This window comes from Mytilus californianus, unplaced genomic scaffold (genome assembly GCF_021869535.1).
Source record: "Mytilus californianus isolate M0D057914Y unplaced genomic scaffold, xbMytCali1.0.p SCAF_3, whole genome shotgun sequence".
NCBI lineage: Eukaryota > Metazoa > Mollusca > Bivalvia > Mytilida > Mytilidae > Mytilus > Mytilus californianus.
Window position 1 is genome coordinate 7,580,258 of NW_026262679.1, and position 144,179 is coordinate 7,724,436.

At 33.5% G+C, this 144,179-nt stretch overlaps 3 protein-coding genes across 7 annotated transcripts in view; all 3 read right to left on the reverse strand.

The window, feature by feature from the left end:
• Positions 1 to 21,191: 21,191 nt before the first annotated feature.
• LOC127733909 (hephaestin-like) lies at positions 21,192 to 38,240 on the reverse strand. 2 transcript variants are annotated; one of them, XM_052243363.1, is made up of 4 exons: positions 38,106 to 38,240; positions 36,504 to 36,716; positions 35,074 to 35,293; positions 21,192 to 22,227 (listed from the first exon to the last, which is right to left on the reverse strand). In XM_052243363.1, the coding sequence occupies exons 1-4, from the start codon at positions 38,227 to 38,229 to the stop codon at positions 21,225 to 21,227; spliced, it is 1,560 nt and encodes a 519-aa protein (XP_052099323.1). In that variant the 5' UTR covers positions 38,230 to 38,240; the 3' UTR covers positions 21,192 to 21,224. The 2 variants fall into 2 exon arrangements, with proteins under 2 accessions (XP_052099323.1, XP_052099324.1); XM_052243364.1 differs by lacking the exon at positions 38,106 to 38,240 and adding an exon at positions 37,942 to 37,965.
• A 5,732-nt stretch (positions 38,241 to 43,972) lies between these two features.
• LOC127733366 (ferroxidase HEPHL1-like) lies at positions 43,973 to 104,786 on the reverse strand. Its single transcript, XM_052242735.1, has 10 exons — positions 104,625 to 104,786; positions 80,165 to 80,409; positions 75,920 to 76,132; positions 65,520 to 65,707; positions 64,009 to 64,148; positions 62,276 to 62,382; positions 60,897 to 61,065; positions 52,057 to 52,334; positions 45,478 to 45,689; positions 43,973 to 43,987 (listed from the first exon to the last, which is right to left on the reverse strand). The coding sequence occupies exons 1-10, from the start codon at positions 104,768 to 104,770 to the stop codon at positions 43,973 to 43,975; spliced, it is 1,713 nt and encodes a 570-aa protein (XP_052098695.1). The 5' UTR covers positions 104,771 to 104,786.
• Positions 104,787 to 142,561: 37,775 nt separating this feature from the next.
• LOC127733907 (integrase/recombinase xerD homolog) overlaps positions 142,562 to 144,179 on the reverse strand; it is a 4,622-nt gene continuing 3,004 nt past the window's right edge. For 2 of the 4 annotated variants that reach the window (XR_007997280.1, XM_052243362.1), the window contains 2 exons: positions 144,103 to 144,179; positions 142,562 to 142,722 (listed from right to left, as the gene is read on the reverse strand). The exon at positions 144,103 to 144,179 is cut by the window's right edge. Coding sequence is in view for 3 of the 4 variants with exons in the window: in XM_052243362.1 (XP_052099322.1) it covers positions 142,706 to 142,722; positions 144,103 to 144,179 (94 nt within the window). In the remaining variant the exon portion in view is untranslated. Of the gene's footprint in view, positions 142,723 to 142,861 lie in introns of those variants that run through there. The other 2 variants (XM_052243361.1, XM_052243360.1) reach the window with 1 other exon arrangement.

The following is a 144,179-nucleotide window of genomic DNA, read 5'->3' on the forward strand; positions in this document are numbered from 1 at the left end:
TTACCATTAAAAGCATAAATCCCGCGTGTATTATTGCCTTCATAAATTATTGCATTTTTAAATTGTGTTTCTTCAACCTTATATTGACTATATAATTTGTTTTCACGTAAAACAGCTAAAAAACAATCTTTTTTGCAGATGGTTGTATTTTGGGCAACTGTATAGGTTGTTATGATTGGTTGTGTAATTAGCAAGAAGCGTGATTGCAGTAATATGATGATGCCAAAAACTTCCTAAGCACCAAATGAAATATGTTATCTAGTTTTATGGTGATTACCAATTAACAACACATTCGGTTCTCCTCGGCATATCCCTACGGCAAAGTTCCGAACCAGACCAATCTCATTTGAAAGATGTTGACCGAGGCCATTCGTCACTCAAATATTTTTCTGGGTTCGGGCCCGTCTGGACACCACATGGGGTTCAAAATCCTACCTGAACGTATTTTTCATATCAACCACACATTCGGTACTCCTCGGCATATCCCTACGGCAAAGTTCCGAACCAGACCTAGCTCATTTGAAAGGTGTTGACTGAGGCTATTCGTCACTCAAATATTTTTCTGGGATCCGGGCCAGTCTGGACACCACAGGGTTTCAAAGTCCTACCTGAACGTATTTATCATACCAACTACACATTCGGTTCTCCTCGACATATCCCTACGGAAAAGTTCCAAACCAGACCTAGCGCATTTGAAAGGTGTTGACAGAGGCAATTCGTCACTCAAATAATTTCCGGGATCCGTTCCCGTCTGGACACCACAGAGGTTCAAAGTCCTACCTGAACGTATTTTTCATATCAACCACACATTCGGTACTCCTCGGCATATCCCTACGGCAAAGTTCCGAACCAGACCTAGCTCATTTGAAAGGTGTTGACCGAGGCTATTCGTCACGCTGTCAAAGGAGGTGCTATTATATTTAAGTAAGATATTGAGAACGTTTTAGTCTTATACAGTTTTTTTGGTTTTTAAACATATCATTAAAACTTGGCTGCTGGAAAAAAGTGTCTGCTATCTTGATTGGCTGCTAAAAGTGGCTGCTGCCAGCTTGAGTCTAGTTAAGATCTCATTTGAGTAAACAATTCGATAGTTTTCCTCCACAAATAAGAATTAAATTAAAATTAAATGTAACAAAGAGTTGTGTAGGTAAACCTGTCAAGATTTGGTTGTTGGAAATTGTGAGACAGTTCCAAAAGTGAAAAGATATTAAATCGATGGGGTACATCTGTCATTTGTTAGAAACAATATTTTTTTTTAATACATAACTTTATTGCAAAAAGTAAAACCCTGACGGGTTAAAATGCAAACATAATTGACATGTACACAAGAAACATACAAAACATGAAAACAGTTCTAAACAAGTCAAGTTAATATTAATAATATACATAAGTATATAGATAATTGACCAAAGTGGACCTTATTTTCCATGGATTGCTTTATATAGCCCACAACACTAGACAACATATTTTTATTAGGATCTAAAATAGTTTACATTTTGAGTCGAGTTGGTTAAAAGTAGGAAAATGGGTTTTAATTGTATTTATAAGAGGATTTCTAATATTACTGTTGATTTGGCAATGAAGGAAAATGTGTTCCTCATCATCTAAAATATTGCAAACTTTACACACTATGTTCTTTTGGAATTTTCTTATATCGACATACGGTGGATTTGTTGCTAGTGCATAAGGCAATTGGTAAGTATATATTTTCTACTACTGAAACAGAAGTTGGATATAAAAATATATGTATGATTAGTTATCCAGCTTGTATAGTTTAAATTGCATAAAAATGATTTTTAATTTTACAGTTATTGACCACTTTATAATTTAAGTTTGAAATGTTTTGTTTATTGGTAAGTGTATTTGGCACACAGCTTGGCAGCAAACCCCCATTTTGGCAGAAATCGCTGCATTAAAAAACCTTATGATTTTATAAATAGTATCATTCACTATAGATGAAAAATGTAAGGGTTTTAATCCATCACCTGTGTTTCCATGGTGATCCAAATTGTTTTAATCTTATATTCAGTAAACACAATCTGTGGTAGTCATTATATATATATTTATAGTACGGTTTCCATATTCAGCGATATGCCGGTAACCTCATGTTTTCAGATATACCAGTGACAGTTAAATTTCCAGCGATCTGTGGCACATACATACATTGAGATTACTTATATACAATATGTATAAATTTAAATAATATTAAAGGCTGTGGCCAAATACTGCCAATTTGTTGTTGGGTTTTAACAGGCATCTGGGATAATAGAATTTAAGTCTTGTACTTAAATTCAGTAATCACGGTGCACTGTACCATGTATATGTTTTGTTTAGTTATTAGTGAGTTTAGGTAGACCATAATCTCATTGTGGTTACTGAATTTTTGGATCCAATGAGGAAGGCAGAAGACAATTGAACTAAAATGTAAATCCAAAAACCCGCCGTCCCTCCTAGTAAATTGATTATTCTTGTAAATATAACAAGTGCGGACACAGAGTTGTGTTATCTGATTGTCCAATTTTTGTAATGACTTGTGCAGGGGATGAATCTGCAGAGTGCTGGTAGGTGCACATACTATTTAAATATTAAATTATGTTGTGTTGTTTGGTTTGTTAATGTGGACACTGTATTACATCGAAATAGTAAACAGATACTTCAGAAGTTACAATACACTAACAATGAAGAACATCTCTCAGAAAAAAACACTTGAAAATTACCATGACTGATATTGTTCTGGAAATATGTTGCATATTTGATTGTCATGCCCTAAGACTCCTTACACCAAATCTAAATTTAAAGGAGTAAGATAAAATAAATGATATCGAATCTTTGAAATATGAATTTAATGCAAGAAGAAAGCGTCAATACTTGAGAATATCAGTAAACAAATTTGTTACTGATACTGAAAATGCAATGAAAAAATTTAGCATTCTTTGTAAATATAATTAGATTTAGAAACTGCTTTGGTTTATGTTATCTTTTCAGGTGATATTTGAGTTGACATTTCTAGACGTCTACATGTATTTTGCGAAATGGAAAGATGAAAAATTCTGATTGATGTAAAAAGAACTGTCCTCAAAGACTGATTTACAAATGTACTCGGATTTGCAGAATTCGCTGCATCAAAAAACCTTTCGTTTTATAAATAGTATGATTCGCTACAGTGAACAATGCAAGGGTTTTGATCCATCACATGTGTTCCCATGGTGATCCAAATGGTTTTAATCTTATATTCAGTTACCACAATCTGTGGTAGTCATTTATATATATTTGACAGTACGGTTGCCATATTTAGCGATATGCCGGTAACCTCATATTTTCAGATATACCAGTAACAGTTAAATTGACAGCGATCTCTGGCACATACATACATTGAGATTACTTATATACAATATCTATAAATTTAAATAATATTAAAGGCTGTGGCCAAATACTGCCAATTTGTTGTCTGGGATAAACTGTAGTAGTACAAACCATGTTTTCAATTGTTTAGCAAGTAAGAAGGAAATGAAGTCCAACTACCGGTTTTTGTGAATATCTAACATCCCCCCTTTCTGACTTTTAGTACAAAAAATGACCAAGTCCAAATATCTTGCATTTTGAGAATATTTGAAAAAAATCCTGTAGACATGCACACTTTCCTTATGTGTACGAGCAACCTCTACAAAATATTAAAGCTGTAGCTTGAAAAACTGTAGGTGATAGCCGGACAAAACAAGATCTTTTTATGCAGCTAGTACCAAATACCTTTGCATTTTGAGAAGATTTGAAAAAAATCAAAATCCTGTAGACATGCACACCTCTATTACGTGTAAAAACATTGTACAAAATATTAAAGCTGTAGCTCACAAACTACAGGAGATAGGTGGACAAACCATGTATCTATATCCTACAGGGGTAAATCAATATAAATATGTCATTTTTCGCGGGAAGGGGGCATCAAAAACTTCCTTTTGATTGTTGTTCTTCGTCTTAACGTCACAGTTACGTCCTTATAAACATGTTGTTAATCCAGGAGTAGCAAGAACAAAGATTGATGATGACTGAATGACATTCTCAGAATTACACAGAGAACATAAGTATCAGAAGTAGGTTTAATATCATAACATCTGTTGTGTGCTAAAATGGGGTGAGGATATTTTACAAATATTTGACAATTGCTTTCCCATTTTAACGAGATTGCAGAAAAGTTTAAGAGGTTTAAAGAGTTTAAAAGAAACTGAACGCAATTACCACTTATGTCTATTGGGTTTTGTGCCGTTTGGTTGCTGTCTCATAACATGAATGTCAACTTTGATTGTTTTTGTATAAATGATAGGCGTTGGCTCGAGTATGTCAAGCACAGTTTTCAATTAATAATTTTGATCGACTGCAAAATGTAATCTTTTACAATTATGATTATCTAGATCTTTTTATTTATATATATATATATATATATATCCTACATTAAAATATCCCAAGGGTGGACTATGATAAAGAAATATGCATGGTCACCTCTTCTCCCTTGCGACAGTAAAACACATACCGAGGGAGGGAGTTGGGTGTTCATTTTGCTAAGCAGGATGAACGTATAACACTGTGCAGGACAAATTTTCCATTCCAGAATTGGCAAATCTGACTTTGTTGTTTTACAAGATAACAAAAATATTTTTTGGCCTGATAGATAATTAAAAAAAAATAATTTTCCCATATGTCCCAACATGTCACTGTTGTCACTGTTGTCACTACAGCTGATTAAAAGTACATTTCCCATGGGAAATTTAAAAATTCCCATTGGAAAATTTAAAGTTCCCATCGGAACAAGTACTTTAGTAAATAGTTTCTTCCCATGGGAATTTCTAAATTTCATAAGGGATTTTTTGTTCCCTAGGGAACATTTATTCTTCCCATGGGAACATATATTTTTCCAATGGGAACATTTATTTTTCCTTTATTATTGTTTCGGAATTTGTAAAAGAGCTATGAAATATCGCAATAAACTGACGGTTACTAATAATAACCAGTAGCATTTTATAAAAATTTTCATTTGACAAAAAAAAATATGTAACTACAATAAATTAAAGGTATTTCTATCATACTTTTATATTCAAAAGTCTTTTATTAACATGAAACGATTGATAGAAACACATTGATTGTAATGTATCGTCGTTTATTGATTGGTTACTATTTAACGTCCAGCGGCTAATTTTACAATTTGAATCTTTCACCTTTGTTTTCCGTTAATAGCATCGTGCATTTCATGTAATACTGTTCGCTGAATTGCCAAGGAACAGAGCCATGCCTGTGTATTTCAGAATTTAATTTAATATATCTGTTTTACTTTATATACATGGGAAATCACGAATCGTGTTTAAGGTTGTTTTCTTTTTATTATCCTTGAATTTATGAAACTGACATCATAATTATTATTAATATACTTATTTTTTTTTCATCTACTTAACTCGATATGCGTGTTTTTCGCCACTAGAAAGATGTGCACTGATTTTAAAATTTAAAAACTTACTTATCATTGCTTCATATCTTACTGAATAATCAGAGTTTTATGGAAGTTGCATTTTGAGTGCAACTTTAGGTAGCAATAAACAGTTAGGAAAAAATATTAAAATTTTCCCTCATAAATTTTACCATCCCCTTTTCATTGCCTTCTTGCAATATTAAGCTTACTGTTTGTGTCATATATGTGCATATGTATGTAATCAGAATCTTCCATAGATTTCATATCCAGTATATGAAATGGTAAAATATAATTTCTCCTTGGTGTATCCATGGCAACAATCTGCATTTTTTTGTTATAAAATATAGCAAAAAGGGGGGAAAAGATGTCACATATTTCCCCAAAATTTGACCAAAAGTAGAATTTCAATCACTTCAAGTAATACCTTTTCTGAAACTGTTTACATATATCTTTCAATAAATCCAATGAAAATCATATGTCTTTCGTCTCATTTTTTTGTAAAATTGCGTCAAAAACTTCGTGTAGAAAAATAGTGTTTGTAAACATTACATTAATTTCTGGACCGATGACCGGTCTAGCTATGAAAATACGGAGAGTCAAACAGAAAATAGCCCATAAAACATGTAAAAAATAATCTTGATGTTCTTATAAACCACCTTTGAAGGCTAAATTAGTACTCAGCTGTCTAAAAATGAATTTTATTACACAATAACTTTCATATTTGAAAAATCCACCGGGGCCAAAATGCGAAACCAAACTCCTAACTGTGTATTGCTACCTTAATAGTAAATATTTTTTTCAAATTCTCCCCTTTAACTAATTTTCTGTGTTCTGCTAGCTAAAACGAGTAAAATGGCCTTTTATTTTTGAAAATTGGTTGAGTAATGAATATTTTATGAAGGTTAGCAGTTGACACTGAAACGCGACAAAAACTGATTTAAAGAAAGGTGCCAAGTCAAAGTGTAAAATCTTGTTTCTACCTCAATTTTTGGCAAAATCTTAAAAACTATACCTCTTTTGTCAGTTTTTTAATGTTGAAAATCTTTATAAAACCTCTGATGATGCAAAATTGTACAAAATTTAACAATTTCAAGCATGAAAATGTTAATCTTTATGTTTAATGTATACCAAAGACTTGATTAAAACACTTGGTAATGGGGAATCAATTTCTTACAGCTGAATCAACTATACATTTAATATATGTCAAAATGTAACATGAAATCTTGATGAAAATAATAATTTGATATATTCGCAAGAAAAAATACAAAACATTCAATACTTAGGCTACTACATACTGCGCAATCCTACAGAAGCAAGGGTTAAGCAAATAGAGTACAATTATAAGCCTTGTGTCAAAATGTCTAATTTTGGTTGCTAAGGACTGTAAACAATAAAATTGACATGTATTGTCATTCTTAAACGCTTAATCCCATCAGAAGTTGATTTAGAATCTAAATATCAATAGATTTGTGGTATGAAAAGTCTTAAATTGTACAATTCTGAGCTTGGTAAGTATGCCATAAGGTAGCAATAAACAGTTAGGAAAAAATATTAAAATTTTCCCTCATAAATTTTACCATCCCCTTTTCATTGCCTTCTTGCAATATTAAGCTTACTGTTTGTGTCATATATGTGCATATGTATGTAATCAGAATCTTCCATAGATTTCATATCCAGTATATGAAATGGTAAAATATAATTTCTCCTTGGTGTATCCATGGCAACAATCTGCATTTTTTTGTTATAAAATATAGCAAAAAGGGGGGAAAAGATGTCACATATTTCCCCAAAATTTGACCAAAAGTAGAATTTCAATCACTTCAAGTAATACCTTTTCTGAAACTGTTTACATATATCTTTCAATAAATCCAATGAAAATCATATGTCTTTCGTCTCATTTTTTTGTAAAATTGCGTCAAAAACTTCGTGTAGAAAAATAGTGTTTGTAAACATTACATTAATTTCTGGACCGATGACCGGTCTAGCTATGAAAATACAGAGAGTCAAACAGAAAATAGCCCATAAAACATGTAAAAAATAATCTTGATGTTCTTATAAACCACCTTTGAAGGCTAAATTAGTACTCAGCTGTCTAAAAATGAATTTTATTACACAATAACTTTCATATTTGAAAAATCCACCGGGGCCAAAATGCGAAACCAAACTCCTAACTGTGTATTGCTACCTTAGATACGAAACCATATTGATATTTTGTAGAAAACCTGCATCTGCAATAATTTAACATAAATCCTGTATTTTCAAAACATTTTAATTCTTCTACAATGTTCTAGGAGAAAAACCAGTCAAAATGAAAAAATGTTCCCGTTGTAAAATAAATGTTCCAATGGGAAGAGAAATTGTTCCCATAGGAAGAAAAATTGTTCCCATGGGGAAAAAAAACTGTTCCCATGGGAAGATCAATTGTTCCCATAGGTAAAGTTGAATTCCCATGGGAACAAACTATTTACTAATGTTCCCATGGTAACTTTAAAGTTCCGATGGGAACTTTAAAATTCCCATGGGAAAAGTACTTTTTCCGATGGGAACTTTAAATTTTCCCATGGGAACTTCTAATATTCCCATGGGAATTTTTAAATTTCCAATGGGCAATGTACTTTTAATCAGCTGTAGTGACAACAGTGACAACAGTGACATGTTGGGACATATGGGGAAATTTATTTTTTTTTATTATCTTTCACCTGACCAAAAAATATTTTTGATATCTTGTAAAACAACAAAGTCAGATTTGCCAATTCTGAAATGGCAAATTTGTCCTGCACAGTGTTGTATTCTATACACATAGATGTCAAATGCCGTATGTATGAGAGTTTTATGCTTTCAATACGTTATAGATTGCAACAACTTTTCGTGGTGTTCATACGTGGATCTGTCGCAGGGAAATATTTCTGTCCCTATCAAACATATATATTTTTAGATGGTTGTCCAAATGTCCTGCCCTTCATTCCTGCCAACCCAGCACAACCTACTATGGCTTTATTATTAATATTTGTTAACATTCCAAATAAAGGGGTCTAGAAATATGGTCATGCCTGAATTTTTTCCACCCTTTAGTAATAAACTGGTTTAAGAGGAGCGTCTGTATGACTGTTTGTGATGTATAAATACGCAGTAGTAATATATGGACGTTTAATCCCATGCCTTTTTTAGGGAGAGTGTTACACTCTGCATAAAGGTTGAAGAACTCTATCAACAAGTCTTTCAAGGGTCCATAGGTTGTCTGTTGACAGACAAAATTTCTGCACATGTGTATCATGCCTTACTTTTCCCAGCTGTCGTCGAAAGTCCCACACTCCATCCTCGTCGACCAACACTGCACAATATATATATGAATTACTGTTAATTTGTCCGTCTTGAATATGCAAGACATATTTGTCACTAGAAGTTAAGCAAACAACAATCAAACCTGATAACATTCGACTATTGGCATCAGTAAATCGTTTGACTCACTAGAAATAAGGGTCACTGGTTTACTAGATATTTGTTTCATTGACAATCATACCACATCTCTTTATAGACAATAATAATGACTCGATGATCAACGAAATAAGGATGAGGCTTAGAAACAGGGAATGCGAGGCTCTGCCGAGCTTTTTCCTCGTTTCGGGCCGAATCCGTATATCGTTGATATGTCAACTTGAAGTCAATACACTATTATTGTCTTTATACTGCAATCTAGAAAAAAAACTCAACTTTTGTTTATTGTGTTATTGTTATATATTTGATTTAAATATACCCCCCCTTTTAAAAAGGCCTCATATCTGGCGGAGTAATATTATAATACATGTGATCTTTGGAAACCAATCCGATGGTGAACGAATTCGTTTGGATATGGACTAAAATATCAGCAATAAGCATAAAACATAATGATTTATAGGATTTAAACAAAAAATATTAACAAGTGAAATACGTTTTTCCAGCAATTGTAAAAGAAATAAGTTTGAGTCGTTCCACGCTTCGTTCATGTCGTTGTTTACATTGGAAACGAGGTCGTCATAGTGAATAATTATATATAGTTCCGGCAACTACTATTTAAATATTCATGAGGAAAAGTGATATCGGGTCAGTGACTGTATATGACATAGAAATATTTACAGTCAACGCATTTTGACTGCTCAAATAGAACGAGTGCAGTATTAATGTCTATATTAAGTTTACAGGCACGGGTAATTTTGACAATTTATGATACAATTAAATATGGAAGCTCGGCGGGAAGCATTTGACAACTGAGGTAAAGTAGGATGTGCACATAAATAAACATTACGCACATGTGCACTGTGTATATCACATTTTTTAACGAAATGAGAATCAGTTTAACATCCTAAGATTATATTCGTTAAAACAAACTACAAACACCAAATTTATTGATTAACATTAATATTATCTTCGTCTAATTTTAATCCGTCTCCTTAGTGCTCTGCCTATATGTGGTCTACGTAACATTCGAGGACCTACTCGATAAGGGCCTCTGTGATTCCTTGGTAAAATCGTGTACGTGCCTAGCATACCAGCAGACATATGTACTCCTAAATGACAATGGACAAACCACGTTCCTGGGTTATCTGCAAACATTTCCACTGTTTCGTAGGATCCTGGAACAACACCAACCACATCATCCCGGAAAGATAATGCCGAAGTTTTTATAAAAGTTTGTCCATGAAAATGATTTGAATGTGCACCTTGGGAGGAACCAAATGAGTACGTGTACCATGCTATTGTATCACCTACTACCATGTCTAGGTTCGGTATGTTAGAAAAAATAAATCCATTAATACTAAACTTATTATTAGATTGTTGGAAAATTGAGTCATCCAGATTCGTTCTATTTGGTGCTCTCATTCGTACATTCTCGTCAAAGTAATGGCTATTAGCTTCATTGAATATAACAAAAGCTAACGCAAATTCTCTATTTGTTTTGTCCATTCTGTTGCCGTAAACATCCAAAACACCTCTTTTACAAATAAGTAGCGGTCCAATCAGACCCGTTGCAATATCCTTATTCGGGTAAACAGGCGAATTATAAGAATATCCAACACAGTTAGGCTCATTTCTGCCAGGACCGGATCTTTCTGGAACTCGCCATCTGTAAATTTTCATATCTCCTGGTTTTACACCATTTCTTAACTCTTTAGACATTTCATTATCCAGTGGTAGATTCTTCAAGTATATAGAATTATCAAAAGACGCCATATTTTTGAAAAATACTTCAATGACGTCTCCAACTGCTGCCTTAATGAAAGGCCCGAGTATTCCGAGATGGTTATCTTTTTCTGTACGCTGTACCTGTCTTGAGAATGATGCATCATAGAACTCCCTGTACACAGTCTTTTTATACTGTGTGCCAATAAACATGTCAGTGTTACGAACATAAAGATTACCCGGTCTAAAATAAAAACATCATATTAAACAGTGTGTAGCATCACCACCGGATTAAGGTACATGTACCCCCGAAGTGGTGGAAAAACAAATGTGAAGTCCGGTCAAATTCTTCTTATTTTTATTTTATTCTACGTTTCGTTAAGAAATACAAATTTTGTGATAGTGATTCCTGATAGTGTAGCTACTATTTAGGGCTGATTATGATCCTTAATTGGCTGTCTCTCTCTTCAAATCGTCAGACTAGGATAGGTGGGGGTACTTGTTCAACGAGTTGTGACGAGTTCAAAACACATTTATCTTTTAAGTATTCATTTGACGTTTTCGTACTACAAAGGTATATCATATTTAAGCTTGAATAACACTGTATTTCGAAATAAACTATTGTTTACACTAAGAAATTCATGTAAATAAAGCGGATAAATTGTACGGCGAATAGTTAGTTGTTTATTGTACGGGGATTGGAAAAGATACTATTAGCTATAATATTATTGTTTCTTTGCTCCGGATGTACGATATCCGGTGGTGATGCTACACAGGGTTAAAGTACAATTGACATTCTTGAAAAATAGTCAAAATAATCGGTGACTGAATAGGCAAACAGAGTTATGAAAGCGGTATTGTTTCCATATATGATTGTTTCTCATTAAATCGTCATTGTGTTATCTAATTAACATTGTTTGATTTGTGTTTTTCCAAATGGATATTTTAACATATGTGACGGGTCTCCTGGGATCTAAGATAGCAATATCTGTAACCGTAACCTATCAGTCATTATATTATATAATATTCTACCCTAATAATTATAGTTTCTGGACATCTTCACTGTGTCTAAACTACCCCGGCAAAAAATGTTTGGACTCAATAGTATCTAATATCCGGTACGGAGAAATAAGTAAAAAGGCGCATCAAAAATGGTGAATTTAGTGAAACCTTGCCTCGATTTGTTTAATTTCTCTTTAAATTGTTCACATTGTACGGAAAGAAAGACATTAACACGGAGATTGCAAGACTAGTCACTATGAGCACCTCACTATTTGTATTTCTGTGCATGGAACGAAGAAATTTGTTTGAGGATTTTGAAATTTTTGAAATTTTTGCTGTTTCCATGGTAACGGCGGCCATTTTGGAAATTCCAAAGTGGAATATCTTATCTACATATGCCAGTTATCATTACTGTAAATTTTCAAAAAGTTTGGAGCATTTCAAATTTTTTGAAATTTTTGATGTTTCCATGGTAACGATAGATATTTCCAAAATTCCAAAAGCAGACGCCACATTGGCACATTCCATGTTACATATCAATACAGTTTCATTGATCTCTATGTAATATTCTTTAAGAAAATGCAGCTTTTATGTATTTTTCCATAGGCTCAATGTTAAACTTTTGCCCTGTTTCCATGACAATGGTGGCCATTTTGGAACTTCTTAATATTGCATGCACATCTAGGCATATCAGGTAACACTTCCATAAAGTTTCATCTACTTGGGTCTTATAATGAAGGATTTAGAATTTTGAAAATTTTTCACATTTTAGCAGTTTCCATGGAAACGGTCACCATCTTGAACCATTCCATGCTTCGCGCACAACTTCACATGGGGGTCCTCAATATAGTAGAGTTCCATCAACATTGGTCCATTGGATTTCGAGAAATCGCGCGAACAAAATGTGTGGAAGAAAAATAATAATAAGAAAAAAAAGAAACGTAGAATATCAATACGTCACCCCAACTCCGTTGAGGGTGCCATAATAACTAGATTTGTAATTGCTAGCAATAACAGATGGCACCCTCGTCCCCCATTGCCAGGCGAACGGCAGCCATTTTGAATTCCAAAGTCGAACAGGGCATGTACACATGCCAATAAACATTAATGTAAAGTTTCATAAAGTTTGGAGCATTTTGAAATTTTTAAAATATTTGCTGTTTCCATGGTAACAGTGACCTTTTCCAAAATTCCAAAGACAGGTGTCACTTTGGGACATGCAATGTTACGTATCCATAAAGTTTCATTTGGTTTGATCTAATATTCTTTAAGAAAATGCAGCTTTAATGTGTTTTACCATAGGGTCAATGTTAAACTTTCGCCCTGTTTCCATGACAATGACAGCCATTTTGGAACTTCTAAATATTGTCAGCACATCTGGGCATATCAGGTAACACTTCCATAAAGTTTCATCCAGTTAGGTCTTATAATAAAAGATTTAGAATTTTGATTTTGTTTTGCATTTTAGCAGTTTCCATGGCAACGGTAGCCATCTTGAAAATCCCATAATCCGATTGCAAATCTGCACATGCTGGTAAACATTATGGTTTAGTTCCATTACAATTGGTTCATACAATTCCAAGATATAAGCTGGACAAAAAAAGTGGAAGAAAAATAAAAATAAGAAAAAAACGAAACGTAGAATAACAATATGTCACCCCAACTCCGTTGAGGGTGCCACAATAAGAAAACAAGAAACGTAGAATAACAATATGTCACTCCAGCTCCGTTGAGGGTGCCATAATAACAAGAAATGACAAAAGAGTGTTTAACAGGCTGACACCTCAACTACATATTGAAATTTGAATTAGCTCCCTAAATTACCATTAAAAGCATAAATCCCGCGTGTATTATTGCCTTCATAAATTATTGCATTTTTAAATTGTGTTTCTTCAACCTTATATTGACTATATAATTTGTTTTCACGTAAAACAGCTAAAAAACAATCTTTTTTGCAGATGGTTGTATTTTGGGCAACTGTATAGGTTGTTATGATTGGTTGTGTAATTAGCAAGAAGCGTGATTGCAGTAATATGATGATGCCAAAAACTTCCTAAGCACCAAATGAAATATGTTATCTAGTTTTATGGTGATTACCAATTAACAACACATTCGGTTCTCCTCGGCATATCCCTACGGCAAAGTTCCGAACCAGACCAATCTCATTTGAAAGATGTTGACCGAGGCCATTCGTCACTCAAATATTTTTCTGGGTTCGGGCCCGTCTGGACACCACATGGGGTTCAAAATCCTACCTGAACGTATTTTTCATATCAACCACACATTCGGTACTCCTCGGCATATCCCTACGGCAAAGTTCCGAACCAGACCTAGCTCATTTGAAAGGTGTTGACTGAGGCTATTCGTCACTCAAATATTTTTCTGGGATCCGGGCCAGTCTGGACACCACAGGGTTTCAAAGTCCTACCTGAACGTATTTATCATACCAACTACACATTCGGTTCTCCTCGACATATCCCTACGGAAAAGTTCCAAACCAGACCTAGCGCATTTGAAAGGTGTTGACAGAGGCAATTCGTCACTCAAATAATTTCCGGGATCCGTTCCCGTCTGGACACCACAGAGGTTCAAAGTCCTACCTGAACGTATTTTTCATATCAACCACACATTCGGTACTCCTCGGCATATCCCTACGGCAAAGTTCCGAACCAGACCTAGCTCATTTGAAAGGTGTTGACCGAGGCTATTCGTCACGCTGTCAAAGGAGGTGCTATTATATTTAAGTAAGATATTGAGAACGTTTTAGTCTTATACAGTTTTTTTGGTTTTTAAACATATCATTAAAACTTGGCTGCTGGAAAAAAGTGTCTGCTATCTTGATTGGCTGCTAAAAGTGGCTGCTGCCAGCTTGAGTCTAGTTAAGATCTCATTTGAGTAAACAATTCGATAGTTTTCCTCCACAAATAAGAATTAAATTAAAATTAAATGTAACAAAGAGTTGTGTAGGTAAACCTGTCAAGATTTGGTTGTTGGAAATTGTGAGACAGTTCCAAAAGTGAAAAGATATTAAATCGATGGGGTACATCTGTCATTTGTTAGAAACAATATTTTTTTTTAATACATAACTTTATTGCAAAAAGTAAAACCCTGACGGGTTAAAATGCAAACATAATTGACATGTACACAAGAAACATACAAAACATGAAAACAGTTCTAAACAAGTCAAGTTAATATTAATAATATACATAAGTATATAGATAATTGACCAAAGTGGACCTTATTTTCCATGGATTGCTTTATATAGCCCACAACACTAGACAACATATTTTTATTAGGATCTAAAATAGTTTACATTTTGAGTCGAGTTGGTTAAAAGTAGGAAAATGGGTTTTAATTGTATTTATAAGAGGATTTCTAATATTACTGTTGATTTGGCAATGAAGGAAAATGTGTTCCTCATCATCTAAAATATTGCAAACTTTACACACTATGTTCTTTTGGAATTTTCTTATATCGACATACGGTGGATTTGTTGCTAGTGCATAAGGCAATTGGTAAGTATATATTTTCTACTACTGAAACAGAAGTTGGATATAAAAATATATGTATGATTAGTTATCCAGCTTGTATAGTTTAAATTGCATAAAAATGATTTTTAATTTTACAGTTATTGACCACTTTATAATTTAAGTTTGAAATGTTTTGTTTATTGGTAAGTGTATTTGGCACACAGCTTGGCAGCAAACCCCCATTTTGGCAGAAATCGCTGCATTAAAAAACCTTATGATTTTATAAATAGTATCATTCACTATAGATGAAAAATGTAAGGGTTTTAATCCATCACCTGTGTTTCCATGGTGATCCAAATTGTTTTAATCTTATATTCAGTAAACACAATCTGTGGTAGTCATTATATATATATTTATAGTACGGTTTCCATATTCAGCGATATGCCGGTAACCTCATGTTTTCAGATATACCAGTGACAGTTAAATTTCCAGCGATCTGTGGCACATACATACATTGAGATTACTTATATACAATATGTATAAATTTAAATAATATTAAAGGCTGTGGCCAAATACTGCCAATTTGTTGTTGGGTTTTAACAGGCATCTGGGATAATAGAATTTAAGTCTTGTACTTAAATTCAGTAATCACGGTGCACTGTACCATGTATATGTTTTGTTTAGTTATTAGTGAGTTTAGGTAGACCATAATCTCATTGTGGTTACTGAATTTTTGGATCCAATGAGGAAGGCAGAAGACAATTGAACTAAAATGTAAATCCAAAAACCCGCCGTCCCTCCTAGTAAATTGATTATTCTTGTAAATATAACAAGTGCGGACACAGAGTTGTGTTATCTGATTGTCCAATTTTTGTAATGACTTGTGCAGGGGATGAATCTGCAGAGTGCTGGTAGGTGCACATACTATTTAAATATTAAATTATGTTGTGTTGTTTGGTTTGTTAATGTGGACACTGTATTACATCGAAATAGTAAACAGATACTTCAGAAGTTACAATACACTAACAATGAAGAACATCTCTCAGAAAAAAACACTTGAAAATTACCATGACTGATATTGTTCTGGAAATATGTTGCATATTTGATTGTCATGCCCTAAGACTCCTTACACCAAATCTAAATTTAAAGGAGTAAGATAAAATAAATGATATCGAATCTTTGAAATATGAATTTAATGCAAGAAGAAAGCGTCAATACTTGAGAATATCAGTAAACAAATTTGTTACTGATACTGAAAATGCAATGAAAAAATTTAGCATTCTTTGTAAATATAATTAGATTTAGAAACTGCTTTGGTTTATGTTATCTTTTCAGGTGATATTTGAGTTGACATTTCTAGACGTCTACATGTATTTTGCGAAATGGAAAGATGAAAAATTCTGATTGATGTAAAAAGAACTGTCCTCAAAGACTGATTTACAAATGTACTCGGATTTGCAGAATTCGCTGCATCAAAAAACCTTTCGTTTTATAAATAGTATGATTCGCTACAGTGAACAATGCAAGGGTTTTGATCCATCACATGTGTTCCCATGGTGATCCAAATGGTTTTAATCTTATATTCAGTTACCACAATCTGTGGTAGTCATTTATATATATTTGACAGTACGGTTGCCATATTTAGCGATATGCCGGTAACCTCATATTTTCAGATATACCAGTAACAGTTAAATTGACAGCGATCTCTGGCACATACATACATTGAGATTACTTATATACAATATCTATAAATTTAAATAATATTAAAGGCTGTGGCCAAATACTGCCAATTTGTTGTCTGGGATAAACTGTAGTAGTACAAACCATGTTTTCAATTGTTTAGCAAGTAAGAAGGAAATGAAGTCCAACTACCGGTTTTTGTGAATATCTAACATCCCCCCTTTCTGACTTTTAGTACAAAAAATGACCAAGTCCAAATATCTTGCATTTTGAGAATATTTGAAAAAAATCCTGTAGACATGCACACTTTCCTTATGTGTACGAGCAACCTCTACAAAATATTAAAGCTGTAGCTTGAAAAACTGTAGGTGATAGCCGGACAAAACAAGATCTTTTTATGCAGCTAGTACCAAATACCTTTGCATTTTGAGAAGATTTGAAAAAAATCAAAATCCTGTAGACATGCACACCTCTATTACGTGTAAAAACATTGTACAAAATATTAAAGCTGTAGCTCACAAACTACAGGAGATAGGTGGACAAACCATGTATCTATATCCTACAGGGGTAAATCAATATAAATATGTCATTTTTCGCGGGAAGGGGGCATCAAAAACTTCCTTTTGATTGTTGTTCTTCGTCTTAACGTCACAGTTACGTCCTTATAAACATGTTGTTAATCCAGGAGTAGCAAGAACAAAGATTGATGATGACTGAATGACATTCTCAGAATTACACAGAGAACATAAGTATCAGAAGTAGGTTTAATATCATAACATCTGTTGTGTGCTAAAATGGGGTGAGGATATTTTACAAATATTTGACAATTGCTTTCCCATTTTAACGAGATTGCAGAAAAGTTTAAGAGGTTTAAAGAGTTTAAAAGAAACTGAACGCAATTACCACTTATGTCTATTGGGTTTTGTGCCGTTTGGTTGCTGTCTCATAACATGAATGTCAACTTTGATTGTTTTTGTATAAATGATAGGCGTTGGCTCGAGTATGTCAAGCACAGTTTTCAATTAATAATTTTGATCGACTGCAAAATGTAATCTTTTACAATTATGATTATCTAGATCTTTTTATTTATATATATATATATATATATATCCTACATTAAAATATCCCAAGGGTGGACTATGATAAAGAAATATGCATGGTCACCTCTTCTCCCTTGCGACAGTAAAACACATACCGAGGGAGGGAGTTGGGTGTTCATTTTGCTAAGCAGGATGAACGTATAACACTGTGCAGGACAAATTTTCCATTCCAGAATTGGCAAATCTGACTTTGTTGTTTTACAAGATAACAAAAATATTTTTTGGCCTGATAGATAATTAAAAAAAAATAATTTTCCCATATGTCCCAACATGTCACTGTTGTCACTGTTGTCACTACAGCTGATTAAAAGTACATTTCCCATGGGAAATTTAAAAATTCCCATTGGAAAATTTAAAGTTCCCATCGGAACAAGTACTTTAGTAAATAGTTTCTTCCCATGGGAAATTCTAAATTTCTTAAGGGATTTTTTGTTCCCTAGGGAACATTTATTCTTCCCATGGGAACATATATTTTTCCAATGGGAACATTTATTTTTCCTTTATTATTGTTTCGGAATTTGTAAAAGAGCTATGAAATATCGCAATAAACTGACGGTTACTAATAATAACCAGTAGCATTTTATAAAAATTTTCATTTGACAAAAAAAAATATGTAACTACAATAAATTAAAGGTATTTCTATCATACTTTTACATTCAAAAGTCTTTTATTAACATGAAATGATTGATAGAAACACATTGATTGTAATGTATCGTCGTTTATTGATTGGTTACTTTTTAACGTCCAGCGGCTAATTTTACAATTTGAATCTTTTACCTTTGTTTTCCGTTTATAGCATCGTGCATTTCATGTAATACTGTTCGCTGAACTGCCAAGGAACAGAGCCATGCCTGTGTATTTCAGAATTTAATATAATATATCTGTTTTACTTTATATACATGGGAAATCACGAATCGTGTTTAAGGTTGTTTTCTTTTTATTATCTTTGAATTTATGAAACTGACATCATAATTATTATTAATATACTTATTTTTTTTTCATCTACTTAACTCGATATGCGTGTTTTTCGCCACTAGAAAGATGTGAACTGATTTTAAAATTTAAAAACTTACTTATCATTGCTTCATATCTTACTGAATAATCAGAGTTTTATGGAAGTTGCATTTTGAGTGCAACTTTAGATACGAAACCATATTGATATTTTGTAGAAAACCTGCATCTGCAATAATTTAACATAAATCCTGTATTTTCAAAACATTTTAATTCTTCTACAATGTTCTAGGAGAAAAACCAGTCAAAATGAAAAAATTTTCCCGTTGTAAAATTAATGTTCCAATGGGAAGAGAAATTGTTCCCATAGGAAGAAAAATTGTTCCCATGGAAAGAAAAACTGTTCCCATGGGAAGATCAATTGTTCCCATAGGTAAAGTTGAATTCCCATGGGAACAAACTATTTACTAATGTTCCCATGGTAACTTTAAAGTTCCGATGGGAAGTTTAAAATTCCCATGGGAAAAGTACTTTTTCCGATGGGAACTTTAAATTTTCCCATGGGAACTTCTAATATTCCCATGGGAATTTTTAAATTTCCAATGGAAAATGTACTTTTAATCAGCTGTAGTGACAACAGTGACAACAGTGACATGTTGGGACATATGGGGAAACTTATTTTTTTTTTATTATCTTTCACCTGACCAAAAACTATTTTTGATATCTTGTAAAACAACAAAGTCAGATTTGCCAATTCTGGAATGGCAAATTTGTCCTGCACAGTGTTGTATTCTATACACATAGATGTCAAATGCCGTATGTATGAGAGTTGTATGCTTTCAATACGTTATAGATTGCAACAACTTTTCGTGGTGTTCATACGTGGATCTGTCGCAGGGAAATATTTCTGTCCCTATCAAACATATATTTTTTTAGATGGTTGTCCAAATGTCCTGCCCTTCATTCCTGCCAACCCAGCACAACCTACTATGGCTTTATTATTAATATTTGTTAACATTCCAAATAAAGGGGTCTAGAAATATGGTCATGCCTGGATTTTTTCCACCCTTTAGTAATAAACTGGTTTAAGAGGAGCGTCTGTATGACTGTTTGTGATGTATAAATACGCAGTAGTAATATATGGACGTTTAATCCCATGCCTTTTTTAGGGAGAGTGTTACACTCTGCATACACGTTGAAGAACTCTATCAACAAGTCTTTCAGGGGTCCATAGGTTGTCTGTTGACAGACAAAATTTCTGCACCTGTGTATCATGCCTTACTTTTCCCAGCTGTCGTCGAAAGTCCCACACTCCATCCTCGTCGACCAACACTGCACAATATATATATGAATTACTGTTAATTTGTCCGTCTTGAATATGCAAGACATATTTGTCACTAGAAGTTAAGCAAACAACAATCAAACCTGATAACATTCGACTATTGGCATCAGTAAATCGTTTGACTCACTAGAAATAAGGGTCACTGGTTTACTAAATATTTGTTTCATTGACAATCATACCACATCTCTTTATAGACAATAATAATGTATTGACTCGACGATCAACGAAATAAGGATGAGGCTTAGAAACAGGGAATGCGAGGCTCTGCCGAGCTTTTTCCTCGTTTCGGGCCGAATCCGTATATCGTTGATATGTCAACTTGAAGTCAATACACTATTATTGTCTTTATACTGCAATCTAGAAAAAAAAACTCAACTTTTGTTTATTGTGTTATTGTTATATATTTGATTTAAATATACCCCCCCCCCCTTTTAAAAGGGCCTCATATCTGGCGGAGTAATATTATAATACATGTGATCTTTGGAAACCAATCCGATGGTGAACGAATTCGTTTGGATATGGACTAAAATATCAGCAATAAGCATAAAACATAATGATTTATAGGATTTAAACCAAAAATATTAACAAGTGAAATACGTTTTTCCAACAATTGTAAAAGAAAAAAGTTTGAGTCGTTCCACGCTTCGTTCATGTCGTTGTTTACATTGAAAACGAGGTCGTCATAGTGAATAATTAAATATAGTTCCGGCAACTACTATTTAAATATTCATGAGGAAAAGTGATATCGGGTCAGTGACTGTATATGACATAGAAATATATACAGTCAACGCATTTTGACTGCTCAAATAGAACGAGTGCAGTATTAATGTCTATATTAAGTTTACACGCACGGGTAATTTTGACAATTTATGATACAATTAAATATGGAAGCTCGGCGGGAAGCATTTGACAACTGAGGTAAAGTAGGATGTGCACATAAATAAACATTACGCACATGTGCACTGTGTATATCACATTTTTGAACGAAATGAGAATCAGTTTAACATCCTAAGATTATATTCGTTAAAACAAACTACAAACACCAAATTTATTGATTAACATTAATATTATCTTCGTCTAACTTTAATCCGTCTCCTTAGTGCTCTGCCTATATGTGGTCTACGTAACATTCGAGGACCTACTCGATAAGGGCCTCTGTGATTCCTTGGTAAAATCGTGTACGTGCCTAGCATACCAGCAGACATATGTACTCCTAAATGACAATGGACAAACCACGTTCCTGGGTTATCTGCAAACATTTCCACAGTTTCATAGGATCCTGGAACAACACCAACCACATCATCCCGGAAAGATAATGCCGAAGTTTTTATAAAAGTTTGTCCATGAAAATGATTTGAATGTGCACCTTGGGAGGAACCAAATGAGTACGTGTACCATGCTATTGTATCACCTACTACCATGTCTAGGTTCGGTATGTTAGAAAAAATAAATCCATTAATACTAAACTTATTATTAGATTGTTGGAAAGTTGCGTCATCCAGATTCGTTCTATTTGGTGCTCTCATTCGTACATTCTCGTCAAAGTAATGGCTATTAGCTTCATTGAATATAACAAAAGCTAACGCAAATTCTCTATTTGTTTTGTCCATTCTGTTGCCGTAAACATCCAAAACACCTCTTTTACAAATAAGTAGCGGTCCAATCAGACCCGTTGCAATATCCTTATTCGGGTAAACAGGCGAATTATAAGAATATCCAACACAGTTAGGCTCATTTCTGCCAGGACCGGATCTTTCTGGAACTCGCCATCTGTAAATTTTCATATCTCCTGGTTTTACACCATTTCTTAACTCTTTAGACATTTCATTATCCAGTGGTAGATTCTTCAAGTATATAGAATTATCAAAAGACGCCATATTTTTGAAAAATACTTCAATGACGTCTCCAACTGCTGCCTTAATGAAAGGCCCGAGTATTCCGAGATGGTTATCTTTTTCTGTACGCTGTACCTGTCTTGAGAATGATGCATCATAGAACTCCCTGTACACAGTCTTTTTATACTGTGTGCCAATAAACATGTCAGTGTTACGAACATAAAGATTACCCGGTCTAAAATAAAAACATCATATTAAGAAGTGTGTAGCATCACCACCGGATTAAGGTACATGTACCCCCGAAGTGGTGGAAAAAACAAATGTGAAGTCCTGTCAAATTCTTCTTATTTTTATTTTATTCTACGTTTCGTTAAGAAATACAAATTTTGTGATAGTGATTCCTGATAGTGTAGCTACTATTTAGGGCTGATTATGATCCTTAATTGGCTGTCTCTCTCTTCAAATCGTCAGACTAGGATAGGTGGGGGGTACCTGTTCAACGAGTTGTGACGAGTTCAAAACACATTTATCTTTTAAGTATTCATTTGACGTTTTCGTACTACAAAGGTATATCATATTTAAGCTTGAATAACACTGTATTTCGAAATGAACTATTGTTTACACTAAGAAATTCATGTAAATAAAGCGGATAAATTGTACGGCGAATAGTTAGTTGTTTATTGTACGGGGATTGGAAAAGATACTATTAGCTATAATATTATTGTTTCTTTGCTCCGGATGTACGATATCCGGTGGTGATGCTACACAGGGTTAAAGTACAATTGACATTCTTGAAAAATAGTCAAAATAATCGGTGACTGAATAGGCAAACAGAGTTATGAAAGCGGTATTGTTTCCATATATGATTGTTTCTCATTAAATCGTCATTGTGTTATCTAATTAACATTGTTTGATTTGTGTTTTTCCAAATGGATATTTTAACATATGTGACGGGTCTCCTGGGATCTAAGATAGCAATATCTGTAACCGTAACCTATCAGTCATTATATTATATAATATTCTACCCTAATAATTATAGTTTCTGGACATCTTCGCTGTGTCTAAACTACCCCGGCAAAAAATGTTTGGACTCAATAGTATCTAATATCCGGTACGGAGAAATAAGTAAAAAGGCGCATCAAAAATGGTGAATTGAGTGAAACCTTGCCTCGAATTTGTTTAATTTCTCTTTAAATTGTTCACATTGTACGGAAAGAAAGACATTAACACGGAGATTGCAAGACTAGTCACTATGAGCACCTCACTATTTGTATTTCTGTGCATGGAACGAAAGAAATTTGTTTGAGGATTTTGAAATTTTTGAAATTTTTGCTGTTTCCATGGTAACGGCGGCCATTTTGGAAATTCCAAAGTGGAATATCTTATCTACATATGCCAGTTATCATTACTGTAAATTTTCAAAAAGTTTGGAGCATTTCAAATTTTTTGAAATTTTTGATGTTTCCATGGTAACGATAGATATTTCCAAAATTCCAAAAGCAGACGCCACATTGGCACATTCCATGTTACATATCAATACAGTTTCATTGATCTCTATGTAATATTCTTTCAGAAAATGCAGCTTTTATGTATTTTTCCATAGGCTCAATGTTAAACTTTTGCCCTGTTTCCATGACAATGGTGGCCATTTTGGAACTTCTTAATATTGCATGCACATCTAGGCATATCAGGTAACACTTCCATAAAGTTTCATCTACTTGGGTCTTATAATGAAGGATTTAGAATTTTGAAAATTTTTCACATTTTAGCAGTTTCCATGGAAACGGTCACCATCTTGAACCATTCCATGCTTCGCGCACAACTTCACATGGGGGTCCTCAATATAGTAGAGTTCCATCAACATTGGTCCATTGGATTTCGAGAAATCGCGCGAACAAAATGTGTGGAAGAAAAATAATAATAAGAAAAAAAAGAAACGTAGAATATCAATACGTCACCCCAACTCCGTTGAGGGTGCCATAATAACTAGATTTGTAATTGCTAGCAATAACAGATGGCACCCTCGTCCCCCATTGCCAGGCGAACGGCAGCCATTTTGAATTCCAAAGTCGAACAGGGCATGTACACATGCCAATAAACATTAATGTAAAGTTTCATAAAGTTTGGAGCATTTTGAAATTTTTAAAATATTTGCTGTTTCCATGGTAACAGTGACCTTTTCCAAAATTCCAAAGACAGGTGTCACTTTGGGACATGCCATGTTACGTATCCATAAAGTTTCATTTGGTTTGATCTAATATTCTTTAAGAAAATGCAGCTTTAATGTGTTTTACCATAGGGTCAATGTTAAACTTTCGCCCTGTTTCCATGACAATGACAGCCATTTTGGAACTTCTAAATATTGTCAGCACATCTGGGCATATCAGGTAACACTTCCATAAAGTTTCATCCAGTTAGGTCTTATAATAAAAGATTTAGAATTTTGATTTTGTTTTGCATTTTAGCAGTTTCCATGGCAACGGTAGCCATCTTGAAAATCCCATAATCCGATTGCAAATCTGCACATGCTGGTAAACATTATGGTTTAGTTCCATTACAATTGGTTCATACAATTCCAAGATATAAGCTGGACAAAAAAAGTGGAAGAAAAATAAAAATAAGAAAAAAAGAAACGTAGAATAACAATATGTCACCCCAACTCCGTTGAGGGTGCCACAATAAGAAAACAAGAAACGTAGAATAACAATATGTCACTCCAGCTCCGTTGAGGGTGCCATAATAACAAGAAATGACAAAAGAGTGTTTAACAGGCTGACACCTCAACTACATATTGAAATTTGAATTAGCTCCCTAAATTCCCATTAAAAGCATATATCCCGCGTGTATTATTGCCTTCATAAATTATTGCATTTTTAAATTGTGTTTCTTCAACCTTATATTGACTATATAATTTGTTTTCACGTAAAACAGCTAAAAAACAATCTGTTTTGCAGATGGTTGTATTTTGGGCAACTGTATAGGTTGTTATGATTGGTTGTGTAATTAGCAAGAAGCGTGATTGCAGTAATATGATGATGCCAAAAACTTCCTAAGCACCAAATGAAATATGTTATCTAGTTTTATGGTGATTACCAATTAACAACACATTCGGTTCTCCTCGGCATATCCCTACGGCAAAGTTCCGAACCAGACCAATCTCATTTTAAAGGTGTTGACCGAGGCTATTCGTCACTTAAATATTTTTCTGGGTTCCGGGCCCGTGTGGACACCTCAGGGAGTCAAAGTCCTACCTTAACGTATTTTTCATATCAACCACACATTCGGTACTCCTCGGCATATCCCTACGGCAAAGTTCCGAACCAGACCTAGCTCATTTGAAAGATGTTGACCGAGGCCATTCGTCACTCAAATATTTTTCTGGGTTCGGGCCCGTCTGGACACCACATGGGGTTCAAAATCCTACCTGAACGTATTTTTCATATCAACCACACATTCGGTACTCCTCGGCATATCCCTACGGCAAAGTTCCGAACCAGACCTAGCTCATTTGAAAGGTGTTGACTGAGGCTATTCGTCACTCAAATATTTTTCTGGGATCCGGGCCAGTCTGGACACCACAGGGTTTCAAAGTCCTACCTGAACGTATTTATCATACCAACCACACATTCGGTTCTCCTCGGCATATCCCTACGGAAAAGTTCCAAACCAGACCTAGCTCATTTGAAAGGTGTTGACAGAGGCAATTCGTCACTCAAATAATTTCCGGGATCCGTTCCCGTCTGGACACCACAGAGGTTCAAAGTCCTACCTGAACGTATTTTTCATATCAACCACACATTCGGTACTCCTCGGCATATCCCTACGGCAAAGTTCCGAACCAGACCTAGCTCATTTGAAAGGTGTTGACCGAGGCTATTCGTCACGCTGTCAAAGGAGGTGCTATTATATTTAAGTAAGATATTGAGAACGTTTTAGTCTTATACAGTTTTTTGGTTTTTAAACATATCATTAAAACTTGGCTGCTGGAAAAAAGTGTCTGCTATCTTGATTGGCTGCTAAAAGTGGCTGCTGCCAGCTTGAGTCTAGTTAAGATCTCATTTGAGTAAACAATTCGATAGTTTTCCTCCACAAATAAGAATTAAATTAAAATTAAATGTAACAAAGAGTTGTGTAGGTAAACCTGTCAAGATTTGGTTGTTGGAAATTGTGAGACAGTTCCAAAAGTGAAAAGATATTAAATCGATGGGGTACATCTGTCATTTGTTAGAAACAATATTTTTTTTTAATACATAACTTTATTGCAAAAAGTAAAACCCTGACGGGTTAAAATGCAAACATAATTGACATGTACACAAGAAACATACAAAACATGAAAACAGTTCTAAACAAGTCAAGTTAATATTAATAATATACATAAGTATATAGATAATTGACCAAAGTGGACCTTATTTTCCATGGATTGCTTTATATAGCCCACAACACTAGACAACATATTTTTATTAGGATCTAAAATAGTTTACATTTTGAGTCGAGTTGGTTAAAAGTAGGAAAATGGGTTTTAATTGTATTTATAAGAGGATTTCTAATATTACTGTTGATTTGGCAATGAAGGAAAATGTGTTCCTCATCATCTAAAATATTGCAAACTTTACACACTATGTTCTTTTGGAATTTTCTTATATCGACATACGGTGGATTTGTTGCTAGTGCATAAGGCAATTGGTAAGTATATATTTTCTACTACTGAAACAGAAGTTGGATATAAAAATATATGTATGATTAGTTATCCAGCTTGTATAGTTTAAATTGCATAAAAATGATTTTTAATTTTACAGTTATTGACCACTTTATAATTTAAGTTTGAAATGTTTTATTTATTGGTATGTGTATTTGGCACACAGCTTGGCAGCGAACCCCCATTTTGGCAGAAATCGCTGCATTAAAAAACCTTATGATTTTATAAATAGTATCATTCACTATAGATGAAAAATGTAAGGGTTTTAATCCATCACCTGTGTTTCCATGGTGATCCAAATTGTTTTAATCTTATATTCAGTAAACACAATCTGTGGTAGTCATTTATATATATATTTATAGTACGGTTTCCATATTCAGCGATATGCCGGTAACCTCATGTTTTCAGATATACCAGTGACAGTTAAATTTCCAGCGATCTGTGGCACATACATACATTGAGATTACTTATATACAATATGTATAAATTTAAATAATATTAAAGGCTGTGGCCAAATACTGCCAATTTGTTGTTGGGTTTTAACAGGCATCTGGGATAATATAATTTAAGTCTTTTACTTAAATTAAGTTATCACGGTGCACTGCACCATGTATATGTTTTGTTTAGTTATTAGTGAGTTTAGGTAGACCATAATCTCATTGTGATTACTGAATTTTTGGATCAAATGAGGAAGGCAGAAGACAATTGAACTAAAATGTAAATCCAAAAACCCGCCGTCCCTCCCAGTAAATTGATTATTCTTGTATATATAACAAATGCGGACACAGAGTTGTGTTATCTGATTGGCCAATTTTTGTAATGATTTGTACAGGGGATGATTCTGCAGAGTGCTTGTAGGTGCACATGCCATTTAAAATAGTAAACAGATACTTCAGAAGTTACAATACACTAACAATGAAGGACATCTCTCAGAAGAAACACTTGAAAATTACCATGACTGATATTGTTCTTGAAATATGTTGCATATCTAATTGTCATGCCCTAAGACTCCTTACACCAAATCTAAATTTAAAGAAGTAAGATAAAATAAATGATATCGAATCTTTGAAATATGAATTTAATGCAAGAAGAAAGCGTCAATACTTGAGAATATCAGTAAACAAATTTGTTACTGATACTGAAAATGCAATGAAAAAATTTAGCATTCTTTGTAAATATAATTAGATTTAGAAACTGCTTTGGTTTATGTTATATTTTCAGGTGATATTTTAGTTGACATTTCTAGACGTCTACATGTATTTTGCGAAATGGAAAGATGAAAAATTCTGATTGATGTAAAAAGAACTGTCCTCAAAGACTGATTTACAAATGTACTCGGATTTGCAGAATTCGCTGCATCAAAAAACCTTTCGTTTTATAAATAGGATGATTCGCTACAGTGAACAATGCAAGGGTTTTGATCCATCACATGTGTTCCCATGGTGATCCAAATGGTTTTAATCTTATATTCAGTTACCACAATCTGTGGTAGTCATTTATATATATTTGACAGTACGGTTGCCATATTTAGCGATATGCCGGTAACCTCATATTTTCAGATATACCAGTAACAGTTAAATTGACAGCGATCTCTGGCACATACATACATTGAGATTACTTATATACAATATCTATAAATTTAAATAATATTGAAGGCTGTGGCCAAATACTGCCAATTTGTTGTCTGGGATAAACTGTAGTAGTACAAACCATGTTTTCAATTGTTTAGCAAGTAAGAAGGAAATGAAGTCCAACTACCGGTTTTTGTGAATATCTAACATCCCCCCTTTCTGACTTTTAGTACAAAAAATGACCAAGTCCAAATATCTTGCATTTTGAGAATATTTGAAAAAAATCCTGTAGACATGCACACTTTCCTTATGTGTACGAGCAACCTACAAAATATTAAAGCTGTAGCTTGAAAAACTGTAGGTGATAGCCGGACAAAACAAGATCTTTTTATGCAGCTAGTACCAAATACCTTTGCATTTTGAGAAGATTTGAAAAAAATCAAAATCCTGTAGACATGCACACCTCTATTATGTGTAAAAACATTGTACAAAATATTAAAGCTGTAGCTCACAAACTACAGGAGATAGGTGGACAAACCATGTATCTATATCCTACAGGGGTAAATCAATATAAATATGTCATTTTTCGCGGGAAGGGGGCATCAAAAACTTCCTTTTGATTGTTGTTCTTCGTCTTAACGTCACAGTTACGTCCTTATAAACATGTTGTTAATCCAGGAGTAGCAAGAACAAAGATTGATGATGACTGAATGACATTCTCAGAATTACACAGAGAACATACGTATCAGAAGTAGGTTTAATATCATAACATCTGTTGTGTGCCAAAATGGGGTGAGGATATTTTACAAATATTTGACAATTGCTATCCCATTTTAACGAGATTGCAGAAAAGTTTAAGAGGTTTAAAGAGTTTAAAAGAAACTGAACGCAATTACCACTTATGTCTATTGGGTTTTGTGCCGTTTGGTTGCTGTCTCATAACATGAATGTCAACTTTGATTGTTTTTGTATAAATGATAGGCGTTGGCTCGAGTATGTCAAGCACAGTTTTCAATTAATAATTTTGATCGACTGCAAAATGTAATCTTTTACAATTATGATTATCTAGATCGTTTTATTTTTATATATATATATATATATCCTACATTAAAATATCCCTTGGGTTGACTATGATAAAGAAATATGCATGGTCACCTCTTCTCCCTTGCGACAGTAAAACACATACCGAGGGAGGGAGTTGAGTGTTCATTTTGCTAAGCAGGATGAACGTATAACACTGTGCAGGACAAATTTTCCATTCCAGAATTGGCAAATCTGACTTTGTTGTTTTACAAGATAACAAAAATATTTTTTGGCCTGATAGATAATTAAAACAAAAATAATTTTCCCATATGTCCCAACATGTCACTGTTGTCACTGTTGTCACTACAGCTGATTAAAAGTACATTTCCCATGGGAAATTTAAAAATTCACATGGGAAAATTTAAAGTTCCCATCGGAACAAGTACTTTAGTAAATAGTTTCTTCCCATGGGAAATTCTAAATTTCTTAAGGGATTTTTTTTCCCAAGGGAACATTTATTCTTCCCATGGAAAGACTTTTGAATATAAAAGTATGATAGATTTCAAAAAGCTATGAAATATCGCAATAAATTGACGGTTACTAATAATAACCAGTAGCATTTTATAAAAATGTTCATTGACAAAAAAAAATATGTAACTACAATAAATTAAAGGTATTTCTATCATACTTTTATATTCAAAAGTCTTTTATTAACATGAAATGATTGATAGAAACACATTGATTGTAATGTATCGTCGTTTATTGATTGGTTACTATTTAACGTCCAGCGGCTAATTTTACAATTTGAATCTTTCACCTTTGTTTTCCGTTAATAGCATCGTGCATTTCATGTAATACTGTTCGCTAACTGCCAAGGAACAGAGCCATGCCTGTGTATCTCAGAATTTAATTTAATATATCTGTTTTACTTTATATACATGGGAAATCACGAATCGTGTTTAAGGTTGTTTTCTTTTTATTATCCTTGAATTTATGAAACTGACATCATAATTATTATTAATATACTTATTTTTTTTTTCATCTACCTAACTCGATATGCGTGTTTTTCGCCACTAGAAAGATGTGCACTGATTTTAAAATTTAAAAACTTACTTATCATTGCTTCATATCTTACTGAATAATCAGAGTTTTATGGAAGTTGCATTTTGAGTGCAACTTTAGATACGAAACCATATTGATATTTTGTAGAAAACCTGCATCTGCAATAATTTAACATAAATCCTGTATTTTCAAAACATTTTAATTCTTCTACAATGTTCTAGGAGAAAAACCAGTCAAAATGAAAAAATGTTCCCGTTGTAAAATAAATGTTCCAATGGGAAGAGAAATTGTTCCCATAGGAAGAAAAATTGTTCCCATGGTAAGAAAAACTGTTCCCATGGGAAGATCAATTGCTCCCATTGGTAAAGTTGAATTCCCATGGGAACAAATTATTTACTAATGTAAAAGTACTTTTTCCGATAGGAACTTTAAATTTTCCCATGGGAACTTCTAATATTCCCATGGGAATTTTTTTATTTCCAATGGGAAATGTACTTTTAATCAGCTGTAGTGACAACAGTGACAACAGTGACATGTTGGGACATATGGGGAAATTTATTTTTTTTATTATCTTTCACCTGACCAAAAAATATTTTTGATATCTTGTAAAACAACAAAGTCAGATTTGCCAATTCTGGAATGGCAAATTTGTCCTGCACAGTGTTGTATTCTATACACATTGATGTCAAATGCCGTATGTATGAGAGTTTTATGCTTTCAATACGTTATAGATTGCAACAACTTTTCGTGGTGTTCATACGTGGATCTGTCGCAGGGAAATATTTCTGTCCCTATCAAACATATATTTTTTTAGATGGTTGTCCAAATGTCCTGCCCTTCATTCCTGCCAACCCAGCACAACCTACTATGGCTTTATTATTAATATTTGTTAACATTCCAAATAAAGGGGTCTAGAAATATGGTCATGCCTGGATTTTTTCCACCCTTTAGTAATAAACTGGTTTAAGAGGAGCGTCTGTATGACTGTTTGTGATGTATAAATACGCAGTAGTAATATATGGACGTTTAATCCCATGCCTTTTTTAGGGAGAGTGTTACACTCTGCATACACGTTGAAGAACTCTATCAACAAGTCTTTCAAGGGTCCATAGGTTGTCTGTTGACAGACAAAATTTCTGCACATGTGTATCATGCCTTACTTTTCCCAGCTGTCGTCGAAAGTCCCACACTCCATCCTCGTCGACCAACACTGCACAATATATATATGAATTACTGTTAATTTGTCCGTCTTGAATATGCAAGACATATTTGTCACTAGAAGTTAAGCAAACAACAATCAAACCTGATAACATTCGACTATTGGCATCAGTAAATCGTTTGACTCACTAGAAATAAGGGTCACTGGTTTACTAGATATTTGTTTCATTGACAATCATACCACATCTCTTTATAGACAATAATAATGACTCGACGATCAACGAAATAAGGATGAGGCTTAGAAACAGGGAATGCGAGGCTCTGCCGAGCTTTTTCCTCGTTTCGGGCCGAATCCGTATATCGTTGATATGTCAAATACATGTGATCTTTGGAAACCAATCCGATGGTGAACGAATTCGTTTGGATATGGACTAAAATATCAGCAATAAGCATAAAACATAATGATTTATAGAATTTAAACAAAAAATATTAACAAGTGAAATACGTTTTTCCAACAATTGTAAAAGAAATAAGTTTGAGTCGTTCCACGCTTCGTTCATGTCGTTGTTTACATTGGAAACGAGGTCGTCATAGTGAATAATTAAATATAGTTCCGGCAACTACTATTTAAATATTCATGAGGAAAAGTGATATCGGGTCAGTGACTGTATATGACATAGAAATATATACAGTCAACGCATTTTGACTGCTCAAATAGAACGAGTGCAGTATTAATGTCTATATTAAGTTTACACGCACGGGTAATTTTGACAATTTATGATACAATTAAATATGGAAGCTCGGCGGGAAGCATTTGACAACTGAGGTAAAGTAGGATGTGCACATAAATAAACATTACGCACATGTGCACTGTGTATATCACATTTTTTAACGAAATGAGAATCAGTTTAACATCCTAAGATTATATTCGTTAAAACAAACTACAAACACCAAATTTATTGATTAACATTAATATTATCTTCGTCTAATTTTAATCCGTCTCCTTAGTGCTCTGCCTATATGTGGTCTACGTAACATTCGAGGACCTACTCGATAAGGGCTTCTGTGATTCCTTGGTAAAATCGTGTACGTGCCTAGCATACCAGCAGACATATGTACTCCTAAATGACAATGGACAAACCACGTTCCTGGGTTATCTGCAAACATTTCCACAGTTTCATAGGATCCTGGAACAACACCAACCACATCATCCCGGAAAGATAATGCCGAAGTTTTTATAAAAGTTTGTCCATGAAAATGATTTGAATGTGCACCTTGGGAGGAACCAAATGAGTACGTGTACCATGCTATTGTATCACCTACTACCATTTCTAGGTTCGGTATGTTAGAAAAAATAAATCCATTAATACTAAACTTATTATTAGATTGTTGGAAAATTGAGTCATCCAGATTCGTTCTGTTTGGTGCTCTCATTCGTACATTCTCGTCAAAGTAATGGCTATTAGCTTCATTGAATATAACAAAAGCTAACGCAAATTCTCTATTTGTTTTGTCCATTCTGTTGCCGTAAACATCCAAAACACCTCTTTTACAAATAAGTAGCGGTCCAATCAGACCCGTTGCAATATCTTTATTAGGGTAAACAGGCGAATTATATGTATATCCAACACAGTTAGGCTCATTTTTGCCAGGACCGGATCTTTCTGGAACTCGCCATCTGTAAATTTTCATATCTCCTGGTTTTACACCATTTCTTAACTCTTTAGACATTTCATTATCCAGTGGTAGATTCTTTAAATATATAGAATTATCAAAAGACGCCATATTTTTGAAAAATACTTCAATGACGTCTCCAACTGCTGCCTTAATGAAAGGCCCGAGTATTCCGAGATGGTTATCTTTTTCTGTACGCTGTACCTGTCTTGAGAATGATGCATCATAGAACTCCCTGTACACAGTCTTTTTATACTGTGTGCCAATAAACATGTCAGTGTTACGAACATAAAGATTACCCGGTCTAAAATAAAAACATCATGTTAAACAGTGTGTAGCATCACCACCGGATCAAGTTACCCCCGAAGTGGTGGAAAAAACAAATGTGAAGTCCGGTCAAATTCTTCTTATTTTCATTATATTCTACGTTTTGTTAACAAATACAAATTTTGTGATAGTGATTCTTGATAGTGTAGCTACTATTTAGGGCTGGTTATGATCCTTAATTGGCTGTCTCTCTCTTCAAATCGTCAGACTAGGATAGGTGGGGGTACCTGTTCAACGAGTTGTGACGAGTTCAAAACACATTTATCTTTTAAGTATTCATTTGACGTTTTCGTACAACAAAGGTATATCATATTTAAGCTTGAAAAACACTGTATTTCGAAATAAACTATTGTTTATACTAAGAAATTCATGTAAATAAAGCGGATAAATTGTACGGCGAATAGTTGTTAGTTGTTTATTGTATGGGGATTGGAAAAGATACTATTAGCTATAATAGTATTGTTTCTTTGCTCCTGATGTACCGATATCCGGTGGTGATGCTACACAGGGTTAAAGTACAATTGACATTCTTGAAAAATAGTCAAAATCACAAATAATCGGTGACTGAATAGGCAAACAGAGTTATGAACGCGGTATTGTTTCCATATATGATTGTTTCTCATTAAATCGTCATTGTGTTATCTAATTAACATTGTTTGATTTGTGTTTTTCCAAATAGATTGTTATTTTTAACATATGTGACGGGTCTCCTGGGATCTAAGATAGCAATATCTGTAACCGTAACATATCAGTCATTATATTATATAATATTCTACTCTAATAATTATAGTTTCTGGACATCTTCACTGTGTCTAAACTACCCCGGCAAAAAATGATTGGACTCAATAGTATCTAATATCCGGTACGGAGAAATAAGTAAAAAGGCGCATCAAAAATGGTGAATTGAGTGAACCTTGCCTCGAATTAGTTTAATTTCTCTTTAAATTGTTCACATTGTACGGAAAGAAAGACATTAACACGGAGATTGTAAGACTAGTCACTATGAGCACCTCACTATTTGTATTTCTGTGCATGGAACGAAAGAAATGGGTCATGTCAAAATGAAAGGACCCGGTTTTGTCAATGTATACAACCCGGTTTCGTCTTAAAATTTCACAAAGCAGACCCGGTTTTGTCATAGAAAATAATGCATAATCGCATGACGTATATTAAAATCTGGCGTACAACTGGAGTTTGAGGGCTCGTTGAAAAAAGATTTCTTTCAGAGGATAACTTATTATTTATTTGAATCCGTAAACACTTGAATTCTTGCTTTATTGGAACAAAAATAATTTTGATCTTGCTTTGTATAAAAACAAATACTTTAACGGGGAAATACAAAGAAATGAAGGTTTTGTAACGAGATTTGTTTATTTTTATATCAATTATGTAAGTGTTCAAAATTGGACAGTGCCTTGAAAAATGAAGGACGGACATTTGATATGTGATTTTCAGGGACAACAAGATGATTTTCTTAATAAATATTTCACTCTACCTACTTTAATGCACATGTATAGGTTTCTCAATCCATTTATCAGTTTCAATAGACCGATGATATCGTCCTACTTACGTATTTGGATCTCTTAGATCCCCCATTGTCACAATGTTTAATTTTCTCGGTGCATAATCCCAGATGACATCTACAGCTGCTATATAAATCCTGCGAATTACAGTCTTCTCAAAGACAGGACCAGACACGAACAGAGGGCGATTACATGTGTCTACATTATATCTAGTTACCATGCCGTCTGTCTGAGATTCTAACTGACCAGCATGGAGAAGCCAATTTCCTATAAATACAAAGAAACGGAAAATTCAAAAATTAATTTAAAACTTATTAAAGCCATAATACCAGACTTATAATTTGGTATGCAGGACTAACAATTATCATAGCCACTCAATTCAAAACAGTTGGAAGACAAAATGACTTAAGTCGTTGTAAGCGCAAATCATAGTCTCCTGCCTGCAGAAGAGAGGCGAAAGATACCAAAGGGACATTCAAACTCATAAGTCGAAAATAAACTGACAACGCCATGGCTAAAAAAGAAAAAGACCAACAGACAAACAACAGTACACAAACACAACATAGAAAACTAAAGACTGAGCAACACGAACCCCACCAAAAACTGGGGGTGATCTCGGCTGCTCCGGAAGGGTAAGCAGATCCTGCTCCACATGTGGCACCCGTCGTGTTGCTCATGTTAGTACAAACCCGGTAATAAGTCTAATTCTTATGTGCAAAATTCTTATGGCATGATTCCATTATTTGTCTCGGTAATATGGAAACGCAAATATGTTTTACTTATTTAAATGTGGGTAGAGATTCAACAAAATGTTTCACGATGAAAAGAAAAAAAAATCATGCATAGTCCGTAAGTCGTCAAATCTAGCGTCAAGAAATTCGTGCGATGTCAATAATGCGGTATGTTCAATTGTCTCAGGTAAGTCACGTATTGAATTTTTGTAATCAGAATTAAAGTATGGTACACATTAATAATAATAATAATAATAATAATAATAATAATTTGATAAAAAAAAATCAACAAAATGTGTGTTGCGTTTTTAAAGTCCGTGAGCATATAATAACTATTCAATGGAAAATAACTGTGTAGATAGGGATAACAGAATGTCAGAAATCGATAAGTTAAAATTGATTGAAAAGTGAAACAATATAAGAATAGAACAAACAAATTCTATTAAAAACCAATGTGTCAACAAAGGTAACGTTTTACAATTGTTTACTAAAACTATCATATAATATACTTAATAGGAAACACGGTTAAATTATCCAATGAAAAACAGTCATTTGGAAAACAAATGCAAGTGATTTAGAATAATTCAATTGCTCAATCTTTAATTTTCTATGTAGCGTTTTGTTGGCTGTTATTTGTCTTTTTGCAGTTTTTTTACCATGGGTTTGTCTGACAGTTTTCAGCTAATGGTTTGTGATGCCCTTTAAGTAATGGCAGTGTAGTTAAAAAAAAAGAAAAATAAAATTACCTGGGTTATCTGGAGTCATATAAGCAGTCTGACTAGTTCCAGGGAAAACAGTCACATGATCGACCATTCGGCCATCATATTGGACATTGTTTCCTTCAAACACTGGATTCTGGTAATCAAATCTTTCACCAAAGCCAAGAACATGCCAAGATACTCTGTCTCCAATACACATGTCAAAACCGCCAATGTTCCCGAAAACTCGACCGTTTATTGCTGTGATAAAATATAATGCATGCAAAGAGTGTAAAGCATTATTAGAGAGACATACAAACGTACAATGTTAAATGTAAAGATATTTGATGATTAAGCTAACGTCACAGTACCCAAATTGCACCGAGTACCCAAATTGCACCTATTTAGCAAAAATAGCAGCGAAAATCTTACAAGTTTTCTTAGGGACTAAGCAATTTGTATTTTTTATCATTTGACATTATGCGGGTCTTTCAAATAGGTAGATATATTTAAATATTCACAAAAAGTTCACAGTATATATCAACAGATAAAGTGTTTACTAGAAAAAGTAAAATGTACGAAAACGTCGCCATGCGACGTACACAAAAAGTCATCTTTTAAAATTGAGCAAATACAATATGTTGCAGGCATCCATTTCTTAAAAAATGAATAGTAAGCATGGACTATTGTCAAATTGTTCTAAATGTTTGAAGAAATAAAACAAAACATCAGTCATTTGATTTTTACGGATGTGAATTTAAGCATGGATGCAATTTGGGTACTCCTCATTACAGAATCATGGATCGTTTGGAGGTCGGTTCAAACCAATTTTTCTATGCTTCATTATGGATTCAAAATTGAATTGGTGGGACTTTATAGTAAATAAGGATACATCTACATTAACAAAATAAATATAAGATGGACACTTTTGTCTGGTTCATAAAAAAGCGTAGGTGAAAAAACTGCCAAGATAGGTGCAATTTGGGTGCCCTCACGTTAGATGGATACCGAGTAGTGACGATGTTTTGAATTTAGGAACAAAAAATGTTTAGACAGTAACATGTGATTGAAGAAGTATGAAGTAACAAAATCGATCCCATTATAGCGGATGTTTTTAAGATGTGACGTCCTCATGGACGCTGTGTCATTGCCGTTTTCCTATGACTTCGTATGTCGTATGTCGTAGTAAGACGCGTAGTATGCTTGGTGGAACTAGATCGTCATTTGCTGATAACGTTTATGACACATTAATGACATCAGATATTTGATGAAACGGCATACTGTTATTAAGTCATCACAAATGATTAGTTGTCTCATTGGCACTCATACCACATCTTCTTATATCTAGATACCACAATCAATGAAATAATGATCTATTTCTTCTGTCCTGCTCTACCATTCTGCATTGCAAACTTGAAGGCTAGTATACATTAAATCAAAGTGGTGTCATGCATCATAGTTATATGTTTATAATCTAGATACCAACCTCTTAAAGCGTTTACATCTCTAAACATATCGTTTTCTTGGTCAACTATTTTTCACACGATGTTTATAATCGGGATACATACCTCTGAAAGCGTTTACATCTCTAAACATATTGTTTTCTTGGTCAACCATTTTACAAACGACGTTTATAATTGAGATACATACCTCTTAAAGCGTTCACATCTCTTAACATATTGCTGTCTTGGTCAATGGTTTTACCATTCAGCATGGCCAAGGATATACTTTGATTAAAGTACCAGCTATCTTGTTCAAACCAGTTCATCAACATTAGGAAAAGTTCTTTGTTTACACCATGCTTTGAATCAAATGAAAATTAAATTGACAAATCATATTCATTTGATCTGGGGCGGTTTGATGTATAAACAATATAATCGTCAAACATCATTACCATTAAACAAAGGGCTTTCTACTTCTTGATGTATTGTATAGACACTACTGTCAAACACCATTGCTATTAGACAAGGGGCTTTCTTGATGTACTGTATAAATCTATTGTCGCACAAATACTATTATACGTGGGCTTTCTATTAGTTCATGTATTGTATAGACACTATTGTCAAATACCATAACTATTAGACATGGGGCTTTCTATTTGATCATGTATTGTATAGACACTATTGTCAAATACCATAACTATTAGACATGGGGCTTTCTATTTGTTCATGTATTGTATAAACACTATTGTCAAACACTATAACCATTAGACATTGGGCTTTCTATTTGTTGATGAATTGTATCAACACTATTGTCAAATATATTACCATTAGACATTGGGCTTTGTTCTTGTTCATGTATTGTATAGACACTATTGTCAAACACTATAACCATTAGACATTGGGCTTTCTATTTGTTGATGAATTGTATCAACACTATTGTCAAACACCATTACCATTAGACATTGTGCTTTCTATTTGTTCATGTATTGTATAGACACTATTGTCAAATACCATAACTATTGAACATGGGGCTTTCTATTTATTTATTGAATAGACACTATTGTCAAACACCATTACCATTAGACATGGGACTTTCTACTTGTTCATGTATTGTATGAACACTATTGCAAAACACCATAACTATTAGACATGAGGCTTTCTATTTCTTGTTGTTTATAACCGACTAAAACAATATAGCTAGTATACAGCAACCAACCACACCCAATGATTTGACTCCTGGCTTTCGACAGACTCATTCAGAATGTGGAGGTAATAAAAACATATTTCTAATCGCTCAATCCTCATGTAACCTAGGGCGGTTGAGGAAAAGCACAACTTGGGCAAACTATATAAATCAGTTGTTAAAGACTTGACTCATCAGATCGACAACAAGAACAAAAGCTACTAACGAAAAGAGTACATACACAAAGTACTGACCGAAGACTTCATACACAAAGTACTGATCGAAGATTACATACACAAAGTACTGATCGAAGACTACATACACAAAGTACTGATCGAAGACTACATACACAAAGTACTGATCGAAGACTACATACACAAAGTACTGATCGAAGATTACATACACAAATTACTGACCGAAGATTACATACACAAAGTACTGATAGAAGACTACATACACAAAGTACTGATCGAAGATTACATACACAAAGTACTGATCAAAGATTACATACACAAAGTACTGATCGAAGACTACATATATGAAGTACTGATCGAAGACTACATACACAAAGTACTGATCGAAGACTACATATATGAAGTACTGATCGAAGACTACATACACAAAGTACTGATCGAAGACTACATATATGAAGTACTGATCGAAGACTTCTCAAAATTACTGAAAGATTGTTACTAGCCAATTACAACTAATAAATAAATCATGTTTTTTGAGGCTCAAATCAATCAGTGCACATCCAATGGATTTAGTGAGAAGATGTCATTAACAGTCTGAGAAAAACACGACCTTATGCAATGCCTAAATATAAGTATTGGCAGGATGTAGGATCGAAAGTTTTCATTACTGTATCAAAACAATACAAGACTAGTATTTGATAGTATAGAAATAAAAGAACGGAACTTGAAAAGCAGAAAAAATTATCGGTCCGTGTCCTTGATTTTGAGATATTATCAATTGAAAATTTGGCGGGAAAATATTCTCTCTAGATTTTTCATTCGTTCATTAACATTGGCACCTTTTTTCTTTCAAAAACTATGTAAAAATAACAAGGATTTTATAAGATTTTGAAAAATGGCTTTTTTAAACTTCATGTAATAAAATTATAAAAAAAAGTAGGGGTAAGTGGGCAAAATTTTTATAGGCATTACATGGATAAAACCAGAGGATTCCGAATATCTGACAAAAAGTCACTAACAAGAGTAGCGAACATCCTTTCATCATGACATAATGTATAAGACGTTGGTATAGGTGCTGTCTTGATATAACCTGGAGAGGGTATATTAGACCATATACCCTATGAACAAAACATAAGATCAGAATTGTAAATAATGCGAAAATCACTGCAGCATAATATAATTGTTATTCGGGCTTCACAGGAGATATTCGCTACATAATCACCAATTACATGAACCGATTATCAGGTTGTCTGCATAATGATATTTTACAATATAAACATGCTGACAACCAGATAATGGATTTATCGGGTTGTAATTGCGTATTATGAATGATAGCAATAAGTGTTTTCTTTGTTTCACCAGAAAACCTGAAGATGAATTGATAACTTCGGATCAATCTTGTTAACGTCGGTGAATTCCTTATGACGTCGGTTATACATGTATGTCCAGGTCAAAGTTATTAAGGCCGGGGAAACGTATTTGACGTCACAAAAACGTGATATTTACCGATTATCAGGTTGTCTGCATATTGATATTATAAGTTATATGGTTCGCTACTGACCCCCTACGGATCCATAGAGGGTTAGTAAAATCCATAGGGGATGAGGCCGAAGGCAGAATCTCTTATGTATTTTACCCACCCACTATGGTCCGTAGGGGGTCCGTAGTGAACCGTATAACAAATTTATCGCACACGGGACTTTTCATGCAGCGTTTTGTAGAAAAAGAAATAATGAAAAACAACAAAATTAATAGATGACGTCACCATTAACAGTAGACGTGACGTCATGAACCCCCTATGAAATTTACTAATCCCCTACGGATCCATAGGAGGTCACCACGTGACGGCTGTAAACCAATCACAACGTCATAATTTACCCGCGGTGCGATAATGTAAAATATCAGCTGCGAGTCACAATATGAAGTTTTTTGTCGAGTGAGCACAGCGAACGAGTTCGAAAAGGATTCATATTGTGTTGAGAAGCTGATATTTTACAATATCAATATGCAGACAACCTGATAATCGATTTATTGGATTGTATTTGTGTACTTGCATGATAGAGACAAGTGTTTTTCTTTGTTCCACCAGCAAACCAGATGACGTTATAAATTTGGGTCAAGCTTATCAACGTCGGTTCATTCATTATGACGTCGGTGATATGTCCGGGTCAAAGTTAGGTTTGTTAGTTTTCTTCCCGAAGGTTGGTGATTCTCTCTGTGCACTCCGTCTTCCTTTACAAATAAAAACTGACCACCACGAACTAGCAAAGAGTGCTGAAAGTGGCGTTTAACACCAATAACCAAATCAATATTTATCATGAAAAGGTTTTGCCAAAGTTTCATAAAATTCCATAAAGGTTTTTCAAAATTATTGTTGTCTAGAAAAAAAATTAACCACAGACTAAACCTAAATATTGACGACGCCGACTCTGAAGACGGAATCTAGATCGCTGTGTCTCACTTCCGCGACAAAAAAAAAAAGCATACGACTTGTACTTTATTGTCAGCAAATAAGACGCTTATTTGGGGATAGGGTCGCACTAAGAGAGATAAAGCAACAATTCTATATAATAAAATAAAAAATCTCTAATTTTTTGTTTGCGTGTATGATCATTTGAATATACACGAATATCAATCTTTTATTTTTTCTAAATTGCATTCTTTGGTATACCTCACACTATCTTGAAAGGTAACTTTTTGGAATATATGTTTCACAGATGACGATTTAGCTATTATATGATCCGAGACACATAAAACAAACTACATTGAAATCGGTTTAAAAATAGAAAATACTTTTCCAAAATGGTCACGTGGCTTTACTTCCTCACACATCAAAGAATGACAAAACCACTTCAAATACTGGAACAAACACACCATGTACATAGTGTAAATTTGTCAAACTTTGAAACATCATTATGTTATGCCCTATAAACAATTGACAAATCATCATTACTCAAACGTTTGAACTTTAATTCACTCAGCCAATGAAATCGGTTTACAAATAGAAAATATTTTTCCAAAAAGGTCACGTGGTTTTACCTCATCAAGTATGGTGGTGACCACATCAAAGAATGACAAAACCACATCAAATTCGATCAAAATTTGAAACGTCATTATGTAATGTTAAAGCCATGAATTGAAAAATCATCATATACCAACCGAAACAGGAAAAAAAGACAGAAATTGTTTTGCTTGTAAGTTAGGTACTTTTAAATGATTACGTATGTAATTTAGAGTTATTGATAGTGGGTCTGATTTTTTGTGGTTGCTCGGTTTCCTGATACTCTGTACTGAAATGTAAATCGATACTGAAAACTCCGTAGAAATATGTTATACATACGAAGAGGGGCCTGATGGGTTATTTTCGTTCTTCGTGATCGGCGCATTTTCGCTATCGTGATCCGTTTTTCTACAGATTTATTTTTTTTTATATTTTCGTGATCCGTAATCATGGAAATTTGTTTTCTGTGAATCGTGATTGACAAAAAAATCAACTCGTGAATCGTGATGAGACCCCCCATCAGGCCCCTCATACGAAGTCCCTACGAATACTATAATGATGGTCTCTCATAAGATAATTTGTTTGTTGGTCGGTGGTGCTGGTCTAAGAATAATAGAATAAAACTAGAATATCATAACACAGTTTATAGACTTAAAATTAAGTGAAAATTTTGTTGGAATAAATAAGCATAATTATGTCCATATAAATGCCTTAATCACCCTGTATGTACCAGGTGAGCAATACACAATCCCTTTTGTTTCTATGTAAGAAAAAGCGCTTTTCTACCTTTACATTCTTCACCAACCAAATGTTGCATGAAAAAGAAGATACATATAACGTTGAATGTCAAAAGTACGAAATGCAATAATTAATTCTGCGGAAACAGGTCGTATGTTTTCATGATAAGTTAACTTGTGTTTCCTGGATATAAAGCGTAAATATAACATATAGGCGTCACTTTCCGGAAAATTCAATAGCTAACATTGCATGTTCTAAAGGTCAATTATTTCAAAGATGTGACTAACTTGGAAAAAAAGGCTTCATCAAATTTCTTTTTTATTCGTGGAATCGCCTTTAAAGTATTGAAGCGTATAACTCATATTATTAAAAGAAATTTACATAATTCCATAGAATCGGGAAGTTATTACTCCTATACTAGTCCGAGATTGCTCTGACGTCCAACGGCTGTTTTGCCGGTCAAGCTGGGGTCGTGGGACATCAGAGCTCGTCCCATGTCAAAAGTGGATATTTGCCCGTCCAAAATGGATGCGCCGCTTCGTTGCTTCTGGAGTCGACTGACGGCCTTGGATCCATATAAATCGGGCCTCAATTTGTTCATTCTTCATTTTTATCTCTGCATTGATGTAAGTTTCATCTACCTGTCACACTTTATTTTCTCATATTTGGACAGTTTTCACAATGACCCACCGATTCCGGCAATAAACGACAACCACTGAATTACATGCTCCTGACTAGGGACAGGCACACATACTATTAGTTACATAGTGTGCTAATGACCTAATACGATATATATGGGGTCAGTAAATTTCATATGGGGTGAGAGCGAAGTTCGAATCCCTGTATAGAATTTACTGACCCCATATTTATCGTATTAGGTCACTAGCACACTATGTAACGAATTTATCTTACCGACTATCTTAACATGTGGTATTTAGACTAGTGGCCTATCAAAGTGATCAAGTCTTCAATACCTTTAATATTAAGAACCTATATTTCCAATTGGTCTATACAAAAACAAATGCCAACAGTAACAAATTGTTAGCTTTAAATGTGTTTTATGAATTTATTTCAATAGTTCATCATCAATTTCTTCGTCTGTTGAAACCTTTAAGATTTTTCCTCAACACCGTGTTGTTTTTATAAAGGGACGTAACACCACTACTAACCGTGTATTGATATAAGCCCCGCCTACTAACCCAATAAGGAATATACACGGTCTCCACGCGGTTGCTTTTAACCAATCATATTCCTAGAAATGTATAGGAGGTAAGATAAATAATGTGTCGTGGTTAAACTAGTTTGAAATTTATTTCCCGTGCCTGATGGAGATATTACGCATTATTTTACCTCATATATACATTTCTTGGAACATCATTTGTTAAAAGCTACCGCGTGGAGACCGTGTATATTTCATGGGGTTAGTAGGCGGGGCTTATTCCGCTAATACACGGTTAGTAGCGGTGTTATACCTCACTTTATAAAAATAACACGGCGTTGATGAAAAATCTAAAACGTTTCAACAAATATAGAAATTGATGATGAACGATTGAAATAAATGCTGAAAACACAAGTTGTTATTGTTGGCATTTGTTTTTGTATAGACCAATAAAAGTAGTTTCTTTATTTTGAAGACTTCATCACTTTGATAGGCCACTAGTCTAAATGCCACATGTTAAGATAGTCGGTAAGATAAATTCGTTACACAGTGTGCTAGTGACCTAATAAGGTATATATGATGTCAGTAAATTCCATATGGTTCGCTCTCATCCCATATGGAATTTACTGACCCCATATATTTCGTATTAGGTCACTACCACACTATGTAACTAATGATATAAGTTAACCTTTTATTCCCTTTCAGTGCCATATATCCCCTTCGCCTAACAGATCAGAAGATATAAAGCTCTGACAGGGAATATAAGCCAATATCTAGTGTGAAGAGCGGACAATGAGATATAAAACACTGACAGGAAATATGAGCCCACATTCACCTTGAAGTGCGACTCCGGAGATATAAAACATTGACAGGGAATATGCACCAATATCCTTTGTGAAGGGTTGACCAGGAGGTATAAAACACTAGTAGGGAATATGCACCAATATCCCTTGTGAAGGTGGGACCAGGATATACAAAGTAATGATAGGGAATATTAACCCGTATCCCCTGTGACGGGTTGACCAGGAGGTATAAAACACTAGTAGGGAATATGCACCAATATCCTTTGTGAATGTGGGACCAGGATATACAAAGTAATGATAGGGAATATTAGCCCGTATCCCCTGTGACGGGTTGACCAGGAGGTATAAAACACTAGTAGGGAATATGCGCCAATATCCCTTGTAAAGGTGGGACCAGGATATACAAAGTAATGATAGGGAATATTAGCCCATATCCCCTGTGAAAATCCCGAATACTATACAATATAACCACCGACATATTACACTATACAAAATTTCTTACCTGCCTTCCACGGGCATTTAAAGTGCCTGGTTTACAAATAAGGAGTGGTCCGACCAAACCAGAATACTGGTCCTTAGCATAATCAACAAATGATTGGTACGTTTCTGTAACACATTGTGGATCTTCTTTTGTAGGTCCATAATCCCATGGTACAGTAAAAATATAGCGACGCTGTTGTCCAGGCATTGCTGCGGCACCGGAGACTTCGCTGCCTATATGTGAGAGATAAACGGTTAGTACAGATATATCTGCAGTCTGTATGTCAATACGGTTAATACAGATAAAATTGAGAATGGAAATATCTGTCGCCTGTTTGTCGTTAAAGTTAATACAGAGATATCTGCCGTCTGTATGTCGTTACGGTTAATACAGAGATACCTGTCGTCTGTATGTCATTACGGTTAATACAGAGATATCTGCCTTCTGTATGTCATTACGGTTAATACAGAGATATATGCCGTCTGTATGTCATCCCGGTTAATACAGAGACATCTGCCGTCTGCATGTCGTTACGGTTAATACAGAGATACCTGTCGTATGTATGTCATTACGGTTAATACAGAGATATCTACCATCTGTATGCCATGACGGTTAAAACAGAGATACCTGTCGTCTGTTTGTCATTACGGTTAGTACAGAGATACCTGTCGTCTGTATGTCATTACGGTTGATACAGATATATCTACGGTCTGTATGCGATGACGGATAATACAGAGATACTTATCGTCTGTTTGTCGTTACGGTTTATACAGAGATATCTTTTAACTGTTTGTCGTTACGGGTAATACAGAGATACCTATTGTCTGTTTGTCGTTACGGTTAATACAGAGATATCTGCCGTCTGTATGTCGTTACGGTTAATACAGAGATATCTGCCGTCTATATGTCGTTATGGTTAATACAGAGATATCTGCCGTCTGTTTGTCGTTACGGTTAATACAGAGATATCTGCCGTCTATATGTCGTTATGGTTAATACAGAGATATCTGCCGTCTGTTTGTCATTAAGGTTAATGCAGAGATACCTGTCGTCTGTATGTCATTACGGTTAATACAGAGATATATGCCGTCTGTATGTCATCCCGGTATATACAGAGACATCTGCCGTCTGCATGTCGTTACGGTTAATACAGATATACCTGTCGTATGTATGTCATTACGGTTAATACAGAGATATCTATCGTCTGTATGCCATGACGGTTAAAACAGAGATACCTGTCGTCTGTTTGTCATTACGGTTAGTACAGAGATACCTGTCGTCTGTATGCCATTACGGTTTATACAGAGATACTTATCTCGTGTTTGTCGTTACGGTTAATACAGAGATACCTGTCGTCTGTATGTCATTAAGATTTATACAGAGATACCTGTCGTATGCATGGCATTACGGTTGATACAGATATATCAACCGTCTGTATGCCATGACGGTTAATACAGATATACCTGTCGTCTGTTTGTCGTTGCGGTTAATACAGAGATACCTATTGTATGTTTGTCGTTACGGATAATACAGAGACATCTGCCGTCTGTATGTCGTTATGGTTAATACAGATATATCTGCCGTCTGTTTGTCGTTACGGTTAATACAGAGATACATATTGTCTGTTTGTCATTACGGTTAATACAGAGATATCTATTGTCTGTTTGTCATTATGGTTAATACAGAGATATATGTCGTCTGTTTGTCGTTACGGTTAATACAGAGATATCTGTCGTCTGTTTGTCGTTACGGTTTATACAAAGATATCTTTGAACTGTTTGTCGTTACGGGTAATACAGAGATACCTATTGTCTGTTTGTCGTTTTAATACAGAGATATCTGCCGTCTGTATGTCGTTACGGTTAATACAGATATATCTGCCGTCTATATGTCGTTATGGTTAATACAGAGATATCTGCCGTCTGTTTGTCGTTACGGTTAATACAGAGATATCTGCCGTCTATATGTCGTTATGGTTAATACAGAGATATCTGCCGTCTGTTTGTCGTTACGGTTAATACAAAGATGCCTGTCGTCTGTATGTCATTTTATAGAATAATTCAAAAGCTGAAATTGAAATGGCAGCATCTTAACATCTAAACTTCATGGAAATTGGATGTGTTTTTTTTTACTGAATAACTTTATGTTGTTCCAATTAAACTGGTTTATATATTTTCTTTCAGAACGACAAGTTTTTCTTTTTAAGAATCAACCCGGACGATACCAAGTTTCAATGAAATTTGCTTCAAGGCAAGATATGTACATGTATCACGATTTCAGCTCTTTTCGTGTCAGTTCTGAATTTATTATACCTATACCTTTTACTCTATCAAATGATAAAATGACCAAATATTTTAATTTCTATAGAATAACAGCAACGTACTTTTAGATAGGGTTGAGTTTTTTTGGTAGGGGGTTATATTCTGACTAATTTCTCTGTTTAAAAAAATGTATTGCCATTCAAAAGTGAAGAAAAGAATAATTCTGAACAACTCATTAAAAACTGTTGAAAAAATAATCTGCTTTTTCGCGATAAACTGTTTCGAAAATAAAAGAGAAGAAAAAAAACCCAAAGCAACCCCTTTTTTAAGTTGACAATTGATTATTTACAAAGTGGCTTGTATTTTTCATACACCGTGACAATTCATTTGTGTTTGGCTTCATGCAGTTACAGTGATATTTCTATCGTAACTGGATAATGATTGCTAAAGCTTAGATCTAGATATATCCCATTTTAGTGTGGTCGGTAAAATAGGATGGAAAACCTGCAAATCTTTGCAGAAAATAATATTTTTTGACGGTATATAAGTTAGATAATGCATATTTTAAGGGTTTTCTTGCCGTATAACACACCTTGGGGTGTCAGGATTGCTCAAACGACAAGAGAAACCTTAAAATATGCATTATCTCCCTACGGTCGGTCTTTCATTCGATCAATAATGACACCCCCTCGGTGTGTTATACGACAAGAAAAACCTTAGTATATGTAAGAGAATGATAATCCCTTTCTTCATAATTAAGTAAGAGCGTTAGCGAGTACTTATCATGAAGAAAGGGATTATCATTCTCTTACAAACTTAGAATATTGTAAAGTGCTCAAGGCTCAAATGATCTCTTGGTCGGTTGTATTCAAGAATTAGTTTCATTGTCAGCGCAATGTTTGTAATTAATGCATGACTTACTTTTAGGACATTTCATTTATGAATTAGTTTTAGTGATGTAAGGACTTTTTTATAATTTTGAACAAAAAAAATGTGTTTTAGACATTAGCTGACACAACAGAAAAATGATACGGTAAGAAATGTTTCCTGATTGTGAGAATGAATGTGAACGAATTGTGAACTTTCCATTTCTATGTAGCAACATTCCAGCAGCGCCTGCGTACGGAGTATATATCTCCCAATTGATACGATATTCCCGGACTTGTATTTCCTATCATAATTTCCTTGATAGAGGGTTGTTGCTCGCAAGGAAGCTATTAAACCAAGAGTTCCAAATGGTGAAGTTGAAATCATCCCTTCGTAAATTTTACGGACGCCATCACGAGTTGGTTGACCGTTATGGAATAACCGTTTCACAGATGATATCGGATATGTTCCTTATATCCTAATTACAATCCACTTCCTTTTACACCACGAATGTGACCTAACGAATAAGACTATTTACCGGATTTGTAATAACACGAGCAACACGACGGGTGCCACATGTGGAGCAGGATCTGCTTACCCTTCCGGAGCACCTGAGATCACCCCCAGTTTTTGGTGGGGTTCGTGTTGCTTAGTTTTTAGTTTTCTATGTTGTGTCTTGTGTACTATTATTTGTCTGTCTTTTTATTTTTTAGCCAAGGCGATGTCAGTTTATTTTCGATCTATGAGTTTGACTGTCCCTCTGGTATCTTTCGCCCCTCTTTTAATCATGTAATATTATAGCGAGAAATTATCTTTTTGTTTATTTACAGTTCAAATCAATAAATTCAAAACTTGAGTTACAACTAAATTTCATTTTACAGCCAATATTTTAGTCCAGCCCTTTTACCTCAAATATTACTTCATTATGCCAGGGAAATACAATGCCTTTAAAAGTTTAAAATATATATTCAAAAGTTAAAATAAATTCCTTTATTTTGAATTATATCCGAATATTGGAAATTACTATTCTCACAAACCGCGGATCTAGTAATCTGAGTTTTTGCATTACTTTGGTTTTTTTTTTTTTTTAGTAATTTGAAGTTATTAATATTCTCATAATAACGTTAACGGTACCAATGTTACTACACCAGTACACTTCATCTTATTTTGATTTTGTTTGTTTCAAAATTCAACTTTAAGTCAGTTTCGATCATAAATTCTTTCAAGCTGATAAATGTGCTTCGGGGTAGTTGTAACTCATGTATACAAACTTTTTGTTTGAACTGTTAGTAGGCCTAAACAATAGGATAATCCCTTACTAAAGAACATGATTTCATTCTTTCTTCACAATTAAGAAACACCAAATCCTTCAATTTCATTGGTCAAGAGCACTTTGCTATATTCTAAAAATATGCATCATCTCTAACCTAATCATACAATTCAACGTGTTATCTATGCAAAATAATGATAAAACCATGACGACTGACTAACATTCAAAGTGACAATGCTGATACAACTGAATACCTAATATCATCGAATTACTTAAACTTAAGACGGATTTACTGAAGCATATAAAAAAAGTGTTGACGCCGATGGCCCCCTCTCCCCCGGCTAACATCGAGCCTAAATTTCATTTTAGCGACTTCAACGCATGCTAAATATGAAATAAAATAAAAGCAGATCTAGATCTAGAGGTCAATACTTATAGAATAATCTACATTTGACGGATGATTGATGATGTCTTCGTCTATAAATGAACCACTAATTTAAAAGATATCAGATTATAATGTAACATATATCATACTTAACAGGTATCAAATTATAATTCAACAGATATCAGATTATAATTTCACAAATATCAGATTATAATGTAACATATATCAGATTATAATTCAACAGATATCAGATTATAATTTAACAGATATCAGATTATAATTTAACAGATTATAATTCAACAGATATCAAATTATAATTCAATAGATATCAGATTATAATTTAACAGATATCAGATTATAATGTAACAGATATCAGATTATAATTCAACAGATATCAGATTATAATTCAACAGATATCAGATTATAATGTAACAGATATCAGATTATAATTAAACAGATATCAGATTATAATTTAACAGATATCAGATTATAATGTAACATATATCAGATTATAATTCAACAGATATCAGATTATAATTTAACAGATATCAGATTATAATTTAACAGATATCAGATTATAATGTAACATATATCAGATAATAATTCAACAGATTTCAGATTATAATTCAACAGGTATCAGATTATAATGTAACATATATCAGATTATAATTCAACAGATAACAGATTATAATTCAACAGATATCAGATTATAATGTAACATATATCAGATTATAATTCAACAGATATCAGATTATAATTTAACAGATATCAGATTATAATTTAACAGATATCAGATTATAATTCAACAGATATCAGATTATAATTTAAACAATTAACATATATCTGATCATAATTTAAGAGCTACCTAATAAGCCCCCGAATGTTATTGGTCAGGTTTATTTTATTAATAATCTCACGTTAATCTTACGTGAAATTGTGCGCTCCTATATGATGTTTAACGAAAAATCCAGAAAATAAACATAAACCGGAAAGAATTTATCCTCCATGTTGTTGATTTTTTTTAGGTTGAGAGTAAAACCCACTACAGAACAAAACTGACCCTTCTTCTAAATATAATATATTTTCTTCAGAATATAATTTGACATTATTATACCAGTGTTAATTTCACGGAAAATTGATTATAATTTAACAAGTATCAGGGCTAATTTAACAGATATTAGATTATTTCGTCAGGCATTTAGTCTAGCATGTATATTCAGAAGACTTCCTATTTTTTAGGGTATATTTCTTCAGGCAATGTCAAGCATCGACATTGGAAAGCTCAATTTCTTAGGGTATGATTCGTCAGGTAATTACCCTAGCATGGATATTCAGAAGACTCTCAATTTCAAGGGGTATACTTCGTCAAGTAGCTACTTTATCATGTATATTTAGTAGACTCTCAATATTTTAGGGTATAATTCGTCTGGTAGTTAGTCTAGCATGGATTTTCAGTAGACTCTCGATTCCTAAGGGTATAATTCGTCTGGCAGTTAGCCTAGCAGCAATTCGTCCAGTATTAACTTTATCATGGACATTCAGTGGACTCACAATGTCTCAGGGTATAATTCGCCCAGTGGTAAGTTTGGATATGGACATTAATGACAAACTGACAAGCAACTATAACAAATCAGTGTCAACACGTAAACTGGACTTCCAACAGAGAACCATTGTCACCAATTTTGTGTTAAATATATTACTCTTAAGGTCTCACACACCTATACAGCATGTAATGTACTCATTAAATAGTTGTCTTTATGATAAGCAAGACTTTTAAGTTATAATTAAAGTTTCTATTGTTATGTAAATTAACTTACTGTATCTATCATTTTTATAAAATGCTCCTTCGTTATCTTTAGTGAATGCAAGACCAAATGGATTAAAGGAATAAGGCCGGCTTGCTTTGTTTAACAGTATAATTTCTAACATTTCTCCTACTTCAACTCTAACTGGTGGTCCAAGTATTCCCAAATGTTTCTCGTCTTTACAACGTTTTTTTCGTCTTTGAAATGATCCGTCTGTATACTCAATGAAAACTGCTTTAACAAAGCGGCCTCCAACAGCCCCATCGCTTGTGAAGAATCGTTCCTCTGTCCTAAATATATGTAATAGTTTTGACATTTATTACACTGTTACTTTCTAGAGGATGAATATAAAACTAATAATATGAATGGGTTGACATGATCTATATTTGATTAAGAACCAGATGTTTCATCTTGTTATTGGGAATGTTAAAACGTTGACTGCTTCATACTTAAAATATGTACACGATCAACGCTTTAACATCCCATAACATTACAAAACGAAAACAGCATTCAATTATTATAATAACATGTATGTATGCTACAACAATGACATAATAAGTTATATCAAGCTGTTGGTTTGTTTTCCTATGCATTGTCGTGACGTTGTCATGGCAATCACGTGCGGTCACGAATGTTGCATTTTATTGAGAATTATAATTTGATATTGAAACGCATCACGTTTGTTTTTAAACTTTTTTTTTATTTGAAGTATCATATAAGTATAATATAAACATGATATTATTGTTAATTTGTTATATAGTCATATCAATTAAAACATGATTTTTTGAAATACTAATGAAAATTGGCCTACTAGTATTGGGTTATTAAGTTGATCTACTACATAAATGTTTTTAGGATATTGACTTGATATTAACAAGCAATCTAGATTTAAATGTAATAGGATAATACATAGAAGTTGTGTCTGTAGCACACTAATGGCAACTCTGTAGCACACTAATGGCAACTCTGTAGCACACTAATGGCAACTCTGTAGCATACTAATGGCAACTCTTTTCAACTTTTGACTTGACATACGGATTCGGCACGATGTCAATGCACTATTATTATATACTTTTACAGAAGGTGTTTAACAGATACTTTAACATCCAATTGGCTTTCAGACAAATAATATGGTTACGTTTACATTGCATACTTAGGGTTGAGATCTCGCAAAACATGTTTAATCCCGACGCGTTTTTGCGCATGTACCAAGTCAGGAACCTCTGGCCATTGTTAGTCGTGTTTTTGTTTTTTTTTTAATAAATTTCGGTTCATTAATATTTTTCGGAGTTTAGTGTGACGTCCATTTTCTATGAATTAGTACACAATTTTGTTTAGAGGCCAGCTGAAGCCCGCCTCTGGGTGCGGGATTTCTCGCTGTGTTGAAAACCCATTGGTGGCCTTGAGCTGTTTTCTGCTCTTTGGTCGGGTTGGTTTCTCTTTGACACATTCCCCGTTTCCAATTTTATCATAATGTATGTATAAGCAACACAAGTATAGAATCATTGGGGTCACCCCGCTATTCCGACACCCATTAGCCCGACGCCCCATTAGTCCTACACCCTAATAGTCCGACACCGCATTAACCCGACACCCTTACGCCTCACGATTGTTGTCTTCCAATCAAAAGTACATAAAGTTAAGAATGCACATGCGGAAATAGTACGTAGCATTATGAAACATATAGAAATTCTTTATTTGACCAGTTATGAACCCTTGCGGGTTTTAAATTTCATACAATGATTACAATGATTTTTTTTTAACAACGAAATCATAAAATACAACATAATAGAGCAATGAATAGTCAGTGCATACTCATGAAAGAGAAAAGTATAGGTTACAATACACCATTAGATTTTATGGGCGCAGCCATTTTATGAGCATAACATGGTATTCAGAATTAATAGTATAGCTAATCCTGATTGGTTGATATGTGCGCCCGTTATTATTTGTTATTAGAGACTTCGTGCATTCTGCATTATACCAAAGGCCAAATAAATTATTTTCCTTAGCCCTAACGGAACTGAGATGTCTTTTAAACGCTAGGATGAGACACGTATTTTTATGTGCAAAATTGATAGGCATGGGAGATAAGTACAAATTACGCTAAGAAAAGCAACGCGAACCTATATTTTTTGGACCAAAAAATACTGTCCTAATAACTTTTCTTTAATTCTAGCAAGGTTTCGTTTAAAAAATCAACTTTCTAAAGTCTGTATCTCGAAAAAGGCTATCATTGTCGCCTATGGGGAAATTAATTGTTTATTTCAACCTATACAGCGTCGACATTTCTTTATCATAGTGCTCAAAAAGTGTCAAAAACAGTAATTTTACTTGATATTTGATGTGAAACCGTATTTTTTGGTGACAAATGAATTATTGATTAACTAGTTTTTAAGCTATAGTCTGTTTCATATTTGTATTGTGTTTTACCTTAGAAACAAGGGTGGGTTCGACTTTTGACTTACTGTGGAGAGAATATGTCGTTTTCTGAACTTCTGCTGATTTGTTTGAAAAAAGCACGTACACGTCTAGAGTTTGGATATACAAATCGATTTTTAAACATGACAATCTCGATCCAAATGCTGTTATCGAAATTACCAAATTCAGTGAAAATGTACAGAAATGACCCCCATTGAACATTGAAATGTTCACTCGAATGGCAGACTATAAAAATTAGAATAGGCATGACATTTTGTAGTTAACGAATAGTTTTCGATGTTTAAACACAAATATTTACACATTTTTCATATTTTGAAATGCTATAGTCTGTTTCAAAAATGTACTTTTATACGAAAATGGTTTCATTTAAAACTGTTGTTCAAAATTCACCGTAGTAGTTACATATTGGATCGGTTTTGGTATCAATATAATCAGTACTTGATGACATATAAAGAATCATTGGAGAAAGTGGACATTATCTTCAGGCCCTTTTTAGCAGTACCGCATTTACTCAAAAAATCAGAAATTTTTTTTTCACATTTTTTGACTGGGGTCACCTCTGATAAAAAATTGTGAAAATTCAGAGAGTAATGCCAGAACGTTTTGAAGATGATTTTTGTGTGGCATATATATTTGTGCATCTAACGAACTATGAATTGCATGATTCTAGAAAGTATTAAATACCGTATAGGTTACAATACACCATTAGATTTTATGGGCGCAGCCATTTTATGAGCATAACATGGTATTCAGAATTAATAGTATAGCTAATCCTGATTGGTTGATATGTGCGCCCGTTATTATTTGTTATTAGAGACTTCGTGCATTCTGCATTATACCAAAGGCCAAATAAATTATTTTCCTTAGCCCTAACGGAACTGAGATGTCTTTTAAACGCTAGGATGAGACACGTATTTTTATGTGCAAAATTGATAGGCATGGGAGATAAGTACAAATTACGCTAAGAAAAGCAACGCGAACCTATATTTTTTGGACCAAAAAATACTGTCCTAATAACTTTTCTTTAATTCTAGCAAGGTTTCGTTTAAAAAATCAACTTTCTAAAGTCTGTATCTCGAAAAAGGCTATCATTGTCGCCTATGGGGAAATTAATTGTTTATTTCAACCTTAACAGTGGAGACTATCAGTTAATATATAAGGATTATTTCCCTTTGAACAATATCTAATAAACTTTCAAGATGATGTTGTTCAGAGAAAAAGAGAAATTGATTTAATATAAGGGTAGTTTTCTCCCATGTACATGCAGCAACCAATTACAGAATATTTATGTATACAACATTTAAATAGCAAGAACTGCATTAGCGCCTCTGCAATTTTGACTGCAGTTTAACACATACGTAAAAGGCATTAACATATACATGTATAATACATACACATAGATAAGGTAATGTGTATTTAATAAAAGTTTTAATATATACAGATAAACTTAAAGAGACTTAGACATTGCACAAGGTCATGTTTTTCTCTGACTCTTAATGACGTATTTACATTAAATCCATTGGATGTTGTATGTGTACTGATTGATATTTTTTTAATCTTAGATACATGATTCTTTATCAGTTGTTATTAGCTTTGAACTAGCTGTCAGTAACTGCGAGTACTCTCAGATTTGTACTTAGTGTCTTTTTGTTGTGATGATGTATAAGTAACCGTCCACGTCTACTCTGTATTTATTGTAAGATGTATTTCTATTTGCATCCATCTAATGAGTTAAGCCTTATGTTGTACTGTTACACCACTGTCCCTTGTTAGGGGGAGGGTTGAGCGCTCGCAAACATGTTTAACCCCGCCACATTCTTTATGTGCCTGTCCCAAGTCAGGAGCCTGTAGTTCAGCGGTTGTCGTTGGTCCATGTCTGTCATATCTGTTTTTCGTAAATTGTTTTGTTATAAATTAGGCCGTTAGTTTTCTCAATTGAATTGTTTCATATTTTTCATGTCGGGGCCTTTTATAGCCTTTGTATGGGTTTTTCTGTATGTCGAAGGCCGTACGGTTGCCTTTAACTGCTTACATCCACTTCATTTGAACTTTGGTGGATAGTTGTCTCATTGACAATCATACCACATCTCCTTATTTTTATATTAGGCATTTACAGAATTTTTGGATCTCAATTCAAAACTATGTATGAGAAAATGACTTAGCCTTTGAATTACATATTTATCTTCAGTGGACATTTACCATACATATTTTTGATATATATCATAAAGTTGTCACATGTTTAGACGTGTATAATAAAATTAAAATTTGATGTGGCGTCATGGTAATTAACATTATCGTCCTATACGACAGACACAATAACTGATCTGAAAGGTACACCATCTACTTGTCACTATACATCATGTACTGTGTCACAACCCTAGATAAAGCCGAAGAAGAAAGGCATTACATCGACCACCGAAAGCTATATTTTTATGTAGCCTAGGATGTCGAGTGGTCTTTGGCGCTAGACACGATGCAGGCGGTGCAGGCGGTGCAGACGGTGTTGCCACGACGTCACAGAATCCCGCTGAGGGAAGAACAAAAATTGTAAAACAATGTGGTGTATATATTGGGTTTCGTTTTTTTTTTTTATTCTAAGATTAACTCATTATACAACAAAGAAATGGCAATGGTATTGATTTAAATTTGATTTTAAGATTACATAATTTATAAATTAAAAAAAATAATAAATTGAATAAAAGAAACATTTCTGTACAATTGTCTCATGCAAATTATAATTTTAGACGATTTTGGCTAGTCACACGTGCTTTAACATTCGAATCTCATGTACTACGTCTGGGTTACAGCTGGGCTTTACCCACAGTCCCAAGGTTACAATCCATCCATTACTGATGCTTTGGTACTAACAGTCCCGAGGTTACAATCAATCCGTTACTGATGCTTTGTTACTAGCAGTCCCGAGGTTACAATCCATCCGTTACTGATAATTTGGTACTAACAGTCCCGAGGTTACAATCCATTCGTAACTGATGCTTTGGTACTAACAGTCCCGAGATTACAATCCATCCGTTACTGATGCTTTGGTACTAACAGTCCCGGGGTTACAATCCATCCGTTACTGATGCTTTGGTACTAACAGTCCCGAGGTTACAATCAATCCGTTACTGATACTTTGGTACTAACAGTCTCGAGGTTACAATCCATCCGTTACTTATGTTTCTATACTAACAGTACCGAGATTACAACCAACCCGTTACTGATGCTTTTATACTAACAGTCTCGAGATTACAATCCACCCGTTACTGATGCTTCGATACTGACAATCTCGATGTTCCAATCCAACCGTAACAAATACTTTGATACTGACAGGTTGGGTTTACCATTCACCCGTTACCGCAGGTTCCTGAATTCGATACTGACATTCCTTAGGTAACCAGCTTCCTGTTTCAGCTGGGGTACTGACATTCCCGAAATTACAATCCACTTGTAACATCTGGAATTCTCACAGTCCAGAGTTTACCATGTACCCATTACCAGTGATTCGATATTGACAGTACCAATGTTGCAATTCACCTGCTGATAGTGATTTTGTACTGATAGTCCCGGGGTTACCATCCACTTTTTGCTAGGGACTTGGATCTGACAGTCCCTAAGTTACAACCCACCTGTTGTCAGTGACTTGGACCTGACAGTCCCTAAATTATCATCCACCTGTTGCCCGGGACTTGTAGCTAGTAGTCCCGAGGTTACAATCCACCTGTTGTCCGTGACTTGAAACTGACAGTCCCTAAGTTACAATCCACATGTTTCCAGTAAATTGGTACTGACAGTCCGGAGGCTACCATCCACCTGTTGCTCGGGACTTGTAACTAGTAGTCCCGAGGTTACAATCCACCTGTTGCCAGTGATTTGATACTGACAGTCCCGAGGTTGCCATCCACCTGTTGCCCGGGACTTGTAATCAGTAGTCCCGAGGTTACAATCCACCTATTGCCCGGGACTTGAAACTGACAATGCCGAAGTTACAATCCACCTGTTGTCAGTGATTTGGAACTGACAGTCCCGAGGTTACAATCCACCTGTTGCCCGGGACATGTAACTAGTAGTCCCGAGGTTACAATCCACCTGTTGCCCGTGACTTGGAACTGGCATTCCCTAAGTTACAATCCACCTGTTGCCAGTGATTTGGTACTGACAGTCCCGAGGCTAGCATCCACCTGTTACCCGGGACTTGTAACTAGTAGTTCCGAGGTTACAATCCACCTGTTGCAAGTGATTTGGAACTGACAGTCCCGAGGTTACAATCCACCTAGGCCTATTGTTAGTTAATTGATAATGACAGTCCCGAGGTAGCCATCGACATGCTACCAGTGATTCGATACTCACAGTCTCAAGGTTACCTTCCACCCGCTACCAGTGATTCGATACTCACAGTATCGAGGTTACCTTCCACCCGCTACCAGTGATTCAATACTCACAGTCTCGAGATTACTTTTCACCCGCTACCAGAGATTGAATACTGACAGTCCCGATATTACGCTTTAATTGATTCAATGTTTGACCTTTTTGTAAAAACCAATGTTCTTTATAGCGGTTTTGAATATGGTAATCCCAAGAACATGTAACGGATGCTTTATCCTATTCAATGTTTGACCGTATTTGTTCAAACCGGAGTTATCTATAGCTAATTCTCGGCAGATTGTTCCATAAAATGACACAAGGATATTTCTTGAATAAATTTCGGCATTTAAGGTGGTAAATCACTCTTTCATGTATACAAGTATAAGGAAATGCTAGGTGTACATTTTGTACTTCAACCCCTTTAATATATTAGAAACGAATGGAAGTAAATGTAAGGTATACGTCAATAAAAAAAAACTTTCTTTCGTTAAATCACTTTAGAGCGCAGAGATGATATACCTTAATTTTACAACAACGCAGACTTAGAAACTAGACTCATAATGTTCTATAAAATTGTACACCATATTGTCGCAGTACCATCAGAATTACTTGTACCAACAGACAATAGAACCCGGCAAATTCATCCACAAACTTACAGACATCTACTTACATCTAAAGACTGCTACAAATATTCATTTTTTCCTTTTACAATTACACAATGGAATTTACTACCTCCAAATGTAGTACTTTCCCCTACACTAAATATTTTTAGAGAACAGTTGACACCTACTGTTCTCTACAATATAGAACAGTAAACCTTAGTAGTTATGTAAATAGTTTTAACCACATGTCATGTTAGTATTTATTATTGGCACTATTCTTTTAAACATTTATTTATAACTATCCTACGCATGCGCAGCAGTTAGTAAACATAAAAAATCTGATGGGTTACTGGATATCGTAAGAAGAAGAAGATGATTATACATAATTTATTGTTACCAGATTGTGTGTAACGTACATTGAAGGAAGAACACCTCTACTTTGAAGACAATGTCAAAGACGTAGTTCAACTTTGCTATCCCTGTACATATCTACAAAAATTGTTTCCCCTCTCTAACTTTAAAACCCCTTAGAAGTCGGGATAATTATTCACCACTAATTGAAGGAACAGAAGAAAAACGTACGTTGATGATTATGCTAAAAAAGTTAGTTTAACTCAGACACCTTGTTCATATACTTGGAATTTTCATAATTGCATTACAATTTATCTATTCACACGAAGTGAAAAGTAAAATAACAAAAATACCGAACTCAAAGAAAATTCAAAACGGGAAGTCCTTTATCAAATGGCAAATTTAATAATAGCTCAAACACATCAACCGAATGGAAAACAACTGTCACATTTCTAACTTGGTACAGGCATTTCCTTATATAGGAAATGGTGGATTAAACCTGGTTTGTAGCTAGCTCAACATCTCACTTGTATGACAGTCGCATAGAATTCCATTATATTGGCAAAACAAACAGACATAAAAGGTAAATATGTCAAAAATTCTGGTACACCAGTCAAATTTTAAATTATAAGAAACAAAGGTTTTAACTCCCTCAGGTAAAGTTGATCTTAGATAAATTTGGCTATTTGTTAGGTCCATTTTGGTCATATAGCTCTTCAACTGTTTAGGTTATTATACATTCATAGCTTTCAAATATTCGTATTTAAACGTTCTTGATGAAGGCAAATCAAGAAAAGCTCTTCGGACGCATGATATTCATAAGATGTTGTTTTCATTTTTTCAACATTGCGAGATTTGGCCCTCTGTGATGGCCAAAATCACTATCCTTTAGTTTTAATTACATGTGTTGGATCTCTATGTAAAAATATGCTTAAATGATCTTGTTTACAATCCATACTTATGTCATCTATTATAATTTCCTATAGTATTAAGAAAAACTAATGCTCAATTGAATACAGCTATAAAACGTTTGTTTGTCCAAATATATAATATTAAACACCAAAATAGGCAACAACCTTCACCAGGTACGCTTACATTGATCTGTCATTTGAACCTTTACCAACTCTCGCCAATACTCTACCAGATGGTCTGTAATCCCATACAATTTCTTCTACAGCTATGAAATAACGACGTGTTCTTCTTATTGTAGTTTGCGGCAGTACTCCTGGTCTTGGCATCACATTTACAAAAGCTGCCATTCCATCTATTATTTCAAAAAAGTATGATTACTTCATTATTCATATTATTATATATCGTGTCCTCTTACTATAATATAATTATCTTATCAATCCAATTAGAACTCTTTAACCGTTTATCTGGTTTTTAATTTGACGTTTTTATACATATATCGATGTATACCATGTAACCGTTTGTCTGGTCTCTAATTTGACGTCTTAATAAATATATCGATGTATCATTCTATTTGACGTCTTTATACATATATCGATGTATCATTCTATTTGACGTCTTTATACATATATCGATGTATCATTCTATTTGACGTCTTTATACATATATCGATGTATCATTCTACTTAAAACTATAAATCGTATTACTGCTTTTGTAATAAGGAAGAAAAATTGAAATAATCACTTGACATGTTTTCAGATCGCCAAAATGAAATCTCGCGATATTTGCAATTATCTAAAATATGGCGTGCTCATTCTAATCCAGCTCGAGTTTATAAAGCAATCTTTAGTTTACCCAAGTTCATAGGGCGCTATATGAATTCAAATGAGTTCATTACTAAGTTATGCACTTCAAGTACATTTGGAATATGTGGTTTCCAACTGTTTTAAATCACAGCTCTGTAAATACATTTATCTTACCTCCTATACATGCACGTACATTTCTAGGAATATAATAGGTTAAAAGAAACCGTGTGGAGACCGTGTATATTTCATATGGGGTTAGTAGGCGTGGTTCATTTTAATACACTGTTAGTAGTGGTATTATATCCCCTTTTTTAAAAGAACACGACGTTGAGGAAAAAACTGAAACGTTTCGCACGGACAACAGACGAAGAAATTGATGGTAAACGATTGAAATAAATGCAGAAAACAAATTCAAAGCTTACAAGTTGTTATTGTTGGCATTCGTTTTTTGTATATACCGATGGAAGAAAGTTCTTTATATTAAAGACTTGGTCACTTTGATAGACCAATAGTCTTTATGTTAAGATAGTTGGTAATATAAATTCGTTACACAATCTGCTATTGACCTAATACGAAGCTCTCACCCCATAAAGAATTAACTGACCCCGTATACATCGTATTAGGTCACTATCACACTATGCAACTAATATTATTATTTTGAGATATAACCTTGAAATAAATCCGATTCGGCTATTTTATTACTGTAACAGTAATGGTTGCCTACTGTGTACATTCCTGATAACCGTATATATGACTCACGATTAAAATGGTAGTTGACTTTACAAAATATCAACCATCTACCAGGATTTCTGGCTGTCATGTATAACCCTTGAAACCATGCTATACCAAATACAACACCATGCGTTCTGAAAATGTTAAAAGATATTAGGTGGGTAACAAAATAAGCATAAACCAATGACGGACAGACACCGCAATGACTATTAGAAAAAGAAATGACGAAAGGAAATTTTAAAATTTCAAAGACGTAAATACAATACCCCAGGGAACGTTTAAGGAAAAAAGAAGTATTACATTTTCCCGGCTTTAGGTTGTCCCTTTGTGTACCCAAGGTGGTCGAAGGAAGTCAACTTAAGAGCGCTGTGATTGGATGTAAGGATACAATATATTTTTTATATTTATTTATGAATAACTGCAGTGTTTACATTTACAATATACATTTTGAAACACCTTGAAATATTTATTTTCTTGAGAATTATTCGAAAAGGCTTCCAAGTTTTCATAAATTTGATGTAAAATGACGGTGGGCATGGATACCATAAACAAGCTCCGTTGGAAGATGGTCATGATACCATTTGACTTCAATTTCTAAAACAGAATAATATAATACGTATATCACACATAACTGTTTTGTCCAGGTTTTTATTATAAAAAGTGGTAAATTTAGAAAATGTTAGTATTGTCTCCTATGGAAGAATGAATACTACCGCTTTCCCTATTAAGAGATTCCTACACAATTGAAGGAAATAATGATGATACCTAAGGGAACGTCTAGTAGCGGTTCTGACACATTGGAAGTAAATAAAGTACCACAGAAAGTCAAATGATTCCTAAGGGAACGTCTAGTAGCGGTTCTGACACATTGGAAGTAAATAAAATACCACAGAAAGTCACATGCTTCCTAAGTGAAAGTCCAGTAGCGGTTCTGACACATTGGAAGTAAATAAAATACCACAGAAAGTCACATGCTACCTAAGTGAAAGTCCATTCGCGGTTCTGACACATTGGAAGTAAATAAAATACCACAGAAAGTCACATGCTACCTAAGTGAAAGTCCAGTAGCGGTTCTGACACATTGGAAGTAAATAAAATACCACAGAAAGTCAAATGATACGTAAGTGAACGTCCAGTAGCGGTTCTGACACCATGGAAGTAAATGAAGTACCACTGAAAGTCACATGCTACCTAAGTGAAAGTCCAGTAGCGGTTCTGACACATTGGAAGTAAATAAAGTACCACAGAAAGTCAAATGATACCTTATAGTATGTGAACGTCCAGTAGCGGTTCTGACACCATGGAAGTAAATGAAGTACCACAGAAAGTCACATGATAACTAAGTGAAAGTCCAGTAGCGGTTCTGACACATTGAAAGTAAATTAAGTACCACAGAAATATAGATATGCAATTATTTCCTAAGGGAACGTCTTGTAGCGGTTCCGATTCAGTGGAAGTCATAACTTCCACTTGAAACGTTAATGATACCCGCAGGGAACGTCTTGTAGTGATTCCGACACAGTGAAAATTAATCACACTATATCAAGTCAAATGATACCCTAAGGGAACTTACAGTAGCTGCCGGTGTTTGTTATTGAAAATAAACAATTGTCTTCAAAATATGGCACGTTCAGAATCGTCACAAAGTTGTAAACCAATTAATAGACTATTAAAGAGAAATCTTATTTTCATTTTCTGCAATTGGTTCGGTATTTGTTAGACTATCATTATAAAAAAAACTATATATAAAAGTAACAGACCTTGTATGCTTAAACGTAAATGATTGTCCTTGTACACCAAAGACATGCAGTCCCAAGTTTAATCCCATGGCATAAAATGCTACCTTCTCTCCGTCATATACAGGGAAGTCAGGCAAATTTCCATAAATATACCCGTTTATCTAGAAAAATGAAAACGTTTTAAAGACTCGCTGATCGTTACAAATGATTTTAGACAAATCGAGTCACTTACATATCTTGCATATGCCATAATAATCAAACCAATGTATATATCTAGGCTCTGAGTTGTGAGACTGATCTCAAAATTATTATTTTTCATAATTAATAAAAAAAAAAGAGGCTCCATTGAGGAGTTACACAAACAACCGAAAAAATACAAACCATTAATAATATCATAAATAAATTGAACAATGATAATAACAATACTTTAAGAATAATGTTGAAAAATGAGTTTAACATTGAATATGTTTTTAACTGAGGCTAATATTTCGCAAAGTTAATTCTTAACACATAATCATTCTTTTTATTATGTACATGTACGTACTGACTGTCAAGACTAATCAAAACAAGTATGAACATTTATCTCAAAATATCCACCTCTTCAATAATAGCATGAAACCGAAATAAAATTAAATTTATTAAATTATCAAAAGGTTTCACAAACCATTTTTTTTTATTAAGGATGAGACAATTGAATGTTTGCGCTTTGGGAATGCAAACGACAATTGCGTTCGGCTCCGCCTACTCACGTGAACATGTACATATAATGTATCAACTGACAGATCAAAAGCATTCCAATTGTGGTACCACGTCTTTCCCGAAATAATTTATTTTAACCATTATATGCCAATTAAAGTATTTAAATCACCGAAGAATATTTTGAAATTTTTGACATGTTTGCTGTTTCCATGGTAATGGCGGCTATTTTGAAAATTCCAAAGACAGGTGCCACTTTGGGACATGCCATGCTACATATCCATAAAGTTTTATTGGGTTTGATCCGATATTCTGTAAGGAAATGCAGCTTTCATGTATTTTCCCTTTAGGTTAATGTTAAACTTTCGCCCGTTTCCATGACAATAGCGGCCATTTTGAAATTTCTAAATATTCTTTGCACATCTAGGCATATCAGGTAACACTTCCATAAAGTTTCATCCAGTTGGGTCTTATAATAAAATATTTAGAATTTAGAATTTATTTTTTTTCGCATTTTAGCAGTTTCCATGGCAACGGTAGCCATCTTGAAAATGCCATACCCCGATTGCAAATCTGCACTTGCTGGTTAACATTGTGGTGTAGTTCCATTACAATTGCTTCATCCAATTCCAAGATATAAGCTAGACAAAAAAAGTGGAAGAAAAAAAATAACAAGAAAAAAAGAAATGAACAATAACACTATGTCACCCCAACTCCGTTGAGGGTGCCATAATTATTATAAAAGGATATACAAACTCATCTTATCAAAATTCCATAACCACGTTTCATATATAATTGATACGTATTAATATGTTATTCTGTTCTTCGAAACTTACCGTATACATTAACGTGTCCGAAATGAAGGGCACGTTTTTCTGGTCGAAATGTTCTCGACAGCGTTGTGGATTTCGACATAGATTTAAGCTCTGGTCTATCAACCAACTGTTAGTTTCATTGATGGTATCAGCATACAGAACAAACTCTCTGTCAACATCCTTCCTAGAGTTATCTGGATTCAATGTTCCTGTCATGTATATGTTATGTGTTAATGTTTTACTCAATCATCACTGTAGTAATTTCACTGGTGTTAAACTGATAATTGTAACTGGAATTACGACGATCCCAATATGGCGACGGCAGAAATAGGTAAAATCTTTTCAGTCATTTTTCTCAAATGTAGCACGTTGTTGTCAAGAGTTACTCAGCTGCAAGGTTTTTCTATACCATTACATCATATTTGAATCGTAACGGTGCACTATAATTGTCTAAGCGCTCAGAAAATTGCCGTCGAAAAATTCGGGATGATAATCGTAATTCGATGGCATTTTTCTTGTTTGATAATCGTAATTTCTTTATGGGATAATAGTAACTGAAAAATGATAAATGTGTCTTCCAGCTTGTCAATGGTATTTTGTGTGTAAAAACGGCAATATCCAGTTAAACGATGACATTAACGCGCAAAATAAAAAATAATGAAGCAACTTACATGTTAATATTTAGGACAAATTTACTTACATGTAAATATATCTCGATTTATAATTGACAACAATATATATAACCTTTTAGCATTATCCCATATCCCAAAAGTGCAATCCTTTCAAATGAAAGTCGCGTATACCACATTTCAATATGCCATATGTTTTGCCTCAAATATTGAATATATCCAATCGACTTTTAAATCAATAAAACGGCAAGTTAACCTCCCCTATCTCAATATTCTCTATACCACGGGGGTGACTGTGGGTTACTTCCTATATAAATATATAAGTTATAACATGGATCAGATTTTTGGTCTTCGACAATACATGAAAGGGGATATTTTTTTTTTTATTTCAGCAGCACGCCAGAAGTGACACCACCCCTTCTCCCGTGCCTTATACAGACCTCATTTATCATAAGATCGCTGTCAGGTTTGAGTTCCCTGTTGTTTATATTCGGGGATGGGTCCACAAATTATGTAAAAAGGAAATTGGGGGGGGGAACGTTTATACTAAATTTCTGCGAGAAATGAAAATTTTTTTCCATCAGTTACTTAACTGCATTATTGGATTTAACAGTTGATACTTTGATTGGTGGATATGAGTTTTCATTTTGCCCTTTTCCTTATATTTCAATAGAAATACATATAGTTTAATTTTGGAGTGAAATGTATCCCGGTTAAAATAGCCGTTCATATTTTTCACTTTTGTTCTGTTTTACACTGATATTTTATATGATTTTTAAAATTGAATTCAAATATTTTGATTAAATACCCATTATTTTATGACGTTTCTTTAAACAGGGTGGATGGTAAAGGATCTGGAATAGTTACCAGTTTATTGTTACTATTGTTTATTGTTACTTGTGTTTTTTGTTCCTTGTGTTTATTGTTCCTTGTGTTTATTGTTACTTGTGTTTATTGTTCCTTGTGTTTATTGTTCCATGTGTTTATTGTTACTTGTGTTTATTGTTTTTATTAGCCTTAACTGAATGGCGCGTATAGTCTTGCGAAGCATTTGAAGGACTGAAAAAAACCACAAATATATATTATATATATATGTGTTTTGGTCCTCAGAAGGCATAATATATAGATCATCACGGTCGAAACTGGTTTAATTACAAATACTTTAATAGATAATCAAACAAATATTTTGTGCTTCAGAAAAAAGCATGACAATTAATTATGAAAGGCTAATTTTTGTTTTTATTTGATAGAAAAGTACTAAGTATATGGTAATCATGCAAGTACAAAAATGTTCTTTGTTACCTTCAATATTTTTTCTCTACAATAACTTCCATGCATATGTATGCAGCATATTTTTCATATACCAAGTATTTATGATTTCTTGAATCAGTTTGTTTCTGATATGGCGGAATATGCGCTATGATTTCTTAAAGTTGCAGTTATTCTTTGAATAAATATAGCTTGTAAGGTAATTCAAGGTCACATCAATTTGATTTCTTGATCTTCGGGCTTTTGGCCAAACTATTAAAGAACACAAATCCATGTTTGCCAATGAACTCCACGTCACCATGTGCTTAACTCCATAACACACAAAGCATTCCAACTTTTCTTTACTCTTATATTATCATTAAAAGTTTTAAGGATGTCATATTATTAGAATGCCAAACTAAATTGGTGTTGTTAAAATTTATAGTTATTTTCTGAGATATCGAAATGTCAGTGACGGTCATGAAGTAGCTAAGCAATTTTTATAGTATTTATGGGCTATACAATTTTTTACACATTCAAAAAGGTGTGACATTTGTTTTCAAGTCCGTATTTAAATAGAAGACCAAACAATATTTCTTTTTAACTCTAAACATGAAGAGATCATGATGACATTTTTAAAATTTTCTCCCATATTTTGTGACGGTCCTAGTTCCTGGAGTTTTCAGTATTTTAACATAGTTCGTGTTTCCCCATTTACAAATTTATTGAAGCTGGTCCCCCTTCCAATTTTATGATATATACTAGTATGTAGCTGTTTACATTAGAACTGTTCATCATATATGCACAAAAAGAAATGTCATAAGATGTGGGAACGTTTTCGTGATTAATTCATCACCATATTTTCATCATATGCTATCAGATAGACGTTTTTCGTGTCAATCAGTTACGATTATCTTCTTATTTATTGATACCGAAATTACGATTATCATTTTTGCGAGTAACGATTATCATCCCGATTTTTTCGACGGCAATTTTCTAAGCGCTTAGACAATTATAGTGCACCGTTACGATTCAAATATGATGTACATGTAATGGTATAGAAAAACCTTGCAGCTGAGTAACTCTTGACAACAACGTGCTATATTTGAGAAAAATGACTGAAAAGATTTTACTTATTTCTGCCGTCGCCATATTGGGATCGTCGTATATAATTCCAGTTACGATTATCAGTTTAACACCAGTGAATTTGAAACTAAAGAATTTCAAAGGTAAAAGGTTAACCGCATGTTTATCAGTATTGATTATTAACGTGAAGCGTCAAGGACATTTGGTATTCACAGCGATTAAACACTAAAATAAATTGGCAAGAACGTTTGTATCCACAGAGGTCGTTCACTAGTGTGAATTGCCAATAACGTTTGGTATCCACATATGTTGTACATTAGTGTGAAGTGCCAAGTGCGTTTGGTATCCGCAGAGGTTGTACACTAATGTGAATTGCAAAGAACGTTTGGTATCCACAGAGGTTGTACATTAGTGTTAATTGTCAAGAACGTTTGGTATATACAGAGGCTGTACACTAGTGTGAAGTGCCAAAAGCGTTTAGTATCCACAGAGGTTGTACACTAGTGTGAAGTGCCAAGCACATTTTGGTATACACAGAGATGGTACACTAGTGTGAAGTGCCAAGAACGTTTGGTATATACAGAGGTTGTACACTAGTGTGAAGTGCCAAAAGTGTTTGGAATATACAGAGGTATTACACTTGTGTGAAGTGCCCAGAACGTTTGGTATATGCAAATATGTACACTAGTGTGAAGTGCTCAAAACGTTTGGTATACACAGAGGTGGTACATTAGTATGAATTGCCAAGGACGTTTGGTATTCACAGAGGTTGTACACTAGTGTGAAGTGCCAAGGGCTATTGGTATTCACAGAAATTGTACACTAGTGTGAAGTGCCAAGAACGTTTGGTATCCACATATGTTGTACATTAGTGTGAAGTGCCAAGAGCGTTTGGTATCCGCAGAGGTTGTACACTAATGTGAATTGCAAAGAACGTTTGGTATCCACAGAGGTTGTACATTAGTGTTAATTGTCAAGAACGTTTGGTATATACAGAGGTTGTACACTAGTGTGAAGTGCCAAAAGCGTTTGGTATCCACAGAGGTTGTACACTAGTGTGAAGTGCCAAAAGTGTTTGGAATATACAGAGGTATTACACTTGTGTGAAGTGCCCAGAACGTTTGGTATATGCAGATATGTACACTAGTGTGAAGTGCTCAAAACGTTTGGTATACACAGAGGTGGTACATTAGTATGAATTGCCAAGGACGTTTGGTATTCACAGAGGTTGTACACTAGTGTGAAGTGCCAAGGGCAATTGGTATTCACAGAAATTGTACACTAGTGTGAAGTGCCAAGAACGTTTGGTATCCACATATGTTGTACATTAGTGTGAAGTGCCAAGAGCGTTTGGTATCCGCAGAGGTTGTACACTAATGTGAATTGCAAAGAACGTTTGGTATCCACAGAGGTTGTACATTAGTGTTAATTGTCAAGAACGTTTGGTATATACAGAGGTTGTACACTAGTGTGAAGTGCCAAAAGCGTTTGGTATCCACAGAGGTTGTACACTAGTGTGAAGTGCCAAGCACATTTTGGTATACACAGAGATGGTACACTAGTGTGAAGTGCCAAGAACGTTTGGTATATACAGAGGTTGTACACTAGTGTGAAGTGCCAAAAGTGTTTGGAATATACAGAGGTATTACACTTGTGTGAAGTGCCCAGAACGTTTGGTATATGCAGATATGTACACTAGTGTGAAGTGCTCAAAACGTTTGGTATACACAGAGGTGGTACATAAGAATTAATTGCCAAGGACGTTTGGTATTCACAGAGGTTGTACACTAGTGTGAAGTGCCAAGAGCGTTTGGTATATACAGAGGTTGACACTAAATGAAGTGCCAAGAACGTTTGGTATATACAGAGGTTGTACACTTGTGTTAAGTGCCCAAGTATCCACAGAGATTGTCCACTTGTGTGATATGCCAAGAACGTTTGGTATATACAGACTTTGAGGTTTACACTAGTGTGAAGTGCCCAGAACGTTTGGTATATACAGAGGTTGACACTTAATGAAGTGCCAAGAACGTTTGGTATATACAGAGGTTGTACACTTGTGTGAAGTGCCCAGAACGTTTGGTATCCACAGAGGTTGTCCACTAGTGTGATATGCCAAGAACGTTTGGTATATACAGACTCTGAGGTTTAAACTAGCGTGAAGTGCCCAGAACGTTTTGCATCCACAGAGATGTACACTAGTGTGAGGTGCCAAGATTGTTTGGTATGTACAGAAGTTGTACAGTAGTGTGAATTGTCAAGAGCGTTTGGTATCCACAGAGGTTGTCCACTAGTGTGAAATGCCAAAATGAATTGGTATACACAGAGGTTGTCCTCTAGTGTGAAGTGCCATGAGCAATTGGTATTTACAGAAGTTGCACACTAGTGTAAAGCGCCAAGAATGTTTGGTATATCAAAAGGTTGTACACAAGTGTGAATTGCGAAGAATGTTTAGTATATAAAGAGGTAGTACACTAGTGTGAAGTGTCAAGAAACTTTGGTTTCCACATATGTTGTCCACTAGTGTTTATTGCCAAGAAAGCTTGCATCCACAGAAGTTGCACACTAGTGTGAAATGCCAAGAATGTTTAGTATATAAAGAGGTAGTGCACTAGTGTTTATTGCAAATAACGTTTGGTATCCACAGAGGTTGTACAATAGTGTGAATTGCCAAGAACGTCTGATATCCACAGAGGTTATTCACTTTTTTACCTATTATGTCTATTTGTTTGCTGACACATTGTTGTCAATATTATGGGAGTTCTATGCGATTGTCATACAAGTGAGAGGTTTAGCTAGCTATAAAACCAGATGTAATCCAATATTTTCTACATAAGGAAATTCCTGTACCAAGTCAGGAATATGACAGTTGTTTTCTGTTCGTTTGATGTGTTATAGCTTTAATTTTGCCATTTGATAAGGGACTTTCCGTATGAATTTTTCTTGGAGTTTATTATTTTCGTTATTTTACTTTTTATCTTGTTTGAATTGACATGAACGCATGGTATCCACAAAGGTTGTACACTAGTGTGAAGTGCCAAGAACGTTTGGTATCCACAGGGGTTGTACACTAGTGTGAATTGCCAAGAACGTTTGATATCCACAGAGGTTTTACACAAGTGTGAATAACGAAAAGCATTTGGTATCCACAGAAGTGTCCACTAGTGTGAAGTGCAAAGAACGTTGGGTCAATACAGAGGGTGTACACTAGTGTGAATTGCTAAGAATGTTGTGTAATCACAAAGGTTGTACACTAGTGAGAAGTGCCAAGATCGTTTGGTATCCACAGAGGTTACACATTAGTGTGAAGTGTCAAGAAAGTTTAGTATTCTCTGAGGTTTTACACTAGTGTGAAGTGCCAAAAACGTTTGTATTCACAGAGGTTGTACACTAGTGTGCAGCGTCAAGAATGTTTGGTATTCACAGAGGTTGTACACTTTTGTGAAGTGCCAAAAATGTTTGGTATCCACAGAGGTTGTACACTTTTGTGAAGTGCCCAGAACGTTGGTATCAGCAGAGGTTGTATACTATCTTCACTTCTTTTATAGATTCGTTTTGTTAATTTTGCAACAATCAATGTTTATGTTGTTTTAAAATTTGCTCAGATAGGAAGTGATGCACTCTTCTGGTATAACCGTTACATCAATCCCGCTGTTAGTCTTTGACGCTATAAAATCCAGTTTTGGAAGGAACATAAACTATCTTTACCGATTTGTAGTGTTTTTTTGCTACTATAAAAACAGGGAGAAGTGGTATGTTTTCCGATGAGACAATTATTTATCAGCAACCAAGGGACGAGGATGTAAATAACTATTTATCAGCAACCCAGGGACGATGATGTAAATAACTATTTACCAGCAACCAAGGGACGAGGATGTACATAACTATTTACCAGCAACCAAGGGACGAGGATGTAAATAACTATTTACCAGCAACCAAGGGACGAGGATGTAAATAACTATTTACCAGCAACCAAGGGACGATGATGTAAATAACTATTTACCAGCAACCAAAGGACGATGATGTAAATAACTATTTACCAGCAACCAAGGGACGAGGATGTAAATAACTATTTACCAGCAACCTAGGGACGAGGATGTAAATAACTATTTACCAGCAACCAAGGGACGAGGATGTAAATAACTTTTTACCAGCAACCAAGGGACGAGGATGTAATAACTATTTATCAGCAACCCAGGGACGATGATGTAAATAACTATTTACCAGCAACCAAGGGACGAGGATGTACATAACTATTTACCAGCAACCAAGGGACGAGGATGTAAATAACTATTTACCAGCAACCAAGGGACGAGGATGTAAATAACTATTTACCAGCAACCAAGGGACGATGATGTAAATAACTATTTACCAGCAACCAAAGGACGATGATGTAAATAACTATTTACCAGCAACCAAGGGACGAGGATGTAAATAACTATTTACCAGCAACCTAGGGACGAGGATGTAAATAGCTATTTACCAGCAACCAAGGGACGATGATGTAAATAACTATTTACCAGCAACCAAAGGACGAGGATGTACATAACTATTTACCAGCAACCCAGGGATGATGATGTAAATAACTATTTACCAGCAACCAAGGGACGAGGATGTAAATAACTATTTACCAGCAACCAAGGGAGGAGGATGTAAATAACTATTTACCAGCAACCAAGGGACGATGATGTAAATAACTATTTACCAGCAACCAAGGGACGATGATGTAAATAACTATTTACCAGCAACCAAGGGACGAGGATGTAAATAACTATTTACCAGCAACCAAGGGACGAGGATGTACATAACTATTTACCAGCAACCAAGGGACGATGATGTAAATAACTATTTACCAGCAACCAAAGGACGATGATGTAAATAACTATTTACCAGCAACCAAGGGACGAGGATGTAAATAACTATTTACCAGCAACCTAGGGACGAGGATGTAAATAACTATTTACCAGCAACCAAGGGACGATGATGTAAATAACTATTTACCAGCAACCAAAGGACGAGGATGTACATAACTATTTACCAGCAACCCAGGGACGATGATGTAAATAACTATTTACCAGCAACCAAGGGACGAGGATGTAAATAACTATTTACCAGCAACCAAGGGAGGAGAGTGTAAACAAATATAGATCATCAAGTGGCCTTCGACAATAAGCAAAAACCCTTACCGTATCAACACACTTTGTGATAACTTATATAACTTATAAACAAAATTTATAAAAGTAAACCATTATAGGTCAAAATACGGTCTTCAACACGGAGCCTTGGCACCTATGCTAAAATTTTTATTTCTGAAGAAAAATGCAGTTGTAAGTGCTTAAATGAAAGTTTGTATAATTTATGAGTCAGAACATTAATAATCAACACGATTTATATCTATTTTGATAAGATTAAAATATATTTAAGTCTGATTTTTGCGTAATTTATGTGCGTACAGTGTCTGGGTAACACATTTCAAATGATTTTTTTCCTATTTTCTGATTGCCTTGATATCTGCAAAAGGGACTTTTTCAGAATGTTAATAATAACTCTAACGAAAAATCGCAGCTTCTTTATTATTCTATGTAACATTTTTTCTACAAACTAAATTCAATCAGCGAACATGAAGTTTATGTCCATCCTGTTACCGCTAATTAAATCAACCGTTAATTTTTTTCCCTACGAATATTGAACTAGTCAGTGTTGTTTTCAAAAGGTCAAGGCAACCTAAAAACTTAACACAGCACGTTTTTTGCATAACAGTGTAGAGAAAAGATATTTCAAGACATTTAGTGAAACAAATTAGAGGGTACCCTTTTGTCATGTCTATGCTGTTACCAAGTTGAACATATTTATTAATTACACCAATATTATACCAATATATATTGTGAATAGTGCAATAACGTGTTGGAAACCAAAATCACAAAAGAAAAACATTATCACTTCATCAAAGGGAGTAGTTATTTCACAACAGCATTCATAAATGAAGAAATTTGTCTATCCTGTTATGTCTATCCTGTTACTATTGTTACAGTAACAGGAAAGACAATATTTGACAGAAACGTCTTTTAAAAAGTTTAAAATTACATACAGTTGTACACATAATGAAATGGTTCGTTGTTTGAACTCATCTAAAGGTTATAACGTCTTAATCTTTGCAATTTAGCATTTGAAGATGCAATACTGCTATCGGTAACAGGATAGACAAAAAGGGCAACAGGATAGAACTTAATGTGGTGATATATCATTAACGTACGTTCTTGTTACCAATAAAATAAAGACAAAAGTAAACCAACATGCGGAGGAATTACTTGATGTTGGGTTTATTAGAAAGAGAAAAAATGCTGAACATATTGAGATACTATCGTAGACTTGCATTACCGGTGTTTATTTTTATAACCTTTGAAATCCAATTTTTAGAGGCATTTTTCAGTACGACATGGGATATTGACAAATAATCTTTCATTTCACAGATTGAAATATATAGAAGTTTTTACTCTTGAAAACCATCTTATTGGCAATGAAAAACAAGCTTAAAATTTTATCGAAACGTTTTCTAGATAACCGGAAATTTCTGTTGAACATGGTAACAGAAGAGACAAAATATTGTACCACCTATCAAAAAATGTTTAAATATATTCTTGTATGACTTTATCAAGATTGCGTCTTTTTATATATTGTTCCATAAGTACTGTTTGTTTTGATTTGCTTATGAAGAGGGTTGATAACTTTAAATAAATATTTCAATTTCAAAATTCGACATTTTTTGAAAATGACCCATACAATAGACACAACTGATAAGTATGTAATTAGATAAACATTCACAGCTCATAAGTATTAGGTGCTCTCCCGTTTTAAATGGGGACGTTAATTCCAACGTCGCGTGTAGGCAACGTGACACACTATCTGCACGTAAAAAAACATTCAGTGGCATATGAGTAGACTCAAAAGTGTGGGGGAGGGCCAGATTTCGAAAGAGACTATAAAAGTAAGTAAGCTTCTTCTTAAAGTTTTATTTTCTATATTTGTTTTTGTTCTTGCCAAAAAGTGTGGGGATTATTTTTTTGGTTTTGGTCTTGTTTTCTTATAAATATTTCTTATGTTTATTTATTTGTCACGAATAATATAACCTTAACAGGTTAGTAATCATAAAATATGATGCAAGTAACGACAACAAAAGTACATTGTGTATGAGTATGATTCGTTACACAAAATCCCGACACGCATTTAACAAAATAAAACAAAGATACATTTGAATGTTGTTCTTCATCTCAAAGTAAAAATAATACCCTCAACACCGAGCAAAGGCTAGCACATTAGTGAAAGTTCGGGCTGGTACTAGCACCATGTGGGGTATACTTATCAGATTTTAATACATTTACTTGCTTACACTAAGATTACTTACCAGATATGAATACATTTGCTAGTTATAACCAAACTTTTAATTGTAGACAACCTTACCAGGTTTACATATCAGTAAGATCCCAACCAACCCCGTATCAATGTCTTTGCGTGATCTGATATGTGGATGGTAGCCAACAGGGATACAGTTCTCATCATCTTCTGTTGGGGCAAACGTATTTTGCATGAACCATCTGTATGTATACGTCTGTCCTGGTGGTACAGCATCATCTAACTTATCTCTACCGGAAGTGCCATCCATGTACAACGATCCTATTCAATAAATTAATATTAAATCTCTACTTGTATGATTATGTACTGTAGAATATATGTGATTTATGAATATCAAACCTCTATGTGTAAGATTATGTACTGTAGAATGTATGTGATTTATGAATATCAAACCTCTACGAGTATGATTATGTACTGTAGAATGTATGTGATATATGAATATCGAACCTCTACGTGTATGATTATGTACTGTAGAATGTATGTGATTTATGAATATCGAACCTCTACGTGTATGATTATGTACTGTAGAATGTGTGATATATGAATATCGAACCTCTACGTGTATGATTATGTACTGTAGAATGTATGTGATTTATGACTATCGAACCTCTACGTGTATGATTATGTACTGTAGAATGTATATAATTTATGAATATCAAACATCTACGTGTATGATTATGTACTGTAGAATGTATGTGAATTATGAATATCAAACCGTTACGTGTATGATTATGTACTGTAGAATGTATGTGATTTATGAATATCGAACCTCTACGTGTATGATTATGTACTGTAGAATGTATGTGATTTATGAATATCGAACCTCTACGTGTATGATTATGTACTGTAGAATGTATGTGATTTATGAATATCAAATCTCTACGTGTATGATTATGTACTGTAGAATGTATGTGATTTATGAATATCAAACCTCTACGTGTATGATTATGTACTGTAGAATGTATGTACATTTATGAATATCAAACATCTACGTGTATGATTATGTACTGTAGAATGTATGTGATTTATGAATATCAAACATCTACGTGTATGATTATGTACTGTAGAATATATGTGATTTATGAATATCAAACCTCTACGTGTATGATTATGTACTGTAGAATGTATGTACATTTATGAATATTAAACTTCATTTTAACCATTAGTCGTCCTAGACATGAATGAAGTATTTGTCACTGGACGTTAACCAACGACAAGAAATACAATTTGTTAGGATTATACATAGAAAATGTATAGTTATGTGAATAGAAAGACATTTTGTAAAGATTATGCAAGGAAAAGGCATAGTTACAGTGTATGAGAATAGAAAGACAGTTTCATATAAAATATCAGAAACTTTCTCTTTTAAATGCTTGAGGTTAAAATAAGAATAAAATGTTCATCGTACTTTTCTTCATGCTATGACCGAATAGTAAAAAATTGCTGGTCATTCCTTTATAAGATTGAATTACCTGTGTTATTTCCCCGTATGATGTAAAGTTAACAATTTTTTGAATCAATCAAAATGTCTTCTGTATTTTTAAAAACAGTCGAAATAATAAGATCAAATCACATCATTATCGTTAAGTTAATGATAGTCTTACAAATTAATTTGCATTCCTGCCTCAAAATTTGCTTATTTCATTAACAGTCGATCGTTTGTTACTATTTTCGATTTAATATGGCGGAAGAAACGCGGACTACTTTAAGCAGAATGTAATAGATCATATTTGTTAGCAATAAAATAAAAATGAACTGGAAGAAAAGATAATTTTTCTAAAAATAGGAAGATCATTTGACAGTGGTAACACAATTGTTTGGCAAAGGTAAGACCACATTAATATTTTGGTCATTTAATTAAAAATCTTTTACCTGATGCTACAGACGGATAATTTTGTATCAGATGCTACAGGCGGATAATCTCGTAGCAGTTGCTAGAGGCGGATAATTTTGTATCAGATGCTACTGGCGGATAATCTCGTAGCAGATGCTACTGGCGGATACTTTTGCAAAGTTTAGAGGGATCAGGTGGTGGAGAGGTAACGGAACGGTTGCAAGATCATTACAGATTTAATATTTGTCAGAAATTCTACAGATTGATGAATTCTACAGATTACAAAACATTAAAGGAATATATTTTCGAAGTCGGGTTTAAAGATATAAACCTTTTATGAAAGACACTTTAAGCAGCCAACCAAGCCAGCAGCTATTTTTCCAGCAGCCAATTTTTATGACATACCTAAAAAAAACAACATGAGGGATGTATAAATTCCCTGCCCCGTCCGGACTGGTTTTTGTTAGACAGTTGTTGTGCTTTGTTTCGATCTGATGCATTAAGCACATTTAATCTGATTTTTAAAGTTTGTTTCATCTGATTTTTATAGTTTGTTTAATCTGATTTTTATAGTTTGTTTAATCTGGTTTTCATAGTTTGTTCTTATGTTGTACTGTTACATCACTGTCCCAGGTTAGGGAGAGGGTTTGGCGCCAGCAAACATGTTTAATCCCGCCATTCTTTATGTGCCTGTCTAAAGTCAGGAGTCTGTAATTCCGTGGTTGTCGTTGGTTCATGTCTGTCATATTTGTTTTTCGTAAATTGTTTTCTTATAAACTACACCGTTAGTTTTCTCACTTGAATTGTTTCATGTCAGAGCTTTTTATAGACGACTATACGGTATGGGTTTTTCTCATTGTTGAAGGCCGTACGGTTGCCTGTAATCATTATTGATAACCTACACTTCATATGAACTTTGGGGGATAGTTGTCTCATTTGCAGTCATACCACATTCTTTATATATATATATATTTATATATAAAAACAGAATTTGACTCAAACGTTCCAAACATTACCATTGTAAATGTTTGATTTATGTAAGTTGAGACGAATTGTGTTAAACATATATTTTCAATTGAAATTAATAAGGAAGATGCATATATATTGAGGGTATCCATACATTCGCCATTCACAAATATTTCATGTTAAAATGGGGTCTGTTTATCGAAGCTGTCCTAGGATCTGTCCTACGACCTATCTTAGAAATAAATTAAGATAAAGTTAGGACCGACTTACGACATGTCTCAGTATGCACATTAAAGCTATATTAGGACTATCTTAGCTAGGATATCCTAACTACTGTCCTAAGTATAAGCGTAAAGAAAAATAGGATTTTAAAATTCTAAATGTTTAAGAATGCATCGAATTTCACCGGTAGTAAATGATTATAAGATTGAAGATTAGAAATATTATGTGTATCAATATCAAAACAATAAATGATATGTATATAATAATTATACATTCAAACTTTAAGAAAAAAAAACACAAAAGTTTATACAATAATTGAACAAATTATTTGTAATAAAAGTTATCGGTAACACTCATTATATATTTAAGAGCGAGTTTAATTCGAAGTGTCATGGTTTTATAATTTGCAGAGTTCAAATGCAAATCTCGTGCATCTTTCATTTAGATACGGAGTACATACATTATTTCATTACGGATCACAGGCGCTTGGGGGTGCCACCCCCTTTTTCTGAATTTGTTTGTTTGTTTGTGTTTTAACAATTTGAACCTACATGTTCATTTACTGAATGTGATTTATTTATATATATATATATATGATGCCTATGAATAGAGGGGCATCACATATACACTAGCTACTGTTTTTGTAATATCTTTTGAATAAGAGTAAGAACATTTTAAATAGTGAAATTAGGTCAAAATACAAAAAAAACATTTACTTATAAAAATTGAAATATACCAAAAAAATATTTAGAAAAGGAGGGATTCAAAACGCCTGTGTTAAGGACGTGATAATCCATACATGCGTATAATATTAATGTCACCCAAATAGTTTAGTGAATTATAACAGTCCGTACGCGTTCTATTGCTACACAAATTATTAATACTTCCTAAATAAACATATATAGGTAGAGGTCGTATGTGTTTACAAATAAACAATCATAAAATATATCCTTAAGTTAGGACAACCTAAGACCATCTTAGGACACCCAAATAGGTGTCCTAAAGTTAGGACGATTCCTATGACTTTTCCTATGTTACGACATGTCTGATAAACCCACTTAGGACAAAGATAAGATGATCTTAGGACATGTCCTAGTCGATAAACCGGCCCCTGGAATTAGTAATTTGTGTCGTTTGGTTAAAATTTTCTACACCGCATCTCCTTTCATAATAATTATAATTCAGAGATTATAACTATATAATGTACACTAAATAAATATTTATAAGCAAAATAATATGAGTTTGATGTAAAAAGACCTGAGATAAAGTACCTTCGCTGTCTTTAAAATATTGTACACCGTGAGGATGAAGTCCATAAGGCCTTGATGCTAAGTTCCGGAAGTGAACATACAACACATCACCAGTTTCTCCTTTAATTGTAGGCCCAACATATCCCATCCATGGTGCTGGTTTAATCTCCCTTCGGAAAGAACCATCAGTGAACTGTTTTAACATCACTTTCTTATAAACACTTCCTATCCTGTCCTCTTGTGGTTGTATAAGTCTGTCTGATATACTGAATAAATGAATAAGCACGTCAACAATATCTAACATTGGAGGGACTATATGTATGAATCTGTCTGATATACTGAATAAATAAATAAACACGTCAACAATATCTAACATGGGAGAGACTATATGTATGAGTCTGTCTAATATACTGAATAAATAAATAAACACGTCACCAATATCTTACATTGGAGAGACTGCCTGTATGAGTCTGTCTGATAAACGGAATAAATAAATAAACATGTCAACAATATCTAACATTGGAGAGACTATACCTATAAGTCTGTCAGATATACTGAATAAATAAATAAACAGGTCAACAATATCTAACATTGGAGAGACTCTATGTATGAGTCTGTCTGATATACTGAGTAAATAAATAAACACGTCAACAATGTCTAACATTGGAGAGACTATATGTATAAGTCTGTCTGATATACTGAGTAAATAATAAACACGTCAACAATATCTAACATTGGAGAGACTCTATGTATAAGTCTGTCTGATAAACGGAATAAACAAATAAAACACATCAACAATATCAAACATTGGTGAGACTATACGTAAAAGTCTCTGATATACTGAGCAAATGAATAAACACGTAAACAATATCTAACTTTGAAGAAACTATAAGTATAAGTCTGTCTGATATACTGAATAAATAAATAAACACGTCAACAATATCTAACATAGGAGAGACTCTATGTATGATCGAGTCTTTCTGATATACTGAGTAAATAAATAAACACGTCAACAATATCTAACATTGGAGAGACTATATGTATAAGTCTGTCTGACATACGGAATGAATAAATAAAACACGTTAACAATATCTAACATTGGCGAGACTATACGTAAAAGTCTCTGATATACTGAGTAAATAAATTAACACGTCAACAATATCTAACATTGGAGAAACTATATGTTTAAGTCTGTCTGATATACTGAATAAGTAAATCAACACATCAACAATATCTAACATTGAAGAGACTATATGTATAAGTCTGTCTGATATACTGAATACATAAATAAACACGTCAACAATATCTAACATTGGAGAGACTATATGTATAAATCTATCTGATAAACGAAATAAATAAATAAACACGTCAACAATATATAACATTGGAGAGACTGTGTGTATAAGTCTATCTGATAACTTGAATAAATAAATAAACACATCAACAATATCTAACATTGGAGAGACTATACGTACAAGTCTCTGATACACTGAATAAATAAATAAATCAGTCAACAATATCTTACATTGGAGAGACTATATGTATAAATTTGTCTGATAAATGGAATAAATAAATAAACACGTGATCAATATCTAACATTGGAGAGATTGTATGTATAAGTCTGTCTGATATACTGAATAAATGAATAAGCACGTCAACAATATCTAACATTGGAGGGACTATATGTATGAATCTGTCTGATATACTGAATAAATAAATAAACACGTCAACAATATCTAACATGGGAGAGACTATATGTATGAGTCTGTCTAATATACTGAATAAATAAATAAACACGTCACCAATATCTTACATTGGAGAGACTGCCTGTATGAGTCTGTCTGATAAACGGAATAAATAAATAAACACGTCAACAATATCTAATATTGGAGAGACTATACCTATAAGTCTGTCAGATATACTGAATAAATAAATAAACACGTCAACAATATCTAACATTGGAGAGACTCTATGTATGAGTCTGTCTGATATACTGAGTAAATAAATAAACACGTCAACAATGTCTAACATTGGAGAGACTATATGTATAAGTCTGTCTGATATACTGAGTAAATAATAAACACGTCAACAATATCTAACATTGGAGAGACTCTATGTATAAGTCTGTCTGATAAACGGAATAAACAAATAAAACACGTCAACAATATCAAACATTGGTGAGACTATACGTAAAAGTCCCTGATATACTGAGCAAATGAATAAACACGTAAACAATATCTAACTTTGAAGAAACTATAAGTATAAGTCTGTCTGATATACTGAATAAATAAAGAAACACGTCAACAATATCTAACATAGGAGAGACTCTATGTATGATCGAGTCTTTCTGATATACTGAGTAAATAAATAAACACGTCAACAATATCTAACATTGGAGAGACTATATGTATAAGTCTGTCTGACATACGGAATGAATAAATAAAACACGTTAACAATATCTAACATTGGCGAGACTATACGTAAAAGTCTCTGATATACTGAGTAAATAAATTAACACGTCAACAATATCTAACATTCGAGAAACTATATGTTTAAGTCTGTCTGATATACTGAATAAGTAAATCAACACATCAACAATATCTAACATTGAAGAGACTATTTCTATAAGTCTGTCTGATATACTGAATACATAAATAAACACGTCAACAATATCTAACATTGGCGAGACTATACGTAAAAGTCTCTGATATACTGAGTAAATAAATTAACACGTCAACAATATCTAACATTGGAGAAACTATATGTTTAAGTCTGTCTGATATACTGAATAAGTAAATCAACACATCAACAATATCTAACATTGAAGAGACTATATCTATAAGTCTGTCTGATATACTGAATACATAAATAAACACGTCAACAATATCTAACATTGGAGAGACTATATGTATAAATCTATCTGATAAACGAAATAAATAAATAAACACGTCAACAATATATAACATTGGAGAGACAGTATGTATAAGTCTATCTGATAACTTGAATAAATAAATAAACACATCAACAATATCTAACATTGGAAAGACTATACGTACAAGTCTCTGATACACTGAATAAATAAATAAATCAGTCAACAATATCTTACGTTGGAGAGACTATATGTATAAATTTGTCTGATAAATGGAATAAATAAATAAACACGTGATCAATATCTAACATAAGAGAGATTGTATGTATAAATCTGTCTGATATACTGAATAAGTAAATCAACACGTCAACAATATCTAACATTGGAGAGACTATATGTTTAAATCTGTCTGATAAACGAAATAAATAAATAAACACGTCAACAATATATAACATTGGAGAGAATGTATGTATAAGTCTACCTGATAACTTGAATAAATAAATAAACACATCAACAATATCTTACATTGCAGAGACTATACGTACAAGTCTCTAATATACTGAATGAATATATAAACACGTCAACAATATCTAACATTGGAGAGACTCTATGTATGAGTCTGTCTGATATACTGAATAAATAAATAAACACGCGTCAACAATATCTTACATTGGAGAGACTATATGTATAAATCTGTTTGATAAGTGAAATAGATAAATAAACACGTCAACAATATATAACATTGGAGAGACTGTATGTATAAGTCTATCTGATAACTTGAATAAATAAATAAACACATCAACAATATCTAACATTGGAGAGACTATACGTACAAGTCTCTGATATACTGAATAAATAAATAAATACGTCAACAATTATTATATCTAACATAAGCGACATTATATGTATGAGTCTGTCTGATATACTGAATAAATAAACAAATACGTCAACAATATCTAACATATGAAAGACTATACGTACAAGTCTCTGATATACTGAATAAATAAATAAATACGTCAACAATTATTATATCTAACATAAGCGACATAATATGTATGAGTCTGTCTGATATACTGAATAAATAAATAAACACATCAACAGTATCTAACATTGGAGAGACTATAAGTATAAATCTGTCTGATAAACGAAATAAATCAATAAACACGTCAAAGATATATAACATTGGAGAGACTATATGTATGAGTCTGTCTGATATACTGAATAAATAAATAAATACGTCAACAATATCTAACATATGAAAGACTATACGTACAAGTCTCTGATATACTGAATAAATAAATAAATACGTCAACAAATTATTATATCTAACATAAGCGACATTATATGTATGAGTCTGTCTGATATACTGAATAAATAAATAAACACATCAACAATATCTAACATTGGAGAGACTATATGTATAAATCTGTCTGATAAACGAAATAAATAAATAAACACGCCAACAATATATAACATTGGAGAGACTGTATGTATAAGTCTATCTGATAACTTGAATAAATAAATAAACACATCAACAATATCTTACATTGCAGAGACTATACGTACAAGTCTCTAATATACTGAATGAATATATAAACACGTCAACAATATATAACATTGGAGAGACTCTATGTATGAGTCTGTCTGATATACTGAATAAATAAATAAACACGCGTCAACAATATCTTACATTGGAGAGACTATATGTATAAATCTGTTTGATAAGTGAAATAGATAAATAAACACGTCAACAATATATAACATTGGAGAGACTGTATGTATAAGTCTATCTGATAACTTGAATAAATAAATAAACACATCAACAATATCTAACATTGGAGAGACTATACGTACAAGTCTCTGATATACTGAATAAATAAATAAATACGTCAACAATTATTATATCTAACATAAGCGACATTATATGTATGAGTCTGTCTGATATACTGAATAAATAAACAAATACGTCAACAATATCTAACATATGAAAGACTATACGTACAAGTCTCTGATATACTGAATAAATAAATAAATACGTCAACAATTATTATATCTAACATAAGCGACATAATATGTATGAGTCTGTCTGATATACTGAATAAATGAATAAACACATCAACAGTATCTAACATTGGAGAGACTATAAGTATAAATCTGTCTGATAAACGAAATAAATCAATAAACACGTCAAAGATATATAACATTGGAGAGACTCTATGTATGAGTCTGTCTGATATACTGAATATATAAATAAACACGTCAACAATATCTTACATTGGAGAGACTATATGTATAAATCTGTCTGATAAGCGAAATAAATAAATAAACACGTCAGCAGTATATAACTATGGAGAGACTATATGTATGAGTTTGTCTGATATACTGAATAAATAAATAAATACGTCAACAATATCTTACATTGAAAAGACTATACGTACAAGTTTCTGATATACTGAATAAATAAATTGATACGTCAACAATTATTATATCTAACATAAGCGACACTATATGTATGAGTGTGTCTGATATACTGAATAAATAAATAAACACGTCAACAATATCTAACATTGGAGAGACTATACCTAAGTCTGTTTTATATACTGAGTAAATAAATGAACACGTCAACAATATCTTACATTGGAGAGACACGGTATGTATAAGTCTGTCTGATATACTGAATAAATAAATTAACACGTCAACAATATCTTTCATTGGAGATACTCTATGTATGAGTCTGTCTGATATACTGAATAAATAATTAAACACGTCAACAATATCTTACATTGGAGAGACACGGTATGTATAAGTCTGTCTGATATACTGAATAAATAAATTAACACGTCAACAATATCTTTCATTGGAGAGACTCTATGTATGAGTCTGTCTGATTTACTGAATAAATAAATAAACACGTCAACAATATCTTACATTGGAGAGGCTCTATGTATGAGTCTGTCTGATATACTGAATAAGTAAATCAACACGACAACAATATCTAACAATGAAGAGACTATATGTAAAAGTCTGTCTGATATGCTGAATAAATAAATAAACACGTCAACAATATCTAACATTGGAGAGACTCTATTTATGAGTCTGTCTGATTTACTGAATAAATAAATAAACACGTCATAAATATCTAACATTGAAGAGACTATATGTAAAAGTCTGTCTGATATACTGAATAAATAAATAAACACGTCAACAATATCTAACATTGGAGAGACTCTATGTATGAGTCTGTCTGATATACTGAATAAGTAAATCAACACATCAACAATATCTGACATTGAAGAGACCATATGTATAAGTCTGTCTGATATACTGAATAAATAAATAAACACGTCAACAATATCTTACAATAGAGAGACTCATGTATGAGTCTGTCTGATAACTTGAATAAACTAGAGGCTCTCAAGAGCCTGTGTCGCTCACCTGATTCTACTTTGGTTTTGGAAATCATGTAAAAATAGATTAAGATCATAACAGATACCCTAATGATGATTGAGGCCAGATTTGGTTGAATATTGGCCCCGTAATTTAATAAAAAATCTTGAGGGTATGTATTTCCAGTAGGGTCTTATGTTAAACCACGTCCCCTGCTGGCGGCCATCTTGGATGATGGTTCGGCTACAAAGTAACAACACTTAGTCAGCACCTCATTAGGAACATTCATGCCATGTTTGGTTTCATTCCATTCAGTGGTTTCTTCAAAAGAAGACTTTTGTATGTATTTAACATAGGGTCCTTTGTTAAACTAGGTTCCCCTCTTGTAGCCATCTTGGATGATTGCTTGGCTACAAAGTAACAACACTTGGTCAGCACTTCATAAGGAACATTCATGCCATGTTTGGTTTCATTCCATTCAGTGGTTCTCTAAAAGAAGACATTTGTACGTATTGTCCATAGGGTCCTATGTTAAACTAAGTCCCCCGCTGTCGGCCATCTTGGGTGATGGATCGGCTACCAAGTAACAACACTTGTTCAGCACCTCATAAGGAACATTCATGCCATGTTTGGTTTTATTCAATTCAGTGGTTCTCTAAAAGAAGACATTTGTATGTATTGTCCATAGGGTCCTATGTTAAACTAAGTCCCCCGCTGGCGGCCATCTTGGGTGATGAATCGGCTACAAAGTAACAACACTTATTCAGCACCTCACAAGGAACATTCATGCCATGTTTGGTTTCATTCAATTTAGTGGTTTTCTAAAAGAAGACATTTGCATGTATTTCCCAAAGGGTCCTATGTTAAACTAAGCCCCTCTCTGGTGGCCATCTTGGATGACTGATCGGCTTCAAAGTAACAACACTTGGTCAACACCTCATAAGGAAAATTCATTCCATGTTTGGTTTCATTCTAATCAGTGGTTCTCTAAATGAAGACATTTGTATGTATTGTCTATAGGTTAAACGAAGTCCCCTGCTGGCGGCCATCCTGGAAAATGGATCGGCTTCAAAGTAACAACACTTGGTCAGCACCTCATAAGAAACATTCATGCCATGTTTAGTTTCATTCCATTCAGTGGTTCTCTAAAAGAAGACATTTGTATGTATTGTCTATAGGGTTCTATGTTAAACGAAGTCCCCCGCTGGCGGCCATCTTGGATGACGGATCGGCTACAAAGTAACAACACTTGATCAACACCTCATAAGGAACATTCATGCCATGTTTGGTTTCATTCCATTCAGTGGTTCTCTAGGAGAAGTTCAAAATGTAAAAAAGTTAACGACGACGACGGACGACGACGACGGACGACGGGCGCCAAGTGATGAGAAAAGCTCAATTGGACCTTTGGGCCAGGTGAGCTAAAAAATAAACATGTCAACAATATATAACATTGGAGAGACTATATGTATAAGTCTGTCTGATATACTGAATAAATAAATAAATACATCAACACTATCTAACATTGGAGAGACTGTATGTATTTATAAGAAAGTCTGATATACTGAATAAATAAACAAACACGACAACAATATCTAACATTGGAGAGACTATATGTATAAGTCTGTCTGATATACTGAAGAAATAAATAAACACGTCAGCAATATCTAACATTGGAGAGACTATATGTATGAGTATGTCTGATATACTGAATAAATAAATAAACACGTCGCAATATCTAACATTGGAGAAACTATATGTATAAGTCTATCTGATATACTGAATGAATAAATAAACAGAGTCTCTTCAATGTTAGATATTGTTCACATGTTTATTTATTTATTCACTATACTAATTCGCCGATAATTTTCCACGTGAAGTAACCTTAACTACGATACCTCTCATTAGAACTTCGATCAACGCACTGCACAAGTGTGAGAGAAAACAGTGATGAAAGAATGTAAACAAACATGCACTTGAAGGTAAATAGTAATGATTGATCGTTAAAAAACAAATTAAATGCACCCAATTATTTAACAACTGTAATGGAAAAGTTTTTTAATTGGCACATAGGAACGCATGGAACTATATAGGAAAACATTAACATTGTCGTATAAATTCACTTATTTTTTACGTGTTTCATGATTCTGTGTTGATTGTTTAAAATGTCACGATCCGTTAAGATTTGGCAAGAAACTCGAAAGTAATATTTGGCTTGGGTTGAACACTCACTGAATGAAATATTAGTTGTCAATAATACTTTAGGACTCGTGTAACAAACTTCAGTTATTTATTCATATATAAATTTATTTCACATAGGACTCATTTTCAGTAATACTGGACTATATGCATAGTCAAGCAGACCTTTCTTGTGTATCACGTGCCTATTTCTAGAATAGTAAACAAAGTCCAAGTACTTGCAAAGAGGTTTGAGTTCGTACCGACCGATAAAGCAGCCATCAATGTGGTGGTGGTATGGCGTAAATACTACCAGGTAGTTATTAAGAATCAAATTATTTCTGTTTTCTACACTTACATGTAGGTCCTTGCGCTTCATTTTGGTGGAACATTTACAACTTAACTCCTGTTTTTCTGAATTTATAAAAGCCAATAGTTTGAACGGTAACAGGTAGATACAAACATTGAAAATTGCACGTACAATTATTGCAGCCAAAATAAAGAAAGGTATTGACTTTGATTTATTTATTATTATAATGTTTATCATTTGAAGTGATTGATTTAAGAATGGCTATGCATGTAAATAAATCTTTGTATTTATCGATCAATTGTCAATTTAGAATTGCAAATGAGAGACAAGGGAATGTTAATCATATCGAATGGGAAAATTACTTGGTTCAATTAGTTTTATCATTAACCCAAGAGTCATTTTTAAAGTTTAATGTGTCGCTTTCTTATTGACATTCTCCCAGTATCTCCTTGCATATATGAAATGAAGAAATATTATAACGAAGATATCCACTTACTTTTCAGTAATGTATGCGTTTGATCGAAAAAACGTTGTAGTGTATTGTCGGACACGGATGTGTGAGACTCTGATTAATGAAGTAACCACTGTCTAATTTATATGCTACATTAAAGGCCAAAGAAACATAGGTGAATATATAAATTACAAAAAAAAATCATATATATAAAATTAGGTTGAAGATTTAACATTCTGAACTTTGTATATAAAACTCCATTCAAGACATCTATGAAACAAAATACCCCTTTGTGTATAAATCCATTAATATCATGTATGCTTTCTTACGTATGAATAGAATACAGATAACAAACAGGAATTGCAATACATTTAAATAAAATTGTTATAAAGAATTGAATATGTTCAAACTTCGATATTATCATATGGTAAAATTCGGTTTTTCGAATAATAATAAATACATAACAAAATTAATTATAACGAGTTAATCAGCTTACTATTACATACAAAACATAAAAATAAGAAGAAGTGGTATGATTACCGATTAGCCAACTCTCCACTAGAAACCAAATGACGTAGAATGATAGCAACTATATGTCACCGTACAGCCTCCAAAAATGAGATAAACCCATAACGCAAAGCAAGCTAAACAAGACCCCGCAATAATACATAATTCGAATGAGAAAACTAACGGCCCGATTTATGTACAAACAATAAACGAAAAACTAAAAAGCCCATTCAGAAAACAGATTTGATTAAGAGATCATGAATTTTATGCTTCACCACGCATTAAATTCGTTAACGAATCTGAGGTAGGTAGATATGATTCCTTTAGTATTCTACCTTTAAATGTTTGAGACAAATTAAATTCTGTAAGGTTTGTTTCTTAAAGAACCATGTTATGTCAAAGAACGTCTCGTCCTTTTCTAAACAAAAGTTCATCGGAAGATACCAAGACCTTGTTGATAAATATTCCGTATCAACTTGACAAATAATACATGATGGTCTTGAAGTATAGATTCTAGGTACTGACGTTTTTTATCATCTTAATTAAATGTTATAGTGTTCTAATGATTTGTCTTTGTATATTTCTAACCTTTACTGTTTAGTCCATTTTTTGGTACATACTTTTTGCGTGGCTAGGTATTTATACATCCCGCCATTGTGTTATTGTGCTATGGTTATTTTTGTATTCTTGTCTTTCATTTTGCTTATGTACTTGAGTCTATAAAGTGTCTATATGCCATCTTGCATACTTGTCTATAGAGTGTCTATATGCCATTTTGTTTTTCTTTGTTGAAATAGTTATATTTTTATAGTGATTAAGATTATAACACAATATTGACTGCTGTACCACAATTTTTGACACTTTTACCTATTATGTCTGTTTGTTTTGCTTACACATTATTGTCAATATAATGGAATTCTATATGACTGACATACAAGAGGGACGAAAGATACCAGAGGGACAGTCAAACTCACAGATCGAAAACAAACTGACAACGCCATGGCCAAAAATAAAAAGACAAACAGACAAATAATAGTAAAGATGACACAACATAGAAAACTAAAGACTAAGCAACACGAACCCCACCAAAAACTGGGGGTAATCTCTGGTGCTCCGGAAGGGTAAGCAGATCCTGATTCACATGTGGCACCCGTCGTGTTGTTTATGTTATTACAAATAAAAGTGAGCGGTTTAGTTAGCTATAAAACCAGATTTAACTCACCATTTTCTACATAATCAAATGCCTATACCAAGTCAGGAATATGACAGTTGTTTTCCATTCGTTTGGTGTGTTTGAGCTTTTGATTTTGCCATTTGATAAAGGACTTTCCGTTTTAAATTTTCCTTAGTTCGGTATTTTTGTTATTTTATTTTTTAGGTTATTTTGAAGCATGAAATAGAAACGGGAACCATGAAAACGAGTATTTTTGTTTTGTCCTCATTCTTTTGAAGCAGCATTTGCGATGACATTTAGATATATGATTATTGAGAAACTTCCCTATGTACTTGGAACTATGAGAAGGTTAAAACACAAATAGAGTAAAGGACAGCCTCTTATGTCCCACTCCGACGTACATATATTATCTGTCCAAGGACATATCTCAATCATAGATGTACGCGTTCTCGTGCTAAGCATCATCCAACTTATCAATAAAATTATTAGGAAAACAGGTGGAAGGTGTCTGATGTAGAAGGTGTAGCAAAATCCGAAAAGCGCCCACTCATAACACACCGTGTCCAATGCTACATATGGATACTTTGATATGCATCATGCGGGGACCGTAATTTTTGTCGCTTCGAACATGATAGGTCAGTAAAAATCGTCAAATACTAGTATCTAATTATATAAGTCGTTTCAATAAAGTAAAAATTATTGCAGTAAAAGCACGATTAAAAGGGGTATTCGAAGGTCCGAGTTTGCAAACATTACATGTACAGGAAATACATGTAGTAGAACTCTTGCGCAAAGGATCAGAAGTTCCTTCAAAGTTGGAGCTTGTACTCGATATCTGCCTGTAGGAGCTTGTGTAAAGTCATGTTGCGCAATACAGGTTGTCCACTTTTTACTAGCAATTAGTACAATGCAATGAAAATTGTTTTGTCATCTGAAATTGTGCAATTTTACAGTGTTCCTAAAAAATAAGTGGTAACGTATGAGACGGTGATTGTAGTGTTGATTTGGTCCAAAGTTATCTAAAATATTCTTATTCGTTTAATGAATTACGCAGTGTAATATATACAACATCGATTATTTCAACATGATTTCAATGTTAATTTTTGAAATACTAAGGCTTTTCTACTTCTACTCAGGAATAGATTACCTAATCTGTATTTGGCAAAACTTTTAGGAATTTTTGGGCCTCAATGCTCTTCAACTTCGTACTTTATTTGGCCTTTTTAACTTTTTAGATTCGAGTGTCACTGATGAGTCTTTTGTAGACTTAACGCGCGCCTGGCACAAATAAAAAATTTCAATCCTGGTATCTATGATGAGTTCATTCCTAACCCCCAAAACAGCCTATCAGTCATTTTTGTTTCAATGATAAAAGACAACAACTGTAAGTACAGAAGTATAAATTTGATACATCATTGCATATGGCAACTATTAAATATTATCCATAATGTTTTGGATTATAGTCTTGATGAGCCTGTTTGCCAAAAAATAAAGTGAGAATCAAAACATGTCACACTCCCTATTGTGACAATTTTAATGAGTCTTGATTTGCATGGCCGATGATCTATAAACAGCTGCAGGTGCTCTCACGCGACCTGTCTACGCACCGTCTTCACTTCCTTATTAGTTTGTTTGTCAATTTTGAAGGATTATTTCAACTTCACCACTTGGAACTCTTGGTTTAATAGCTGCCTTGTGAGCAGCAACCCTTTATTGAGGAAATATTGATAGGAAATACAAGCCGTTTTGTTGTCAACCTACCCTCATTGCCAATTTTTTTTTTGTAAGTCAAGATATGAGGCAGAATTAACTGTATCTGTTGTATCCTTTATCTCATGTTCGATTGGATAGATGCGTTCAACATAGTCATATACAAACTTTGAATTATTTAGTGAGAGAACATCATCTATATAGCGGAAAGTGAAGTTAAAGGATAATGCTAGCTTCTTATCTTTCTTCCTTAGAATCTCCTGTATGAAGTAAGCATCATATGAATAAAGGAAAAGGTCGGTCAGAAGGGAAGCACAGTGCCAATTGGAAGATGGAAAAAAACGTCCTCCAAAAATAATAAATATATTGTCAATTAAAGGGGCACTAGCTGTCAAATTTATGTTCACCGATTTGACTCAAATTCTCATATTTGATTTATAACAATGTAAAACATTTAACCAAATTATAAAAAGTCTAAAATAAACAATTTACAGGGCATGGGCCCGAGAATATGTAGCTTCGTTTCGTGTGTATTTTAGTCTAGGCGCAATCTAATTAACTATCGAGTTGACCTCCGAACACATCCGATGGCCATATAAGCGATATAAACACAAATACAGATATAAATAGATATTGAAACTCGTGCAATTGGATTTTTCTAGGTCTGTTTAATTTCATATTATAGATTGAAATATATGTTAATCATCTTTTTTACCTGTATAAGAATGATTTTTGCGGATCGAATCAGTCAATCAAATGATTTACCTTTGTTTCATTTTCAATGTTGACATTTTTTTCCTTTAAATAACTCAACACGCACAATTCATGCATTATCTATTTCTAGCCAAGGGGTTAAATTGAAGTTCACATGAATACGGATTCAATGAGGTCGAATTATTCACTTGCAAGTGAATAATGCATCATCAATGTTTTTTTAGCTTATTTTAACAAAATTGAACCATACAGGCTGCTAAAAGCGAATTGTTATTTCAGTATTCTACTTTCAGTAATGATTGAACAAAAAAAAAAAATCATATTCAGATTTTTTTATATATGTCGTAGCTAGTGCCCCTTTAAGAAAACAAGCCTTCAGTGCTGTTATGATTGATAACCAACCTTTCTAAAACGTCCGTTTATAAATTTTGAAATAATAAAGAAACAATGGTTTCAACTCAGGCAAAGTTGACCTTCGATTGATCTACCTATTTTTAGGTACTTTTTGGTCATAAAGCTCTTCAACTGTTTCGGTTCTTGTACATCCTTTGCTTTCAATTATTAGGCTTTGAGCGTTCCTGATGAAGGTAAATCAAGAACAGTGCCTCGGACGATAAAATTTGTTACGTGTTTGTTTTCATTTTTTTGATAATGTCAGTTTCAGAGAATTTTTTGTTTGAATCCGAGTGACTTTTTTACAAAGTACGATTTATTTCTCCCTTAGACAAGATACTTGTATCTTACTTGTATCTACGTTGGCCATTCATTTTATGAAACAAAGCAGGACTAACTCTTTCAATTTGTCTTTTAGTTTGGAAGTTAGGAATACTTGTGTAAAGTGAAGAAAGTCATTTTTTAAAAATACTATTGCAAGATGAATGAGTCTTATAACAAATTCTTACATACATTTCAATTCCTGTATGGCATGGAATTTTATTCAAACACAAAGAAATCATACATGTAATAAATGAAATTATTCAGATAGGGGTATTGTATTTGATAAATGTATTGCAAGGAGTTTTAAATCTCGATCTTTCTCTGAAATTAATTATATCAAACCTTTGATTTTTCAACCCTGTATACCACCATTCCCCATGTGAAATTGAAAAATCGTCCAAAAGAAATAATCTACAATGCTTTTCAATAAAATAAAATGAAAGCATGCGCTATAAACTTATTGCTTTGGGATACCATACGGCATATTTTGTTAAATTATGGACAAAAAGGGTAAAACATGCTACACTGAGGAACAAGTGATCAGTATGATAGAGTTCCTTATTGACAACATATTTGTTGAATTTGGAGGCATTCCTATGGGAACGAACTGTGCGCCTCTCCTTGCCGACCTCTTCTTATTTTCGTATGAGTCGGGGTTCCTTCAGACACTTGTCAAAATCAAGAAGATCAAAGAAGCCAGATCATTTAATTTCACATTCAGATAATGTGATGATGTTCTTTCCATTAACAATCCAAACTTTTCCGATTGGATTCCGTTAATTTAGCCTGCAGAACTAGAAATTAAAGAAACAACAGACACGGTTTCCTTTGCCTCATTTTTAGACGTATACCTCGAATTTGACATAAGCGGTCATATCAGTATCCGAATCTATGACAAACAAGAAATGATTGTAACAGGATGCTGTTACGAAGTCTCCCAAACGAAGCTCCCATAATTCGTAATTCCCAAGGTCGCCTGACATTGGGCAAAGTCCAGTGAAAATTGGTTTGGTCCAGTAAAGTTATATGCATTAGTGATGCCTGGGGACTAATCCTGTATATCATTCAAATCATCTTGGCATGACAAACCAGAATATATATGGTTTAGGGGTGGGGATCTCGACCATTTACAAGATATTAGAACTTTCTCAAATGGCAGGGGGTCGGGATGACCCCTGGGGACTAACCCTGTATATCATTCAAACCATCTTAGCATGACAAACCAAAATATATATATGGTTAAGGGGTGGGGATCTTGACCACTTACAAGATATTAGAACTTTCTTAAATGGCATAGGGTGGGGGTGACCCCTGGGGACTAACCCTGTATTTCATTTGATTTGCTTTATCATGACAAACCAGAATATATGGTTTATGGGTGGGGATCTCGAACATTTACAAGATATTAGAACTTTCTCAAATGGCAGGGGGTCGGGATGACCCCTGGGGACTAACCCTGTGTATCATTCAAACCATCTTAGCATGACAAACCAGAATATATATATGGTTTAGGGGTGGGGGTCTTGACTATTTACAAGATATTAGAACTTTCTCAAATGGCAGGGGGTCGGGATGACCCCTGGGGAATAACCCTGTATATCATTCAAACCATCTTAGCATGACAAACCAGAATAAATATGGTTTAGGGGTGGGGATCTTGACCACGTACAAGGTATTAGAACTTTCTTAAATGGCAGGGGCTGGGGATGACCCCTGGGGACTAACCATGTATTTCATTTAATGGGTTTTATCATTTAGAACATTTTCAATTAAAAAGATTGTGTCTATCAAAAACGGTTTTCAATTTATAATCATTTGAAAATTTTAAAAAATAAAATCCCATAGGGTTCTATAGTAAAACCCTCTTTTCTTTTTGTCCCTTAAAGTACCCCTTTATAAACCCCATTGCACAAACAAAACCCTGATTGCACCACTAGACATGTTAGTCTAACATATTGTGAAACCCTAAGTTAATCTGACAAGCGGTTTTGGAGAACGGGTGCGGACAAGTTCAAATTTAAAAGCGGCGGAAGAGGAAGAGGAAGAAGAAGAGGAAGAATAATAATAATAATAAGAAGAACTGAGCAAAAACAATAAGTCTTCCCAAACGAATAAAGGCAACAGTAGTATACCACTGTTCAAAAGTCACAATTCGATTAAGCAAAAAAAAAAAAAAAAAAACCCGGGTAACAAACTAAAACCGAGTGAAACACATCAACTATAAGAGAAAAACAAGAGAAAAACAACGGAACAAGAGAAACACTGAACGTCAACAAAAGCAAACGCAAACATACATAGAAACGGACAGTCTGATAACAACTGCCATATTCCTGACTTGGTACAGGACATTTTAAGAAAAAAACAAACAAAAAATTTAATTTGGAATTTATAAATTACCCCCACCTTAGCAACAAAAGAGAGGCGAATGATATCAAAGGGACATATAAACAATCTTTACCTGCATATAAGATATATATTTCCAAACTCATTCGGTATTCAAGAGCTTGCTATTCAACTTTATAAAACGTCACCAGTGTCTGAGTAGAAAGTTGATGAACCAGGGTTATGTCAAAGAACGTCTCATCCTTTTACTTTTTAAAGTTCCTTGGAAGATACCAAGACCTTGTTGATAAATATTCCGTATCAACTTCACAAATAATACATCATGGTCTTGAAGTATAGATTCTAGATACTGACTTTGTTTACAATCTAAATTACGTGTTATAGTGTTCTTTTTATTTGTCCTTCTATATCTTTAACCTTTACTGTTTAGTGCATTTTTAGTAATATATTTTTGGTATGGCTCGTTATTTATACATCCCGCCATTGTGTTATTGTGCTATGGTCAATTTTGTATTCTTGTCTTTCATTTTTGCTAATGGGCTTCCTCTATAGAGTGTCTATATACATTTTTGTTTTTCTTTGTTGAAATACCGTATTGCTGGTTATTTTCGCGAAGTGTTCATTTTCGCTTATTTTGGCGGATAAATGAAAAACGCGAAAATAAATTCCGCGAAAATTTATGAACACGTTCGGTACTTTCTAATAGGTAATAAGTCACTCAAAATAATTTCATTACCTAATTAGTACATCAAAGGTCCAGCCAATTTCCTAATTCATTAACCGTATCATTTAAAAGTGTGTACACCTGTGACAATTATATAAATTACAAGTATTCTGTTGATTATTGTACCAGAATATAATCAATAAATTAGATGTCATTCAATCATACAGAACTATAAAGATAGGTTTCACTGTTTTCTTCCTGTCAATTGTTATAGCTTTTTAACTGTAACCATTGCAGTATCAACCAAAAAATTTTTCGTATACTTTATTGTCCCAAAATCGAAAGATTAACTCTCGCGAAAAAAACCCGCTTAGTTTTTTAGTGATGTTTTGAAATACAATTGGAGTTCGGTGTTTTTTTTGTTATTTTACTATTTTTAAATACAAAGAACAGACTGATAAATCTTCACCCTATTTTCCAGAACGGATTACACTTTTTATATAAGTGTATGCGCTATATATTTTTAACTATGTGTCTATGGCCTTTAATGTTGCATATAAATTAGACAGTGATTACTTCATTTATCAAAGTCTAACACATCCGTGTCTGGCAATTACAATGAAAACTATTTTAGATAAAACACATAAAATACTGAAAAGTAAATATATTTCTAGATCTGAGTTATTATTCTTTTTCCCCCTTTAGTTTATGAATGCAAATATATACTGGGAGGTCAATAACAAAGCAACACAATATTACATAACCGCAAAATTTTCGGGGAGAAAAAATTGGGTGTTGATGCCAAAACTCTCGACTGTTTAAAACTTAAATTGCACGAAAAATACTCTCAGCCTTACAAAACCTATACAATAAAACACTCAACTTTATCAAAAGGAGTAGCTTTGGAAAACATGATATGCAAACTCAACTGGTAAATATTGATATTGTAAAAACTTTAAATACGACTCTTGGATGATAATAAAAGACTATTTGAACCAAGTCATTTTCTATCAAAGTTAACCTTCTGAAGACCTCTTTTATATACCGTTGACTATGTACAGAATGTTTACATCTTAGCAGTGGAGCTGTTTCCGTTATTAATAACTGACGCACCAAACATTATAACAATAAATAAATCAAAGTCAATACCTTTCTTTATTTTGGCTGCAATATGCAGTTTCTGCTTTGTCTGTCGGTACGAACACAAACCGCTGTGCGAGTACTTGAACTCTCTTTCTTGTTTTAAAAATAGGCGTATTATCCGTATTACGTACCCTCTTATTTATTTTTAAATAGTTTTCAAAGTTTGATATTCAAATATTAAATATATTCAGACATTTATCTAAAAATATTTTATCAGATTTTTCCAATAGGATAAAAGAGCGTCTTTAATGACCTATCGACACTGTTTCCAATCTATTTTAGATGGAGAACTATATTTTGGTGCTTTTTTCAAAAAGAGTTTAACCTCTCGGTGTTGGCGATGTTGAAGGAGCATCAATGTAATATAAAGTCATTTGACTGTCTGACGTTTAATTAGAAATTAAACCTCTTCTGGGTTTTCTGTATGTTTAAGAACAAATAGGAGGTTCTGTTTCCCAATATTGGGAGGTATAAAATGTTGAATGATAGAGTCATCAAATATACTAGATATATTGATAAAGTCAATATTTCTGTTAATATATTTAAATATCAGAAAATGCGAGTTCTATAATTTTCGTTATTGCTGTTGCAATTCTAGCCTGTAGATTAAGACAAGATAAACAAATTAAAGGTTTTCAAATCAAACTAGATAGTAAAACCCATACTCTAAAGTTAATCCAGCTTGCAGATTACACCACTTTATTTTTAAATTCAAAACAAGAAATTTCATTAACTTTGAACATTATCGAAATTTTCGGATCACTTTCATGCCTAAAGCTTAATCGAAATAAAACAGAGGGGATATAGCTCGGAAATTTGAAGTCCTGTAAAGATAAAATTGGAAACATTAAGTGGACACAAGAACCGATAAAAGTATTAGGAATATATTTTGGACTTAATAAAAATGAGTGTAAAAAATTAAACTTGCAAAGACAATACGAAAAATCGGAAAAAATAATTAAAGATTGGAATAAAAGAAAATTAACTATGTTAGGTAAAATAACTCTTGTTAAATCACTAATCCTAACAAATATCACCTATGTTGCATCAGTAACAGAAATTGATGAAGAATACCTCGCAAAATTTAAAAAAATAATGTATAGTTTTATATGAAATAATAAACTAGAAAAAATTAAAAGAGCTATAATAAGTAAAAACTATCATGAGAACAAATGCTGGCGGGCTTGAAATAATAGACATAGATAAATATATAGAATCCATAAATATTAATTGGGTAAATGACTCATTGATAATGAAGACTCATCACCCAATTGGAAAGTCTTACCAAAAGTTTACTTAGACAAATTTGGACAAGAATTCCTTATATTAAAAATGGACTTTAACAATATTAATTTGATTAATAAACCTAAATAAATTGTTCCAGAATTTTACTTAAAAATAAGCATATCATGGATAAATTCAAAATCTGAAAAAGAATCAGATCGACTAACATATAAACATATCAGACAGCAACTAATATCAGGCAATTAGCATATCAAATTAAATGGTAAATGTCTTATTTTTAAAAATTGGATAAACAGTAAAATTTTGTTTGTAAATGACATAATTGATGATAAAGGAAAAAATTAATCAAAATAAGATTTTAGATAAACTATGTTGCCATGCTAATTGGTTTTCGGAAAAAAATAATATGATGAAAGCAATACCAAAACAGTGGTTACAAGAGCTAATAAAAGAAGAATCAATTAAAACAAAAGTCGCTACCGACTCCGAATTTAAATTATCACTTGCATCACTTTTGTATGGATACAAGATAAACGATACAAATTATTACAATATTAACGATTTTCTAAATATCATACTGTTTACTATATATAAAGTATATTATATATCCGAGCAGAAAACAAAACAAATTAATGTGTTTGAAATTTTTAAAAATGAACTTCTCCAACATTACGAAATATTGACAAATACACAAGAAAAATATAAAAACTTCTACAATTTGGTTGCAGAAAAAATTAACTTATCTTCATAAATTAAGAATATATCATATCAATTTCTTTTTATTCTGTTACACATTATTTATTAGCAAAACTGTATATGGTGTACTAACAAGTACTAACCTTATAACTGAAATGATATATACTAACGTTAACGAGGCCGGGATAAGGTATCGGTTCTTTATGTTTCTCTAACAAATGTACATTTCAAATAAAATTATATAGAATTTAAAAAAAAAAGAAAATGCCGTTTGTGATCTTAAAGTTATATGAAACGAGATTCTTGAAAATATAATGTTTAGGACATTTAATATTGAACTAAAGCATGCAAGTTTTCTTGCATTTATAACGATTCTAAAGCGTGTATTCGACAAATAATATTTCATTCAGTGATTGTTGATCGCAAGCTAATTAACTGTCGAGTTTTTTGTCGACGTTTACCGGGTCGTGACATTGATAAATAATCAACACAGAATCATGAAGCACCCATACGATAAGTCAATTGATAGAGCAATGTTATTTTTTCTTTATATTTTCCATGAGTTCCCTTTTGTTCATTAAACTTTTCCATAACAGTAGTCAAATGATTTGGTGCATTTAAAAGAGAGGAGAAAGATATCAAAGAGACATTCAAACTCAGGCCAAAATAAATTAATTGTGTGTTTCCGGTTTCCCGACCCTACCTCCGTTTCCGACGCTGACCCTTAACATTTTATTGACGACTACAAAAAGAAATTTAAAAAGTCCGGATTTTTCGGTCTTTCCTGATTCGATTATTTGTTTAGAATACTATTGATCTTCAAAACGTTTGATAGTTACGACGAATACGCATAAGTAAAGCGTATCAAGAACCAATATTGTAAATAAACAAGCATGCGGTATGTGCTTTGCTCCATTGCTGAAGGCCATACGCTGACCTATATCTGTTAATTTCTGTGTCATTTGGTCTATTGTGGAGAGTTGTCTCATTGGCAAGCATACCACATCTTCTTTTTATATGGCTTGTCGTAGCTGCGGAACCGTATCACATAGGTAATTTGGTAATATGTGGACCATCCGCACAAATTAGAAAATATGATTAAGACCATTAGAGTTACAGTTCCGCAGCTAGACTTGTCGACAACCTTGCCCTGTATTAGCTGTCAAATATGCGAAATGTGATAAAAATAAAACCTTGCATGGACGCAAAAGAAATAACGACATCGATTCTGGATAATTTCGATATGATGAACCTTTTGCAAGAACATCATGATGAATCTATAGTCGAAAAATATAAGAAGCTGACGTATTTTACTCAACTTCTTTAGACCAAACGTCAGAATCGTTCCAGTCTAGACAGACAGTATCTGTCGGTGAATTGACTAACAATTTTAGAGTGTAAGCTGCTAAACCCAATACAGCTATTGTTGTAAAAAACGCTCTCGCTAATGTTGTACCGAATCGTGTTCGTGCAACAAAAACGGCTGTCAATCCCTTTGAACAGTTGAGTTTATAATGATGGCAGGGGACAGACAATGTGTAACGAGAAAGAGAAAAGAAAAGACTTTCCCTAGTAGGCAGACATGGTGTTTGATTCATGTTCATTTATAAATGATACTGCCCATGGAACCATGTTAACTTTTATTCTTTTCATATTTTTCTCTGGCTGGTCCCATAACAATGTATACAAGAAAAGGAAAAAAAATCCTGTCATATTTATTTCCACAGACTTTTTTATTGTAAGCGTTATACCCCTAAACACTGTTTATACTGTTATTGTATCTTCTCCATAAACAAAAATGATAACGACAAAATTCTTTTTCATATTAGTTTGTTACATCCTCAGGAATTTTTGGCTGATTTGGATCGAAGCAATCCGTTGAAATCTTATAGGAGTTATCTACCTTTACCAAATAAATTTGTCGTTATGTTTTTGTAACTCATAAACCGTAAGCAGTATAAACCTAGTCTTTTTATTTGAGGTCCTTGGGTCCTAAATTAGAAAATGAGGTCAAGGTCAAAGGTCAAAGTCTTGTCCTCAATTTTGTCTTTTGCTTGTATTTGCATTTTCTCAGATATTTTTAACGTTATCTATAAAAGATCTAGTGCAAAATGTTTGCTATATTGCGATGAAGATAGCAAACATTTGGTCTGAAACAATCCGGTAACATTTTATAGGAGGTATTGCCCCTCAAATATTTTATTTTAAGGTAAATTGGTTATTACTTCAGATTGGTACATGATAAAGCCATAAGTGACCTTGAAAAATATCAACCGAAAGTGACCTTGAGTGAACCAGAAGTAGTCATGGTTGCACCTTTTTTTATGAAAAAGTACCTAGAAACCATATATGTTTTTAATGTGCATCTTTTGAGACCGGAAGTGACATTTTCTTAATCTCCTTTATTTCAGGCAAAAGAATACAGAAACCATATATTTAATGAATCATTATGAATAATCCTATGATTGGACGCCAAAAGTAACTTTAAGTAAACCAGAAGTAGCTTCTTATCAATTATTTAGAAAATTGAAGTGGAAAGACCTTAAATTGTTCTTTGAAAATTTGGTTTTTAATTTTTTTTTCTTCTTCTGCCAAACCCTTTTCTTGTGGTATAAAGTTATTTCGCAAGATGTTGCTTAGATATTTTTGGATAGTATATCAACGGTTATTCTGCTTTCAAAACTCATCTTGTTAAGCCGAAATTTTTTTTTATTGCAAGAGTTATCTCCCCAAACACTGTTTTCCTTGTAAATGTATCTCCTCCTTCAATAAAAAAGATAACGACAAGGTTATTTTTCATATTTGTTCGTTACATCAGAAATATTTTGCTGATTTGGATCGAAGTGATTTGGTGAAATCTATAGGAGTTATCTACCTTTATCAAATAAATTTGTCGTTATGATTTTGTAACTCATACACCGTAAGCCGTATAAACCTAGGGTCTTTTTAGTTGAGGGCCTTGGGTCCTAACTAAGGAAATGAGTTCATGGTCAAAGGTCATGTTCTCAATTTTGACTTTTGCTTTTTTTTTTTGCATTTTCTCTGACACTTTTAAAGTTATATATAAAAGAACAAGTGCAAAATGTTTGCTTCATAGTGATGAAGATATGATATATTTGTTCTGAAACAATCCAATGGAATCTTATAGGAGTTATTGCCCCTGAAATGTTTTATTTTAAGGTAAATTGATTATTACTTCAGATTGGTACATGATAAAGCCATAAGGTCTTTTGCAAATGTTGGTGACATATGACCTGGGAAAGTGTCAACCGGAAGTGACTTTGAGTGAACCTGAAGTATTCATGTTTACACTTATTTCATGGAAAAGTACGTAGAATCCATATATTTTTTAAATTGGCATACATAAACCTATCATTTGAGACCGGAAGTGACATTCTATAACCGGACGTACCAAATTATCTCCCTTATTACAGGCATAAGTACAAACAAACTATATATTTTTTGGAATCAGTGTGAATAAAGCTATCATTTGAGACTGGAAGTGACATTTTCTAAACCGGAAGTAGCCAGTGTTCTCCCTTTTTACAGGCAAAAGTACATATAAACCATATATTTTTGGAATCAGTTTAAAAACAGCTATCATATGAGACCGGACGTGACATTTTCTAAACCGGAAGTGGGCAATTATCTCCCTTATTTCAATCAAAAGTATATAGAAACCATATAGTTTTTGAATAAGTATAAAGAAACCTATGATCAGACGCCAAAAGTAACTTTTAGTAAACCGGAAGTAGCTTCTTGTCAATTATTTAGAAAATTGATATGCATAGACCTTCAATTGTTCTCTGAACAATTGGTTTTTAATGATTAATTATCATTTCTTTGATAGATCTTAATATCTGATATGTCCTTTTGGTATCTTTTGCCTCTCTTATGATTTTATGAACATACGAAAGTATACTCCTCAGTCAGAATAAAGCTTTTTACGAACACCTGTTAATAAACTGGAAATGTAACGATATAGGTAATCACTACGTACAAATGAAAATGAAAGAGGAAACACAAGCACACACATGTTTTATTTTGTTTGGCCCAACATATAGGAGTTTAACTACTACTATTCAAAGTTTTCGAAAAGATTTTAGACTTTAACAATACTGGCTGCTTCGATTATCTGGATAACCTTAGTCGTTTTGTCATTATCTGTTTGTCGAAATATTATGCTTTAAAAAGAATGAAATAAAGCTCGCTTATGCAGAATAAATAAATTAAAGTAAAAATGCTGTTAAGGAGACATGAAACAAATATTAATTTGAAACGACCTACAGTTTAACAGTACATGAAAAAGACTATTTACAGCTTAAAAATATACTACAATTAAGCTGATCAAGCTATCAGGGTTTTATACATACGTTCTGTCGTTTGTTACAAGGTTCTGTTTACTCGGGGCATAGTCCCACCATTGTTCCTCAGCAGTTATAAAATAATCTCGTCTTAAACAGCAAACGGACGAGAATATCGATATAAAAATACTCCATCGGAGCACAGATGAGACCATGTCTACCGTGATACGTACGAAGACAGGTAATGAGGCTACGTACAAAAACAGGTATGCTTTAATGATTCCCCTTTCTATCATATTTGTCTGTATATAATTAACCAGTGACAAGTGATCAATGACGTATAATTCATTGTTAAATTCGATAAAAAGTTTGAAATACAAATGAAAATTGATCATTGTAAAATTAGATAAAAAAGTTTGAAATACAAATGAAATTGATAACTATGTGTCATCGTACATTATACTTTCCATTAAACAAAGGAGGTCACATTCCTTAGGACAATGCAAGATTTGTTGTAATTTAAATTTATATACAAGTTTTGTTAACTTTATAAAACAAGAGTTAAAAATATCTATAAATCAGGAAAGTATATCTTTTTGAATTACCTAAACCAACAGGAACTCGGACGGTTGCATATTTACAAAAATTTGATTTTTTCGAAATATTAAGGATTTTCTATCCCATGAATAGATTACCTTAGCTTTATTTGGCAAACGTTTCTGAATTTTGGTTCTTAATGCTTTTCAACTTCGTTCTTGAGTTGGCATAACTTTTTGATTCAAGTGTCACTGATGCATCTTTCGTAGAGGAAACGCGCGTCTGGCGTACAAATTTGACGAAACGCGCGTCTGGCGTAAAAATTTGACGAAACGCGCGTCTGATGTACAAATTTGACGAAACGCGCGTCTGACATACAAATTTGACGAAACGTGCGTATGACATACAAATTTTAATCTGGTATCTATCTATGATGAGTTTATTCAGCAGAGTAAATTAAATTTAATCAGTGCTTGTTTTTTTTTTATTTTGTATTTCCTGTTAACTGTATAACATTATTAATGCATTTAACGTCGACATAAATATGTCTTTGTTTTCTAGCAATGTACAATTACTATCCATATCCGTATACCGAAAAAATCCAAAATAAATCATAGATGCCATTTTGAATTGTTCACCCTTCTTGAAATATATCAAAATTATTTCTATGTTACCATATAACCTGTTCTATGTTCCTTTGGAATTTCAAACAAAGATGAAGAACTGGATCTTTCATCACTGTATTGGATACCTAAACCACATAAGTGTCCTTACAAACAACGTTATATTGTTGGGTCTTCCAAGTGCTCTACGAAACCTCTTTCTAAATTAAATTATTAACATCAATTTTATCAGCAATCAAAGCCGGGCTTTAACGTTATTTGTGAAACTACCTACTCTAGAGATGGCGTGAATCAGATGCGGATTCTAAAAAAGATCCAAAGATATTTTAGAATACATACAATCTAAGACTCTTTCATCTTGCAATAGCATTAAAACATTTGACTTTTCTACACTTTACACAAGTATTCCCCATTCCAAACTAAAAGACAAATTGAAAGAGTTGGTCCTGTTTTGTTTCATAAAAAAGAATGGCCAACGTAGATCTTGTCTCAGGGAGGGATAAATCCTATTTTGTAAAAAAAAAAACAGCCTGATTCAAACAAAAAATTCTCTGAATTTGACATTATCAAGATGCTTGATTTCTTGATTGACAACTTATTTGTTACGTTTGGAGGACATGTTTTTCAACAAACAGTCGGCATCCCAATGGGAATCAACTGTGCCCCTCTTCTTGTTCCTTTATTCATATGAGGCTGACTTCATACAGGAACTTCTTAGGAAAAAAGAAAAGAAGTTAGCAGTATCCTTTAACTTTACTTTACGCTATATAGATGATTTTTTCTCACTGAATAATTCAAAATTCGGTGACTATGCTAAACGCATCTATTCCATTGAAATTGAGATAAAGGATACAACAGATACAGTTAAGTCTGCCTCGTATTTTTACTTACATCTAGAAATTAACAATGAGGGTCGGTTGAAAACAAAACTTTACGACAAAAGAAATGATTTCAGCTTCCAAATTGTGAACTTTCCATTCCTATGTAGCAACATTCCAGCAGCGCCTGCATACGGAATATATATCTCCCAGTTGATACGACAATCCAGGGCTTGTATTTCCTATCATGATTTCCTTGATAGAGGGTTGCTGCTCAAAAGGAAGCTATCAAACCAAGAGTTCCAAGTGGTGAAGTTGAAATCATCCCTTCGTAAATTTTACGGACGGCATAACGAGTTGGTTGACCGTTATGGAATATCCGTTTCACATATGATAGCGGATGTTGATAATGTCGTAACTACAATCCCGTCCCCCTTTTCCCCGAATATGACCTACCGAATTATACTTATTATCGGGTTTGTATTAACATGAGCAACACGACGGGTGCCACATGTGGAGCAGGATTTGCTTAATCAACTGGAGCACCTGAGATCACCCCCAGTTTTTAGAGGGGTTCGTGTTGCTCAGTCTTTAGTTTTCTATGTTGTGTTTTGTGTACTATTGTTTGTCTGTTGGTCGTTTTCTTTTTCAGCCATGACGTTGTCAGTTTATTTTCGATTTATGAGTTTGAATTTCCCTTTCGTATCTTTCGCTTCTCTCTCTCATTTTCTTCCTGATTTTTCCATCTTATCAATGACACATCGATTCAGCTATCATTCAGGTCAGAAAATTCTAATTTTCGGCGAACGTGAGGTTCCATTCGGAAACTTTCAGTCAATTACATTGTTACGATAGCTATGTCATATAGATGACAACGGATATGTTCTATATGTCAAAGCCATAATTTCTTCCTACTTTCATATATAGGTTAAGAATTTTCATACCATGTCAAATTTCACTCGGTTTTTAACTGCAGCGAAATGGGTGAACCATTTTTGCATATGTTTAAAATTGTTTTTGTGGTGCTCGTGATGCAGTTTCAATTTATCAGTGTATTTTTTTAGAATACTGTTTTTTTCCTCTTTTGATTTCTTATCACCATGATGCTTTTATTTAAACTGATACATGGCTTATTATACCTTATTTTTTCTGTCAGTTCTATTTGAAATATGTCAATATCAAATGAAGTCAAGAAAATCGAAAGACTAAACTTTTATTAAGAAAGAATGGTTTTAATAATTCCGTAGATAGTGGTTAAAAGTCTTCATCGATCAACATGAAACCACAAACCATGTGCAAGTTCATCACAGTCAGCCTTATACGTGACTCCGAAAATCAGCGAGCAGAGCTAACTACAAATATATAACTTTTGGGGAACTAAAAACAGATCAATAACGTAAGTTAACGAGACTGGTAATTTATTACATTGTTGTTGTTATTGTTATTGGTTTTGGTAGGCGGCTTACTTATATAGTAATTGAACCTTAACTTCATATAACATAGATATATGTATATACATTCATTCCTTAATATAGTTTTAGTATTACATTTTGGCGAGTAATTATATGAAACTGTGGCGAACAGGGTTGACTGTGTTACTATAAAGTATATACAATGTATATGAATATTTCTCTAATTCTTACCCGATTTGCCATTTTCTTAGCCTGTTGATTCATTTTATTTAATCAACGCGTGGTGTGATCTCAGCTATTCATTGGTCACAATTCGATTATGACATCAAGTTTTCTTGCTTTCCTCTGAATTTCCTATTTTGACGTCACGAAAAAAGGCGACCATGCCTGATGACGTCACATAGAAAGAACACATCTTTTTCAGAACATTTGAAAAGTAAGAATAAGTTTACTTGCATATTGTATAAAAAAACATTAAAGAAACTGATTCCACCACCAAATCTCGTGTAATACGATATTTATCCACTTTCGACAGTTAAATTTTAAATATTTAAAAATAACTGTCTCGAGTGGATAAATATCGTATCACACTCGATGCAGTGGTAGAATCTATCTATATTTATAAAAATAAAAGAATAGAGTTCCAATGTCCCCCGCGTTGCATATATTTTATATTTCCAAAGGGCATAACTCTTTTAAAAAAAAAGTCGATCGGCCACCATTATAAAACTTGTCCCAGAATTTTGCTAATATTAACCTATAGTATAAGTTTTATACAAATCTGGCAAGAATTGTACCCGTGAGAGCACTAACAAGACTGGACGGACATACGGACGGACACACGGACGGACGGACGGACGCCCGGTATTTCCATGTCCCCCGCAACGCGTTACGCGAGGGACAATAAAAAAATTAAAAAAAAAGTGAAGGGAAAAAAAAAGCAAAAAAACAAATGATAGTTCCTAATGAAATGTAAATTATTAACTGGTGGGTATTTGTTAAGCCTCAGTCACACCTTAACGGATAGCTCGAACGGATGCCGAACGGATAACTTTTTTTCAATCCGTTCATGTCCGTCCCAATCCGTTAGACGTCCGTCCATATCCGTTTCATGTCCGTTTAGCGTCCGTTTTATCCGTCGACGTCCGTTCTGTACGGTGGAAAATTTTGAGCATGTTCAAACTTTGAACGTACGTCCAACGGATGAAGTGTCCGTTGAACGTCCGGTAGGCGTCCGTTTTGTACGGTACTCGTCCGTTTCGTTTCCGTTTTGTATCCGTTACTTGTCCGTTATACATCCGTTAGAGGTCCGGTAGACAAATTCACCAACGGACTTCTACCGGACGCATAACGGATAAAACGGATGATGAACGGATGGGAAACGGACATGAACGGAAGGATAACGGATACCTACCGAATGTAAAACGGATAAATGCCAATTGAAAATTTCTTCATCACTCAGAAATGACAATTATTGATATGTCAGATTTCTTGAGTGAACGTCTATTACTCAGGATGGATCTTGGAGTAAGAGCATGTCTTCACTTTCAAGCAGCTCTTATTCAGGTCCGACTGAACTTAAATGTTGCAAATATAAACCTACTAGTTGTCGAAAGGAGAAGAACTAGAAAACAAAGGAGATGGTGGCCAATATCATTGCTTAGTCCTGAAAGATATGTATTATTATTATCGCTTTTAATTTTCCGCTTATCTTGTTCATCCGTTTTATCCGGTACTCTTCCGTTAGGTATCCGTTTTATGCGGTACTCGTCCGTTGGATGTACGTTCGACGTCCGTTCTGTCCGGTACGTTTCCGTTTCTCGTACGTTACATATCCTGTGTCCGTTACCCGTTCGTTTTATTTGATCAGTATACCAACGGACACCTAACGGATACAAATTTTGTCAACGGAAACTTTTTTTTCATCCGTTCGGCGTCCGTTCGAGCTGTCCGGTAAGGTGTGACCACAGCTTAATATTGTTAAGAAACTTTATCGGGTTGTTCACCTTTGTGTCGTCTGTGATATACTTATAAAAATAAAGTATATCTTGATAAAAAATAAGAATTAAGGTCCCCTTCTGATTGATTTCTTGTTAAAATTTTTGACTGTCTATGCTATATCCTTGTAAATGTTTTGCAGTAGTTTCCAAGTAGTGCACCGGAAGGAACAATAAAAAATCCCATTATTTCTCCCGACTGCACTCCCGGACTTTGGAAATATTATGGGGGTAAGGATAAAGTATTTAAGATTATTGGCTAATAAGAATCAAATATGGTCCCTAAATTACCCTCCCGGTAGGCTATTCTAGCGAGAAACATAGAATAAGGCATGTGGTAGTTAAATGCTAATAATGCGAGGACGTCTCCCACGATTGATGTAGCAGATAAAGAATTCGTTTATACATGTAAGGACTACATTTTGTAGCCGTTCCCTTTCCATAACGGTCGCGTATATTATTCCGAATAGCATTCCAAATACATACTGGTATTTAGTGATTCATCCGTCCCTGACGCGTAAAAAAAACCACTTCAGAATATGTGCATATATTTACAATATTCTGTGTGTGTTTGTCTAACTGACAGTATCCTCTATTACATATTTTTCGTTCTTTATTTTGTACATAAATCAGGCCGTCAGTTTTCTCGTTTGAATTGTTTTACCTATGTCATTTCGGGGCCATTTATAGCGGACTATGTGGTATGGGTTTTACTCATTGTTGAAGGCCATACGGTGACCTATAGTAACTGTTGTAAATTTCTGTGTGTTCTCTTGTGGAGAGTTGTCTCATTGGCAATTATACCACGTCTTCTTATTTTTATATAGAAAGGATTTAGCACATGCTTCCATTCTGAAATATATAAGCTTGATGTGTTTTTTGTTTGTTTTTATCAATTTCTAATAATATGACCGTATTTGTCGGTTTATGAGACTCTGAAAGTGATAATGTATTTTCTTTTGTTTTTAACATATACGGTTAATTATTAAGACAAATTTTAGTGACACCGTCATAGGAAAGGCAGTAGCAAATGTTTCTATTCTTAAATAGATCAGCTTGATGGGATGTTTTTTGTGTATGTTTTGCATAATTTCTAATACAAGGGTGTTATTCGGTATATCGAGAAAAATGATCGTGAAAGAATAACTAACGGATAGAAGATAATAATACCTCCAAGAGCGCAAATTGTCGGAAAGTAAATATCTTTGTATATATAATGCTAAATGCATCCACGCACGAGTGAAGCGAGAGGGGGTCTGGTGGTCTTCCCACGGAAATATCTAAATGTGTACGTTTTTGTTTTCGTAAGGGTTAGACCAAAGAAGCTATATCATTTAATTTTACATACAGGTATATTGAAGATTTTCTTTCAATTAACATTACAAACTTTTCTGATGAGGTCCCATTAATAGACCTTTTCAGCAACTCACGACACCGATTATTGACATCTACAGTTTACAGGAGAAATAGAGGGGTCGTATCAAAGATAAAAATTATTCAGGTAGAAAATGCATGTAACATAAACGTAGTACTACATATTCGATTTAAACGGTATTATTAAAAAAAAAAAGAACGGATATTGTGCAAATAGCTATTCTGGATTTTCTGTGTTTTCCCCTTTCTTTCATATAATACTTAATCATATGTAAAAAGTATTTATAAACCATTTCTCTTTCAATTCTACAAATCTTTTAAAAAATCGGCAATCTATTCACATCCGAATCTATTGCTTCTTCTCTTAGGTAAATTAAATATGATTATTGATATCTAGTTGTACGAATTTTCCATGGAAGACTACTTCGCTTGCCAATAGCCGTTAACTCGTTTTTGGAATGTTATTTTATGACTCTACATTTTATCCTCCCCATTGTAACGAAGTTACGGATAGGTCATTGCAACTAGACTATCTGTCTGTCCGTAACGCGTCGAAAACACACTTGTGGACATGTAGAGGTTGCGTCTCAGCAGATCTTCACTATACTTGTTGTACATATTGAATATAATTGACTGTTGTATTAAAGTTCCCGAATGAATCAGACCTTGTCCCTTTGTTTTTGATACATTTTTTCCGTTCCCGGACATAATCATCACGGGAAACACGTCTAGTATGTTGTAAGAAGCTAGAACTGCTTACCCTGTCGGAGCACTTACGTTGATCCCAGTTTAACGGAGTCAGTGTTTTCTCCTATAACTTTGGTCTTCTATGAGAAAATTGTCCTTTTCTCTTGTCCCCCGATTTTTGTTTTCTTTATTTTCTCTTTTGTTGATCTACGCTTTGGTTTTCTTCTCTTATTTAGTTTTACTATGCGTCCCAATGGTCTTTTTTTATTTCTCCTCTGAACAAACATAGAGAGAGGTTTTGTATCCGTTTATATATTAAGTAAAACACCCGCTGTATATGTTATGCGTTCCAACCTCGGAATATGTTGGTCAATAGTATATTCTTTTCTCGTTAGAAATTTTAGTTTACAATATTATGCTGCGGCCTTGGATTTTATCTCTTTGTTTTGTCGGAGCCGTTCAGATCTCGCTGCTTGGTACTGAATTCGAAGATCACGCGGTAACTCTAAATGTCAGTTTTGTGTGTTGCATCGTGTGATTTATTCGTGCCGTGTCCATTGTCCGTGCCTGCCTTTTCTCATTATTGTCAAAGTCTGTTTTGTGTTATTTGAATTGAAAAAAATATAACGAAAATACGAAATAGAACATTCGCCTTATCTAAATGTTCTGTACATACACATTTAAGTTGAACATATAGCATGAGTGAATTAAAAAAAAAACCTACTAAGTATAAAGTACATTGTGAAGGCATCCGTGGCAAAAAATAACGGACTTTGTAATGACATGTGCCGCACTTGCCAATAGACATAAAATAATTGTTTGTTTACATATTTACAACTTTTTTTCATTTTGATACTTTGAAGTAGCTAAATTCTCATCTTCTAAAAATATAGAATAGAATATTAAAGATTTCCCTTTTATTTATTCATTAGGGTCTGGATGGGGGTCCCTCAACTCTGTTTTCTCTTTTTTTAAAAATATTTTTCTCTATTCTTCTTTTATTTTCCCTATTATTCTCTATATTCTTTATTATAATTTAGCACCCCAGTATTCTCTATTTATTTTTTGGGCCTATTTTACTCTTTTTTTTAACCATGATTCTGTAGTATTGGTCTATTTATGTCTATTCTGTAAACCCCATCTAGACCCTTATTCGTACTCAATTTAAAATAAAATTAAAGAATTTAAATCAATAAATGGTTTATAACCAAAACAAGAAAAAAATATCGTTATGGTGAATACAAATAGGCAAACATTTTTTCCTTTCAATTCAGTTACTGATAACAATTATATCCAACCATTACTACTTTAAGACGACCACTTACATCTTACCTGTCGTAGTCGTTGTCAACTGTAGGTGTAGATAATTGTTAAAAAGGTCTAATAGTCATGAACTGCAGATTACAGACACCACATATACAGCTTTCTCGGCCTCATTTTTAGACATATACCCCGAATTTGACTAAATTGGTTATCTCAATACTAGAGTCTTTGCCAAACGAGAAGATATCTATTTTGAAATTATAAATTGTCTTCACCTTAGCAGCAATTTACCAGCTTCATCTGCGTTTGGAGTATACATATCTCAACTCGTACGATTTTCATAAGCTTGCAGCTGCTACTCAGAGTTTGTAAAACGTTATCAGTGCCTGAGCAAAAAATAATAAGCCAGGGTTTTGTGAAAGAACGTCATGTCCTTTTTCTCAAAAAGATCAGTCGTGCGCACGAGTTTCAAAGTCGTGTGCACATTTTTTTTTCAAACTGATGCGCACCAGATTAAATCGTGTGTTTGAACGTTAAATTCAGTTTTGTTGTATGTTTATGATGTATGTTTACACAGTTTTGGCTGCTGGATCCCAGATATGGCCACGTTAACAAATTATGACGGTTAAGAATGCTCACCAAATTTGACAATTTTAAGGAACATTAAACAACTATTATACAAGTGAGCGTATAAGCAAGCTAGGAAACCAGATTTAACCATCTATTTTCTTAGGAAAATGCATGTGCCAAGTCAGGAATATGACAGTTGTTTTCCTGATTTTTTTTTTACCAATAATTTCCCCCAAATTTTACAAAAATCAACAAGGATCTTCGTTTTAAAGATATAACTGTGCATCAAAATTAATGGAAATCAAATGAGACAATCTTAACTTTTCAAACGATTAATTTAAATCAAAATAACTTGAAGAAGTATTGTAAACAGTAATATTGAACGATAGTTTCAAGAGAAAAGTTGTTAATGCATTAAAAATTTGAAAAATAATCATGTTTTTTGTACATTTTTATTTTTCTGAAATTTCAATGAGCAATCTGCCTTTTGTAGTTTTTTAAAAACGGTGTACGTTTAAGCCTTGATTTTGCTCGGATACTGATCATAATGTTGAACCATTTTGACAGACAGTTTCACTTTTCCAATATTTGTCATTATAATTGATTGAATTGGATCATTTACTGACTTTCCATTCGTCTTCTCGATAAGATTTCGTTCACGATCCTATACCAGATCTTTCACGATCCAATCGCAATACTTGACCACCGTTACTTTGTCTTTCACGATCATTTTTCTAGATATACCGAATGACAGCCGTGTAATGATATGACCGTAGTTGTCGGTTTGTGAGACTCCAACAGTGATGTTGTTTTTTTTCCCTTATTTTTCTTCTTCTCTTTTAACATATGTTGTTAAATTATTAAGTTTCTGACTTGACTACTAATCCTAAGGTTCATCATAACCTTGGGTAAAATATCGCCGTATTTACAACACAAATTTCCCCCTGAGTTCAGACAAACCTGTGCACCTGGAAAAGTTTTGGAGCATGGCTGGACATAGATATATAAAATTTAAATGCACTTTAATTTTTAGAATATTAAACTTAACTGGATTTTGCTACTAATTTATTTTTTCATCCCTGCAGAAGGTGCCAAGATAAACTAAGTTGGAAAAGACGTTTGAGAAGCTCCTCTCATTTAATAAATGTTGTGAGTAGTATTGATTTAAATGAACAATTCAAATAGATGGACAATAGAAATCTTCAAACAATAGGCGATTCAAACTGTGTAACTGAGTGGACCGTATCCAATGAAACTAATGTGTTAGTTTATTTAGCTATCTTCTTTAGACTAGAAAAAATGCACATCAAAATCCAGGTAAGTTTTTCATTTTCTGAAAAATAAACTACATATAACTTTCATATATCTAGGTCCAGGTTTAATAGATGATTGATTCATTGATGTACAACACAAGTAGAAAATGTCTATTTGATTAAGGTTCATGTGGACCCTTCGTCTAAAATGGCTGCATTTTCACCTCAAAATTTACTCTGAGTACAGACAAACCTGTGCATCTGGAAAAGTTTTAAGGCATAGCATGCCCTAGATAAATAAAATTCAATTATGTTTTAGAAAATTAAAAACTTAACCGGATTTTGCAGTGCATCTTTTTACATTTTTTTAATTTGTTATCAATTAGCCATTGACTGCAAGACTGGAGTTCTTTTCCAAGTTTTTCAGATATTACATCCGGGTTCCTATGCGAAAATAAAATTGTACTATCATCAGCATCCATACTCTTTTGAAATATTTATCTGGATTTTGATGGGATTTGCTTCTGCTAACCGAACGCCTCTAGCACTGATAATGATATGCTGGAAATCGGGGACAGAGGAGCGAGGGGCATTACGTAAAGGTCTATATCGGACGGTAGCTGGGGTTTGGATTGCTTGTAACTTTTATTTGGTCTTGGGGTTGCAAATATGCTTTTTTTGCTCTCCCTTTCTATAGAATTATCAGACATAACTCTTGTTAAAAAGTCAGACCCATAGCCTCTGTCTACTGATGAGCTTTTTTCAACAGATTCAAATCAGTCGGAGTCCGCAATTTTGTTTGTACTCACATAATACAAACGAGAAAAAATGCGAAGTTTCTACGAATGATATAGAAAAAAATCACAAAAACTAGCAAAACTACTAAATGATTGTCTAAGTAAGACGATTATTACATTCTACGTCATTTGGTGGGAAGATGATGAGTATTTCTTATTTCTAAAAGGCTTGTAAACGTTGTATGTTCTGTCAAACTCCTGTATACAGAACCTTTACAGCATTGGTTGTTCTGTACAACTCCTGTATACAGAACCTTTACAGCATTGGTTGGTCTATACAACTCCTGTATACAGAACCTTTAGAGCATTGGTTGGTCTATACAACTCCTGTATACATAACCTTTAGAGCATTGGTTGGTCTATACAACTCCTGTATACAGAACCTTTACAGCATTGGTTGTTCTGTAAAACTTCTGTATACAGAACCTTTAGAGCGTTGGTTGTTCTGTACAACTTCTGTATACAGAACCTTTAGGGCACTGATTGGTCTGTAAAACTTATGTATACAGAACCTTTAGAGCATTGGTTGGTCTATACAATTCCTGTATACAGAACCTTTAGGGCATTGGTTGTCCTGTACAACTTCTGTTTACAAAACCTTTAGAGCATTGGTTGTTCTGTACAACTCCTGTATACAGAACCTTTGGGGCATTGGTTGTTCTATACAACTTCTGTATACAGAACCTTTAGAGCATTGGTTGTTCTGTACAACTCCTGTATACAGAACCTTTAGACCATTGGTTGGTCTGTCAAACTTATGTATACAGAACCTTAAGAGCATTGGTTGTTCTGTACAACTTCTATATACAAAACCTTTAGAGCATTGTTTGTTCTGTACAACTTATGTATACAGAACCTTTAGAGCACTGGTTGGTCTGTCAAACTCCTGTATACAGAACCTTTAGAGCATTGGTTGTTCTATACAACTCCTGTATACAGAACCTTTAGAGCATTGGTTGTTCTATACAACTCCTGTATACAGAACCTTTAGAGCATTGGTTGTTCTGTACAACTCCTGTATACAGAACCTTTAGAGCATTGGTTGTTCTGTACAACTCCTGTATACAGAACCTTTAGGGCATTGGTTGTTCTTTACAACTCCTGTATACAGAACCTTTAGAGCATTGGTTGTTCTGTACAACTCCTGTATACAGAACCTTTAGGGCACTGGTTGGTCTGTCAAACTCCTGTATACAGAACCTTTAGAGCATTGGTTGTTCTATACAACTCCTGTATACAGAACCTTTAGAGCACTTGTTGTTCTGTACAACTCCTGTATACAGAACCTTTAGAGTATTGGTTGTTCTGCACAACTTCTGTATACAGAACCTTTAGAGCATTGGTTGTTCTGTACAACTCCTGTATACAGAACATTTAGAGGATTGGTTGTTCTGTACAACTCCTGTATACAGAACCTTTAGAACATTGGTTGTTCTGTACAACTCCTGTATACAGAACCTTTAGAGCATTGGTTGTTCTGTACATTTCCTGTATACAGAACCTTTAGAGCATTGGTTGTTCTGTACAACTTTTGTATAAAGACCCTTTAGAGCATTGGTTGTTCTGTACAACTCCTGTATACAGAACCTTTAGAGCATTGGTTGTTCTGTACAACTTTTGTATAAAGAACCTTTAGAGCATTGATTGATCTGTCACTTTTTGTTAAAATTGACTACAGATGAAATATGAAAGAAATGTAATACACAAAGACAGGCGGTTGGAAAAATTTACATACTAAATACTCGATAGAACTTTTTCTGGTATTATCGAAAACTGCTTAATTGCATAAAAGAAAAAAAAAGCTTAAACGAGTTAAGTGGTACTACACAATATAATTATACAGTATGACAAAAACATAATCATTTTCATTCAATCGTAATAATTATTGATAAAAACTGACATTATATCGACCTAATTCTAATTCGAAATTGTGATCTTTCATATATTTAAATTCGGAACTTTGTACGTAGTTTTTCATAGTAATTTCATTTATAGTTTATTAAAAAAAAATAAGATTTAACAGTTTTTACAAGTACGATTGTTTGTTTTAGAACCTAGTTACAGAGACATGATTGTCTCTGCTAGTACGATTGTTTGTTTTATAAATCTAAAGTCATTTTCGCGTACCGGACAAACAGACGCATATGAAAAATACTCATTCATGGTATTTCAAGGACTGTAAATAATTTTAAAATTCAAAATGAACAATTCCAATTTTAAGTTTTCATTCCAAAATCTGAGGATGAAATTGAAATTAAAGATCTATAAAACAGAGGATATATAGTTGCTCTTACTGTCGATGATCTGAACGAGAATTACTTTTCATCAGAAGCTTCCTGAAAGACACATATTCCAGATGTCGATAGTACGGGTAAAGGGGGTGCTCATTTTCTAAAAGACACTGAAATTATTCGTGAACTTTAGTTTTAAAAATTAACAGTTGAAAGCGGGTTGATAAAATTTAAACTCTTGAAGCACAAAACAGCTTTGGTACCAGCTGTTTCCACGCGACTTATGCCTAGACTCAGACACCTGTGATGAAGGATTATTGGCCATGCTGGTACGGGGCGCCGAATGGGATTTGAACTTTTTGTAATCAAAATCAATTTTGTTTTCACAAAATTCAATTCTGTCATAACAAAATCATTTTTGTCTTACTAAACTATGTGATACAGACTTGTTTTATGAGAACTTCAATTTTGTAATGACAAAATTCTTTTTTGTAGACAAAATACAGTTTTGTCATCAATTTTGTCAAATAGGTATGCAAATATAAACTTATTTGCATACAAAATTGACTTTTGTTACCTGATATGGAAATTAAAACACAAAAGTCAATTTTGTGAGACAAAATTGAATTTGTACGCAATTAACATGTTGATGTTTTGTAATTAAAATTATTTTTTGTGTAGACAAAAATAAGTTTTGTTAGACAGAAGTGAAACTTTAACACAAAATTGACTTTTGTGACACAAAATTTAATTTTGTGACGAAAATGACTTTTGTGACACAAAATTGACTTTTGTTAAATTTTCACTCCTGTTAAACAAAACTCAATTTTGTCCACACAAAATAAACACAAAATTGAATTTTGTGACAAAATCTCGGTTTTGTATGCAAATTAGTTCACACAATCCAAACTAAACTAATTTGCATACAAAATTGACTTTTGTCGCCCAATTTTCAAATTAGGTAACAAAAGTCAAGTCTGTGATACAAAAATGAATTTTGTCATGACAAAAGTAACTTTTGTCCACTGAGAGATAATTTTGTATGACAAAAAACAAATTTGTAATATGCTAAAAATTTTGTTAAACTGAACTCATTTTTGTTGAACAAAACTCACTTTTGTCCGTACAAAATTGAATTTCGAGTACAAAACCACAAGAGTCCCGTTCGGCTGGAGGATACGCACTTTGCAATAATTGACCGTCTTGGGCAGTGATAAATACTTTTTAATAATTTGGATTTATGAAGAATTTTTTTTTTATATATTCCAAAAGTTTATAATATATCATCCAAACATGCAATGGCCAATTTATAAATTAATAGTTAAAATCAAAATGTTATTTGTGAAAATGTGTTTTTTTTTTCTTTGGTACAGAAGTCGCCAAAATTAAAGAAAAACGACATCGCGGACATTTCCATTACTAAGCTGTATACCGTGTGTAACGCCTGTCTCATTGACAAACATACCACATCTTGTTGTTTTTATATATATGTACACAATGACAGTGAAAACATGAGCTCTGATGATTCAATTTGTACTATATATTGTTTGATTGGAAGTTCGATGTAGAATTATAGCTGACATTTTGTGGTTTTATTTTTTAGCAAGTTTTTGTTGAAATCATCATTTGGGAATTAATTATAACTTACTAACTAACTAAATTATTTATTATAGTGACATGTGTTTTTGACAAAGAGTATGTATAATCAGAGACATATAATACAATTGTATTATATGTCTCTGGTATAATACAGCGAAAAAATAGAAATAATTATTAAAACACCAGACCTTTGGGCCTACAAATCACTTTAAACATTAATGTCAATGCACTACAAACCAGTAAAAGTCTGAAATGGCCTATATCTGTACTCGACTGTACTGACTTTTACTCGACCAGTCTAAATTGGTCTGAATTTTACTCGACATTACTCGACCCCAGTCTTAACCATACTCGACCATACTGATTTGTACTTGACCCTTATCTTTGCCATTGAAAATAGTCTGAACTATTACTCGACCAGTCTGAAACAGTCTTAACCCATTCTCGACCTGTACTCGACCAATTTTTTCAGTCTAAACCATACACGACTAAAGGTCTGAACAATACTCGACCAGTCTGAACCATACTTGACCAAAAAACCTAGTATACTTTTTTTTATTTAGCTGTTAAAATTAATTTCTTTTTTTCTGACATGACAACAGCCACAATAAAATAAAGATATATATAAAAACATATTTTTACATCCTTACATGATTCTCAGATTTATCAAATAGAGATAGTTAAATTAAATTATCTTATATAATAATTTTATTATATTAATTTTAAAGTTTTAGAGTTTTGTTAAAAAAAAAGATTTTCTTTTAACTAAAAACCACACCTTTACTGAGGGTAATAAAACCTTATTAAGGTGCTTCTTGTTTGGCATGTGTTTTTTTTTTTTTAAACTTAATTTTCCTAAATTCCTAAAGAAAAGCTATATAGGTTTCATGGTTACATCCAATAGTTATGTAATTATCTTTTTAATGAGGTAACAACAGACAAAAAATCACTGAAATTGTTTAACCTTATATTAGAAATATATCTATTCTTATTATAATTTGGGAGATATTATACATAATATATATCAAAAAGGGATAACAAATTAAAGAAATAGATAAAAGTTTTCTTCTGATTAGTGGTAAAGTATAAAGTAATACCTCCTACTTGGGGCAAACTCATTAAAAAGATCACATCTGGTCAGAGAGTATTAATTTCTAATTAACATTCATTAAAAATTGAAACATCCTGTGAATCTTAAATCGCAAGGCCTTTTGAATTCACTAGATAAGTAATACACGAGTTTAAGAAAAAAAAGGGCTTTCTTTTTACCTGTAAAACACACATGTACTGTGGTAAATAAACCTTAATAAAGTGCTTCTTGTATGCAATGTCTTTAATTTTTACAAAAGTTATTTAAATTTAATTGAAATAATTTTTTTCTGCAACTTTGGAACACATTTCCTTTTTTAAATGGTTATCAAGGATTGCTATGGAAGTTCTATTATCATGATTATATTAAATTCTTGGTTTTACAAAACAAAGGTGTGATTTTTAAAATTTATTAAGTTGCTTTATATACTATTTTAAATATATTTTAATAAAAAAAATGTTCACTGCATTATTAACAAAACTCAACTGACACCATAAATCTATACAAGGCTTAAGTAAATGGTGAAAATTGTCCAGTAACCATAAAATATATCAGAAACATTCAAAAAAATTTGAATAACATTGAAAATATTAGTGACAATTCAGTTTTGAGATTATTTGATCAGCTTGTTTTATTTTTATTTTAAAGGTGATATATATATGTAGGTGTTGCTAAATATGGTGTTGAATTTATATTGACGTTGCGCACGATGTTGGTACTACTTAGCGTTACACGACGTTCCGCATAATGAAGCGATTTCGACGATTTCAAAGAACGTTTCAAGCGTTCAAGCTTATAATTGATGAGGTCAATTTACTGTTGTGAATTTGGTAACCGATTTCGGTTTGTCTGAAAATGCATAAGTTAACAAATAAAACTCAAAGTGGTCGTACACATATTTTGTTGAATGAATATTCATTTATAGGAGTTGTCAGTCTTTCCAGGCCATAATTGATCATTTTACTTTTGGCAGCAGTTCGCATTAATGAATCATACATTAATTTCCAAATTTATACAGATTTCTTTTTAATATAAATTAGATTTTGATTTTATTTTCCCTTTTTAATGCATGTTTATACATACTCCTTTTGTTGCATTTCTTTCCGTTTCCGTTTCCTTTCTATATTTTATCATTTCCCGATGCTTTCTTTGTCGCAAAATTTCTAGGTAGTTAAACATTTTGGATTCATGTTTTTCTCATTTCCGTATTTTTGTGGCATTATGCATATCCTTTGTTTTGTTATAATAGCCAGCAATGGTTTTTCTCTATTTTATTTTATTAACAAAAAAATTATGCATATTTCTTTTGATGATTTAAAACTTGCAGATAGACAACGTTCCTTGAATAAAACAAATGTGCTGAAAATAAACTAAGATCCCGATATTTTTTATATCAATCTCATTTGGTCAACATTTGAATTTAAACTTAAACTTTTCCTTTATCATACATTGGTTATATTATAACTTATATTTTTATTTTCATTCGAATTAAACTGGAAACAAAAACTTATGAAATAAAATTAAAAACCCGAGCTTGACATCAATTACGTTTTGCGAACGTTGGGACAAAACGGCTATACTTTTTGAAACGATATAAACATCGTGTTGCCTATCGAAAAAATGTTAAACACTCTATTGTTTAAAAAGAAAAAGAAAAAAACTGTTACAGCCAAGTTTTATTTTCTTTGATCTAACTATGCTTATTTAATATACAGCCGGTTAAAACCTCAATTGTAAAGAAAATACAGCGTTTTTTTCGTTGGGACAAGATGGCTATACTTTTTGAAGTCATTGCAATAGAAACTATAGGCATGGTTTCCGGCAAAAAACATATCATAAACCAGGAGAAAAGTAAAAAAACTTTGAAAATATCATAAATATTTTTCCTCTCAGAATTTCCAATTTCACGGTATAAATGCGCAAACCCGATATATACTTACCTTGCATATGCTTGGACATTTTTCAGACCGTTTTCAAAAATAACATTTTCCGGTTTACGGTTTCAGTGATATTGATTTTGCTTTAACACGACAAAAACAATAGCAATACTCTTGTGAAGTTTTACGATGGTCAGAAAAAAAATACTGTAGGAAAGAAACGGAACTCCGATCTTTTGCACACAAAATGTAACGTTGGACATTACGTTTTTGCGTAAAAATGGGATAATTAAGTGTTATAACTCTTGAAATTTTAAATTTCGGTTCCTTTTTTTCTTTATTTTCAAGTCTAATGTAATAAATTCAACCAAAAATCACTATATTTTTATCGAACTGACCAGTCAGCGTATTTATTTTCATGCTAATCTATAGCAAAATGGAATTCGTACCAACATCGTGCGCAACGTCATTATGTTTATTGTGAAATTTTGGTTTCAATGCCATATTGAATACATTTTAAATTTCAAATTGTTGTTCCAATTTCTAGCCAGGGGAAATAGCTGTTAAAAACAGTTCCTAAATTGATGAAATATACTAGATAGATACTAAAATTAGGTCTAGGTTGGTTAAGACTTAGTCGAGTATGGTTCAGACTGGTCGAGTATGCTTCAGACTAGGTCGAGTATGGTTCAGACTAGGTCGAGCATGGTTCAGACTAGGTCGAGCATGGTTCAGACGAACATAAAATGGTTAAGTACCGAGTAAAGGTCGAGTACAAGTTCAGACTGTTAAGTATGGTTCAGACTACAGTCGAGTATTATCAAGTAAATTTAAGACCAATTCAGACTGGTCGAGTAAAAATCAGTACAGTCGAGTACAAATTTCGGCCATTTCAGACTTTCCTGGTTTGAAGTGATGGTAAGACCAACAAAATAAATCAATTTTATCGAAAATTTTCATATAAAAAAGATATATAACTGGTCCCGTGTCAGATGATGAAAACAAAAACATCGGAAAGTCACACTTTATCGCAATTTTACAAAGATCTGCACCATAGGAAAACTTTACGACAGGGCTAAAATGATAGTGTAAAGTTTACTCTATCATTATGTGTATTCCAGGTGTGAAGTAAGTCGGCCCTTCAAAAAAAAAATAACGATACCGCATAAACAAATGTTCCAACCGTTATACATAACAATGTATTACTTTTATCTTAAAGTCAGGAGCCTCTAATTCAGTGGTTGTGGTTTGTTGCTGTATATCTTATTTGTTTTTCGTCCATTGTTTTGTATATTAATCAGGCCTTTAGTTTTTCTCGTTTAAATTGTTTTACATTTGTCATTTCGGGGCCTTTTTAAGCTGACTATGCTGTATGGGTTTTGATCATTGTTGAAAGCCGTACATACTCAGTGAACTATATACAGATGTTAAAACATCTATGTCATTTTGTCTCTGGTAGAGAGTTGTCTCATTGGCAATCATACCACATCTTCTTATTTTTATATTATAATTATTCTGAAAATAATGATTTGATGTTTTTTGTTATGTTATAGTTTTCTAATGATATATTTGAAAGGTTGATCCATGTGTAATTTCATGTCGGTTAGGGAAATTTATCGGAATTTGAGTTATGTTAGTATAAATTTGTTTGAACAATTAATGATTAATGTAAATATAATTACATAGGGAAATTTAGATAAATGCTTTTAATTTTTAATGAATAACATTATAATATGTGGTTAGTCGAACAACAGATTACGGAACTACTTACCAAAATATTTGAGGACTTTCAGTGTATGTTTTATTAAGTGTTTGTACTTGGTATATACACTGCATACAGATGAATTAAGATATATATTTTAGTTGGAGGACTTTCACTGTATGTTATATTTAGAGTTTATAGTTGGTATATACACTGCATACAGATGAATTAAGATATTTTACTTGGAGGGATTCACATGTATATGCTTTTTGTCATTTCAATTAATTAAAACACAATTAGAAAGATTTAATTAGGGAAGGAAAACCTTGTAACAATTTATAAAGAATCAGTACATAAGGAAAAGAGAAAAGCACACACGTGATGATTGTACACTATTGTTATACTTTACTTGGATGGAGAGTTGTCTCATTGGCACTCATACCACATCTTCCTATATCTATTTACACTATCAATACTTTCTAATTACACTTTTAATATACTTTACGCAATTTATGGTCATTAATATACTTTACACTATTAGTATACTTAACACTATTAAAATACTTCACACTATTAATATACTTTAAACCATTGATATACTTTACACTATAATTAATATACTTTACACTATTAATATACCTTACACTATTAATACACTTTACACTATTAAGATACTCTACACTATTAGTATACTCTACACTATTAATACACTTTACACTATTAATACACTTTACACTATTAATATTCTCTACACTATTAATATACTTTACATTATTAATACACTTTACACTATTAATACACTTTACACTATTAATATACTCTACACTATTAAAACACTTTACACTATTAATATACTCTACGCTATTAATTTACTCTACACTTTTAATAGACATTACACTATTAATACACTATTCACTATTAATATACTCTACACTATTAATATACTTTACACTATTAAAACACTTTACACTATTATTATACTCTACACTATTAATATACGTTACACTATTAATATACTTTACACTATAATTACTTCACACTATTAATATACTTTACACTATAAATATGCTTTACACTATTTATATACTTTACACTATTAAAATACTTTATACTATTAATATACTCTACATATTATATTCATTCATTCATTTCTTCATTTCCTCTATGAAGAGATTCAATAAACAACTATGAGTTAACAGATTACTATTAGTTGCTATTGGCTTTCAACTTGCTGTCAGTAACCGCGAGTACTCTCAGATCTGTACAGCGTCTTTTTTGTTGTAAGGGATGTATAAATACTCTGCCACTTCCGGTCTGTGTTTTTGTTCGATGGTTTTCTGCATTGTATCAATCTGATGAGTTAAGCCCTTTTCAACTGATATTTATAGTTTGTTCATATGTTGTGCTGTAATCCCACTGCCCCAGGTTAGTGGGGGTTAGTGGAGGTTAGTGGAGGGTTGAACGCTCACAAACATATCAAACCACGCCACATTCTTTAGGTGCCTGTCCCAAGTCAGGAGCCTGTAGTTCAGTGGTTGTCGTTGGTTGCTGTCTTTATGTGCCTGTCCCAAGTCAGGAGCCTGTAGTTCAGTGGTTGTCGTTGGTTGCTGTCTTTATGTGCCTGTCCCAAATCAGGAGCCTGTAGTTCAGTGGTTGTCGTTGGTTGCTGTCTTTATGTGCCTGTCCCAAGTCAGGAGCCTGTAGTTCAGTGGTTGTCGTTGTTTGCTGTCTTTATGTGCCTGTCCCAAATCAGGAGCCTGTAGTTCAGTGGTTGTCGTTGGTTGCTGTCTTTATGTGCCTGTCCCAAGTCAGGAGCCTGTAGTTCAGTGGTTGTCGTTGGTTCTGTCTTTATGTGTCTGTTCCAAGTCAGGAGCCTGTAGTTCAGTGGTTGTCGTTGGTTGCTGTCTGTATGTGCCTGTCCCAAGTCAGGAGCCTGTAGTTCAGTGGTTGTCGTTGGTTGCTGTTTTTATGTGCCTGTCCCAAGTCAGGAGCCTGTAGTTCAGTGGTTGTCGTTGGTTGCTGTCTTTATGTGCCTGTCTCAAGTCAGGATCCTGTAGTTCAGTGGTTGTCGTTGGTTGCTGTCTGTATGTACCTGTCCCAAGTCAGGAGCCTGTAGTTCAGTGGTTGTCGTTGGTTCTGTCTTTATGTGTCTGTTCCAAGTCAGGAGCCTGTAGTTCAGTGGTTGTCGTTGGTTCATGTCTGTCATATTTTTTCCCCGCAAATTGTTTTGTTATTAATTAGGCCTTTAGTTTTCTCAATTGAATTGTTTCAAATTTGTTATGTCGGTGCCTTTTTTAGCCTACAATACGGTATGTGTTTTTCTCATTGTTGAAGCCGTACGGTTGCCTATAATTGCTTACATCCACTTCATTTGAACTTAGATGGATATTTGTTTCATTGGCAATCATTCAACATCTCCTTATGTTTATATGAATTACAAAAGTGAGCAAAACAGATGCTAGATAACACAAAACAATATTAAAAGTTATACGGATCCTTAGAGGGTTAATAAAATCCACAGTGGTGAGGCCGAAGGAGTTACACTTCACGACAGAGCTACCTAGAGCTCTATGCCGCAAATGCTTACTTTGCACTCTGTCATGTTTGGCGGCTTTTCTTTATATTAGCTGTCCTATCAATTTAGAAACTTCTTGTTCAATTATTATACCACCAGAAGAGTATTAACCCTCAACACCACAGATTTGTCATTGTATATGCTCGCAATAGAACATTTAAATTCATTGTCACATTTATCATTGTCTTTTGGTTGGTACAGCTCATAAAAATACTCAGCGAAACAGTTGCTACAAACTCCGGAGTACTACACACTTTACCTTCATACACATTCTTGAGATAAACTTTAGACGAACAACATTAAAAACAATCGAACATCACAGTCTGCTGTTTTATTGAGATCATCATAACACATCTGCATATACTGCTCATATGCCGCTTGTTGTGCATGTCTAAACTCGGACAATGCTCTTTTGTATATTCGTTAAGTGTCAAAATGCGTGCCTCGAGGCCGACTTTTTAGAACCCAACATCTAAACATTTATCTTTCATTGTCATGATTGTGGTTGCTTTACATCTGCGTTCCAATAAGTTTTTGTATGTGGATTAAATCCGCCTTTTGGAATTGCAATGTCCGCAGCAGTATGCAATATATCTACGAATTTGTCATAGATAGTGTCAATATCAGTAAAAGAATAAAAATTCATTGACATCTTGACGGGGTCGTTCAACATCTTTTGGTATTCTTTAATCTGGGCAATAGTTACTTTATGCAAAGTGGGTGATTTGTTACTGGAGTTCAATACACGATGTGGATTGGAGTCAGTACTAAACTCAACTAATACTGGCAAATGGTCGGACGTGCTAATTATCGCCCTTCATCAAGGATTTTATAGTACCTTAGTTTTCTATATATACTGTCATTACATACAATATAATATAACATTGTTTGTTCGGTTATATACGTATAATTTGGCCCTTTATTTTGTATTTTACCCCCGTCATATGGCAAATGATGCCTTAATATACAATTACAATAAGTACTGAAGTATGAATATAAATTATCTAGTATGAATATTTCACTATTATTGTTTTGAATAGATTCATTAGATGGTATATTCTACTAGAGTTAATGTCACATATTTTATTTACGGAAAAATGAAGTGAGGTTTTGTACAAAATGGCAATGCCACCCTTACCATGATATGCATCTTAACCTATGGGTAATCACAATCACTGTCCTTCAACAATTTACTTACACTGATAGTAAAGGAAAAAATTCCCCTGACATTCCATGTAACTTAATACTATATATCCTCAACAAAACAAGTAATACACAACAGTTGAAATATTAGTTCTATTCATTATGTAAGTTTTTAGTTGACGCCTTGTTTTTGGTCGCTTGAAACCTCCAAGCCTTGTTCTAAGCCAGCGCCTACAATACATATCGATTGGTCAAATTTTTCACCCTCAAAAAGATTTGCATAGTTTTCAGATACGTTCAACTTTGCAGACACATAGCGCGAACTATTGCACGATTTGAACAATCTGATTCTCAGATATGTAACTTTTACTCTCTAAAGGAGTTCGAATCAATTCTTGACCAGTAATACCTTGCGGACCTTTACCGTTAGACATATCCGTTCGGATGATCGCATTTGTAAATTTTACTTCTAAGTTGTACTCTCAGAAGAACTTACCGGAACGTTATCTGGGGGTAATGTGTTGTTTAAAACTGTCATTCATATTGTCAAAGGAATCTACGGTACTACTTTTCTCAGCTCCTACACCAGGATTTGTATCATACAATTCACCACCTGTCGCCATCCATGTACGTCCATTCACATCGGCAAAATGAAGATACAAAAGAAAATCTAGAAAAAGGAAACTGGATTTAGTTTAAACTACTGTAATGGCACTACAACAAGTAAGGGGTAGCGATCACTATAAATAAATACGCAGATATTGATGTAATTCATAAATTCTGAGATAATGACGGGAAAACTTATTTTATTAATGTGAAAATGGACAATTTGATATTGTGATAAGTGTGTCTGTATGCACCATTTATAGAACAGATAGGATCTCTTTCTTTAAGAAGGTTAACTATTTTATAAAGGAAAACTCGATTGGGATTAATAAGCCGTTAATAAATATCGATTGAAAACGTTTAAATAAAAATGCCAGATTTTCCGAACCTGTCAATAGTTTGAAATCTTATATTAAAAAATAATAACTTTATAGATATTTGGCGTTTTCTATATGAAATCACACACCAGTTTACGTGGAGGAGAAAAAATAAGTTTCTTAGCAAGTAGGATAGGTTTTATTTTAACCAGAAAAGATGTTGAGTCTCTCGCTAAGAATTGTAAAATTAATCCGCCACTGATTAATGTGACTGACCACCAAGGGGTACTATTAAACCTTCGGACAGGGCCTTCTGAATGAGGGAATCGGTACTGGACATTAAATAATTCTATTTTAAAAGATATTGAATATCAAGATACAATCAATAGAGTGATGAATAAGTTTAAAGGTCGAGTAATCAATAGTGACAGTAATGATATCCGTCTACTATGAAACAAGTCGAATTTATGGTGCTGCCGGTCCGTCTTCCAGTCATGATTTTTTTACAGATACTCAGTATAAGTGTATTTCTGGAATAAGTACATACTGTACCAGAGATTATTAAATCAGCGACTCATACTGCCATTAGTCTGATTATCCGTATATAATTTCTTCTCTTCTTCTTGACGCAATACCAATTTTATAGCCCATTAAGCTAATAGAGGGAAAATGCAGTAGTTCATATTCCTGACATTAGGTTGGCCTTTCTCGTCCCCAAGTTAGGTGAAGAAAGTCCAATATTGGAGGTATAGGTATAATATTTTTCAAAATATATTTTCTGAATTATAATAACTACAGTCTGTATATTTACAATGAAATAAATTTTGGAACACATGGCTTCCATAATTTTCATAAGTTCAATGGAAAATGACGGTGGCCATGGATTTTATAAACAAGCTCCGTTCGAAGATGGTCATGCCGCCATGAGGGTGTGGATGGGGGGTCCTTCAGTTCTGTATTCTTTAATTTTTTTAGACCATTTTTCTGTAATCTTTATAATTTTTGCCTGTCATTCTCTATTCTTTATATTATAACACCCCATTATTCTTAATTCTTTCTTTTTTGGCCTATTTTTCTGTATTCTTTATTTTGTTAGCCCTTTATTCTGCACTTTTTGCCCATTATTCGCTATTCTGTAAACACATCCAGACCCTCCACAATTTGGAATTTCTTAAACAGAATGATAAAGTATGAATATCCCGTAGAAATGTTTTGTGGACATTTTTATTCTAATAAAATTGATTAATTACTGAGAAAGAATTTTACATTCTTGCAAGTTTTATTCTACTTCACTGTTTCAAAATTGTTTACCAAAGTTTTGTTATACATTTTCTGATTGAAGCATCAGTTTAAATCTATTCACTTGCATTTACCTGTTAAATTATATACCTGCAATACTCACTTCAAGATTGGTTTTCATACGGTAAACACTTAGTTCTTTTATTTACAATGTATTTGATTTCGAGTTGAAGCGTCCATCAACAATTTCGATAGATTTAAGAGAAAAAAATTAACCCGCACACCCGTACCCTAAATATAATAGTGTTTTATATTATGATCTACTAGTTTAGGGTTAATTTTATGCAATTACATTTTTAGAATTTCTACCTTGATAATTTTTGAAATTGTTTATTGAATTGAACTATTGTGTTGTGTGATACCATATCATCAGCCTAATAAAATGTTTTTATGATACATGTATTTTCATGATTTCGAAAGTAATTTTCTGTTTATTATTATAAAAAGTGGCAAATTTAGAAAACTTGACCTCTGTCGCCTATGGCGAAAGAAATATCCGCTTTCCCTAAAATCATAAACAAATCATTAAAAAACTAATCAGAACTAACGAAAGTTAAGAAAACGTGTATATCGACTGAAACTAATAGCTTCGCACCGTGATGCAACAGTCAGAAGAAACGTTTCTTTGCTACAATGAAACGCACACCATGAATGTTATGAATATAAAAATAAGGAGATGAGGTATGATTGCTAATGAGACAACTATATATATATCCACCAAAGTTCAAATAAAGTGGATGTAAGCAATTGTAGGCAACCATTACATATAAGGGGATATCTTGCATTTATCATGCTTATACCATGAAATAAGGTTAAATTGCCGACAGACCCCCTCTTAAATTATTGAAAGCTATCATTTTGCATTAATAACATGGTGTAAATTAGATACGCCGAATCGGCCTTAACGCCCTCATGGGTGTATATCATTCTTTTGATAGGTCAACGTTCAGTAGATCATGTTAAACATTCTATATACTAAATATAAACTTTAAGATTTATTTTGACACTTCATTGTTCATACTTGTCGTTTAATTTTATTTGACAAGTGCGTGTTTTTATGTTGTTTTAATGTAGTTTGACCTAAAAAAAAACATTTTTCTATCTCGCATTTCTAAAGAGCATGTACAAAATGTATATGGCGCATATATAGACGTTTTTCTATAGAACATGGATATGGTATTTATGTTTTTGTATTCAAGGCCGTCACGTTATGGAGGCAATTGAGGCAAATACCTCATATTTGAAACCACGATCCAACTTTTGAAACATCTTTTTCTGCAAAAAATTCAGTATTTTAAGAAAGTGAAGTCCTAGCAATACATTATTTAACGTTTACGCCGATAGTCCTCTTCATTCGGCAACAACGAATGAAGCCTTTCCTAAATCGGTAACCTGGGCCCGTATGCATAAAGCATCTTAACTTAAGAATCCCCTTAGTCAAGGTTAAGTTAAATTACTTAAGTCTTCACTTTGTATATGTAAGAGGTTTCTTCATGATTAAGCACAAGCGACCAGACTCAAGCTAGCGAACAATAAGCCAGCGAACAATAAGAAATACGCACCAAACTGATCATGCTAAAAACCGAAGAATTGCATTAATATGAAACGTTCTTTGAAATATGATGACAATCATTTCCAGTAGGAAGACGAAATGCAATACATTTTTACAAAGATCGACTATTTATTGAAAATTATTTATTTATTTATTTATTCAAAACAACATAATTGTTCTTGACCATAGGGCATCTCTTATAGGATTTTCAAAATTCCTTTTAGATTCTCCTCTCCCTTTTTTATTACCTTTGAGTATAAATGGTTTGTCTTTATAATCATGATAACAGTGAATAAATAATAAAAATAGACCATGATACTTAACTAGTGTAAAGATAAAATTAAATCCACATGCTTATATGCTTTTGAAAAGAAAACAATATACCTATTTTAGTACGTCAAGTACATAATTTTGCAGTCGGAATTATAAGTTTAAGTAAACGCTAATAAATATCCACAGTTTTCGTTAGGAATAATTAAAAACTGGCAATTTATTTATTACATTTCAATAGGAAATATGTTTTATGTAACAATGACACACACGTGACACCATTATATGAATGGATATAAAGATTTTAGCTAATTTTAACAGACAAAATTTTCAAATCAAAGCTTTTCAAGGAGGCACATTTAAAAAAACTCGGGGAACAGACGGAAAAAACTAAATCAGAAGAACAATTTCTTTACACTGATTTAAATAAACAAGAAAAGGATGCATCTACAACAATTTTAACATTGGAATTATAATCGGAGAAACGGTCCAAAGTTGAGGTATAGTGACCCAACCCCCTCCCTTCTTTAATTCGTACAAAAGTCCCCACGGCAAAGCTTGTGTCTACACTAGGTACAAATGATAGGCAATTGCCTAAGGTTGCCTGGACCCAAAGACCAAGGTGGGTAAAGTTACTGAACTTTCATAATTGAGGTCAAAAGTTGGGGTATGGTGACCCAACCCCTCCCTTCTTTAATTCGTATAAAAGTCCCTACGGCAAAGATTTTGTCCACACTAGGTACAAATGATAGGCAATTACTTAAGGTTGCCTGGACCCAAAGACCCAGGTGGGTAAAGTTACGGAACTTTTATAATTTAGGTTCAAAGTTGGGGTATGGTTACCCAACCCCCTCCCTTCTTTAATTTATAAAAAAGTCCCTACGGCAAAGCTTTTGTCCAAACTAATTGCCTAAGGTTGCCTGAACCCAAAGACCCAGGTAGGTAAAGTTACGGAACTTTTATAATTGAGGTTCAAAGTTGGGGTATGGTGACCCAACCCCCTCCCTTCTTTAATTCATAAAAAAAGTCCCTACGGCAAAGCTTTTGTCCACACTAGGTACATATGAAAGGCAATTCCCTAAGGTTGTCTGGATCAAAAGACCAAGGTGGGTAAAGTTACGGATCGTCTACAATTGAGGTCCAAAGTTGGGGTCGGGTGACCCTTCCACCTCCTTACTTTAATTCATAAAAAAAGTCCCGTACGACAAAGCTTTTGTCTACACTAGGTACAAATGATAGGCAATTGCCTAAGATTACCTTGACCAAAAGACCCAGATGGGTAAAGTTACGGAACTTTTTTAATTGAGGTCCAAAGTTGGGGTCGGGTGACCGTACCACCTTCCTACTTTAATTCATAAAAAAGTCCCTACAGCAAAGCTTCATCGAATTTCTTCAACTGAGGTCCAAAATTAGGGTATGGAGACCCCTCCCCTCCCAATTTTAATTCTTAACAGATTCCTATGGCAAAGCTTTTGTCTTTTGCCCAGACCAGATGGCCCAGGTCATGGCCCAGGTCATCCGATGAATAATCTTATGTTTTTCTTTACATTTCTTGAAACAATGCATTGCAAAACATTTTGTTCCAATTTGGAAAAGTTTTCAAACATTTTATTTTTATTGGGCCAAAACCGGGCATCGATGCCCCTACCTCTTTATTTTCGTGGTTCACCTTTTCCCGCGAAATCAAAGAAAAAAATATATCACATGAATCTACGGTACCCTACTAGAATACAGACCACATTATCATTATCGTTATTTGTCGGAGTCAGAATTTTTTTTCGCGATCAATTTTATTTAGATTTTCAACACTATCAATCAAATTATTTTTCCCTTGAAGAATTTTTTATATTATAAAATAGATGCTTAATATTTTTTTCGCTATTTAAATTTCCTAAAATGTGTTTTTTAATATCTTGAAACAACTTGTAGTGAACACTATTAGTAATTTCTTATGTTCATGCTATTTAGAAAATAATCAATTTCTATTGTAATGAATAACAATGGACTTTGTTTTCGGGATGTAGAAGTAGGGGCTTCCAGAAACACCGCTCGTCACACCCTGTGGTCAAAATCCATTGTTATTCGTAACAATAGATCTATTCAATTTACACTTGTTTCAGAAATAGAAACTATGAAGTATAACAATAGAACTGGGGTGTAATTTATTGATTAATTTTAGTGATGTAAGGACTTTCTTATAATTTGGGAAATATTGAAAAAAAAGCGTTATAGATATTAGGTAATACAACAGTACAAAGAAAAGGTAGGCATTTTATATGTTTCCTGATTGTGAGTATGAATGTAAATCATATTATATTTTAGTGAGTAATTATTTTTTATTTACAATTTAAATCAATAAATACATTTGAGTTACAACTAAGTCTATTTCACAGCCAATATTTTGGTCCGGCTTTTTAAATCAATTACTATTTTATTATGTCATAGAAATGTTCAAATAAAATACCTTACCTTTAAAATTTGTTATGTCGGTGCCTTTTTTAGCCTACAATACGGTATGTGTTTTTCTCATTGTTGAAGCCGTACGGTTGCCTATAATTGCTTACATCCACTTCATTTGAACTTAGATGGATATTTGTTTCATTGGCAATCATTCAACATCTCCTTATGTTTATATGAATTACAAAAGTTAGCAAAACAGATGCTAGATAACACAAAACAATATTAAAAGTTATACGGATCCTTAGAGGGTTAATAAAATCCACAGTGGTGAGGCCGAAGGAGTTACACTTCACGACAGAGCTACCTAGAGCTCTATGCCGCAAATGCTTACTTTGCACTCTGTCATGTTTGGCGGCTTTTCTTTATATTAGCTGTCCTATCAATTTAGAAACTTCTTGTTCAATTATTATACCACCAGAAGAGTATTAACCCTCAACACCACAGATTTGTCATTGTATATGCTCGCAATAGAACATTTAAATTCATTGTCACATTTATCATTGTCTTTTGGTTGGTACAGCTCATAAAAATACTCAGCGAAACAGTTGCTACAAACTCCGGAGTACTACACACTTTACCTTCATACACATTCTTGAGATAAACTTTAGACGAACAACATTAAAAACAATCGAACATCACAGTCTGCTGTTTTATTGAGATCATCATAACACATCTGCATATACTGCTCATATGCCGCTTGTTGTGCATGTCTAAACTCGGACTTTGCTCTTTTGTATATTCGTTAAGTGTCAAAATGCGTGCCTCGAGGCCGACTTTTTAGAACCCAACATCTAAACATTTATCTTTCATTGTCATGATTGTGGTTGCTTTACATCTGCGTTCCAATAAGTTTTTGTATGTGGATTAAATCCGCCTTTTGGAATTGCAATGTCCGCAGCAGTATGCAATATATCTACGAATTTGTCATAGATAGTGTCAATATCAGTAAAAGAATAAAAATTCATTGACATCTTGACGGGGTCGTTCAACATCTTTTGGTATTCTTTAATCTGGGCAATAGTTACTTTATGCAAAGTGGGTGATTTGTTACTGGAGTTCAATACACGATGTGGATTGGAGTCAGTACTAAACTCAACTAATACTGGCAAATGGTCGGACGTGCTAATTATCGCCCTTCATCAAGGATTTTATAGTACCTTAGTTTTCTATATATACTGTCATTACATACAATATAATATAACATTGTTTGTTCGGTTATATACGTATAATTTGGCCCTTTATTTTGTATTTTACCCCCGTCATATGGCAAATGATGCCTTAATATACAATTACAATAAGTACTGAAGTATGAATATAAATTATCTAGTATGAATATTTCACTATTATTGTTTTGAATAGATTCATTAGATGGTATATTCTACTAGAGTTAATGTCACATATTTTATTTACGGAAAAATGAAGTGAGGTTTTGTACAAAATGGCAATGCCACCCTTACCATGATATGCATCTTAACCTATGGGTAATCACAATCACTGTCCTTCAACAATTTACTTACACTGATAGTAAAGGAAAAAATTCCCCTGACATTCCATGTTACTACATGTAACTTAATACTATATATCCTCAACAAAACAAGTAATACACAACAGTTGAAATATTAGTTCTATTCATTATGTAAGTTTTTAGTTGACGCCTTGTTTTTGGTCGCTTGAAACCTCCAAGCCTTGTTCTAAGCCAGCGCCTACAATACATATCGATTGGTCAAATTTTTCACCCTCAAAAAGATTTGCATAGTTTTCAGATACGTTCAACTTTGCAGACACATAGCGCGAACTATTGCACGATTTGAACAATCTGATTCTCAGATATGTAACTTTTACTCTCTAAAGGAGTTCGAATCAATTCTTGACCAGTAATACCTTGCGGACCTTTACCGTTAGACATATCCGTTCGGATGATCGCATTTGTAAATTTTACTTCTAAGTTGTACTCTCAGAAGAACTTACCGGAACGTTATCTGGGGGTAATGTGTTGTTTAAAACTGTCATTCATATTGTCAAAGGAATCTACGGTACTACTTTTCTCAGCTCCTACACCAGGATTTGTATCATACAATTCACCACCTGTCGCCATCCATGTACGTCCATTCACATCGGCAAAATGAAGATACAAAAGAAAATCTAGAAAAAGGAAACTGAATTTAGTTTAAACTACTGTAATGGCACTACAACAAGTAAGGGGTAGCGATCACTATAAATAAATACGCAGATATTGATGTAATTCATAAATTCTGAGATAATGACGGGAAAACTTATTTTATTAATGTGAAAATGGACAATTTGATATTGTGATAAGTGTGTCTGTATGCACCATTTATAGAACAGATAGGATCTCTTTCTTTAAGAAGGTTAACTATTTTATAAAGGAAAACTCGATTGGGATTAATAAGCCGTTAATAAATATCGATTGAAAACGTTTAAATAAAAATGCCAGATTTTCCGAACCTGTCAATAGTTTGAAATCTTATATTAAAAAATAATAACTTTATAGATATTTGGCGTTTTCTATATGAAATCACACACCAGTTTACGTGGAGGAGAAAAAATAAGTTTCTTAGCAAGTAGGATAGGTTTTATTTTAACCAGAAAAGATGTTGAGTCTCTCGCTAAGAATTGTAAAATTAATCCGCCACTGATTAATGTGACTGACCACCAAGGGGTACTATTAAACCTTCGGACAGGGCCTTCTGAATGAGGGAATCGGTACTGGACATTAAATAATTCTATTTTAAAAGATATTGAATATCAAGATACAATCAATAGAGTGATGAATAAGTTTAAAGGTCGAGTAATCAATAGTGACAGTAATGATATCCGTCTACTATGAAACAAGTCGAATTTATGGTGCTGCCGGTCCGTCTTCCAGTCATGATTTTTTTACAGATACTCAGTATAAGTGTATTTCTGGAATAAGTACATACTGTACCAGAGATTATTAAATCAGCGACTCATACTGCCATTAGTCTGATTATCCGTATATAATTTCTTCTCTTCTTCTTGACGCAATACCAATTTTATAGCCCATTAAGCTAATAGAGGGAAAATGCAGTAGTTCATATTCCTGACATTAGGTTGGCCTTTCTCGTCCCCAAGTTAGGTGAAGAAAGTCCAATATTGGAGGTATAGGTATAATATTTTTCAAAATATATTTTCTGAATTATAATAACTACAGTCTGTATATTTACAATGAAATAAATTTTGGAACACATGGCTTCCATAATTTTCATAAGTTCAATGGAAAATGACGGTGGCCATGGATTTTATAAACAAGCTCCGTTCGAAGATGGTCATGCCGCCATGAGGGTGTGGATGGGGGGTCCTTCAGTTCTGTATTCTTTAATTTTTTTAGACCATTTTTCTGTAATCTTTATAATTTTTGCCTGTCATTCTCTATTCTTTATATTATAACACCCCATTATTCTTAATTCTTTCTTTTTTGGCCTATTTTTCTGTATTCTTTATTTTGTTAGCCCTTTATTCTGCACTTTTTGCCCATTATTCGCTATTCTGTAAACACATCCAGACCCTCCACAATTTGGAATTTCTTAAACAGAATGATAAAGTATGAATATCCCGTAGAAATGTTTTGTGGACATTTTTATTCTAATAAAATTGATTAATTACTGAGAAAGAATTTTACATTCTTGCAAGTTTTATTCTACTTCACTGTTTCAAAATTGTTTACCAAAGTTTTGTTATACATTTTCTGATTGAAGCATCAGTTTAAATCTATTCACTTGCATTTACCTGTTAAATTATATACCTGCAATACTCACTTCAAGATTGGTTTTCATACGGTAAACACTTAGTTCTTTTATTTACAATGTATTTGATTTCGAGTTGAAGCGTCCATCAACAATTTCGATAGATTTAAGAGAAAAAAATTAACCCGCACACCCGTACCCTAAATATAATAGTGTTTTATATTATGATCTACTAGTTTAGGGTTAATTTTATGCAATTACATTTTTAGAATTTCTACCTTGATAATTTTTGAAATTGTTTATTGAATTGAACTATTGTGTTGTGTGATACCATATCATCAGCCTAATAAAATGTTTTTATGATACATGTATTTTCATGATTTCGAAAGTAATTTTCTGTTTATTATTATAAAAAGTGGCAAATTTAGAAAACTTGACCTCTGTCGCCTATGGCGAAAGAAATATCCGCTTTCCCTAAAATCATAAACAAATCATTAAAAAACTAATCAGAACTAACGAAAGTTAAGAAAACGTGTATATCGACTGAAACTAATAGCTTCGCACCGTGATGCAACAGTCAGAAGAAACGTTTCTTTGCTACAATGAAACTCACACCATGAATGTTATGAATATAAAAATAAGGAGATGAGGTATGATTGCTAATGAGACAACTATATATATATCCACCAAAGTTCAAATAAAGTGGATGTAAGCAATTGTAGGCAACCATTACATATAAGGGGATATCTTGCATTTATCATGCTTATACCATGAAATAAGGTTAAATTGCCGACAGACCCCCTCTTAAATTATTGAAAGCTATCATTTTGCATTAATAACATGGTGTAAATTAGATACGCCGAATCGGCCTTAACGCCCTCATGGGTGTATATCATTCTTTTGATAGGTCAACGTTCAGTAGATCATGTTAAACATTCTATATACTAAATATAAACTTTAAGATTTATTTTGACACTTCATTGTTCATACTTGTCGTTTAATTTTATTTGACAAGTGCGTGTTTTTATGTTGTTTTAATGTAGTTTGACCTAAAAAAAAACATTTTTCTATCTCGCATTTCTAAAGAGCATGTACAAAATGTATATGGCGCATATATAGACGTTTTTCTATAGAACATGGATATGGTATTTATGTTTTTGTATTCAAGGCCGTCACGTTATGGAGGCAATTGAGGCAAATACCTCATATTTGAAACCACGATCCAACTTTTGAAACATCTTTTTCTGCAAAAAATTCAGTATTTTAAGAAAGTGAAGTCCTAGCAATACATTATTTAACGTTTACGCCGATAGTCCTCTTCATTCGGCAACAACGAATGAAGCCTTTCCTAAATCGGTAACCTGGGCCCGTATGCATAAAGCATCTTAACTTAAGAATCCCCTTAGTCAAGGTTAAGTTAAATTACTTAAGTCTTCACTTTGTATATGTAAGAGGTTTCTTCATGATTAAGCACAAGCGACCAGACTCAAGCTAGCGAACAATAAGCCAGCGAACAATAAGAAATACGCACCAAACTGATCATGCTAAAAACCGAAGAATTGCATTAACATGAAACGTTCTTTGAAATATGATGACAATCATTTCCAGTAGGAAGACGAAATGCAATACATTTTTACAAAGATCGACTATTTATTGAAAATTATTTATTTATTTATTTATTCAAAACAACATAATTGTTCTTGACCATAGGGCATCTCTTATAGGATTTTCAAAATTCCTTTTAGATTCTCCTCTCCCTTTTTTATTACCTTTGAGTATAAATGGTTTGTCTTTATAATCATGATAACAGTGAATAAATAATAAAAATAGACCATGATACTTAACTAGTGTAAAGATAAAATTAAATCCACATGCTTATATGCTTTTGAAAAGAAAACAATATACCTATTTTAGTACGTCAAGTACATAATTTTGCAGTCGGAATTATAAGTTTAAGTAAACGCTAATAAATATCCACAGTTTTCGTTAGGAATAATTAAAAACTGGCAATTTATTTATTACATTTCAATAGGAAATATGTTTTATGTAACAATGACACACACGTGACACCATTATATGAATGGATATAAAGATTTTAGCTAATTTTAACAGACAAAATTTTCAAATCAAAGCTTTTCAAGGAGGCACATTTAAAAAAAACTCGGGGAACAGACGGAAAAAACTAAATCAGAAGAACAATTTCTTTACACTGATTTAAATAAACAAGAAAAGGATGCATCTACAACAATTTTAACATTGGAATTATAATCGGAGAAACGGTCCAAAGTTGAGGTATAGTGACCCAACCCCCTCCCTTCTTTAATTCGTACAAAAGTCCCCACGGCAAAGCTTGTGTCTACACTAGGTACAAATGATAGGCAATTGCCTAAGGTTGCCTGGACCCAAAGACCAAGGTGGGTAAAGTTACTGAACTTTCATAATTGAGGTCAAAAGTTGGGGTATGGTGACCCAACCCCTCCCTTCTTTAATTCGTATAAAAGTCCCTACGGCAAAGATTTTGTCCACACTAGGTACAAATGATAGGCAATTACTTAAGGTTGCCTGGACCCAAAGACCCAGGTGGGTAAAGTTACGGAACTTTTATAATTTAGGTTCAAAGTTGGGGTATGGTTACCCAACCCCCTCCCTTCTTTAATTTATAAAAAAGTCCCTACGGCAAAGCTTTTGTCCAAACTAATTGCCTAAGGTTGCCTGAACCCAAAGACACAGGTAGGTAAAGTTACGGAACTTTTATAATTGAGGTTCAAAGTTGGGGTATGGTGACCCAACCCCCTCCCTTCTTTAATTCATAAAAAAAGTCCCTACGGCAAAGCTTTTGTCCACACTAGGTACATATGAAAGGCAATTCCCTAAGGTTGTCTGGATCAAAAGACCAAGGTGGGTAAAGTTACGGATCGTCTACAATTGAGGTCCAAAGTTGGGGTCGGGTGACCCTTCCACCTCCTTACTTTAATTCATAAAAAAAGTCCCGTACGACAAAGCTTTTGTCTACACTAGGTACAAATGATAGGCAATTGCCTAAGATTACCTTGACCAAAAGACCCAGATGGGTAAAGTTACGGAACTTTTTTAATTGAGGTCCAAAGTTGGGGTCGGGTGACCGTACCACCTTCCTACTTTAATTCATAAAAAAGTCCCTACAGCAAAGCTTCATCGAATTTCTTCAACTGAGGTCCAAAATTAGGGTATGGAGACCCCTCCCCTCCCAATTTTAATTCTTAACAGATTCCTATGGCAAAGCTTTTGTCTTTTGCCCAGACCAGATGGCCCAGGTCATGGCCCAGGTCATCCGATGAATAATCTTATGTTTTTCTTTACATTTCTTGAAACAATGCATTGCAAAACATTTTGTTCCAATTTGGAAAAGTTTTCAAACATTTTATTTTTATTGGGCCAAAACCGGGCATCGATGCCCCTACCTCTTTATTTTCGTGGTTCACCTTTTCCCGCGAAATCAAAGAAAAAAATATATCACATGAATCTACGGTACCCTACTAGAATACAGACCACATTATCATTATCGTTATTTGTCGGAGTCAGAATTTTTTTTCGCGATCAATTTTATTTAGATTTTCAACACTATCAATCAAATTATTTTTCCCTTGAAGAATTTTTTATATTATAAAATAGATGCTTAATATTTTTTTCGCTATTTAAATTTCCTAAAATGTGTTTTTTAATATCTTGAAACAACTTGTAGTGAACACTATTAGTAATTTCTTATGTTCATGCTATTTAGAAAATAATCAATTTCTATTGTAATGAATAACAATGGACTTTGTTTTCGGGATGTAGAAGTAGGGGTTTCCAGAAACACCGCTCGTCACACCCTGTGGTCAAAATCCATTGTTATTCGTAACAATAGATCTACTCAATTTACACTTGTTTCAGAAATAGAAACTATGAAGTATAACAATAGAACTGGGGTGTAATTTATTGATTAATTTTAGTGATGTAAGGACTTTCTTATAATTTGGGAAATATTGAAAAAAAAGCGTTATAGATATTAGGTAATACAACAGTACAAAGAAAAGGTAGGCATTTTATATGTTTCCTGATTGTGAGTATGACTGTAAATCATATTATATTTTAGTGAGTAATTATTTTTTATTTACAATTTAAATCAATAAATACATTTGAGTTACAACTAAGTCTATTTCACAGCCAATATTTTGGTCCGGGTTTTTAAATCAATTTATGTTCTTATTCAATACTTCAAACGAACATAAAGCATTTACAAAGTAAAAACTCAACACAGTTTTTGGTTATCAGCTCGCCCCGACAGCACAGAAAGCTTATTTTTATTATAAACAATAAACAAATGTCCAATTTGCTGTCATCGACCGCTGCCATCACATATAAACACAATCTACAATAGAAAAATGTTCTATAAGTTGAAGAAAAAATCATTTCGATTTACATACATGTATTTTATCAACTATTTTCTACATAACATACTGATTCACATTCCTATGAAGTCTTAATAAAAGGGGTGGGTGGGTGGGAAAACGAACCTTTTTGTCGGATAGGCGAACCTCGAATGACAATTCTAGATATCTTATTATAATTTTAGCGCTAAAATTCTAGCATGAAGTTATCATGATTGATATAACTTAAACCGGTAATAACTTACTGATGGTCCAATCAAATTAAACATAAACATGTTTTGATTTAAACACACGTGTTAAAAGTAAACAAATACACGTGTTCCCGAGTAACCTTTATAAATACATTTATGTTCTTATTCAATACTTCAAACGAACATAAAGCATTTACAAAGTAAAAACTCAACACAGTTTTTGGTTATCAGCTCGCCCCGACAGCACAGAAAGCTTCGATTGATAAAGAAAGGGACATAAAGAAAAAGGGGGGACAAACAATATAAATTACAATCCTAAATTCTTAGATACTGACAATCTGTTGAGTATACTCTCTTTAACATAACCATCTTTGGCTTTATCACTTTTCCATCTCCCGTGTTTCTTAAACAACCGGTCATCTATTCCAGCTTCTGCCGCGGCAGTAGCTCCTCCTGACCTCAAACTATGTAAGCCAAACTGTTTTTTATCAAGACCTAAACTGTCAAGTGCAGATAACAATAACTCTCTGGCTCTGGTGTAAGAAATATGACTACTCTTTCTAAGTTTGTATATATTCAAAGATTTACAATAACAAATAGATCTAAAAATAAAATCATTCGATTCTTCAGGAATGTTAGCTAACTTTAGATAACGCTGAAGTACATCTACCGGGCATGTAATATTCCCTGTTTTTGAAATGACAACATCTTTCCCTTCCCTATATACATCAGTTTTACTCTTGACTAAATGAAGTGTAAGGTAAGTAGGGGAAAACTGTATATCAGACCTTCTCAAGTTAGCTAACTCGGAGAATCTTAAAAAGCCAGCATAGGCTAATAAACACATACATGCTATTCTTACATCTTTTAAATTACAAGTATTATTAGCATATTTACATACAATATTTTTCAAAATATGCGGTGTGATAGGTTCTTTTTTGACAACTGAATGACCTATTTTTCTATGAGCCCCTTCAAGAACAGATGCAACTAGATTATTTTCACTGGGATCAGCAACGCCAGCTAATTTATGTGCCCATTTTATGGCGTAAAAAGCATCATTTAATTTTGAAACCGATTTTGCAGTTTCAGACAAATGAATTAAATATAAAGAAATATGTAAATGAGATGCTGGCAATGGTGAAAAAGAATATTGACTAGTCCACTTACACCATGAATTGAAGGCATATCTATATTTCTTCTGAGTACTCGCAGCCTTGGACGAAAGAAGGAATTCTGGTAACTGT

Coding starts and splice junctions, on each gene's coding strand:
- LOC127733909 (XM_052243363.1), bottom strand. CDS start 38,229: ATGTTGATGAACTGGTTTGAACAAGATAGCTGGTACTTTAATCAAAGT. Junction 35,294..36,503: donor TATGACTCCAGATAACCCAG/GTAATTTTATTT, acceptor TTGTATTTATAG/GAAATTGGCTTCTCCATGCT. Junction 22,228..35,073: donor GATCTAAGAGATCCAAATAC/GTAAGTAGGACG, acceptor TTTTTATTTTAG/ACCGGGTAATCTTTATGTTC.
- LOC127733366 (XM_052242735.1), bottom strand. CDS start 104,770: ATGGTCTCATCTGTGCTCCGATGGAGTATTTTTATATCGATATTCTCG. Junction 76,133..80,164: donor ATATTTTAAAGACAGCGAAG/GTACTTTATCTC, acceptor TTTATTGAATAG/GATCGTTGTACATGGATGGC. Junction 64,149..65,519: donor CGGACACGTTAATGTATACG/GTAAGTTTCGAA, acceptor TCATTTTTCTAG/ATAAACGGGTATATTTATGG.